The sequence below is a fragment of the Cupressus sempervirens genome, chromosome 5 (assembly GCF_028749045.1).
Source record: "Cupressus sempervirens isolate cs-2001-9-10 chromosome 5, ASM2874904v1, whole genome shotgun sequence".
Taxonomy (NCBI): domain Eukaryota; kingdom Viridiplantae; phylum Streptophyta; class Pinopsida; order Cupressales; family Cupressaceae; genus Cupressus; species Cupressus sempervirens.
In genome coordinates, this window is record NC_143122.1 from 365,883,784 (window position 1) to 366,027,962 (window position 144,179).

At 36.3% G+C, this 144,179-nt stretch overlaps 2 protein-coding genes across 22 annotated transcripts; both read left to right on the forward strand.

Annotated features, from left to right (window-relative positions):
* The first annotated feature begins 8,112 nt into the window (after positions 1 to 8,112).
* Positions 8,113 to 86,367, forward strand: LOC149556257 (uncharacterized). 21 transcript variants are annotated; one of them, XM_089830442.1, is made up of 42 exons: positions 8,113 to 8,516; positions 12,571 to 12,649; positions 12,821 to 12,918; positions 15,058 to 15,168; positions 15,291 to 15,413; positions 15,506 to 15,625; positions 15,727 to 15,843; positions 15,922 to 15,972; positions 76,112 to 76,210; positions 76,291 to 76,422; positions 76,704 to 76,799; positions 76,896 to 77,012; positions 77,117 to 77,245; positions 77,322 to 77,375; positions 77,531 to 77,659; positions 77,750 to 77,863; positions 77,943 to 78,074; positions 78,158 to 78,307; positions 78,392 to 78,535; positions 78,617 to 78,754; positions 78,838 to 78,981; positions 79,065 to 79,208; positions 79,292 to 79,441; positions 79,528 to 79,623; positions 79,702 to 79,851; positions 80,025 to 80,120; positions 80,199 to 80,342; positions 80,431 to 80,526; positions 80,610 to 80,759; positions 80,851 to 80,946; positions 81,031 to 81,180; positions 81,269 to 81,499; positions 81,579 to 81,725; positions 81,804 to 81,899; positions 81,983 to 82,126; positions 82,208 to 82,324; positions 82,413 to 82,520; positions 82,655 to 83,026; positions 83,112 to 83,399; positions 83,559 to 83,954; positions 84,149 to 84,392; positions 84,863 to 86,367. In XM_089830442.1, the coding sequence occupies exons 1-42, from the start codon at positions 8,459 to 8,461 to the stop codon at positions 85,608 to 85,610; spliced, it is 6,498 nt and encodes a 2,165-aa protein (XP_089686568.1). In that variant the 5' UTR covers positions 8,113 to 8,458; the 3' UTR covers positions 85,611 to 86,367. The 21 variants fall into 21 exon arrangements, with proteins under 21 accessions (XP_089686568.1, XP_089686573.1, XP_089686572.1 ...); XM_089830447.1 differs by having other exon boundaries at positions 81,983 to 82,120; XM_089830446.1 differs by having other exon boundaries at positions 81,031 to 81,174.
* A 7,491-nt stretch (positions 86,368 to 93,858) lies between these two features.
* LOC149556258 (Tetratricopeptide repeat (TPR)-like superfamily protein) lies at positions 93,859 to 95,826 on the forward strand. The gene has a single exon (XM_089830465.1). The coding sequence runs from the start codon at positions 93,876 to 93,878 to the stop codon at positions 95,796 to 95,798; it is 1,923 nt and encodes a 640-aa protein (XP_089686591.1). The 5' UTR covers positions 93,859 to 93,875; the 3' UTR covers positions 95,799 to 95,826.
* The last annotated feature ends 48,353 nt before the right edge of the window (positions 95,827 to 144,179 follow it).

The window sequence follows — 144,179 nt, forward strand, 5'->3', positions numbered from 1 at the left end:
TGACGAATTTGAGGAGAAGGCTTTCTTTTTTAGATCTTCCAGTCTCTGAGTGCACTAAAATCTTTGCAAAATTCAGAAGATCCATGAGAAATTGAAACATTGAATTTTTGGAGCCTTTTGATTTCAATTTCTATTTGACTTTGATTTGGGTCATTGTATTTGGACAAAATTCCAGAGTTACTTGGTCTTCTCAGATTTTATTTATTTTATTTCTCTGTAAATGTTGTTAATAAGAATGAGTCTTATTCATTTGAGTGTTGATAGCATCAATCTCTCTATTTTGAAAATATAGTATTTGTAATGTTTTTATAAAAAAAACCTAAATGAATATTAGATTGTTCTGTGAGGTTCCTTGGAGCTAATAAGATGCTCACTTCTAAAAACTCTTGGTAGTATACCTGTGTGTCTTCTTTTAAGTTCTTTACTAATCTTTATCGCCTCCCTGCAATGGATTATTTTTCAGTGTATTTTAGCCAGTGTGATTCATGAGTACGGAATCAGTTTAAACTATTGATGCAAGAATGCAAATCAACTGCAAACCCATTTTGGATTCCGTCATACTCTTCTATCAATGTGAAAAAAAATTATTTCTCACTTACATTAATATTAATTGGTATGGATTTACTTTCATTATATAATGTATGATATGAACAAAATAATTTATATTAGAGAAGATACAAATAGTTGGAAGTCAAGAATAAATTGTTGTTACATAGTTTTAAAATCTGTATTATGTAGAACAACAAATCTTTTACATAGTTTTAAAATCTGCAATATGCAGAACAGATCTATGTTGTGTAGATTTTCTATTTTTAATTTGATCACGTTTGAAACAGAGCAATTACGTTTTACAATGGGGTGGGTAGATTTGGTAATTTAGTAATTCAATATAAAAGTCATCATTTAATCAATGAAATACACTTCAACACAATTTATTTCTGCCTTGCATCCTGAGCATTTGATATTTTAGTCATTCATTTTAATATTTTCAACTTTGATATTTTATATCTTCATATTGCTTACTCATCTTTGGAAGATGCAATGCCAAGATGAGACAAAGTTCGTTCAAAACCATTAGATAAATGAAAAAAATTAATGCATTTAGTGCACAAAATAAAGAATGCATATGCAATCAATTTTTTTATCAATCTTTAAGATAGCTTTTTTTTTAAAATAGAAAATAGAAATTATTCTTTTGTGTATGTAGAAAAAAATTAGAAAGATTTTATGTATGTAAAAAATTATAAGAATTCTATATACATCTAGATTTTTTGAAAAGAATTCTATTTACATCTAGATATTTTGATTGAAATAACCATAATGTAAAAAAAATATATAAAATAGAAATGTTAATATATGTATGTAGAAAAAATTAGAAAGATTGCATGAATCTAAAAAAATTCTATTTACATCTAGATTTTTTTAGAATGGAAAAAAATGGATAGTAGAAATATCAGTTGCACGTTTGTAGAAATAAATTAGAAAAACATGTATCTAGAAATTAAAAAGATTCTATATGTGTCTAATTTTTAGATTTTACTTTATTCTAAACTAATTATTGATGGATATATATTTTTAAAATATGTATGTAGTTTAAAGTTTAGATTTTAATTAATTTGTATGCAAATAGGAAAAAGAATAAATATTTTATATATATGTAGATTAATTTTTATTTTTAAAATTTACAAGTAAATGAGTACTTTATTCATTTAAAGTAAACAAGTTTTTAAGTAATATATTTTTATTTTAGAAATATATTAATCATAATGTTCATTTATTATTACTTATTTAATATACTTACTCTCAAATCTAAGACAATAGAAATGATATTTTATTAACTTTGAAATAGGGAAGTGTTATGCAAGTTCGTTTACAAAAATACCAAAAATATATTTGGTCTTTGATCAAATTGGAGTTAATATTAGAAATATAAATATGATCATTAACAATTAAGCTAAATTCAGTTCAAAACAATAATATTATTTAAATTTAAATAAAATAAGCCATGTTTACTTTGAAATATCAAACAACTAATTAACTAATAGAATAATTAAAGTAAATGAATCTATTGTGACATAGAAAAATATTTTTGAAGTATAATTTCTTTGTTTTTCAAACAATATGAGTTTTTTTTTCTACTTTAAAAGATAAACCATCCTAATTGTCATCCTTAGTTAACCCTAATAACAACCCCTACCTTATCCCTAGCCCCAACAATGATGTACAATCTAACTATAATCCAACATTAAACTATAATTATAACACTAAAACATATCCCTATTGATATTCTAAACTCTAATCATAACGAAAATCTCAGCCCAAACCATAATCCAAACCAAAAGCCTACACACTAATATTGGTTATAGTCCTAACCCTAAAATCTAACCCTTAACCATAATGTAAAAACAAACTCCAAAATATTGATCAAAATCCTAAACCTAACTATAGGGATAACCATGATATTAAACTCTAAATCCAGTCCCAAGGTCCTAACCATGGTGTAAACCTATAACCGAACTCTTAAAAAAATTACTAATCCCTGATCCTAATCACATTCCCAACTTTAAACTTGAACCATAAACCATAGTTGTAACCATAATCATAAACTTAAACAAAACCCTAACCCTAAAGGTACAATCATAAAAATAATCATAGCTTAGACTCTAATCCTAGCACAAACCACAATCATGACCAAATATAAATCTTCACCTTACCCCTAATCATAATTTCAATGTTAACCCTAACATTAGTTTCAATCCTACCATGATATGAACCCTAATATAGACTTCACCTTGATCCTCACCCTAATCTTAAGTCTAATTAAACCCTGACTAAAACCTAATCTAAATGATATATCTAATTATAATCCTAACTATAACTATCATACAACCCAATGCTAACCCTCGTGTATATTTAATCCCTAATCTTAACTCTAAATATTCTATAAACTCTAGAATTGACCTTGATTCTAACCATAACCCTAAAATCTAAATTGTAACCATAGCACGAAAGGTGGGGACCCCCGCTACGTGGCACAATTTTGGGTCTTGGAGCCTCGCGAAAGCACTATAGAGTGAGGAAATGTTAGAAAGGTGACATGTGGTAGCATGATGCAATTCTGGGCTTTAGAGCATTGAAGAAACAATGCAGCGTAAGGAGGCGCTAGAATGGAGACTTGTGGAAAGAAGAGGAAAGACTTTCATGTCATTGGCAGAAAACTGCGAAAAGGGATAACATGATGTGTTAACCTCCCACAAAAAATGCAAGGTTGACCATAGGGGGGAATTTGGTTTCCCCAAAAATGAATGATGGTCATCGATGAAGGTCTTCCTCTCGAAATAGACGGCATAGATGCATTGTGAATCCTCACCAATGAAGGATTAAGTCGCAACTGTCGATGTAGATTCTCCCCTCAAAAAGGATGACTGAGATGCAACGAGGAAACTCCTCCCAATGAAGGATTAAGTCACATTCGTCGATCAAGATTGGCTTTATTTCCAATGGATGACTAAGATGTAGTGAAGAGATTCCTCCCAACGAACGAAGCAGATAGCACAAAAGGTGTGAACCCCCTCCATGTGGCACAATTTTGGGTCTTAGAGACTCATGAAAGCATTGTGGAGTGAGGAAATGTTGGAAAGGCAATGCATGGTAGCATGATGCAATTCTAGGCTTCACAGAATTGAAGAAACAATGTAGCATGACGATGCATTAGAATGGAGAATCATGGCAACATCTTGTGCAATTCTAAGCTTTAGAGTGTTTCGAAGACACTAGCGTATAAGGAAACGTTAGAATGGGAACACATGGCAACATCTTGTACTTTTGGGAAGATGGGAAGATAGCTCGCGAAGAAACAAGAGTTGTTGAATCTCGCAGCATGAATCAACTTGACCAAGAAAAAATGATCCAGCTTGGTCAATGAAGAAACCGAGCCAACACAAAATGTTAGCCACCAACTTTAGCGATGTTAACCCTCTGCAAAGAACTTATCCCATTTAAGGTCTCTCAAATCAGACATTAGTGATGGGTTGAATAGGGGGAAAAAATAGCCAACAATGCCCTCCTAAATGAAATTCTAAATGTAACACTAATAACCATGATCCTACTTCTTTCCCTAACCTTATCCATGAGCGTGAGAACATACATATTATTATATAGGGCATCTTATATAATAATAAATATAATCTAAAATCCCAACCCTTACTCCCCTCCTAACTATAACTGTGACCATAAGAAAACTCCTAAATATAACCCTTCCTCTTACTCTAACCCTAACCCTAACCCTAACTATAACTGTAACCCTATCCCTGCCACTAACTGTAACCCTGAATCTAACTCTACCATAATTGGACTTTAACCCTAACTATAACTGTAACCCTAAACCTAACTCTAACCTTAACCATAACCATAATCGTAACTCGAAACCTAACCCTAATCCTAGCTAGAATTCTAATACTCTGTCTACCCCTAACTCAAGCTATAGCCCTAACTATAACTCAAACTCTAACCCTAACTCATATTCTAACCCTAAACCTAACCCTAACCTTGACCCTAACCCTAAGCCTAACCCTTTGTCTACCCCTATCTCTAACCCTAACCCTAACCCTAACCCTACCCCTAACTCTAACCCTAAATCTAACTCTTGCTGTAAATCTAACTCTACCATAATTAAACTCTAACCCTAACCCTAACTTTAATCCTGACTGAAACCCTAACCCTAACCCTAACTCTAACCTTAACCCTGAATCAATCCCCTTACCTTAACCTTAACATTGATATAACTCTCTCTGTATATAACCCTAACTCTAAATATAAACCTAACCCTAATCCTAACCCTAACCCTAAATCTAACTCTAACCCTAACTGTAAGCGCAACCCTACCCCTACCCATAACTCTAACTGTAAATCTAACTCTACCATAATTGGATTTTAATTTTAACCCTAATCCTAATTCTAACCTTAACCTTGACTCAAAACTCTAACCCTAACCCTAACTCTAACATTAACTCAACTGTAAAATTAACTCTATTGGTAACTCAAACCCTAAACCTAACCCTAATTCTAATCCTAACTCTAACTCTAGCTCTAGCTCTAACCCTAACTCTAACCATAACTCAAACTCAAACCCTAAACCTAACCCTAATCCTAACCCAAATTATAATGCTCTATCTACCCCTAACTCAAACTATAACCCTGACCCTAACTCAAACTCTAACCCTAACTCATACTCTAACCCTAAACCAGACCCTAGCCCTAACCCTAACCCAAAACCTTACCCTAACCCTAACCCTAACCCTAACCCTAACCCTAACCCTAACTCTAATCCTAATCTTAACCCTAATTCTAATCCTAATACTAACCTTAACCCTACCCCTAACTCTAACCATAAATCTAACTCTACCATAATTAGAATCTAACCCTAACCCTAACCTTAACCCTAGCTCAAACCCTTACCCTAACTTTGTCCCTAACCATATATCTACGTATGACTATAACATTTTACATTACAATATCCCAAAAATAAAATATATGTTTTTATCTAAATTAAACTCCTTATATTAAATTTAAAATAATATTTGACTCAAACCTTAACCCTAACCCTAACCTTATCCCCACTATAACCCTAATTATAACCATAATGATAACTCAAACCCTAACCTTAACCATGAGCATTACTCTAACCCTAACCTTAACCATAAACATAACTCTACGCCTAACTCTAACCGTAATTCTAACTCTACCATAATTGGACTCTAATCCTATCCCTAACCCTAACTATAAGCATAACTCTAACCCTAGCCTTAACCATGAGCATAACTCTAACTCTAGATCTGACTCTACCATAATTGGACACTAACCCTAACCCTAACCTTAATTTTGATCCTAACTCAAACCCTAACCCTAACTCTAACCTTAACCTTGATTCAAACCTTAACCCTAACCCTAACCCTAGCCTTACTATAGCCCTAATCCTAATCATAACCATAACCATAACCATAACTCTAACCCTAACCTTAACCATGACCATAACTCTAATCCTAACCTTAACCATAAACATAACTCTAATCTGAACCTTAACCATAACTCTAACGATAACCATAACCATAATTCTATCCTTGACCTTAACCATAGCTCAAACCCTAACCCTAACTCCAACCCTAACCCTAATGCTAACCCTAACCCTAACCCTAACCCTAACTCTAACCCTAACCCTAATTCTATCCCTAAGGTTAACATTAACTATAATGGTAACTTTGTCCCTAACCATATATCTATGTATGACTATAACATTTTACATTACAATATCCCAAAAATAAATTTTTTTTTTTTTAATCTATATTAAACTCCTTATGTTAAATTTTAAAAAATATTTTGAAGCATAATTTTATAGTAACTTCATACAACTCTAATTAAAAATTAATTAACAATTTTATAGTAACCTTATCAAAGTAAAAAATAAAAAGTAAATATTTTTCCTATTGCGCCGCGACTGCCACTAGCTTATATATAGCTCTATATATATTACGTCGAGAGTAATCGTTCTCGAGGTGCCTATTTTTATTTTCATAAATCACAACTTTGATTAAAAAAACTTTGGGATTAAATAAAAATAGGCACCTCGAGAACAATTACTCTCGGCGTAATATATATAGAGGTATATATAAGCTAGTTATATACAAGTCAACTTTAAAGTATACTTTTACTTAAAGAAACTTAAGAATGACATATTTAAGTTTTTTTCTAACAAATATATGACATGGTTGAATTATAGTCTTGATATAAAAATTATTATCATTACTTAATATATAACTCTCTACTATTAATATTTTGTAAGCTATGAACACAATAATAAAGTTGAATTGAAGAGTATATAAATAAATGTTCTTGCTCTACCAAAAAAGTTCAAAAGACATTTGAATGAATCTATGATAGACCAAGCTTTATGAGTGTAAGATCTACTAATACCCACAAACATGAAGCATAGATTATGTCCAAAATAAATTTGTGAAGGAAAAGAAGATTATTCATATATTTTTAAATCAAACTCCTAATACAAATGAATAACTAAAATTATTCAAAATATTTATTGTTTAAAACATTTTTTTATAGAAAAAACCAATCTTTATGATCTAATTTGATAGTCCAACCCATTTCTTACTTTTAAATCAATATTTTGCAATATTCACTCATTCAAAAATATATTGCAATCTTTCCATTTTTAATTAAGATTTAGATTACAAGTTTGGTGGCCTAGTAGGGGCACATACCCCACAAGTGCACTAGTTCAACGAGAGCCTTTACAAAGTAAATTTAACTACCCAATACAAGAGCACGAGTGTGGTCCTAAATGAAACCCACAAGCATAGTCGCTGAATAGCCAACTACAATGTAAGATATATAAAGGTGGTTGAAAAAAAACATGAAGTGTCCACCTTGGTAAGATTCAGGGTTTAGCTTGATGTTTAGACATTGCCCAAGCATACTAGTTCAATAAGGACCTTCACGAAGAGATTTTAGCTCCCTAATACGAGAACACAAGTTTATAGACTAAAACCTCTTTGACTACAAGCCAACGAGTATATCTATTATGTTCAAACCACAATCCCAACCTCATCCCTTACGATATTAGGATCTTGTACTCAACCCAATTTAATCTTCAATAAACTTATTTAGAACCATTAACTTTACGAACACTAAAAACCATTGTCTATTATTTTAATTATATTTTATAACACAAATCATTAAAGCTAACCATAAATCCTACCAAATTCCAATGAATACCCTACTAATACCAAACTAAGTGCTTGATACGGTACTTTAAATTTTAAATTCCCCATGAGCTCAGCTTACTATAATGAGAATCCGAAGCCCTACCAAAATGAAACAATATATAAGAAGCCCCTATTCCCAACCTATTTAAATGAAAATATAAAAATAGCCATAAGTACTCGACACCTATTTAAATATATAAATAAAAATAAAAATAGCCACGCACCCCACAATCCCAACTATCTAATTTTATTCTTTAAAAATTCCTTCAAACTCCATTGCCCACTTTATCAGAGTTTTTTTGTTGTTTTTCTTCACGGGATGATATATATTTTCACTAAACAAGAACTGACCGCTTAACCGCTACTTTCACACTTTTGTTGTAAGGGCTCTGTAGCAAGCATTTATTCAGTTTTCTTTAATTGAGTTTTTTTACAGGAGCTATTAGAGCTAGTTGTCAGCAGCGTTGGCTGTAATTATGCTGACACCGTTTCAGCATAAATAGATCTCAGACGAACTAATTACTACAGATGCTAACCCTTGTGCGAAACAGTGGTGAAACTGAAGCCTCCTCAGGGGTGACTTGAAGAGTGGTGTTGTTTTTTTCCTGGTTGTGTACATGTGTTGAAGTTTAGTTTGCATTGATGCAATCTGATCCGGGTTTGAAAGGGGAGTGTAAAGTATAATGTGGCGCAGTGTTGGGTTCCTGCTTTTCCTCTTGTTTATCTCCAGCCCTGCCCACGGTACGCTTTTTTCCCTGGCTTCATTTATGTCATGAGTATGTTTCCTGGTATCTGGTTTGGAACTTAAGCTCTCTTATGTGATTTGTGAGTTTCATGATATTTTTTGGTATTTTGTGTAGAGAATAGTTTCTATAGCTGGTAGTTGGTAATTAATTACTTAAAAACATATTTTTTATTTGGAGAAAAGTGAAATATGCAAATTCAAAATCATGGTGGATTTTCAGATCAGAAGTTTGCAGACAAGCTTGAAATTGGAAAACATAGCTCCTCATCTGTAAGAATGATGATTTTATGAACAAATCGCACGCACCCAAATCATTGGCATTCTGTAAAACGGTCTGGCTGGTCTTGAGAAGGAAATAAAGGGAGTAAAATTTACCTTAGCCCTTGTACACAAATCACAAGCATTTTGAAAAATGTTACAGGGTAGGAGGTTGAGGTTCGAAAATACAAAACCGGCGAGAGTTAAAAGTTTAAAGCGGGAAATATGAAATGTGAAACGAGGAAAAAGTTGCCTACGAGCCAGATTGAAGATTAAATGTTCGAATCCCAGACGCCCAAATCACTAGAATTCTGTGACCTCACCGAAAATTAACGTTACACCTATAACTGACCTAATCCAAGACACCTGAAAGAATAAGCAATTTGGAAACGTAATCGATGATAAAGTAATAAGAAAAAAACTGGTGCCCGAATTCTAGTGTGCGGGCTTTATGTACAGTCCCCCACACCCAAATGATCAGCATTGTGTAAAATGATTCATATTTGCCTTGAGAAGCAATGTTTGCGCATAACCAAATCATAACCATTAACTAAATGCTTATAATCATCTGGACAACTGAGTTAAATATCAAATTCTGAAAATGTAAAGCCTGTAAGAATTTTCAGTTTAATACTTAGACAGGAAGCTTGAAGTGAAAAAAATGATTTCCCATGAGCAAAATGAGGATTAAATGTTAAAATTTTATACACTCAAGTCATTAACTTTCCATAGATTGCTCCAACTTGGTCTTCAAAATCAGTGATTTGGGTACTCTTGATCTACTCTTAAATGCCCAAATCATATGCCTTTTGAAAAAGGCTCTATATTTGTATTGAAATTGAATGCTAAATAGAATATGAAAGTGTGTAAATGCAAAACCAGTTAGGATATTTAGCTCAAAACCTTGGATAGGAAGCTTGATATAGGGAAAAACATGGACTCCCATTTGCATGGATGAGGACTTTATTTTCAAATTTCAGACACCAAATCCATAAAACAAACGTTGTCTTTGTCTTGAAAGTCATAGTTGAGAATAATTGACCAGAGTTCAGATACCTAAGCCATCAGGCTTTTGGGAAAACAGTCTTTCCTTGCATTGAAGAACGAGGTTGAGTAAAATTATCAAACATGCAAATGCAATACCTGTGAGGATTTTCAGTTCAGAACCTTGGATAGAAAGCTTGAAATAAGAAAATATGGCTTCTTAGCTGGAATAAAGGGAATTTTATGTCAGCTATCATTTTATAAATGCTCTAACTTGATCTTCAAAATCAATGATTTGAGTTTGATGGATGAAATATCAGATAATCAAATCATAAGCCTTATAAAAAATGGTCCATTTTTGTATTTGGGTTCCTGGTTGAGTGGAATAATGTGTTTTAAAAAGTGCAAAACCAATGAGTATTTTCAGCACAAAGCCTAAAGAAGGAAGTGTTAAATGAGGAAATACTGTCCCATGTGCAAGAATGGGGATTTTTTTTTATAAAATCCTTCCTATGCAAAATTATTGCATTATGCAAAATGATCCAATAGAATCTTAAATATTTCACAATTGAACTGCATTCAGATGCCACATAATATTTGGAAGATAAGATTTAAGTTCCAGTAATCATTGACATTCTGGTAAATGCTCTAACTTTGTCTTGTAAATAAACAATTTGAGTATAACTAATCTAGTCACAGATTCTCAAGAATTAATCTGAAGTTTTCAGCACAAAAGGTTACCGTTTTCAAAGTCTCAAATCATAGTCTTCATCAAAATCCTCCAATGTGATCTTGAAAATTGACGGTTAAAGCATAATTGACACAATTACTTACGTGAATCAAAAGCATTTCAGTAAAGGATCCAACATGCCTTTGAAATTGGAGTTAGACTGGAATTGATCTGAAGTACGTAAGTGAGGCTAACCTTTGTCAAAATTGTATGCTGCTTTAAGTCTGAGATAAGAAATTGAAGCAAGAAAAAAAATGCGTATATGCAGAGTGAGAATATTGTTTTCCAAATAATGACACTCAGTCATTAGCATTTTGGAAAATTCACAAACTTTATTTTGAAGGTCACTTATTTGAGTGGCATTGACCTAATCTCAGATATCTATGTCATAAGTATACAATCCGGTGCTCCGTCTTTGTCCTTAAAGGAAATTAAGGGTGTGTAGTTGACACATACGTGTGAGGTTTGAATCTTTGCCAAATGGATTGCATCTCAATGTTGAATTACCCAGAATTGGAAATTAAGGGTGTGTAGTTGACACATACATGTGAGGTTTGAATCTTTGCCAAATGGATTGTATCTCAATGTTGAATTACCCAGCATTAGTTGTGGAGCAAACCTTGCGAGCTTTATTTAGCTTATTATGACTTTCTGCTGTTTGGACTTGGCATTGATTACATTTGCTGCCAGGAATGAATTTTTCTGACTCACTTCAACCAGCCACGGTTTTGCTTCCAGTGCAGAAATTTATATTACATTACCATCAGTTAAATAAAATGTAATATTGTGACAGTTTTAACTGTTGCGAGCTGCATTATTACTTCAAATCAGGTGGAGTTAATAGCAGTTGGCAACATACACAGTTGAGAGTCTTGGAATTTTAGTTTTACAAAGAACTTGTATATGCGGCGTTCATTGCCTTTGTATTGAATCTTTAGTTTAAGTAGAAAAATATCTGTAAATCGCTTTTAACCCTTCCCATACTTTTGTGCACATAAGGAGATATGTTGTGAATGTTGTTGCTATCTGTGAGGATAAGATGCTTTTGAATTAAATTTAAAGAGCTTTTTTATAACTACAGTATACACAATACATATTCTCTTCAGCTGTCTTCCTCCAATGTCTAGAATCCATATTTTGACTTAATGTTTGAAAGGTCTCCATACATCTTGAGATTAATTTAAATATTTATGTCTGCCTATTATAAAACAAATTTGTAACTAAACTATGGATTGGAGTAACTATACACTGATCAAATGCATGAGTGTGTCAAACTGATCAAAGTTCCACCATATAAAATATGCATTTCAGGTCATAATTCGTGGGCTGTGTGGTGAGGTTGTTCTGGTATGTAAAACAAAAAGTCATTTTGTTGGCTAAAGCAACATTAGACATACATAATGTGCATGCACATTTTATTATTAGAAAATATCTGCTGACAAGCAGTTTATTTTGTTTTGCAATGCCCTTAGAAAGAGTTTTTATGGGTTAAAAGATCATACAATAGGTTCAGACACATTCTGGTATAGGGTAAAAGACAACACAATAGGTTTGGACACATTCTTCCACATTTGATCTACAAAGATTAGCTCCATCCCCAAATCTTAATTCCAGAAAATCTGATAATACCTAAAGTTTGCTGTTGAGAAAAGACGACACAATAGGTTTGGACACATTCTTCCATGTTTGATCTACAAAGATTAGCTCAATCCCCAAATCTTAATTCCAGAAAATCTGATAATACCTAAAGTTTGCTGTTGAGAATTGATTTAATTAGACTCTTCATTTTATTGGATGGTTAGAAATCCTGAAATTACGTTAAAAAACAAAGTCCAGGCATAGAGTTGTCCCAAACCTGAGGCAAATGCCATTGAGAATAGTTCTATCTAACATCCACTACATATATCAATGAATAATTGCAAAGATATTAAAATTGTTTTAAACTTGATGTTCTTCTTGTGTTGCTCTTGGTTGCAAATTGAATTTGATGATAAAAGTTCTGGTCTCTTGCATACTTGTGTGTTATCTAACAATACTTGCTCAACCTACATAGCCCTGAAGTTGTTTGTTCGGTACAGATGTGAAGAAGATTCAATTAGAGGATGACCTACATGATATTTCTGCACAATATTATGGTCAAGTACCTTCTTGTCACAGGCAAGTAATTATATGTAACTTCCCATGGGAATATTTGTTTTTTATTGGTTGGACAGTTTTTGTTGCAGGTATTAGTTTCACTTTTCCTTTAATATTGTGTGGTTTAACTTTAAATAATTTACTCAACATCTGGTATTTTGCAATTAACATGCTTTGTGTTTTGTAGAACAGGAAAGGGAATCCAGTTAAATGTAATAGCTTTGCAGTTAGATCTGAGATTCAAAGACTCAGACAGATTCAGTCTATGCATTCAAACAAAGCTGCCTCTGGTGGGTTACTATCCCCTTCTAGTTCATTTTCTGGGAATGGTGTTTTGTCATTAAGTATCAACTTGACTTCAGATCACTTAGTTCCACGTACAAATGCATTGTCTGCAGGATAGGTTCTCCATCCGTTTTCTCTAAGAAATTGTAACTTATAGACAGAATTGGCTCTTTTCTTTACCATCTGTTCACATTCCACATAGGTATATACTTGCAGCACCATCTACACCTGTTGAACCCTGAATGCATCCACATACACCAAATCATTTTTTCCCTAGACCAGCAATGGATAGCATTCCACCTTCATTTTCTGTTCCAACTCATTATGGGCAGCCTCAGTATCTGTCACCTAGTTGTTCTAATGAAAACCAACATTTCATCAGAGTTTCATCATCCCTAAAGCTGTTTACCTTCAATAATATATTCCCCCACCATTTCCAATGGAAAAAGTTTACCAGGCTCATATATGATTAGGATTCAACATCTGAAAGCTACCCCTCCTTTGTTACCATCATTTTAGCCTTCTACACAGCCACCTTTTATCCCCTATCAGAACCACAGGCATCGGTTGCATTAATCCTGTAATGCCAAATCCTGCGAATCCATCTGTAGAATGCCTTTCTCCAAGTTTCTTTTGTGCACCATCAACAGTGAGGCCTCCATTAGCACATTTGTGGATTTAAGCTATTCTATCTGGTGAGATCTTAGATTAGAATCAATTCGTGTACCATCTATTTGCCATAAATCAAAGTAACCAGATACACCCATGCCCCTCGGGCATGCTTACCACCATATCGGATAAGAATACGGCTCAGTTACTGTCTCAACACATGCCCAATAAAAACAATTTTTTGAGTTGTATCAGATACCTCGTGACTTGATTTTTGTAAAAAGTTTGATATGAACCTTCCCAAATTTAAAAAGTTTCATTGGTGCAATTTTTATTTTATTTTTTTGTTTTTTTTGTGAAAATTTATCTTTTTGAGTTTGGATTAGATTTGTTTAACTAGTTCTTTAAATTTAAATTTTAAAGTTTTAATATGTTCAGATATTTTTCTTATTTAATTAATATTTATGTTTGCCTTTATTTTATCTTAATTTAGATTGAATTAACAACATTGTTAATTTAAACCGTAGGTTTTGGTCTGTGTATTGTAAATTGTTAAAACAACTTATAATTATTTATGTAGTAATTTTGTGTCTTTGTTGCTTCTAAAGTAATGGAAATATCCTCCAATAACTTCAAAAACTATATCAGTTATCTGTGTGTGTTTTTTATGAATGTTGTATCCATGTTAGGAGTCTTAAATAATGGTTGTATCCGTATCTGTATCTGGTCTGTGTTCATGCGACTTTGCCACAAACTTTAGAGTTAGTGTAAAGTTTTATGATTTCGGATGCTACTCTCAACAAAAATCACTTTTTTTTATTGCATACCAGAATGTTTAAAATTCTGTATTGAATAATTAAAACTCTTTACCAAAAAAAGTTAAAACCCAAATTCCAATGGCTAATCTTATCTGCGCGTTGTAAATCTAATTAAGTTTCTCATTTGCTAAAAATATGAATAAATTGTTGTAATACATATATCAACTCTCTTCAAAATCTACATATTCCTCCTCATATTTACTAAAAATTACTTTATTTATTAGGATGAAAATTTTAAATTTTTGTGCTTCTTTGACAAATTATGATTCGGTAAATGCAAATTGCTTGATAAAAAAAGAAGAAATTGTTTTTTTCCTTGTGTTTGTTCTTTTTGATGGAGTGAATGAACTTGAATGCATTTCAGTTCTCTAGTAGACAGATAAATAAGATTTGAGCTTAGAAAAGATTTTGCTTGTGTGCCAAATGACACCCATAAGCCATCCGGTCGGATAGGATATCTTTCATGCATATTGCACATCATCTATATTGCCCATTCTTACGGGTACAAGTATTGAGCAAACCTTCGAAGTTAATGTGATGCATCTTGCATGGTAAATGTTGGACACCACTGCCAGACCATTACTTAACTCTGCAAGCAACAAGTTGCCCGTGTGTGCTCCTGCAATCTTGATCCAATGCCTGTAGTATTGGCAAAAATGCGAAACCTTATAGCAGTAAAGTTTATTACTGTGGGCTTATTGTTTTTCTTGTGTACAGGGATTGCTTCTTTTCCTCCAACTACCTCTCTATCTGAACGAACTGTAGGAAACATAAGCATGCTAGTAAAGGCACCATCGATCATATTTCCTCCTAGTTCTCACAACGAAGGTGTGCAGTGTTTATATATATATATATATATATATTGATTTTTGAATTTTCAAGAGTTCATTTTGAAATAATGCAAAAAAATAAAGCATGTTTACTGTTTATGTGGTTGTTAAATCATCTAGGGCCTGTTGTTTCTGTTCCAAGCACTCATGATTTGGCAAGATCTAAGGACCAACCTAGTATGCCTGGCACAGCACTGCCAAGGAACAGAGGAAAGAAACAAGCACCGGTTGCAATGCCTCCTAGTAAATTTTTTGAAAACAAATTTGAACTTGAGTTTCAACAATAAATGCAAGTGTGATTCTATATGTCATTCTTCTAACTCGTTATTTTACAGGGTCTATTTCTTCTCCTCCAAATCTGTTTCCATATGAATCCCCAATGGAGAACCTAAAAGCACCAGAAATGGTACCAATTGCAAAATATTCACCCCTGGGAAATAAGCACGATCTAAAAGGTGGATGTTCTTCTGATGTTCTATCTTGAACCTGAAAGCATTTTTGTGAATGATATTTTAATTTTTAACTATAACTACTAAATGGGTGATTTTGCTACTAGAGCCTTCTGTTTCTCCAATTGCATCCCCTACTGAATCACCATGGAAGAATGCAAGAATACCTGTGACACCACCTGTTTATAGAAGTTCTTCATGGCATACACCAGCCTCAGGTCAAGGTCCGTGAAGTACTTGTAGGGATATGAATCATTTATACTCCTTAAAAAAGTCATAATCATGGGTGGTTCTTTTTGCAGGATCTGTTTCGTCTCCTCAAACTATTCCCACTTTTGTACCGTCATGGAAAGGTATCAATTTCCCCTTATCAACAGCCATATAATTGTAGATACTTATTTTACTCCTTTTAAAACAGTTCCATTTCAAGGTATGATTGATTTTTCATATTTTTCTGATTTAACTTTCGTCCACAGCATCAATCCATGCTTGTTTTCTCTAGCTTCTACAAAGTTCTTAGGTTCTATTGTAGATAGCAATGAGAAATTTGCATGTTCTAAAGCACTTGCTAATCTTCTTCTAGTTTGTATCCCAATATCTTTATTGCCAAGAATTAGATTTTCCAAATGATTCTTCTGGACAAATCTAGATGGTATTGTGTTTCTTCAATGTTGCTTGAGCATTCAAATTTTTCTTTCTTGCAGGTTAGAGTCTTCAAGGTGGTCATTTTCTTGTATTTTCTCTTTTTAATGCCCTGCTTTGTCTACTTTTACGTTGGTACTTTCTACAATCTTTTGCAGTCTTAATGTAACCTCTGTCTGCATTGCTTCATTAACAATAACTAAGAAAAAATTCTTCATCATATTTGGACTCATTTGCTGAAATCTTCACATCTCTTCTTATGTAGTAGTTTCTCCCCAAAACCTCGATTTATTGAACTGTATTGCTGGTCTTTACTTCCATAGTTCATAAGGTGTCTTGCTATTATGAACTCTAATGTTTCCTCTGTTAAGAATACAAACTAGTGCGTTAACCACTTTTCTCCAAAATTTGTCTGGTACCATATATTCATTCAACGTTGTTATAGCAATCTTTTGTAGGGTTCAATTCATTCTTTCTACAACTCTGTTCTTCTGTGAATTCTTTGCTGTTGAAAAATGTTGTTTTATTCCAAATTTGTTTGAGGTAAACCGACCTCCACGATTTGATCTTAAGCGCTTGATTTTCAATCTAGTTTCATTTTGACCAAGGTCTTAAAAGCATTGAGCTTTTTAAAGGCTTCAATTTTTTTTAGGATAGTATCTCATATCATCATAGAATAATTGTCAATGAGTAACATGAAATTCTCCTGGCAAACTTTGTGTTCTTGTAGGCCTACAAAGATATGTGTGGACAAGTCATAAAGGCTTTGTTGTTGATTGTTTCTTTGTCTTGACTCTTGCTGTTGTCTGTTTCCTATGGTAACATTGTTTGCAAAGAGTTTTTTGAAGCTTATCGATCCTTGGCATATCTCTTACGACTTGTTTGGTGCCGATCTTCACTAGAATATCAATATTTATATGGTCCATTCTTCTATGCAGAAAGCACTTTTAATCTATTTGCCCCATATAGCAATTTTATCCAGTGATCTCTGTTATAACTCTTCTTGGTTTAGTCTTGATTTCCCCCGTAAAACAACAATTCCAACTTAACTTGAGGAACGCAATACATTGACAAATATATGTTTATAGTAAAATTACTGATTATAATGTCTTTATAAGGTAATCCTGGTTTAGATCCTACAAAGCAATAATTTCCTATGATCGATCATATTAGGAATTCATTGGAAATGCTTGCAAATTGTAATCTCAGGGATGGTTGTCCTTGTATTGCAAGAGCATGGAAAAATTTCCAGTCCATCCCTTAGTCCACCTTGGAGGCTGGCCATCCTCCTCAATCAAGCATAGTAGCATGGTAAGGATTTATGGTCCTTTCAGCCTCCCAGTCCATGAGCATGGCAAGAGCTCTAGTTCATCCATCCCTGGGTGTAATATGTGATAAAGTGCATGAAGACCATCCTTCTCATCCAAACCCAAGAGTAGAACATGGATTTTTGGTCGTCCACCTTGGAAGTTGGATGTCCTCAATCAAGCCCAAGAGAAAACTAAGGATTTATGCTCCATTCTGCCTACCAGTCCACGAGCATAGCATGACCTTTAATTCACATGAAGAGTGAAAGACTCAAGATGTCCACCCAAATACTGAATCGTGACATACACACAATAAATCCTCCTCTCCTATAAGAGAGAACGAAGATAAGAGTCCCCCAATAAAGAAGTAGCTCTTGTGCCAGTAGTGAATGCCTAAGGATTGAACATAATCCACTGCCTGCAAACAACATTTTGCCCCTTAATAAGAAACAAAAATCTAATGGGGAGGAGAAGCCACTCCCATAAACTAGAAGAAATAGGAATCCAAATCCAAATTGTGTGTGCCTCTAGAAACTGCTCAAATGGCGCTATGTCCATAAAGGATAATGATGCCACATACCAATCAGGTGCATGCCTAATTAATGTAGAAGGTGTCGATGTTGGATTCCACAAAGATTGTTGTAGACTAATCAAATGGGCAATGAATATGGGTTGACAACATTAATGACATTGTCAACAAATTGGAGATAAATTTCCTCTAGATAATCCTCCACACTTGCAGTATGAGACTCAACAAACAAGGATAATATGTTTGCAAGATATGAATCCCAAGTAGTTGTGTCTGGTAGAGAAAAAGCCATGATCAATGCTATGCAACCTTGAGAGAGAATTGATTGAAGGAGGGATTTGATATTGAAAATAACCTATAAATAAATTGGATGATTAAAAATGAACAAACAATTGCTTTTATAGAGAGCAAGAGAGACCTAATCTTTTTCTTTGGATGAAGCTTTAGATTTGTGAGCAGGGCTGCCAGTAGAGACATGATGTGTGCAGGCAACCTAGTCCCAACAAGGGCCGCCATGGAGAATTTTTGCTACCTGATACAGGAGCATGAGCCTATAGGTTGAAACCTCTTTTGCTAAGAGCCAAGGACCGAGGGCCCATTGACTAATCTAAGATTTGGAATAAACTAGCTCAAAAAATTAAAGATTAGTTTTACTAAGTAAAGCTATTATTAGCCTAATATAATGAAAAGAAAAAAAAAACCACTTGAGTTTTAAGTACATGTTGTGACCTTTTCACACATTACCCCATTGCAAATGGGATTCCTTTTTTTGTTGTTGGCCTTGTCTTTTTGGCTTTCATTCTTGGTAGTTTTTGGCTCAGTCCCCTAAGGTTCCCTGTGTTTTGAATGAGAATTGGTTAAATTGGCCAAGTCTAGAAAAGTGTTGTCCATTTGGCTCCTAGAATGGGAATTGTGTGTTTGTTAGTGAATTAGGTCAAGTGTGAATGAGAATTGATCTTTCAAAAAGGAATGCCAGTGAAATTTTAAATGTTTTGACATACTTGCTATTTTTGGAAATAACTATTTTAGTAAATTTCACTGCCTCCTAGATTGGCCTTATTTTAATTTTGGAACAACTTGCTATTTTTAGAAAGTCTTTTTTTGGCAATTCTATTTTGGAAACATGTGAGCTTTGGCTGATAAAGAGACAAAAGGGTATCGTTCTATATCCAGAAGAATGAGCAAGTGAGGCAATTACTAAAAAAAATGGTGAAGTCTTGAACAACCGTGAAATATCCAAAATTGGGGAAAGGCTTGGAGAACTTCAAAAAATGGATGTGTCGGAAAATATCTTCTCCATTGAAGAAAAAAATGGTTGTGTGGAAAATTTCTCCTCCATGGAACAAAAAATAGTTGTGTTGGAAAATTTTCCTCCATGGAACGAAAAATGGCTAAATGTTGGAAAATTTGTCCTCCATGAAACAAAAAATGGCCAAGTGTTGGAAAATTTCTCCTCATGAAACAAAAAATGGTTGAGTGTTGGACCATTTCTCCTCCACGTAACAAGAAATGGCTGAGTGTCGGAAAATTTCTCCTCCATGGAACAAAAAATGGTTGTGTTGGAAATTTTCTCCTCCATGGAACCAAAAATGACCTAGTGTTGGAAAATCTCTCCTCCAGGAAAGAAATTGCAAGGAATAGATAAAAATTGGTAAAGTATGCAAATTTCCTCTTTAGATCTCAAATTTCACCCTCCTCAAGTGTGCACCCATGGGTTGAGAAATGTTGATGAAGATAATGGGTTGAGAAATGTTGATAAAGATAAACACCAAAAAGGGAATTCTTGGAAAATAAAAGAAAAAACATGACAAAGTGGATTTAGAGCATGAGAAGAGGAAGGTGTGGAATTTGAAGAGAGAGTTTTCGAAAGAGAGGGAAGGCATGAAGCTTGAAGAGAGAGTTTTTGGAGAGAGAGGGAAGGTTGGAGCTTTTGAGAAGAAAGAGGGGGAATAATTCTTATTCTAGATGTGCAAGGAAGACATTTAAGTCCCAAAACTCTAGTTCCAGTTTTGAAATGATCCAGTTGAAGGCATTCAAGGTTCAAGACTTCAAAGATCAAAGTTCAAGTTCATCTTAAATTTCCTATGGAAACCCAAGATCAAAAGTCAGAAGGTCTTATCTATCTCAAGAAGATGAATTCCCAAGCAGGTTCATGGAATGAAGGAAACGATCAAAGGGAGATAATTTTAAAAGGAGCAATCAAAGTTGGATCTGGGTTGCAAAATGCTGTAGTTAGGAAAGACCTAAGCCTATATGACACTCAACATGCAAACATGGTGCCTAGTCATCTTCACCAGCTAGTCAATGATCTCTAAGTCAAAGTTTATTTCATTTAAGGAAGGGAATCAAGAGCAATCTATTCAAGGAAGAGAAAACATGTAATGCATAATGGGCATTTGTGTCACCTAACTCTTCTATCGATGAACATGTGTAGTGAGTAGTGAAACCCAGGGACTTGCATCCCCCTCCAAACCTCGAAGTACCCATCCCCGAGATATCCCCACACTGGGTACTTGGAGTGCCTGAGTACCCACCTCTACCATTCCGCAAACATGCCATCATTGGGATGGGTACTTGAGTTTCTATTTGAATTTTGATTTTTGAATATTAGTATTGGGTATGTACTATGTTACGATGTTGAATGTTCAATGGTTACAGTTCGTGTTGCAATTTTGCTATGTTCAAGTATTTCAATTTGATATGTTATACTGTAACATTATTTCATAACTAGCATTTCAACTTCTATATGTGTAGTATACAACACCCCTCCCCTCCACCATTCCCTCACTATCGTCCCTTGCCCCCCTCCGTCCCTCTTCTAAAATTGAGGCCCATTGTCCCTCTGTCTCGTCCCATCGTCCCAAAGTACCCCAACGTTGGTGTTACATTATTAGGGAGCATTTATTACCCCCCAACAAGGAAGTGGCTTCTTTCTGATTGGTCTGTGTGGACTTGTAAATTAATTGTAGATTCTTTCTTCTTGCACTAATCCTAATTAGCATTGAGGTGGCAAAATCTGCAGTTTTTGTTTCAATCCGGGCCACTCGTCGTAATCAGGGACCTATATAAAGGTCTTATTTCTCATTTTTGAGGCAAAATTCTAAGATTGTTGCAATGAGCTATTGAGATAATAGAGTTTACATTTGATGATCACTTGATGTGTCTCAGTGCTTGCTTGTTCTCTTATTCCCTCATTTAGATTAGATTGGTTAGATAAAGTGCTTTGATTTCGATGGAGAGTGTAATGGCATTTGGATGAATTCCATGGTTTATGCTTTAAACAATTTGTTGATTGTAAGCCGTTGTGTAAAGTTAGTTTGAACCCCACTTTTATGAATGCTTAAGTTATATCATTCAACGTGCATTGTTTGTCTTGATGGTGTTCGTCTTGGTATGAAAAACATTTGCATAACCCACTGAAGATTGCACTAGTTCTTGCAGAGTTATAGTTTATCTTGGCAAAGCGAGGCTTGGTTATTTTGGAATTTGTCCATCAAAGTTGTTCTGCTGTTGTCATTACCCTTTGGAGTATAATAGATTCCTAAACCCAAAAGAAGTGCTCTATTGCAATATCTTTTGATAACTCCCACATCCACTATCATCTCAAAATCATCTTGAGCAATGTAGATGTAAGGTCTCTTGTGATAAACAACATATCACATTTACCATTGAGCTTATCCATGGTCAAGAACTAACATGAAATGAACCTTGTAATTTGTTGTGTAATTTTTCGTAATCTTAGCATACAAATGATTTTGTTCAAGAGAGAATAAGATATTTTGATATTTTGTTCTACCATTGGTGAGTCATAAAACACACATCAATAGGACCTAATCAATTAAATAATTAGATAATGTCCTATTTACTCCAACAATTACCACCCTTTGAAAGAGTACAACCTTTTATAATTTTTGCGTTTTGAAATAGTCACTTTTCTTCTTCCCATTCCTTTCTTCCTTCATCCGTTTCACCTTACAAATGAACTTTTATTCCTTTTTATATCTAATGTTTGTGGGAGTCACAAAGCTACATTTCATGCCTTTTGACCATTCATTAAACTAGTAAAAAAAATCACAACCCAACTTGAGAGGCACTAAGAGGACAAAGTTGGGTAGAAGTCCTTTAGTTTTGCCTGTCATTTGAAAGATAGAAAAGAGAGAGACAATATGTAAATCTGAATTTTCTTCCCACATTCTATTGCCTGTTCAAAATCCCTTCATCCAATCCATTCCTGAAATAACACAGGGAAACCATCAAACAACTACTGGTCTACTTTGTTAATCTGTTAGGGCCCGTTTGGTTGCTGGAATATGATTCGAGAATTCGCATTCAAAAATCTTGATTTGGGATTCTGGAACTTGAAATCCAGATTACTATTTTGAGGATTTGATTTGGGACCGTTTGGTTCACCAAGAGTTCATTACGAGAATACACATTTTCACCGTTTGGTTGCACACTTCTAGAATTGGAATACCGACTAGAATAAGCAATATTTTTTTTAATTTTTAAAATGAAATATGTTTGAAATCCATCATTTTAGCGTGATTTAAAATGTGATAAAAATGTATCTTGCACTTGACATGATTTTAGAGTCATTTTATTTATTGTAAAATAATGCTACACATGGAAAATATGTACTCCAAAAACTTCATTAATTTATAAATTGTCTTGACATTTAAACTTGTCAAATGTCTGTATAAAAAATTATGAGATCAAGGAAACTCATAAAACATGTTAAATACATTGTACGCTCGGATTCGACCGTGAGTGACGCCAAACCCTAGTCCCTTGCTACTAAAATGGCCTTGCCCGACTTGAAGCGGCTGTATTCATTGAGCACTGGGTATGTCTAGACTCTGATATTCTTGCTCTCGGATCCCGTGTAAAGAAGCCTGGTTCCGAGAGTTATGGATAAGACATTGCCGCCATCCCTATACATTGAGGAGATACACCTATAGTTAACATGTGCACCATTTGGTTGAGAGTCCATAATTTATTAAACCAGATAAAATGGAGACCAGTTTGCAACGCGAGCAACCAAAGGAGATGGAGAGCAGCTTGCAATAGACAGCAGAGACGTTGGAGCAAAACGTTGCAGCACTAAAATGGAGCGCAAACACAACATCCGGCAGCAAATAAGTTTGAGCGCCCAAAACACAACATTTTAGGGCTGCCGGACTTCAGAAAAATTCATTTTGTATTAATTCGCAATGCTCATTTTATCCAAAATTGGAATTAAAATAGGTATTTGGCCAATACCAACTATTTGAGAGGAAGATTGAATCCTCGAATTGGGGGCTAAATGAGGATTGCAAATTCTAATTTTCTTGTATTCCAATTCTCATTTCGTCGACCCAAACAGTAGATTGCAATTTTTTTAGAATGCACAATTCTAATTCCCGTTCATATCCATGAACCAAACGGACCCTTAGTTCGTAATATAATAAAACCACAAATCTAGAATTTGTTATTTTTAAATCATATAGCTTAAAAGGAGACAATAAAACCAAAAAGAGGTACAAAAAATACAGATGAAAATAAGAAGCATTTGATTATTTAAAAACTAATTTCAAAGTACATAGCCTAGATAAAAAGTCAATTGGTAGGCATAAAAGAAGGCGATTGAGGTTCTTCCTCCTCCTAGATCCCTTCATCCTTTGCTGCAGAGCTATCCAAACATCATTAATTGCCTTTTTAGCAAGATCTCACTTGCATTAATACCATATTTGTCAGCATATTTATCCCTTTAATGATGTCCTATCTTCAATAATATATAAATATTATCTGCTTTAGCCTATTGAAAGATTGATTTCTTGATTAGCTAACTCGTCTGCCCTCTTATTCCCTTCACGATCTATATGGTTGATTAAAAGTTTGTCAAAATAATTACAAAGCACCAAGGCTTTGGATAATTGGGCATCTAATCTCTAGTTAGTGAGGGAGCCCTTCTTGAGGGCAATGATTATGATGGATGAGTCACCTTCTATTTCTAGTTTCTTAAGTCCCAATTCCTTATAAAGATCCAAACGCTCTGCTAAAGCATAAATTTTGCTATAAATGCAATCTCTATCCTTTCATCATTATGAATGTTGCATCCTATACTAGCCTTACCAGGGTTCCCCCTAGAGGCTTAGTCAAAATTGAGCTTATACCATCCTCTCTTAGGAACCTTCCAAACACATTCTTGCTTGCTTATGTTACTTTGAATGTCCCCCTTCCCCATGAAGGGGGGGATTTTCAATCCAATTCACCTATAATGCATCTTATTATCCCAGTGAGACATGTTTGCCCCTCTGGGGATCATAGACTTCAATCGATTGTTTGTTAATTCAATGATTAAGGCTTCAATTTTTTTGAGAAGATGATCAACCTCCATCTTCTTGTTTTGAAATATTCCCCAATTTCTCTCATTCCATAGTTCTTTTCATTTTGAAAGGAGAGGAGATACAAAGGTTCTTGAAAATGCTATTCAGTTTTAGCAAGGGCCAAGCTGAAAGCAAACTTATGATGGAGTTAGGGAAGGCCGAACTCCACCCTAACTTAGAACACAACCACCGCCAACAGTGGTTTGAGAAAGGACAATTAAGAAAAAGGTGATCTGCCGATTCCTCTTTAGATTCACAAAGGGGGCACCTACTAGGACCCTGGTAGCCCATTCTCCTAAACCTATTTGCTGTTAGGGCTCTATTGTGGAGAAAAGTCTAGGTGAACACTCCTGCCTTGGGGAGGCAGAATTTATCCAAGCAGAGATTAGTAGGAAAAGGACTCTTAGAGAGGATTCTATAAGCTTATAACCCATCCTAGAACTATAAATGCCGCTTTTGCATCTATCTCGAATAAGGGAATCTTTACCTCCTCGAAACAAAATTTCCCTAGAGGATAGCATATTTTTTCCTCTCTTAAAGGAATGTCCTCCACATCCAAGCCTTTCCAATGCCATTTAAGACTTCCTTGTTCAAAAACCACATAATCCTTAGCTCTAGAACCCCATTTGGACTCTAAATGACCCGTTGAATGTAGGAGAGAAGGAAAATTGTCTAAGGCTTTGTAACCACCCCAAGAGTCTGTTAGAAAGGCCAGGGTTGCCATTGCACCAAAAGATCCACTTGTTAATGCCCGATACAAGCAATAGTCTTATAGAACCATAGGAGGCAGTTAAGCCATGTCGTGAATCTTGCAAGGGACTGATGCAGGAGCATCTTGCATGAAAAAATTATTGGAGAAAAAAAAAAAGATAAGAAAGAAAAAAAAAAAAAAAAAAAAAAAATTCTGGATGAGAGAGAAAAGTGACGAAAATTAGAGGAGAAATAATAAAAAAATAAAAAAAGGGAAAAAGGAGAAAAGAAAGGAAAAGAGGATTTTTATTTTCGAGGTGCATAGGTGGCATAAATAGAAAAAAAAAAAAAAAATAGTTGTCATTACATTAATCGAGGTGTGTAGGTGGCATCTTAGAAGCTTGTGGAAAGTTTTTTAAATCTTGCATTTAATATTTGTTGTGATCCATAAAGGAAATGTAATTTTCTAATTGGGCCACATGGTGGTGCTTAGTTATAATTCTAGAAGGTTATGGAAGTTTTAGAAGGTTGTGGATATTGTGTAGGAGGAATTCTAGAAGGTTGTGGATAAGTCATGCATAGGGTGGTAAGTGGCTATTTAAGCAAAGCATATGAGCATTTCTAATCAAGCTCAAGGGGGAAGCTTGAGGAGTAGAAGCTCAAGGGGAAGCTTGAGGAGTAGAAGCTCAAGAAGGAACTCAAGAAATAGAAGCTCAAGAAGGAGCTCAAGAAATAGAAGCTCAAAGAGAAGCTCAAGGAGAAGCTTGAGAAATGGAAGCTTAGGAAGGAAAAGCTTGGAAAGGTGAAAGTTGTGGAAGGTGAAGCTTGGGAAGCTTGGAAGGCTTCAAGGTGTGAAAGAGAAGGAGGAAGTGAAGAGTGAGTTTTCCTGAGTCTGTGGACAGAGTGCCGAATGTGAGGCAGTTTACAGCAGGATTGTGATGGACTTGTGAGTGTGTAGACAGAGCGTCGAATGTGAGGCAGTTTACACTTGGATCTTGGATTAGGTTTGTAAGAAGAGCTAGTGACTACGGTTTAGAAACAAGGAGGTTGCTTGGTGGCTTGCGAGCACAAGTTGAGATCTCAGAGGTTTCTACCAGAGTGTGGATCTAGACTAGCTTGGGTTTGGATTGGATCTTGAGAGATCTTGGAAAAATGTTATTGTAATTGCTATTGAATTTTCAGGTATAATAAAATTGTCTTCATATTGTTGCATTATTGGTTGTTAGTTGGTAAGGGTGGTGTGGCCCTTCGTCAGTGGTATCAGAGCGGCCCTCTATCAAGTGGTATCAAAGTTGTATCTACATTAGGGACGCTGGCCCACTGCCAACAATCCCCCTCCGAGCATCACTCGTCGTGGCTTGTGAGATTCGAACTTGTGACCAAGCTCTGATACCAATTGTTAGAAAGCCTAGAGTTGTCGTTGCACCAAAAGATTGACCTGCCAATGCCCAATACAATCAATAGTCTTATAGAACCACAGGGGGCGGTTAAGCCATGTCGCGAATCTTGCAAGGGACGCTGGTCCATTGCCAACAGAGTCATGCCAAAAAAGCGCATCCTCTCCATTCCCTAAATGCCAAGTTAACTTATTTTGAATGACATATCTACATTTAAGCAAGAAATTCCAAATTTTTGAGCCTTTAGGAGGATTGGCTATTCTAAATAGATAAGAGGGAACTAGAGAGGCAAGGTATTTGTGATAGAGGATCCTAACCCATTTTAGGTTTGGGAACTTGAGCATTCTCCATGCTAGCCTGGCTCCCAAAGCCTTCCCTTGTAATCAATATTCTTGATACCAGCCCCACCTTGCTCTTTTGGTTTACAAACTTAATCCCAAGATACAAGGGGGAACTTTTTCTTCTTGTTCGACCCTTGTCAGAAAAAAAGTTCTAAGAAGCTTATTGTTTTCATTTAGTTTACCACCTAGCAGGTCCAGGCAGGAAAGTTGCTAGATATGTAGGCTTGATAAGACTGATTGAACTAAAGTAACTCTTCTTGCAGATGAGAGCCATATCTTGCCACTCTTTTTTGAAGCTTCTCTAAAATAGGATCCCATAATTTGGCTTATTGAGTACCAGATTTTAAAGGTATCCCTAACTATTTATAGGGAAGAGATCCCTTGTTGAAGTCAAAAATATCACAAATTTGATCTTCCACACTTGGCTGGGTGTTAAAGAAAAGGACGTCTAATTTATCTTTGTTGATCTCTTGACCAGAGGCCAAAGAGTATTGCGTTACGATTCCATTTAGAGCAGTAGCCTCCTCAATCGTGCTCTCACCATAAGGCATAGTATCATCCAAAAAATGCTTTTATAGTTGGTTCTAAATTACTAGTAGTAGAAATGCCTCTAATTTGGACTGAAGATCTAGCGTTAGACAAAGATCTGCTAAAAGCATCGGCCATAAGGATAAACAAAAAGGGGGAGATTAGACCCTCCTGCCTTAAACCTCTTGAAATACTAAAGAAGCCCTTTGGAGAGCTATTAATCAAGATACATAATTTCGGTGTTGAGATGCACTCAAAGATTAAGTTTATCCATTGCTTGGAGAAACTAGAAGCTTCCATGCATTTACATATGAATCTCCAATCTACTCTATCATATGCTTTTTTGATGTCCGGTTTGATCAACATACTTAGTTTTTTGTACTTGGATAAAATGTATCGCTTCTTGTGCTATATTAATTCCGTCATAAATCGATCAACTAGGGACAAAACCAGTGTGATCCTCACTAATAAGGTTAGGTAAGAGCAACTAAAGTCAGCTAGACAAAGTCTTGGTAAGCAATTTGTAAAGATTATTTCAAAGTGCTATAGGTCGAATGTCATCAAAAGACTCTGGTTTCTCTTTTCTAGGGATGAGAGCAATAAAGGTATTATTTACTTCTCTCAGAGGTTTACCCAAGTTCCTAACTCCTTCTAGAGCACTTGTTATGTTGTCACCAAAAAAATCCTAGCACTTTTGAAAGAAGATTGCTAAGAAGCCCTCAGGCCTAGGCGATCTATCTGGGTTCATAAGATTTAGAGTTGTTTCAGTTTCTTGCTCAGTGAACTTTTGCATTAGCTTTTTGCTTTGCTCCTCAAAGACAAGTTTGGGAAGAGAGGATAGAATGTCCTCGTGGGCCCTAAGGTTGGAGCTCTCTGTATTGTTATGGATGTGATCAAAATATGAGATGGTTGTCGATCTAATATTTTTTGGAGAATCCTTAATTTGACCTTCAACATCTTTGATGGATGTTATACGGTTAAGCATTCTCCTTTGTTTGGTACTATTCTGAAAGAACTTTGTGTTCTCGTCCCCTACCTCTAACCAAGTTTCCCTAGACTTCTGTCTCTAGAAGAGTTCCTCCTTAGCTAGGATGTCTTCATACTGTTGCATGAGCTTCTCTTCAAGGAACTGGGGTAAACCCATCCCATATTCCAAAACCTCTTTGTTAAGAGATTCCAATTTTTCCTTCAGGGTGAGTTTGTCCTCAAAGATATTGCCAAAGAAATCTAATTTCCATTCTTTCAGTTTTCGTTTAATAATCTTCAACTTACTAACCACTTGAAAAAGTTTGGAGCCAGATACTTTGGTTTCATTCCACCATTGCTTACTTAAATTAAGGCAGTTATCATCCTTTGACCACATTTGTTTGAACTAAAAGGACAGTTACTTGGTCTTTTATCCTCAATAATTTGAAGCTCAACAAGGAAGCGGTCTGGTCCCAAAACTAGTTTAACTTTAGATATGGATGAAATAGAAAAGGTAGATAAATCCCCATGAATGAAGAGCCTATCAAGCTTTTCAACAATATTACTAAAATCCTTCCTCCTATTATTTTAGGTAAATGAGTCCGGAGAGCATTCAATTTCCAACAGACCAACGGACCTAGGCCACAAAATCTTTGGATGTTGAGGAAAGATAGATGCTACCATCTCGCTTCTTTGAAGGTCTAAGGCTAGCATTAAAATCTCCTCCTAAAATAGAAATCTTTGACCCCCCTAGACTAATCCTATCTTCTATTTCCTTCCACACCCTTACTTTATCTTGGTTGCTTGTTGGACCATAAACGTTGAAGAGTCTGAAAGGGACATCAGATCTAATGCCCTTTACTAGCTCACACATCCAATTCTCGTGAAACTCTAAGATATTGCAACATTCCTAGGATCCCACAAAATAGCAAAGCCCTTTGAGGTGCCTTCTGCTGGAGAGTCCTTAATTTCCTTCCAACCTAGGGATCTTCTAAATTTATCCAGCTCTTCCTAAGCTAGTTTGGTTTCTTGGATAGGGATGATATCAACTCTAGTCGACAATATACAACGTTTTAGAACATTGTTTGTTAGGGGCATTAAGGCCCCTAACATTCCAAGATAAGACATTCATGATGTTGTGGGAAGGATCTTCCCCTTCCCAGCATAAAATAAATCCGTTAATTTCAATTGCCCACGGGCTTCTCCATTTTAGGATCTAAGCTCTTGAAGAGATTTACGACTATGTTTCTTTAAGGATTTGGAACAATCCGTGTTGGCTCAACTTGGCTGGTGGAAGGCAAGCCTAGAGAATCTTGCTCCCTATTTGACACTATATCTTGGTCTATGAAAACTATCCCATCACCTGGGCTCAGATGGGGATCCTCCAGATGCTCCTCATCATTTTTAAGAATCAAATTGATAAGAATTGATTTTTGTCTTTTAAGTTCTTCTTCATCATATATTTCATCTAAAAACTGATTCATAAGATCATCAACCACCATAATATTCAGGGCTTCTACTTAAATGTTAACCTCTCTTTTGACTCGGCTTGGGGTCTCCATGGTTTCCTCTCAAGGAGTAATGTTGATGTCATTCTGATCACTTATGTTAATATTGAGTGTACCCTATTCATAGTGAAAACTATGATTGATTTGATCCTTTGTTGAGGAGATTTGTACTAAAGCTATATCAACATTAAAAGGAGAGGATTCTTCCTCCATTAGGTTCTCTGTCCTAACAATTACTAATCGGAGATGAGGGGGATCCCTAATCTCCCCTTCTTCCCATTCTTCAGTCGTGTGAAAAATAGAAACCTCCTCATTCTTCATTAAGAATGACATGAACATTTGAGGCAGGGGTAGCATCTACTGAGTAGTTTGGAGCCGGGGACGGAAGATTGCAAAGAATCGGGTCTTCCCAAAAGGGGCCCTCGACAAATCTAGCTTCGATAGAAATGGTTTTACCATTGATGTTAATATCAAGTGGTTTACATTTTAATATGTTAGCATTCATATTAACAATAATAATTGGACTGGAGCACTTAAGATTGGTTTCTACAAATGTTGAGAAAGATCCTAGAGTGTTACCTATAAGTTTAAGCGTTTCCCTAACAGTTAGCTCTATTGGGAGATTTGGTAAAATTATTTTTCGATCTACTTTAAAATCTCTTGCATTCCTTGGATCTAAAGAGGGTTCCTAGTCCAAAGCTTTAAAGGGATAGCCATTGAAAACTAGGGTTTCCCCTTTAAGAAGACCATTTTAAAAATCTAAACTATCATAAGCAATGCAAAGAAAATCGTTTTTCATAATTGCTAAGTCTATGTGATTTTCTAAGAGCTTTTTAATCCATTTGACTATAGCATTTGTATCCATATCCGGGCTAGTCCATTGAGCAAAAACTCCAAATTTATGGTAGTGGTGCTGGATGTATTACACTGAATGACTGTGAAATTCAAAACAAGGTGATTATCTACCTTGATCCCAGGTTTGTTACTCGAAGACTTTGCCAGATCTTAAGTTGAAGGATGCGTTGTTGTCGACTTCTTGGGGGTCTGGTGTTCACTTCGGAGAATGGAGAAAGAAAATAAAATTGGCGTGATCTTGATCTTAAATAATTGGCAATGGGCTGGGGCAATGTTTGGTGCATGAGTGCTATCCACAACTTCATTTGCACAACACCAAAGATTATAAGATGTTTTGTGATGCCTTTGCCATGAAAACGGTAAGGATATTGTAACGGACACTTGCTAAGAGACTCTCAGTGGAAGCAAAAGCAAAAATCAAGAAGTGTGGGAGTTGGTTCATCCAATTTTCGCAATTGACTTTTATTAGAGTAGTAGGAAGTACAGTTTGTCCTGAGAGACTTCCAAGGTAGCCACCCGACAAGGTAGTTTTGATGGAATTGGCTAGGCAACTGGAGCATTATGACAAAATGATGAAACTTAAAGGTGAGACAGGGATTACCTTCTCATTTGGAATTGGCAATGATAGTTGCCCCAATCCTATTGCCTTTGCAGCCGCAGAGAAAGAATTAGAATGGTATCATTTGGCATGGTATAGAGCAAGGCAAGGATTTGATCCTACTGGTCTTATCAAGGCATCTCATGGGAATACATTCAAACATGTTCCTACTATAGAGGATTTTTGGGCCAATGCACGGGATGACTTTCACGTGAGAAAGCTAGCTTTCTCAAGATTGTCAGTGAACATGATTAGGGCAATCAGATAGAGAGGCCTTGATATTCCCGATCAACTGGAAGATGATGAAAATGTGCTGAGAGAAGATTATGATACAGTGGATAGAACGGAGTTGAATCCAATGGATTGGGATGATCACCCGGATCCTTCCAAGAATAGTTGATTTGCACATCTAGTCGTGGTACAACGTGAAGTTAAGGAAATTACAAAGTCAAGGGTACACCTTACTTATGAGAAGATGAAACCAAAGGAAGGTCCAGCAAAATCAGTCGGATAGAAAGGTGAGGGAAGTAGCCGGCAACAAGGAACAGTTAGAAGCAAGAAGAGAGGTTTGGAGGTTGAAAAGGGTAAAGAACACTAGGAACCCCTAGCAAAGAGACAGAATGCAGTGCCATCAAGAGAGAGCATAATTGAGGCTAGAAGCCAAGAAGATAATACAAGCGGACAAGGGGCTGTGGTAGAGGTGAGCTCTAATTTAGAATCAAGCGATTACAGTGACAGCACCGAGTACCCTGCTCTCTTAGAGAACCAACATGGAGAAGATGTGACAGTCACTAGTGGAGAAGAGGATCGGCCAATTGATATTGAGGAAGTGAGCCAGGTGACCGAGGCTGTTGGTGATGCTTTGCTAGTTGAACCGAATCCAGATTTGGGGAAATGCACTGCACCACTATGGTTAAGGCAAATGCTTATGCCAAGAGGCGAGGTTGTGACTGTTCGAACAGTTGAAGACATCCAAGGATTAGTAGAAAAGGGTGATAGCGAGAACCAAAAACAAATTGCAGAAACAGTGGCAAAGGTAATCGGGAGCGACAATGATGGTCACCGAAAGGTTCAAATTGTTATAACAACAGTTAACAAGGCATTGATTGAAATTGTAGCTGAGAAATATGAGATAGTTGAGCATAACTTGGGAAGAATCACGGATGACATGGAATGTAAGGAGTTCCATGAAGCCATTGTTTCAATCAAAGAAAGGTTGAGGAAGGCAAACGAAAGGATTGTAAAGTTGGAGGCCGAGAACAAGTATTGGAGAGATTGCCAGCCTATCCAACAGTTGCACCAGGTAGCCCTTCCTCAAGACAGCGAAAGCAACACATAAGAGATATCAGCTCAGCTACGTGAAGTCAAGGATTGGATCCATGATACAATCCAAGATGGGCGAAATTTCTTGCCTTCCTTTGTCTCGACATTCAAGTCCTTGGTGGCTGTTAGAGATAAATTCAGAAAAATTGAAGGTGAGTGGAAGGATTTCCTTCCAGTCAAGGACTTAGCCATTCCCAGGCTACATGCATTCATTGAGCTACCGGAGAAATATTTGGAAAGGGCCAAGTTGGTTGATGAAGGAGGATTGAGTACGACGGAGTCTTGGTTTGTTGCCTTGATTATCAGATTGAGAATACTTGAAGAGGTACAGAGCGAGATTGCACAACATAGCCCAGGAGTTGACACTTCCATTTCAACCATGATGAGCGACATTGGGGCTGCGCTTGATTTTGAAGATATCAAAGAGGAGAACGTCAATGAGGCGAAATTTGGATCGAGATTGGATGAGTTGGGGAAGGTCGCCTTCAAGAAGAAAGATTTGGGCATCCTTGCCTCCCTCAATGCCTTTATCGAATACGCGAAAGAATATGAAAAGGATCGTGATAAAACACTGCAAGCAACGAGCAACATGATGAATTTAGCTGAGCTCAAGATGAGACATACAGCTTGCCGTCCTATGAAGGAAGTCAAAGACAAGCTAGCTAAACTCATTACTTTGGCTAAAAGGATGAAAGAAAGGGGTAGAACTATATTAGAAGATCATTTGATGTAAGCCTAAGTGGCAAATTCTCCTTCTTGGGTAGGATAGGTGTTTGATTCTGATTGGCGACCATTTTGGTGCCTTCTCATTGGTTGCCACTTTTCCTTCTTTTTCATTGGTCCATTGATGAGGTGGCGTCTTCTCATTGGCCGATGGGGTGGCAACCCTAATTAGGATTTCTAGGATCCAATCTGGATCGTTGGTTTTGCCTCTTTATCTCTACCGTTGGTTGTAAATTTTGGCCTTTATATAAGGCCATTTGCTCTCATTTGTAAAGGGGTCGGAGAAAATTGTTGCCAAGATAATACCAAAATTGCCTCTCTTTATCATTGTTGTGACTTGTATGGTGATTAAGAACATTTGGTGTTATTGCATGGCTTCTACTTCCAAATAGTTGAAGTTAGATTTCCTTTGAAGTTGTTAAAGTAGATTTCATTTTGAGAAAGTTGCCAAGTAAGAGTAAGAATAGATGGATAGTTGCATGGTGATATTAGTGGATGTTTGATAGGGATTTATAAACTAAGCCACTAGCATCCTAGCACCTAGTTAGGAAGCCTTGCATGGTAATCTAGTCATTTTCCCTTGAATCATTGCATATATGGAGGTAGAGCCACTGGTTAGCTTTCATCAGATTCGATCCCCGTCCATTTGCTAATCTTTCCATTCATAGGAGTAGGAGTAGAATAGCAAGTAGTTTAGTAGTTGGAGTTATGAAGAAGAAAGTTAGGAAGGCATAAGTCATTTAAATACACCCTCCATCATCACCACCATCAACATCATCTAACATTCATACAAAATCATCATCACTATCATCTTAAAACCCAAATTATCCTTGAATGAACAATGTAAGGCTGCCTACGTGACTACCAGCAAATCACATCGATAACTGAGTTAGTATCCATAGGTGTAAGGAACGTTGGAGTTTTTCTCATGTCTTCATGAGTATTAACTTTTCAAGAGAGGAATTGAGTGTTTGATATCCCATATCAAGTGTTCAATTGCTATATGTTATGCAGTGGTACAAAACTGACATCAACAGAACGCTGCTGAATTCACATATTTTTCTTTTAGCGCAGAAGCCATCACATAGTTATTTCCCAAAATGTACTCGCAATTCAAATGCAATGTTATTAAAGTGTATGCACAAGAATATATATTACTTACGAAAAAAATTAAAATTTAAAATAAACAGCATAGACCATTTGTTAAATTACAAGAGAATAAATTTTTAGTGTGATAAAATAGGAGTAAAATGCAATAGGATGGAAGTCTTATGCACACTTTCCTATGATATTTGATGTGTAGAATGTGTAGTGAACGGAAGGGATGTCCAACACGCCACTAAATGTTGAATTTACTCCTTCAGCATCCGCTGCTTTTGATTCGCCTTCAAGGCTTCAATTTCTGATTTTTCCTTAACAAATTCACCTTCTTAATAATGCACCCTTGCCTCGTTAATGATGAAGCTCGCATATGAATTTGACAATACTATTCCTTCAAAATTTGATAAAGGTAATTTGCTGCTTAAGAACCTGTCAGAGTTTGTTGCCAGATTTCGTTGTTTTTAATCTCAAAAAATTATTTGCAGTCACACTATTTACTTAATTCTTTCAGATTTATTTCCAGATGCCAAGGATGTATGGGCAAAACCCTAGCTTGAGGTGAACGAAGATCTCACAACTTTGACTGCTGAAGCTTGAAAGTTGGTATGCAGATACCCGATCTATCTCCAAGATTGTATTCTGTCCAAAAATATTGCTTTTGAAAAGAATTTTCCTGCCTCATTTTGGTCTTGCCACTCCTGCAGGAAGTGAATACAATCTGCTGCCAACCTGAAGAAGGACCGTTTCCCTGTTCAAAGATTAACTTGCTGCCTAAATCACTACTAGTTGATAAATCTGGAAAAATGTTTTGGTGCTGATGTAGCTCGCCTTAATACTGATTTAATTTGCCTCCTCCATATTAATATCGTCTGCTGACTGTAATCATATATGTCTCTCCGTTGGAAGCCTTTTCTGTAATAGCGCTGAATTCTGATGATTTTATCCTTCTTTCCTTGTCTATCTTCCTTCCTTAATGCTGGAGACCCAAGAAAATAAATAGTTTATCAATCGCTTAGTAAGCGCCTGAATTGTTTGTCTCACATGCACCTGTAAGTTTTATTTGTTCACTGGAAATATATTTTCTGTTCGCTTGACTAGTTGTTTCTTTTTGGTGCCTCAAATTGTGGTTTTGCAATATCCCTTTAATCCTGAGCTCTCTATCTCATTGTATATCCACGTGCGATGGAATGATTGGTAGTCTTCTTTGATATCTTTTAATTTTCGATGCCCTTTTCGTTTGATCAAATTTTTATTCACCTGCTCTATCGAGAAAATGTTGTGTAAAACTTAACTAATTAGTATATTGTTTAATAATTTTATTCTTTTATATGTATACATATTTTTTGAGCGGTAAATTATAATTTTATTGATATAAATATAAACTAAGATAATACAAAATATAACATGATTGTGTAGCGGTATCTAGGCTACACCAGCCATGATGACCATCCCAAACTACAATACCCTTACTACCAATTTGTTGGGCGGGAAATAAAAATACAGACATGAACACAATCACCACCCGCCACCTACCCACACAGAAAGGCAAAATTGGACTGACACCTTGAATAATAGTAATTTTACAAACTTTTAATACAAATTACATTACAAGTGAAATGAGCATTCCATCAAAAGCCTAGGGAGGAGTAAACAATGGGGAGGGATGAAAAGAAACACCATGGGAATCCCTTCTAGCACCAACACTATCTGCCTTAGGAGCACCACCCCCAACTAAAGAACCAACCTCATCATTATAACCGCCACTGCAACAAAATTTCATGTAATCTTGCTGAACACAACCCCGAGCACCAGAACCACTCACTGAACCAAGAGCGCCATTACCACAACCCCGCCTCCTTTGACCACTTCCTTTGGCTCGCCTTTGCACATCCATTTCCTTCCACACCTGTCATGTGAAACCTAAAGAGATTGGGGTCCATTTGAGATCTCAAAAACCCTAATGACCAACACAAGCTCCGAATTGTGGACGAATCCACAAGATGCGCCCAAAATTTCCTTGCCTCTGCCTTACTCTTCTGGATATTTCCCAAGGCTCTATGCAACAAGAAGGGGCGTATCAAAGGGGGCACACTAGGGAAACTTAACCAGTCTCCATGAGTAGACACAAATCCATGCCTTGGTACAATACATTGTAGGATTTCATCCAAACCCACTCTCCATTCGGGACACACATCACTTGGTCATTATTTTGAGTTCCTCCTACTCGAAATGGAGATCCTAAACACAAAAAAAGAGTGGCGAAATTTGTATTTTTTTTTGAGCAGAAATCAGACACCAAGTATTCTATGCCAAGCAACGCTTGCACCAAAATGAGAAAGAGAGTGTGGTTGGAGGAGACGTTCTTTAACCGCTCCTCATGCACTTGGCTTTTGAAAGCCATTGGTTTCTTCAAAGCACCAACACAAAAGTTTGCTTTTGTCTTTGTTAAACATCTGAACCTCAAACAATCTCAAAAATTGTCATGACAAAAAGAATCTTGAACGAGGCAATAAATGCTTATTTTTTCTCAAACCACCTCAGCATTAATGCTTGCACAAATAGTTGTGATGTAAATCATTGTTTCCCCAAAAAAGCACCACCCTAAATGCAATAAAAAGGATATCATTCGACTATCAACCACCTGCCTACCAAAAGTGTGCCAAGTTGGACCCCAATTTGTTCGCAAATGTTACCACCAACTTGGAGGGTGAGTCTGCTAGTGTATTCCCCTCTCTATATATGTGGGAGATCTTGAAATTGCGAAAAACATCCAATTTTCTCTGATGATGTTGATAATTTTGTCTAATATCCATATTTGGTCTTTGTCCATTTGCAATCACATTGACAATGACTAGCAAATTGCCCTCAAGATGTAAATGATCCACCTTCAACTTGGTCTCCATTTCCACAGCAAGTAGTGTGGCCTAATCCTTGTTTCCATCAACATCGCGAGCCGCACAACCAACGTGAGAGCCAGGGTTGTCGTTAGAAGCCCCATCAAAATTGGTCTTAATCCACCCACGCATCGGTTTCCAATTTCTGCCTTATCCCACAACCTTGAGCATGAAAGTAAGAGTGTGTCCTTGATCACACATTTGACTAACACAATGAAGATTATGCTTCAAATCTTTAACATTCAAGATATTCTCTGTATATGTCCTCCCATCATCAAGTCTAAGACTACATTTTCTGACAATCCTCTTTGTAGCATTATATCCAATTTTTTAGCATTCCTCTCTTTACTTCTTTCACAGAAAGAAACTTGCTCGTATCCCTTTTCATATGGCTTGGGCATCCATAATTAATATACCATTGAGATGCTTCATTTTGGGCATGAAAGGTTTTTTGCACTTTGCACAAGCATGCATTTTTCTTGCTTTTGCTTCGTTCTCTAAACTTTTGTAGATTCGTCCTTTTGCCTACCAAGGGTGTCCTTGTTTTGACTAGGAGACTCCACAAAACCACTTCTACATAAATGTGATGTACAATCATAGTTGTTGCACGTATAATGCATATTGTTGAAATCCATCAAGGGAGTAGATTTTATTGTTGTTTCTCTTTAAAAACCCAAACTTATTTCTTACACATACGCTTTAATCCATTTCTTTATAGCCAAACTAGTTATAGAAAAATAAGTAGTCAAAGAAAGAGTTTTGGAACATGGATGTGAGACTACCTCGGAGGAAACGATCTTTTGAGTCTCTGTCTTGACCTTTGCTAAAGTGAGTCTCTATCTTGACCTCCGCTAAAGTAAACAGCTGACAGATCTGTTCTCCATTGTCCATATGATGGTTGGTTTGAGTCCGAAGACAGGGAGAACCAACTTTGAAGGACCCCAGAGAGATAGGCAGGGCATGACACCAACGTCGAGATAGGTAGCTAGGACGAACAATAATCCCATTACAGATCTCCAAAAAGTGCTTAGCATAGAAGGCCATCCTCGGGTGTAATCCTTTAAGAGATGTAATCCTTTAAGAGGGTTACTCCAGGTGGTGATAATGCACTATCTGTAGATATCCAGTATGACATGCTCATTTAACTCTTGACGTGCTCATTTAACTCTTGACGTGAGGGGAGGAGATTGTTGATGCGAGTTTTGTACCACTTACATAACATATTAGGATTTGAATATTTGATACGGGATATCAAACATGGAACTCCTCTCTTGAAAAGTTAATGCTCATGAGACATGAGTATAACTCCAATGTTCCTTACACCATTGAATACTCGCTCAGTTTTATCGATGTGATTCGCTGATAATCACGTAGGCAGCCTTACGTAAATTGTTGAGGATGACTTGGACTTTGATGGGATGAAGGTGATGGTGGCTTGGTTTGTGAAATGTGCGGAAGCAGAAAATGGTGATGGTGGCGATGGTGGTGGAAGGTGAGTGGATGCGTTCTGATACTTGATCTACCCTAGCTTTCTCCTTTCTAAACTGCAACTAACCAGCTACTCACTATTCTACTCCTACTCTTATGAATGGAAGGTTAGCAAATGGACCGGGATCGAACCTAATGAGAGCTGACCAGCGGCCTCACTTCCATAGGTGCAATGATTCAAAGGGATAATAAACTAGCTTACCACACAAAGCTTCCCAACCAGCCGCTAGGATGCTTGTGGTCTAGTGTTGATCCCTATCAAACATTTACCAATGCTACCGTACAACTATCCATCTACTTTAACTTCACTTAAACAACTTCAAATGCAACCAACTTTAACAACTTGAAAGGAAATCTAACTAAGTGGAAGTAGAAAACATGCAATAATACCCAATGTTCTTAATCAACATGCAAATCACAACAATGAAAAAGAGAGCAATTTTGGTATTATCTTCGCAACAATTTCTCCAACCCCTTTACAAATGAGAGCAAATGGCCATTTATAGGGGCCAGAAATACAACGGACAGTGGAGATCAAAACAAGATCAACGATCCAGATTGGATCCTCAAAACCCTAATTAGGGTTGCCACTCCATCGGCCAATGAGAAGCTGCCACCTCATCAATGGACCAATGGAAAAAGTGCAAAAAGTGGCAACCAATGAGAAGGTACCAAAATGGTGGCCAATCAGAAATAGACACTTGTCCTATTCTAGAAGAAACGGGAAATTTGCCACTTGGGCTTACATCAAATGATCTTCTAATATAAATCTTCCCTTTTCTTTCATTTTCTTAGCTAAGGCAATGAACCTAGCTAGCCTTTCGTTAACTTCTTCAATAGGAGGACAAGGTGTGTGCTTCGCCTTGAGTTCCGTTGTCTTCGCCGTGCTGTTCGCTGCTTGTAGTATCTTTTCGTGATCCTTCTCATACTCTTTTGCAAATCCAATAAAAGCGCTGAGAGAGGAAAGGGTGCCCAAATGTTTTTTCTTAATAGCAACCTTTCTTAACTCATCCAGTCTTGATCCAAAATCTGTCTCATTGAGATCCTCTTCTCTAATATCTTCAAAATCAAGTGCCACCCCAATGTCGCTCATCATGGTTGAAATAGAAGTGTCGACGTTTGGACTGTGTCATGCAATCTCATTATGTATCTCCTCAAGTGTTCTAAATTTAGTAGTCAATGCGACAATCCAGGATTCAACTATACTCAATCCTCTCTCATCAACCAATCTGGCCCTTTGCAAATATGCCTCTGGTAGCCCAATGAATGCTTGTAGCCTAGGAATAGCCAAATCTCTGATGGGAAGGAAACCTTTCCACTCTTCTTCGAATAATCTAAACTTGTCTCTAACGGCCACTAATGACTGGAATGTCGAGATGAAGGAAGGCAAGAAATTTCGCCCATCTTGGATTGTATCATGGATCCAATCCCTGACTTCGTGTAGCTGAGCTAATATCTCTCCTAAATTGCTCCCGTTGTCTTGAGGAAGGGCTGCCTGATGCAATTGTTAGATGGGCTGGCTATCTCTCCAATATTTGTTCTCAGCCTCCAACCTTACTATCCTTTTGTTTGCCTTCCTTAACCTTTCTCTGATTGAGGCTATACCTTCTTGGACCTTCTCACACTCCATATCATCTGTATTCCTTCCCAAGTTATGTTCTACTATCTCGTATTCTTGAGCCACAATCTCATTTACTGCCTTGTTGATTGTTGGAATAGCAATCTGAACCTTTCAGTGATCATCATTGTCGCTCTTGATTTCCCTTGCCACCGTTCTTGCCATTTGTTTTTGGTTCTCGCTATCACCCTTGTATGTCCTCAGCTGTATGGGCCATTATCACCTCGCCTCTTGGCATAAGCATTTGTCTTAACCATAGTGGTGCAGTGCATCTCCCCAAGTCTGGATTTGGTTCGACTGACAAAGCATCACCAACGGCCTCGGGTTCCTGACTTATTGCCTCGATGTCGATTGGTCCATCTTCTTCTCTACTAGTTTCTTCCATATCATTTCCTTGCTGGTTCTCTGAGAGAGGGGAGTATTCGGTGCTTTCACTATAGCCACTTGATTCCGAATCAGAGCTCACCTCCACTGCGGCCCCTTTATCATTCGAATTGACCTCTTGGTTTCTAGCCTCAATTATACTCTCTCTTGATGGCGCTGCATGCTATCTCTTGGTTGGAGGTTCTAGATGTTCTTTGCCCTTCTCTACCTCCAAAACTTTCTTCTTGCCATTTCTAATCATTTCCTGTTGCCGGCTATTTCCTTCATTCCTTTGCCCGACTGATTCTGCTTTAGATGCGTGTAATAAGCCTCTTGGTTATCTTGAAATGATTTAGTTGCTTGGTCCATCATAACAATTGTCATGCCCTTGTACTAGGGAATGTTGAATGTTTCTTCGATTGCTTGTTCGCCAATGCTGGCCAACACTCTCTTCCCTTCATCAAAAATGATGGAATTACTGTTTAGATCAAATTTGGATGCACATTCCATAATCAATTCTGGATAGGGCAATGTGGGAGGAAAAGCCACTGCGTGTACAATTCCACTCTTGTAAATCCTTTTTGCCAAGGGGGATTGTCCTTCCTTCAGTTGTCACTAATTCGTATCATGTCCACTGTACCGATATTGGTGTCGGTTATTCTCTTCATTTTCGAGAAGAAGGAAGTTTTGGGCGTCTATCCTTTTTGTCTTTCTTAGTGTTCGCCCGCTTGGGATTCTTACTTGTACTACCATCCTCCATGCTCGTCGCCCTATTACGGGATGGTAGAGTGGTGGACCAGAAGGCAAGAAGAACCAAGCGGAGCAATCCTTAGACTAGAACGAAAGATGGATGTCAGCTTAAGCACTCCTTGCAACTCTAGATGATGAAAATTCACCTTAATCAATAATTTTACAGCGACTTTTCGGAACCTAGGATATGACTTTCAAAAAGTTCAAATCCCTTTGCAAATTAGAAATTTACACTTCTAAAACTATCCAACACTTGCCTTCTATGCAAAAATCAAACTTTCATATGTATCTCTTCTCCCAACAAAATTGCCAAAATCTGGTATAAAAATGCAGTCCTAAATAGGAAAAAATCAGAGCTTCACCATGAATTATCCAAAAATCATAATCAGATCTGCCTCAATAAAATGCCAAGAATGGAAAATATTGCCTTTGTCTCAAATTCGCCCAAGCATGAAGTCTGAAATCTGCCCAAAATGCCACCTAGGGCACAAATCGCAGCCCACAAATGGAAGAGAAAACCACCAAAATCTGCAAAAGGTCTGCCCCTTGAGAAATCGCCAAGCATGAAAATGGAGAAATGCAAGCAAAAAATCGCCCAAGCATGCAAAAAATTGCCTTCCACAAAATCGCCTAAGTCTGGAAAAATCTGCCTTCCAAGGAAATTTGCCCATGCATGGAGAGGAAGAAGTGAATTGTGAAGAAGAAACGGGAGTTGGGGTCTCCTTTATACCCAATCTTCTTCTCCTTAAAGCTGGACGACCTGGTCTAGGAGAACAAAAAAAGAAAAACAAAATTAACTCCAAAACATGGCCCATAATTAAGTGCTTTGCTCAACAAAAATTGATTTTGCCAAAAGGAAATTGCACTTTTAAATTTGCCAATTAGCTCCAAATTACAAAACGAAATTAAATGGCATTGAGGGTGTTAAATATTACCATTTAATGAGGGTTTAGTAATTAATATGTCATTAAATTTGGATTTTGGCTAACCAAAAGCCATTTTTTTCAATATTAAATTACCAAATTCATTAAAAACTGAAAGCTTTTAAGGCAAATTAATCCAATTAAAGCCAATTTTTTGCAATTTTCCACCAAATCGATTTTGGCAAGCAAAAAAAAAAAAATTGCGTCTAGAACCAAAAATCGTTTTTTTGCAATTTTCCTCATTTCAACAAAATTAAAATTTTCACCAAAGAAAAATTTGAGATTTTCCAAAAACTCAAGTCTAATTAAAATTTCCCTTTTGAAAATCATCCAAATTTACAAAATTAAAACCAAATTTTCAAAAGAAAACGTCTAAGTACAAAATTCACAATTTTATCCTGCCAAGTTGAAATTAACTTAAAAAATTATTCGGCCTAGGGATAAAATTGATAGCTCTGGAAAATCAAGTTGAAATCGGGTGAAAATAAATCTAACCCTCTCCCCACTATTTGCCCTGAAGGTGCTAAGGCGTGAAATTTTTAAAATTCAAAAATTTTGGGCAATCCAAAATTTTGCCGAGGCGATTAAAAAAGAGGGAGGTCCCCAAGATTTGGGGCGATGTGTGAAAACCTCACAACAGAGATGAGCAGGGGCATTCAACGAGAACTGGTATGGAGGGAGGCAGTCAATATCAATCCCAATCGAGCTCAACAGAGAGGATGTCTGAGCATACCAACAATCAGCTCGAGAGCTAGTATTAGAACTCGCAGTCGCAGCAAAAGAGTATCACGCTTGGTAGGAGTATCTATCTTGCTCTCCAGCTGAATCCACAAAACCACAAAGGCAATGAAGGAACCAAATCAGGTCAAATATGGCTACAAGTTTGAAGGGATGAGCACTGAACTTGGCTAGAATAATATTATGATGAGTGAACTTGTGGCATCTAATGATCCGCCTTAGAAAGCAATGTTTGACCTGCTCGTTTGAGGCCCAATCAAAGACAAGGAGAGAAGGTCCCCAAACCACAAAGCCATAAAGAACAATCGACTGAACACAGGAGTCCAAGAGGGATAGCTTGGATGAGGTATCTTGAAAATGGTGTCTGAAACATTGTCTCTCAAGCATAGCAAGAGATGCCATACCGTTACTAACTTTGGACTAAATCGCTGGTCTCATATTGAAGCGGGGTCCAAAAAACTTCACTCCTAGATACATATAAGAAGTAATGTCAATCTCTTGTCCTTGAAAGAAGAAGTGAAGATGAGAGGTCTTTAAGCAATTAAAGACCATAACCCGAGTCTTACCCAGGTTAACCGCAAGCTGTTGCTGGTCACAAAAGGAAGCCAAACCATCAAGAAGCCTTTGTAAACTCTTTGGAGAAGAAGCTAGAAGAACCACGTCATCCGCAAAAAGAAGAATGGAGATCAATATTTGATGCAAGTAGCATCCATCTCTTGGGAGCAAGGAGTTCAAAAGGAAATCCTCAAGATGACGGCTCGGTTGGAAGCTAGTTTGACCGATCGAGTTAAGGAAGGGATAGTTGAGTTTCGCAGAGATTTTTGGAGTTGGAGTCTACCAATTCGAAAGCGAGTGGTTTGGCTGGTTAAGAAGATTGTGCAGAGGAGAAGACACCTTTCTGTTAAGGAAGAGGTAAAGGGCGACTTCACTAAAGCTGAAGAGGATATTTGTTTTCATGATTAGTTAGATGGATATGACCTGAAAATTGCAGAGCATCTTATTGTGGATGATGAGATTGCTGATTGTGAGAATTCACATATGGATGTTTCTACTAATGTGGAGTTGGATGTTGCTGGTATGGATTCACTAGTTGTCGAGGTGGTTGAGGATCTATATGATACTACGGTTTTGTATGTTCTTGATTTGCCTATGGTTGACATGGCTGAGGATTTACATGTTACTCTTATTGTGGATTTGAGCTTACATGTTGCTGAGTTGGTTTTGGATGTTGCTGACGTGGATTTCATGTTTGACGATATTGTTGTTGGTGGTTGTGATCAGTTGTAGAGATTGTTGGTGAAGTATTATGTGGAGTTTGTTCTTAGGAGTGAGCATGCTGATTGGGTTGCTGAGATTCATTCGATTCTAATGTTTGAGTGGATGAAGCACAGATGGTTGATTTTTTTAGATATGTTCTGTCTGGGATGGATTGGAAGCCTTTGGTGAAGATGAAGATGGGTGCAAATATTTCTTTTGGCATCAAACTATGAGACATACTTTTCTATCTACTTGGGGAGTCTGATGCAATAGCATCTTGCATTATAAAATAACAGGGTGCATGAATAAAATTAAAAATAATTAAAAAAGAAAAAAGAAAAAAGAAAAAACGAGGAGAGAAAGTGACGAAAATTAGAGAAAAATAAAAAATAAAAAATAAATGGAGAAAAATAAAAGTGAAAGAGGCATTTCATTTACCAAGGTGCATAGGTGGCATTTTAGAAGTTAGTAGAAAGTTCCTTATTTTATGTATTTAATGTTTGCTACCAAGCCGACTTATGGCTTGAAGGTGTATTTAATTAATGTAACTTGCTAGGCTGACTTTTGGCTTGGTTTAGTATAAGTGGAGGGTCTTATGGAGTTTAGAGTCATTATTCAATTCAGCACGGAGTAGCTGAGAGGAGTGAAGTTTATGAGCAAAACTAGTAGCCGCGGCTTGGGAAACAAGAAGGTTGCTTGGTGGCTTGCGAGCACAAGTTTAGATTCTTCTTGGGGTTTTCTACTAGATTGTGGATTTGGGCTAGCTAGGGTTTGGATCTTGCGAGATCTTGTAGAGAGGTTGTTGTATTTGCTTATGTATTTTTGGCCGTAACTCGGAAAGCCTTACAGTCGGGCATGTTGAATGAAAATATCATGATTCTATTTTGAGAATGGCATTATTTTGGAGCTAAGTCTCTATGTTATTGTCATTCTTCCGCTGTGTAGTTATTTACTGGGGGCTAGGACATCACCTTCGGGGATTCTCATGCCTTGCACTGCATCATCTATATATACAAAATAATGAAATAATGTTTCCTTAGGAAATGATTGTAAAGAATAGAAACTTTATGTTCTTGCTAAATGAAAATTAACAGTTATTTACAGACTAACTAAATATTTACAATACATTACAAATAGATAACTGGTAACTAATAATGGAAGCTTATCTATTATCGTAATACCCTCCCTTAATGGTTAATCTATCCACAACACAAGTTGTCCTCTAAATTTGACAAACTTATCAGGATCAAGAGGCTTGGTGAGAATGTCTGTAGTCTGATCTGTGGTAGGAACCTACTGCAAGTCTATTGTCTCGTCTTCAACTGTCGTATGTAGTGACAGTGAACATCCACATGCTTGGTTCATTCATGGAAGACTAGATTGCGTGCTAACTTGATAACGCCTTCGTTATCAATAAACAAAGTAGTCGGTCCTGCTGGTGACAACAGCATATCCCCAAGCATCCGACGAAGCCAAACAACTTCTCATCCTACCTTAGCAGTCCCTCTGTATTCAGGCTCTGTGGAGGAGAGAGAAACTGCTTGCTGCTTCTTACTGGTCCATGTGACGACACTGAATCCCAAACCGAACACATCCAAGAGTCGACTTTTTATTGTCAATAGAGCTTGCCCAATTTGAATTTGTGAACCCAGTGAGTCTAGGATTAGAACTTCGAGAGTAAAGAAGTCCATAATCTAAAGTGCCCTTCCCATAACAAAGCACACGCTTTGCTGCCATCCAATGATTAGCCTTGGGAGCTATCATAAAGCATGTGATATAGCGGTCTACGAAGATGATATCAGGCCTAGTAGCAAAGTGGTAGATGAAGCTACCTACTAGTTGCCTGTATGTAGCATCATCAACGGGAGGAGAATCAGACTTGGCTGATAACTTGAGACCTTTCTCCATGGGTGTAGATGTAGACTTGCAATCTTGCATACAAATTTTTTTTAACAGAGCCCTAACATATTTGGACTGAGAGATGAATATATCAGAAGACTGTTGCCAAACCTCAACACCTAGGCAATAATATAGAGCCCAAGGTTAGTCATATCAAAAGATTGGCATAAAGTTTGTATGATTCCCTGAATCAGAGATGCCGAAGTGCTAGTGATTATCAAATCATCCACATAAATAACCATAAGGATGATGTCACTGTCAGTAGTCTTGATGTACAAATTTGGATTTAAAGAACTCTTGAAGCCTTGATTACTAAGGTACTTATCAATATTTATGTACCATGCCCTAGGGGCCTGCTTTAAGCCATAGAGAGCTTTCACCAATCTGAGAACCTGACGGTCTTTACCGACAACCTTGAAACTAGGAGGTTGTGTCATGTAGACCTCTTCGTGGAGATCACCATTCAGGAAAGCACTCTTGACGGCCATCTGATGGACCTTCCAGCCAAACTGTGTTGGCATGGCTAGGACTAATTTGATTGTGCTCATCCTTGTAGTAGGAGGAAAGGTCTCCTCAAAATCAATGCCTTGACGTGGAGAAAAGCCCTTTGTAACTAAACGAGCTTTGTACTTATCCAAAGTACTATTAGATTTGTATTTGATTTTGTAAACCCAGGTGTTTAGATGTCATGGCCTGTTCCCACTCTGGAATTCCATAAGCCTTGGAATATGTTTGAGGTTCAAACACACTGTGAATGTTGGCCACGAGAGCAAAGTTAATAGATTCTTTAGGTATGCTCTTTTTCCAAGTAGTTCTCCCATTAATGAGCTCATCATCACGAAGATTAGCAAGTGCCTTAGCCCACTACTTAGGCCGAAGAGGAGAATGATCAACATCAGTATTAAGAGATGCTTTATGATCAGGTTCCTAATTTGAAGAATCTGGATCAAACTTAGGTGAAGCATCTACAAATCTGGGTGATCTTGTAGGAGAAGCTGGAGGTGTCTGTATAGGGATCACAGGCATAACGAGAGTTGCAAGAGCTACTGGAGCCCTCCCATTAGGTGGACCTAATGGAAGTCTAACTCCCAAATCATGAACCTTCATAGGTTGGTTTGCTGGATTAGGAACAAGAGAAACATGCATGAATGGTCCTCGCTGTTCATCAAAGACTACATCACGACTGTACAGGAGAGAAGATGTCTCATTGTCAATCAAGCAGTAGGCGTTGTGAAGACTACTGCATCCAACAAGCATGAGTTTTTGACTCTTGGCATCCAGCTTGGTGCGTGATGCATCAGGGATCCAAACAAAAGCAAGGAAGCCAAAAACCTTTAGGTGACTGATTTTGGGCTTGCGACTTGACCAGGCCTCTTCCAGAGTCTTACCTTAAACAACCATTGTGGGTGACTAGTTCAAAAGATAAACTGCAGTGTTAATTGCTTCTCCCCAAAACTTCTTCAGAACATGTTTGTGTTTGAGCATGGATCAAGCCATCTCGGTGATTGTTTTGTTCCGACATACAACTACATTGTTCATTGTGGTGTGTGGGGTGTGGTTAATTGGCGTTTGATGCCATGAGTATCCAAGAAGCTAGAGAAATCATTCGAACAAAATTCCCCCCATTTTCTGATCTAAGAGTACTAATAGATTTTCTAGACCCTTTTTCAACTAAAAGTTTAAACTTTTGAAATACAAGAAATGCATCTGATTTCTTTTTAAGAAAATACACCCACAATTTTTTACTGAAATCACCAACAAACAACGGAAAATACCTGGACCCAAGAATAGGAGTGGCCATAGGGCCGCAGATATCGACATGAACAAGCTGAAGTACTTGAGAAGCTCGCCATGAATCGACACTGGTGAAAGATGTGCAATGTGGCTTCCCAGCCTAGCATGCATCACAAACTCCAAGCTACTGAGTTTGAATCTTTGGCAAATCAAGGACAAGCTCTTCCCGGGCAAGCTAAGAGAGATAATGCACATTTAAGTGCCCATACCGTTGATGCCAAAGTGTGCTAATAGAAGACTGCCGAGCAGCCATAGCTAAGTCCCAAGAATCACCAGAATTAGTAAGGCGGAAAAGATCATGATCCTCAAGACCCACTGCAACAATTGACTGAGTTGCCCTATCAGTGATGGTACACTGATGTGAACTGAAGATGACATCCAACTGTGGAGAATGTCGCAGTAACTGACTGATTGAGAGTAGATTTAGTTCCATCCTTGGAACGAAGTACACATTGAGGAAAATGAGATTCCTCCCAACAGACTGAATTTGAATGTTGTCTTAACTGATAACAGTGTATTGTTCTCCGCCACCAAAAATAATAGAATCTGAGTAAAGCCGGTAGTTGGTGAACTAGTCTCTACGGTGGGTGAAATGATGAGAGGCACCTGAATCAATGTACTAGGCAGACGACTTCACATGATTTGCAAGTCTTTTAGCCATGAAGGCGTAAAAGACAAATTCTGTCTACTCAGTGTGCTCTGCGTTGTTCGCTTTGGGTTGCAAACCTGATTGCTTAGATTGGGCAGCTAAGCGTTTCCGACATTCAATCTTCATGTGACCAAACTTGTGGCAATAGTTGCATTGAATGTTTTTTCGAGAGCCTTCTGGAGCTGGAGCAGAGGACTTCTGCTAAGAAGACTACTAAGATTTTCCTTTATCCTTCTGAAAGGATTTAGCAACAAAGGCTTGCTCTGTAGAGGTGGAGTTGGAACTGCTATCGAATTGTTCTTTCCACTGATCTTGCTGAAGTAGAAGTGTGCAGAGATCAATAAACTCTAGATCAACACCAGAAGACGTGATGTCGAAAGTCTCGATAAAATGCTCGTAAGACTTGGGTAAACTTCAGAGAGTGATAACCACAATGTTCTCTTCCTCCATCTTGTGACCAATGACAATCAACTGATCACGAATTTCCTGAATCCTATTCAAGTGAGCATGGAGTGATGTTCGCTCATCCATGATAATAGAAAATAGTGTTCTTCAAGAAGAAAGCTCTGCTTTTGTTAGAAGTCTCATGAATTGAGATGTGCCCAGATCTCGGCAGCTGTCTTGCCGGATGGAATCTGAGAGAGCTAATCATCAACTACAAATAATTTGAGAAGCATCACTGCCTCCTGATTATTTAGATCCCATGTATCTTGATCAGTACCAGGGCAGTCAGACATTGTGTAACACTTGGAACAATCAACAATCTGATTGGTATTCCGATATTCAAAAATTGCTATTATCCATTGCTTCCAAGTGCCATAATTCTGACCATTGAATTTGAATTGCCCTTGAGCAAAATATTTGTCAGAGATGCCATGTCACGTTTTTCAATGAAAGAGCATGAAAATTTGTGAAGGCACATTCTTTGAGGCAAAAAAATGGAAGACCTATAAAATTTGAAGGGTGACCCAGAAGAGAGCTTGAAAATATGAGAAATAATATATTGTAGGTTTCTGGATCTGCTAGCTCGAAAATTGAGGCACCTAGAAATATCGGACGACAACCCAGTTGAGCTCTCGTAAAAGCCCATCAAGAATCTGTAATAATAAAATTTTTCAAGCTCAAAATATAGGGTTTCAAGCAAAATCCTACTCGACAACCATTGAAGGAAGAAGTTGCAAAAAAATGGAGTTTGTAGCACAAAATGACCGATTTTTTCACAAAAACAGAGATTTACAGAGACGTCGTTGTAGGTGAGGGACTTGACACCGAAAATGATGTTTTGTTGCAAATACAAGCATGAAGGAGTTGCAAAAAACGGCTGCAAAAATGGCTCGCGATTTGCAGTAATAAACGAGCTACAAAAAATTACAGACACGAGCCAGCTATATCAGACGTGATAAGAGGTCGTATGAGGTTGCAAAACTACCAAATGTGAGCTAGGAATGAGTCAAGAAATCATGATTTAACGAGTAATTTTCTAGTTGTGATTCGTAGTTTGATGCCACAATTTGTAGATAAACATCCCAAGATTTTCAGTTGCGAGTTGCAAATGCTTTGCATCCAAAAACCCTAGCCTAATTAGGTATAATGAAGCGGATTAATTTAGGGGAAGAATAATTTCGATAATAAGGTTTAGATAATTTCAACAAGAAATTATTATTTTCGAAAAAACCAAACCTTGCTTTGATACCATATTACGAAGAAATTGGTAAATGTTTACTTGTTATTAACAGAGACCGAGAGGTCTATATATGCAAAATTACCAAATGCAAGCTAGGAATGAGTCAGGAAATCACGATTTAATGAGTAATTTTCCAATTGCGATTCGCAGTTTGATGCCACAATTTGTAGATAGACATCGCAAGATTTTCAGTTGCGCGTTTTAGATGCTTTGCATCCAAAAACCCTAGCCTGATTAGGTATAATGAAGCGAATTAATTTAGGGAAAGAATAATTTCGATAATAAGGTTTAGATAATTTCAACAAGAAATTATTATTTTCGAAAAATCTAAACCTTGCTCTGATACCATAGTACGAAGTAATTGGTAAATGTTTACTTGTTATCATAGTTTGCAAACTCTCCGAGTACTCTCAGAGTTGCCGAGTACTCTCAAGTTTTTCTGTTGGGCGAGTACTCTCAAGTTTAACTCTCGCGTATTTATAGATGTTAAAAAACATAGGTAAAAATGTTGATGCAGGGAAAACATTGGATTAGATGCATTTTTCACATCATTATAATGCTATAAAACTATACATGTTCTCTATTCAAATGTCAATTACTAATTTAATACATTTTGTAATTGTATTCTACAAAATAATATATTTTTCTTTAAGAGATTTTAAATTTTCGTACTTTCTGAGTTGTCGAGTTTTCCCTGAGTTTTTGTTGAGTATATGCCGAGTTGAAAATTTTGGGCCTGCCGAGTACGCTCCGAGTTCGAGTCTGCAAACTATGCTTGTTATTAACAGAGACCGAGAGGTCTATATATACAAAAGAATGAAACAATGTTTCCTTAGGAAACAATCGTAAAGAATAAAAACTTTCTATTCTAGCTAAACGAAAACTAACAATTATCTATAGACTAACTAAATATTAGAGACATTCTAATATTTACAATAGATTACAAATAGATAACCATTAACTAATAATAGAAGCTTATCTATTATCGTAATAGGGGCAAGCTGGTTTTAGTTAGGATTATTAGACTATGGATCACATCTTGACTCTCCGGGGAATCATTGAGGAGGCATGCCATCGCTCTCAAAGGTGTATTGTTGTTTTATGGACTTCCACAAAGTCTTTGACTCAGGTCCTAGGTTGACCCTCTTTCAGGATATTGGTATTTCTAAGACTCTTCTAGCAATTATCATGAGACTCTGCAAGATGGTTTTGGGCCGTCTAATAACCCCTTCCGATTTTTTGGACTTATCAGAAGCACTATCAAGGTTAAGTAGGATTGCCTCCTATCGCCTACCCTCTTTGGTATCTACATTGACAAGCTTGAGATGCATCTTTAGGACCACACCCTTCCAGGGATGGTTGCCTTCTTCACCAGGTTAGGATCTCCATTTTTCTCTTTGCGGATAATGTCGTTTGTTTAGCTTCTTCGTTTAAGGGTTTATAGTGACAACTAGACAATCTTGCATCTTTTTGTGAGATGTGACATTTGACAGTTGATTTGGGGAAGACCAAGGTGATGCATTCTTCAATGTTGTTAAGACATCTCACCTTCATTTCTTCTCTAAGGGGTTGGAGGTGGAGATCTCGTCCTCTTAACACATAATTGGGGGTCAAATTTTTCGGACCCTACTTTACCATGAGACCTAGCTTTCAGCCACAGATGGTTCCTTGGCCCTTCTCTAGTGACAATATTTCCAACACAATTTTTAGGACATTCAATCCAAGATAATACTTAATGATACACATATTAGACCTGTTGTTCTCTATGGTTCAATTGTTTGGGGTCGTTTGTTGAACTCTAATTGGGTTTCTGCTGAGTGGGTTCAAATTTTCTTGCTTGGGCGCATTATCTGATACAAGCAATCCATTTGTCACCACATTATTGTTACTGATTTTGGGGCTCGTCCTTTCAGGGTTGAGGCCATCTTCGATTTGGTTTGGTACCTTTGTCGCCTTTGGGGCTTTGTTGATTCGTCAAAGGGTCATTACAGATACTCGTACTTGGTCTATTGTTGTGTAGAGCTTATTGTTGCTTTCGCTCTCCCCTTTGGTCGGTCTCATGGTTTATTTGCTGAGACTTTTGTCCTTCTGGGCTCTAGTGGGATTGAGATGTATCCCATCCTCCCCTCTAGTACTTGTCTGATGCACCCCCATCTTCTTCCTGTTCGCCACGATTTGAATAGGTATATCAAAGATGATATTTACAGAAAGTTCATTCACTCTATTTGGGTTAAGCCCCACAGAGGCCTTTGCCCTAAGATGGATTTCTATGGAGCACTTCTTGGAGTTGAAGGATGGACTTATTGTCTGTCCTTCGTACCTATCCCTCCTCTAGCCTCATTCCCTTAGAACTCCCTTGGCTCCTATAGAATGGGTACTCCATGGTGACCAATCAACTTATGGACATAGAGCATAGAATTTGTCAGCTTTGCAGTATTGGGGAGGTTGAGTCCTAGGAGTACTTCATCTTTCGATGTCCTCTATACTATGAGATCAGAGGGAGGCTCTACTACCTCTTCAGGGAGACATGGTCATTCTCCACATTCTCCAGATATAGGGAGTCTGGACCACAAGTGCCTTACCCTATATTTGCTAGAAGCTTGTAGACTTTGGGACCACACAGTTCATCACCATCGCCCCACGACGCCTTCGCTTTGTTAGCCTACTACTTCCTTCTTCACAAGGATTCATTCAACATGGAGTACCAAGTGGCCACTTGGCACTGTTTCTTCTTCCAGATCTGTGAGGCCCAAAACTGTGTCCTATCTACCACAAACACCCTCTCCTAGGATCACTTTGAGGTGGCCCAGGGCTCTGATTGGCCCTATTGATTACCCTTTGGTTTGACAGTTCTTTTTGATTGTTTGGAACCCTTAGTGGGTTTGGATTTGGGAAGGTTTTCTCTTTCATCCGGGTCTTTCTCTCTAGTTTCGTTTTGTTGTTTCTTCTTGGACACCATTTGGGATCCTTGCTGCAGGCTAGTCCCCTTCTTATTGTACCTGGAAATCCCTTTGATCCTTTGTGGTCTTTTGTTGGACATTAATAAATTTATCTATCTTGTTTATGCTTTTGAGATCTACCTTCTAGAAGTTAGACTATTCTTGAAAGAATTTGCTCTGATAACAATTGATGAGCACACACTCACTTATATGGAGAGAGGGGGGCTTGAATCAGTGTAAGATAATCTGTAACTTATTAAATTCAACCACCATCAAAACAACAATTAAGTAAGATCTATCAACTTAGAGTCACATGATTGACATGGAAACCCTTTCAGAAGAGAGCCATAGAGAAAGACTGTTTTGTCTACTGTGTAAATCTAGTCAACAGTAAAATTTTCTTTACAGAAGTTCATAGGCACCAATCTAGTGGAGACAGGAATCCCCACCACTAAGCACTAAATTAGCAAGAGGCACTAATCTCTTCTAATGAGAGGCACCAATCTCCAAATGAACAATGTTTCATTATCTTGAATCTCGTATCTTCTAGAGATGATAATCACTTGAACTAGCTTCATAACTCACAACTTCATAACATTCTATGAATGATGGTCATTTAAGTTCGCAATCATTCAAATCTTCTCTAAAATCTTCTGCTTAAATATTCTTGTACATATGCTCTAATAAGTCTGCTCTCTTGTAATGAATCATAAAAGATGTTTCTTTTATTGATTACTTTCTTACCTAACTCATGTTCAATTTATAACATATTATGCCTCTTCATGAATCTTACCTTAATTTTTTATTTTTGTTGGGGCCAAGTGAAAGAGAGCCCCAAAAATATTAAATTTAATTTTAAAAATGGGATCACCCATCTTATTTGAATTTGAATTAATTTCCAATGAATTTCAAGAGAGTTGTGTTGATATGAGTTTTATGCCACTTCAACATATAGAATTGAACACTTAATATTACAAATGAAACACCAAATCTCCAACTCTCTCTTGAATAAGGAAGATCAGATGCTAAACAATGTATATAGTATGTGTGATCAAGTGAGACAAGCTCAAGGTTCCTTCTCATTATGGACTTCCACTCAGTTGTAATGATGTGATATGCTGGTTATCACAAAGGAACTTATACTGTTTTATTCAATGGACATCAACTACTTCAACTCTTTCCAACCAAACAAATTGCAAAGAGAAAGGGTTTAGAAAGCTATTCTACTTCTAGAAAGTAAGAGACAAATGCCTTTGTGACTCTACAAGACTTAGTGTAGCCATCGACATCAAGGTTCCTTCTCATTATGGACTTCCACTCGGTTGTAATGATGTGATATGCTGGTTATCACAAAGGAACTTATACTGTTTTATTCAATGGACATCAACTACTTCAAGTATTTCCAACCAAACAAATTGCAAAGAGAAAGGGTTTAGAAAGCCATTCTACTTCTAGAAAGTAAGAGACAATGGCCTTTGTGACTCTACTAGACTTTGTATAGCCATCGACATCAACCATGCTAGTGCAATCTCTTAAGGTGAATCTAAGATGTTTAAACTATTACCATTCCATTATCACCATTGATCGATGCATATCAATGTGCAAACACTAATTAAAGTAAAGCTCATAAATATGTTAGTTGACCATGCTATGCAAATTCACAAACAGTAAGCATCTAGCGGTTTGGTCTAAGCGAGTTCAACAAATATGCATCCAAAATATCTTCCATTCATCTAACAATACTTCTAATTAATGTGAAATAAAATCTACTCTTAAGTGAGGAAATGTAGAAAATACTCAAGTGATACAAATAATCCACCATGAAGACCAACAATGAATCAATAATAATTTTGGCATTGTAGCAACAATTTCAACAAATCTCTCCCATTCTAATCTAAAACTAATCTCATAGAGTTACAAATGAGAAGGCCTTTTATGGTAGTTCCCAATACAATGAGTGCCTCTAATCGATTCAAGATCAAGGGCCCAAATAATGCCAACAAAGCTCTATTCCAACAAACAACTACAAGCGTTAAATGCTTGACCAATTACATGAAGGCACCACCTTGTGGGCCAATAAGAAAATTACAATGTCTTAATTGACCAATCAGAAAATTGGTTAGATAGAAGCATGATGTGGACTCCACATGTACAGTAGGCATGATATTATTGAATGTGCTTGAACACAGGCAACTAGAGCCTTCTGATTGGTTGAAGACAAATGGGTGTCACCTTAGCATGCTTATCTTATATATTTGATCCATATTTCTTAATGATGATAAAATATCTCTTGGTACTCAACATTATCAAGCCTTCAATTGTGATGACATATTTCCAAATTGCTTCATCTTAGTAACAACCAAACCCTTCTAGCATAATTAAAAGTAAAATAAAATAATTAACAAATAGGGAAATTAAAAACAACTAACTTTCATTTTCCTAGGAGCATGAAAAGAACTACAGTTAAGATTTCATTATAGTTACTAACTGATTTTCACATGAAGCTGAATATCAAGTAACTTTCTTAATTACTTTCTGGGAAACAATCATTTAAGAAAACAAATATTTCTTTAACAAAATCAGCACCTGTACATGCTTTTCTCAGTTATTCCTTTCTGAAAATTCATCCATCATGGGTGAAAGACTATCTCCAAGGTTTTTTTACCAACCAACCATGGTTCTTTTGATTGTGGCCAATAGTCGCTCGCACAACTTCTAGTGGAAGTAGCCCAGCCCTTCCCAGAAGTACACGAGCATGGTTTCCATTTTCTTACTATGTGAGAATTGGTATACAACCTGCAACTATCATAGCTAGTCATCCTAAAGACATCCTTTCCTACTATGTGTGACCTTCCTAGCAAGGCGTTGCATTACTGGTTCTAGTGACTGATGTATGCTTCCCGTAGCATATTACCACCTTTGCCCAAAGTCTTGAAAGTGCAAGCATATACTTTGTGTAGTCAATGCCACCACCAAACTTGCCCCATGAACCTCTTGCTCCAATAAAATAGACATCCCTATCCCAATAGCATTAACTTTCTTTGGCATCACAAGGTATAGGTCTAGGTTCTACCCATCCCGGGTTACATTGTGACTTCTTTATTTCCCATAATAGGTCCAAATATGCATGAAAAAGGTTCTATCATTATGCCCCAAAGACTCTGGTCCTTACTCAAGAAACTGAATTGCAATCCTTAGAGTAATTATGCAGTTCAAGGATCTCAATGCGGGCAGATCATAAATCAAATTCAGATTAAGAAGACTCTGACCCACTGGTTCATTCATAAGAGAGACATGCATACACCTCAACATATGCTCCAATTCATTAAAGTTCTCACATACTTTGCTTTAAGAAAATGATTACTATTCCTTCGATATGTAGGTGTTACATGAGTTGACACAAACATGACTTGCATGAAGAAAACTATAAAAATTCTTCTAGATTAATCTATTAGCATGCACACAAAGTCTACTTGAAGAATGAGTTCCAATTCCCATGCAGATAAAACCAATGCTGTGGTACAGATGAGCTTCGCTCTTACAAATATCAAACATAATGACGAAACAAAATTATATGATTATAATAACATATACAAGCAAAGTTGACATTCTTTCCAGGTCTATGAATGCAACCTACATATTACTCTTGAATTGCTCAATGCACAAACGTTCTCTTTTCACAGAGTATAAAAAACGATTATTACAAAATTTCCTATGTTCGCCCGAGTTTTCGGTACGGGGATGGTGGGGGGGATGGCGGGACGGGTTTTTAGGATGGCAATTTTTTTTGGTGATTTTGGGGACGGGGGGGGAGGGGGGGGGGGACGGCAAACGGGGACGGCTATATATATAGGGAAATTTTAAAATATACATTGAAATTTGCAAATATACATGTCATTCATATGAGCATGTCACTTCATGATCATCTGTAAATGCAATACCATATATGCTTTAAGATTCTTTGCTACCATGGATGAATTTGATCATTCTAAACATATAATAACAAGGAGAGACCACATGCTTGGCTAAATTGGCACAACAAAGAGAATGACTCAAGTTACAGAGAAAAGAACTAACATTGAGCTGTTTTCACAAGCATACAAGAATTCCCAAGTTAAAGACAAAACAAAAATTAAAGCTCAGAGCCTGAATAAATTTCTCCCGACTCCGCTCCTCACTACAATGGACAATCATAAATGAGTTATTCCCTTCTTGACTCCAAGCTTCTTAGTTTGGAGAGCAGTAAGAGTAACTCCTTGCCGAGGTGATAAGAGGGAGTTACACTTGCTACCCTCGTCAAGAGTATGCCCAACACAATAAAATAATATGAAAATACCATGAATTGGGTCACAACATTATTGGGATTAATTTCTCGTATGAATGCAATAAGTGGACATATACATATACATATACTGAAGGAATAATCATATCAATATGAAATACTTTAGATGAGAACAAGATGCAACACATACAAGGATAAATTAAATAATGACTAGCAAAGTAGTTTATTAAAATCAAAGAAGGACCTCTTTGCCTAGAGCACTAGCTAGATCCACTAGGCATCAAATTACTGCATCCCCAACCTAAGATAAAATAATTTTTTTAATGTCCAACAAGAGACCAAAAGGGTCTAAGGGACTAGAAGTACAATAGGACAACAACTAGCTGTGGGAGTGTAACATACCGATTTTCCTAATCAAGTTTCAATCTAGAAATAAACTGATTTCCTATTTCATTTCTTATGACTATGAATTCCATCAATGGTATAAACTGAAATTTGTAACTCCTTTCAATATACATAACATACTCTACGAGTTTACAAAATGTAATATTAATATTTAATTTCATAATCAGCTGAAAGTAAATATCAGATGTTCTTGAAATGAAATATCAAATTAAGATATTATTCAATGAAAACAATTATCTACTTCTAATTATTCAACTGAAATTAAGTAACAGATATGTAATTAAAGTAAAACTATTTGCAAATAAAGAGCTTTCATCTTGAAATGAAATAACTAACATTTAGAGGTTAAAAGAAAATATAGTATAATTTGTGAAACTTCTTTTACTTGTTGTCCAAGCCCTGGCATTGGTGAGAGGAGAAGCATAGACATAGGCTTAACCTCCCAACCACGGACCAGTACTTATCCCCACTTATTCTAATTTAATAGAACGGCCCTCCCTACCTCGAGGTCGGGCTTGGGATGTTCATTAATCCAGCCATTAGAGTATTCAGGTGGGTTGAAGTCCCAACAGTTATTCGACAAAATGACTGAAGCGTCTGGACAATCAACAAAGATCACTTGTTCGACAAATCAGCCTAATTCCACCTTGGCCAAGGATTTCAAAATGTGGGTCGACAAACCCGATCTCCACCACTCGGCTTGACAACTTACTTCATGAGTGGAACACGCATGAGCTAATGCATATTTATTGTATTATTTATTTACTTTTGATGTCATTCTTGTTTTGTAGATATCTCTACACCTCATCACCTTTCTCAGGCCATCAAACCGGTGATTCCTTGGTGCTTCCAGATTAAAAATCACAAGGATGCTTTACACCTTCTTCACCACATACTAGCATCTTAGCCTGGTGAAATCCTTGGTGTTTTGATTTTAATATCTCACTCTCAATATATAAATGTATTAGGATTGATTCCATTTCGAAAGATATCTTTTATGCAAATGAATTCAGAGAATTTCTATTGAATCATCTCACATATTTGATTATAAATGGATAAGAAAATCGGCAGGCTTTTATGCATAAAACAATATCATTTTATTGCAAGAAATATGGCAGACCGTATAAGCAATATCATATTATCTCAAGGAAAACTTCAGATTTGAAAAAGGGAAAACGACATCTATATGCTTTAAACAATGTCTTATTACTGACGGCTTTAAGGAACAAAATCTAAAATAATCAAGTGTAAAGAAGGTTATGGGTTGCATCAGATATCTTACGTGACCAAAAATTTGAGTCTAGACTTGCATTGGAATAAATCCGCCAATCCTGCTTCCTGACTTGCGGTTAATGGAAACGATTTGAATTGGAAAAGAATGAATCGTAACAGAGGTAACTAGATAAAGTTATCAGAGTAGAGCTCAGTCTCAATAGTGATATTTAGTAATGAGCTCGATTGCCAAGGAAGGAAGGATGCTGAAAGAGTTGAATGCCAAAAGATGATTAAGGGATTCATAATATAGATCGAGCCTGCCTCTACAGCTTGCTGCAGTTACAAGACTCAATTCGAAAGCCATTCAAAACGACTTAAAAGAAAAGAAAGAAAGGAGGGAAAAGTGAGAAAGAAAGAAGATAAAAGGTTTTAAAAATTAATATTGTTTTATTATTGTTTTATTTTCTCAACTATGCTTATGTGTACGTAATGACAAAGTGACATCATTGGATTATTATTATTAATGTAGTGGTGTCATTTTATTATTATTTGCCTATGATCATATTTGAGAATGTGAAATAATAATTAAATAAAATTAATATTTGATAATACTTTAAAGGTAAGAATTTATGTTTATTTTACATTGTTTTATTATAATGTTCCACTTTATAGCTCATGTGGTTCCACCATGAAATATGTTGCCAAGTCCTAGTAACCTTGCCAAGATAGTTTTAGGTCAAACCTGTCGATTCTGATGACTGAACTATTCGACCATCCCCTTCCAATGACCCTGTTTCGCAATGCTTCCCCTCTCTGTTCAGTCTTCATCCTGTAATCATTCAAAACAACATTCTCGCCAAGACATCAATTCAAGATTTATAAATTGCTAATTCAAAATCATCAAGTGACTGTTAGGGATTTTATCAATATCAGAATAACTAACTTTACATGCTCATCATATATGTACAACGGGTATAATTAACTAACTCAATTTCACATGATCATGAATAGATTGATACGACGGCTATAATTAACTAACTCACTTTCATATGATAATTACAACGACTATAATTAACTAACTCAATTTCACATGATCATGAAGGAATGAACAACGACTATAATTAACTAACTTATTTCCACATATTATAACAACGGCTATAATTAACTAACTCAATTTCACACAATCATGAAAAAAAAATAATTTGATTCAACGGCTATCATTAGTTTTAAAATTAAGGGCAAAATTTGGGATGTAACAGGGAACGCCAAATAGTGTCTACAAAAAGAACAAGCAAGAAAGCAAAAACAGACAATGAAATGCTAGGGACTCATCACAGACTAGAAGTACTCTAGAATCGAAGGATATGGTCTTGGGCGAGGGCTTGCCCCAGTTCATCTCAGAGAGCCACTAGAGACAGAGTGATGCTATTGAGTGTGTCCTCTGCGAGGTCTTACAAATTTGGTGTGCTCTGAATGAGAGTTGAACAACCACTTTGTCTCCCGAATGGGTGTCATAGGAATGAGGTAGGAGGTGATGAGCTGATCTGAGGTTTGGCTCGCAGGGAACTGAAGCTGTAGAATGTGGTCCCATAGCTGCATGGCCTCCTGGAGATAAAGTGCAAGGGGTTTATGGTCAATGTGTCGCCTTTGTTGATTTGGTGGTCAGTTTGAATACGTAGCCGGTGATATCCCACCCTAAACGACCTCAAGGAAATATGAAGGGCATGAGTCCAACAGCGAGTGAGGTACCAAGGGCGCACAATGACCCCATCTTGGATATCCATGTAGCGCTCGGAGTAGAGAGCCAACCTCAAATAGAGCCCCCCTCCCCCCCCCAAGGTTTACTACATGTTGTGATAATGTATTGTCTATAGATGTCCAGCTTGACGTGCTCGTTCAACTCTTGTGAGGAGGGAAGGAGGTGAGTGGGGGCTTCCAGGAAAAATTGCAAGGGGGGAAGGCAATCCATCGCACTCCCAGATGAACCTAGAAGAGTAGAGGCTTGAGCTAGCCAACAACGAGCTTTGCTAGCAGGATTAGAGCCCACAACCACCTCAAAAGAGTAATAGGCCAGGTAGGAAATACCCTTAGTAGACCATCGAACCCAATGGAGAAACCAGATCAAATAAAAAATGGTCCAAAGTCTGAAAGGTTCAGCCCTAAACTCAGCCAAAATGATACTGTGGGGGATGGATTGGTGACATTTGATAATGCACCAAAGGAGGGTTTGGACTCTCTCGATTGAAGCCTAGTCGGAATCCAGGAGAGAGGGCCCCCTCACAATAGATTCGTAGAGGACGGTCAACCTAACCAAAGAGTCCATGAGGGACATCTTGGTCGTAGTATCCGAAAAGTGACGTCTGAAACGTTGTCTCTCAAGCATAGCTAGGGAGCTGAGCCCCTTATTGACCCGACGCTGCATGGCTAGTTTCGTATTGAATTGGGGGCCGGAGAACTTAACTTCTAGGTAGGTGTAAAATGGTGTGATCTCAACTTTTGTTTCCGAAAGTAGAAATGAAGTTTGGAGGTCTTCAAGTAATTGAAGACCATCACCCAGGTCTTGCCCAGGTTCATTGCTAATTGTCGCGAGTCACAATAGGAGGCCAACCCATAAAGAAGTTATTGGAGTCCCTCTAAAAAAGAAGCCAAGAGAACATCATCATCTCCAAATAATGAAATGGAGATCAAAACTTGATGTAAGTAGCAGCTGTCACCAAGGAGCAAAATGTCTTGGAGAAAAGCCTCGACCTTGTGGGGGGAGAGAGGGCAGCCTTGCTTCACCTTGATGTTACTATGGATAGGGTCGGAAAATCCCTGAGGAATCCTAAATCTGCCAACAACACTCTTGTAAAGTCTTATAATAGCTACCGCAAGAGTCTCAAATATCCCAATGTCCCCGAGTTTTCGGGAGAGGGACGCTCGAGAGATAGAGTCAAAAGCTTTGTGAAAATCTACAAAATAGAAATAAAATTTCACTGAGCGATGATGAACCTCCTCAATTATAGTTTGCAAAGTTAGAGTATGGTCGAAGAATGATAATCGGTGTGAAAACTAACTTTCCCTCGAGCTCAATAGTATCGTCAATCAAGCTCCTCAGATAAGATAGTGTTCAACATAATGGCATAGAGTTTGACAAACGTATGCCCCACCATGTTGGTCTTGTAGTTGTTGGGATCCGACACCGGTCTAGACTTATGAATCAAATAGATAATGTGTTGCAACCAAGAGTAGGAAAAATCAGTGCAAACCACTATGTTAAAGAGCACTGTGACAAAAGTGCCAACAACAACAATACCGAGCTTGAAGAGCTCCGTTGGAACCCTTCCTCATTTGTAGTCTTGCTACTACTCATACATTTGACAACATCACTAATGTTAGAGAACGTGAAGAGGTGGCAATGGGTGGTGGGTTTAGCTGAGGAAGTCATAGAGAGTGGAGGTCTGGGAAATGAGGGAGCTATGATCAAAGGTGGCGGGGGGAGGGGGAACAAGGAAACATGGTGTGCCAACTTCGGGGACTGCAGGAGAGAGGCACAAAGGGATCCGTACTGCATCAAGATGAACATCCGCGGCTTATGGCAAAGAAAGCAGTTGTAGCAAGTCTCAATTGGATGAACGAGGGCGAAAGGGTGGAAAAAGCCAATCAAATCGGAAGATGGAAGGACTTGCAGTTCTTGTTGAACCACTGATTCGTAGGGCAAGTAGTTCTTTGCTTGGGGCTATGAGAAAAGGGAATGGTGCAGTGGGGAATGGAGAGGAGAGCAAGCTCCCACAATGCGACTGCAAGCAAATCAAACATGGGGGGGGGGGGGGGGTATCTCTAGAATTAGTGAAGGAATCTTGGCGGAGGAGTTGATGAAGGTGGTGAACGAAGAGGTCATGGTCATTCTTAATGAAGCAAAAGGAGGTGCAGGTGGGGGGGCTTTGAATGAGGAGGGAGGCAGGGAGAGGGGAGCGGGGTGGGTGGGAGGGAACCATGAGATTAAGGCTAAGGAGGGCGTGATCGAGAGGAAGGCGAGAGATGGTTAAGTGGCTAATGGAGGGCATTATAGAAGAGCAAGAGATATCATATCAACAACACTAGCATTGTTGTACTGAGTCTAGCAATTGAAAAGGCCTAAAGCATGAAAGCAAGAAAGCCCATTCAGGATCACCAAGTTCGAGGACTTCCACAATTATAAAAGATGACGACCGTATCTAGTAAGGGGTCCTTGATTGTCCTTGGAGAAACATTGTAAACCAATGATGTCAGGGTCTGACTCAATTGTGCAAACTGAATCCAACTCGTGGTCATGGACGGGAGTTTGAAAGTTTTTGATCCGTGCATTGAAGTCTCCAAGAAAGATGATGTCACCCATGGTCGAAAATCTAGTAATGAGTTCATAAGGATCCTCAAAAGGCTCACTGTTCTTCATATTGTGGACTACATAGTACGAGGTTGGTGGAAAATAACACACTGCAGTGAAGCTATCTCTAAGGCATGGTGTTGTTTAGCTAAAACTAATTGACATGAATTTGGCAGAGTTGTCGAAATGAATCACGAAAGTTACATCGATGAGGCGGTCTCTGACCAAACAGGCAACCCTCGTGGAACCCTTGACCCCACCATAACACTTGACTTCATCCCTAAAAGCAAACATCCACTAGTAATAAAAAATATCAGGAAGAGGATGAATGTGGCTCTCATGAGTCTCTGTAAGAGGGAGAATGTCTGCAGTACCAAGACAATCCTGAAAAAGACCGGGCAAAGACCAAAGGGGCCTATTGCTATTCCAACAGTTGACATGCATGGAACCACTGTAAGGTTCCGCTATGCTCAACTGCTATCAAGACTATTATTTGGCCTTGGTGGCCACCCTCGATTCCCATTCAACTGGAGGAGAATCTTGAATAACAACCTTGAGGTTCCCGATAACTGTCCACTTCCCACTGCATCTAGCCTTTGCGATAAGTCCCTGAGAGTGTTTCAACTTTGCTACCTGTGATTTAATGGGACCCTCATACAGATAAATCTTAATGGGAAGAGGAAAAATCTTTCTCCTTGTCCTAAGAACCTACAAGCGGTCAATAAGTATGAGAAATGTAAGGAAGAGGGTGTTATTGTGCCCGATCCATAGAGGCCCAAATGATCACTGAGAAAGGAGTAACCCGCAAGAAGAGGTTAAGGGGGGGGGGGTGGAAGAAGGCTCCAAGCTCACAGATTGAGTTCATGAGCCCACCTAACTGACTCGTTAGCCAACTTGGCCTAGACAAGCTCCTTGACACCTGCTGCCAGAAAAGGGGTTCCGTTGGTGTTGTTGTTGTTATTGTTGCACATTGAGGCCCATGACTGCAATTTTTCATCAGTTTCAGCAAGGAGGTTATCATGAGAAGATAAGACCTCCTATTGTTTTGCTTTGAGCTCTGAGATGACTGAGGTAGGGGTCCTATGGGAGGGGCTTGGGCTCTATTTTGTGAAGCAAGTGGCTCCATGATAATTTTTTTGGGGGGGTCTAGAGGTGTAATTGGAATCATTTCCTATAAATAGGAGCCCCAAATTTTTAGCCTCCTCAATTTGAGTGGGTGAAAATGGGGTGGGGCTGGATTTAGCCCCACCAGCTTAGGGAAGAATTTTGCCATTTGTCAACTACCTACTCTTTATTTTCCCACCAAAATGAAATAATCCCACCAAACAAATTTATGAATAAATGTAATTTTTATTTTTAAAATTCACAAGACAACGAGCTTCGTTGAATTTAGGAGCTAATTTTTTTTACAACGGATTCACATATAAATCCATAGGACCACTTCCCATTTTAAATATTCCTAAAAAATCTCAGCTGCATCCGCATTATTTTTAATGAAGCGGGTGCCCATGGGGCCCCCGTTTGAGCCATTGGAGGTGTTAAGCAATAAATTGTTGTTGAGAAATGATTGAGGTTGTAGCTCGGATGACATTCTTCACCTTCATCGTTTGCTCATGTTCTCCTATGTTGATGATACTCTTTCCCCACTCATGGGATGGTTTCTCCTCCTACATCGACTAACATGGAAGGATTAGATATCCAAATCATTGTAATAACCTCATGTTAATCCATATAAATATGCATTAATATTCTAAAGAGTTGCTATTGTGATTCTTTTTCATTTTTTCTACATAAGAAATATATAATTCCTCCTTTTAGTATTATTTCAATTAACATAACGAGATATACATATCTATTCTCATTAGCCAATCTACTTAACCAAATGTAATTTCAAAACCAATAAACCGTCTTTTTCACATTTTCTAGGAAATAGTTATTACAGCTGTAACATAAAATGGTCACGATGAATGGATGCAACAATCTTCAAGAATTTCCTTTGCTTCTTGGACATCTCATTTCGCTTGTTTGAAGTTTGAACTCGCACTTGTACTTGAAATCTTGACATTTGCATAATATCTAGACCTTGGTCTTGCTCTTGTATAGGTGATGTAAAAGTTTCATGTATTTGGACCATCCAATTGAACTTGGTTTTTTGAAGGAACTTCAAGTTTGCAATAATTTCTTCGCTTGGCTTGTAGATTTTGTACTTCAATTTCCACTTTAACTAGATTTTGAATTTGTATCATGTTGACTTGACCTTCAACTTGTAGCTTGCTAGTGCATGAAGTCCTCATGTTGTACTTTACATGAAATCTTGCACGTACTTGAACCAGCCAGCTTGCTTCCACCTTCACTTGTTAATCATTTGAATTCCACATTTTGATATGAAATGAAGAGAGTTAGTGCTTACACCATTAAAGCTTTAAATGACAATATTTTAGTGAACATATCATGTAATATAAAATTCACGATGAAACTTCCTACCCTTAAGACTTACTATATTTAAATGAATTGAAGAATTCAGATTCAAGCAATTCAAACACCTATTTAATCTCATTTGAATGCCTTATCTATGATATAACGATGTACCTTCAACTTTCATAATTGATGTTTCATTGTTTGAAGCTGATCTTTTAGAATTATGCCCATGTTTCTCATTCTGATTTTCATCCTCAACTGATTGAAACACACCACAATCTGATTTTGTTCTGCATTTTGTTTCAAAATCAGATCACTTTTCTCCAAACTTTGATTGATCTTCATATTTTATCCTCAAATTCCACCATTTTCATCAATTGGAAAATGAAAACTTGGCCTTGAAATGCCCCTAAACTTGAGTGGAATTTGAATATTTGTACATATTTTTGCATAAAGGAGGGGCAAAATTTTGGGGTCCCTTGGGACTAAAGTCCAGGGAGGTGGTTGGAATCCGACTTCCTCTTGGGACTACTTTCACTTTGGCAAATTAACTCCCAAGATCATCAATCTTTTGCCTCCTTATCCTGGACTTCATTTCTCATGACTTCCATTTCATACTTGATCTGATTCTAGTGGATTTTGCTAAGGATCTGCATCTTTCAATCTTAGTGCATTCCCTAAAACTTCACTTGATTCATTTCTTCTTCCACTCCTCTTCATTTCTTTCACAAATGCAAACCTAAATTTCATCTTATGCTCGATTGGAGACCATCCTGTCTTGGGCAGATTTTTTGAGTGTCTCGGGAATGATCAAGGAGGAGAGGGCAGAATTTCGGTATCTGTTAGGACCGGAGTCCTGAGATCAGATTGGATTCCGATCTTCTCTTAGGACTATTCTAAAGGGTGAAAAAAATTTCTCGAGTGTGTTCTCTAACTCATTGAGAGCGTGTTGGAATTGAGATTGTCAAGTGGCATGGTGGAACATAAAATATTACATTTAAGTTTCCTTATACTTTAAGCTATATTTTATGTATAATTTTAGGATGTTTGAGAGTGGTTTCAGATCTTTACGAGTTATAATGGAGATTATGGATTTTGGGAGATCCAATTTGTTTTAGACTGAACCAAATTTTAGTAATCAGCACACTTTCATCAACGTTCTTTTCAGTAATTTTCTGACTTGCTAAGATAAATTTTATACTGGAACACATATTTTCCAAGAATTTTCTTGACTGCATTTCTCTGTCCTTGACTAGCTTGGTCGAGTTGTCACTCATACCCTTGTTTTACTTGACTCCCTAGTGAGCCAAAGTTGCTCAAACTTATCTCATAGACTTGGAGACTTGAAAATTTATACCAAGGCTAACTAAGAGGATCCCCATTTGCAATGGGGTGATGGCGTGAAAACCTCAGAAAAGGTCAGCCATCTTTTAATCAACTCCAGTGCTGCCTTAAACAATGTGAAGTTTTCCTCTTCAAGAAAAAGATGTCTGGACTCTCAATATAGTGATGTGATCTATCTTGAATAAAGGAGATTGATATGTACATTTGAACCAGGTTTTGACCACAACTTTCATTTTTAACAAGAAGTTCTACTCTCCTTTGACATCAATGATAACAATATTTCCAACAAGATCTTGTTGATAAGCTCATTAAAATAATTAATAATGTTGTTTTTTCTTAATTTGAATGCTTTTTATATATTGCAATTTGTTGCATGGTCATACGTTTAAGTGATTTTCTTAGTATATGATTTTGTGTGTTTGTGACATGGCATGAGGGTCCTTGTCCTCTCCCACTTTTCAACAGATTGGACTAAAAATACAACTATAATGATTGCATGTGGGAGACAAAAAGAACTACAATCTAATACCAAAGGAGCTCATTAAAACAATTAATAATGTTGTTTTCTCTTAATTTGAATGCTTTGTATGTACTACAATTTGTTGCACAGTCATACGTCCAAGTCATTTTCTAAGTAGTATATTCTTTTGCATGTTTTTGACCTGGCATGAGGGTCCTTGTTCCCTTCCACTTTTCAACAAATTATACTAAAAATACAACTATAATGATTGCACGTGGGAGCCAAAAAGAACTACAATCTAATACTAAAATATATGTTCAAATTGATAGGACCCAAAATAGATAAACACGAAAAATGTCAATGAAATAATTACATGGAAATCAAGACTTATTACTAGAGAAGGATACGTTGTTACTGAAGACTTGGACAAGGGACAATGGTGGGTTCTTTTGTGTTTTCGATTCTTTGTACATAGATGGCGTTCTTTAACACTTTTTGCATTTGAGACAAATTAGGATATGTTTTTGCATAGCTCAAAAACTTGCAACTTGACAAAACTTAGTAGAACTGATTTTCAATTGGAATAAGTGACTCAATAACATATGACAAATTAAAAATACTTAAATTCTTTGAAAACACAATTTTTTATATCAAAATACAATTGCAAGGCAAATAAAATGAGTGAAACCACTGAGGGAAGGACTAGGAGTCCTTCCTCGGCAGAAGGAAGTCTCGAACAATAGGGTACAATCCAAGACAAACAAGAACTCTAGTTCACTTCAGAGAACTGCTAGAGGGGTGCCGTTGTCTAGTGGTACTGGTGCAGGGTCTCACGGGTGTGAAGTGGTAGGTGATAAGAATGTTGGACTAATGCTTCACACCCCGAGCAAGAGGTTGGGGTGAGAAGAGGGCGGTGATAAGCTTATCCAAGGCTTGACTCTAAGGGAAAAGGAGTTGTAAAGTGTGTTCGTGGAGCTGCGTAGCCTCTTGAAGGTAGAGTGCAGTACACCTTTGATCTCTATATCTAATGAAAGCAAAGAGGTACTGACACTTCCTAAACAAACAGGAGTATCTCCTAATCTCATAGTAGATGGGGCATTGAAAAATAAAGTGGGTCTATGTTTCTGCCTCTACCAAGGTACATAGCTGACAAATCCGGTCCACCCTATCAATGTGGTGATTAGTTTGAATCTGAAGCCTGTGGGAACCAACTCAAAAGGAGTCCAGAGAGATGCGCAAGTGTGGCTCCAACATTGAAGCAAGTAACTAGGTTGTGTAATAATCTCTTCCTGGGTCTCTAAAAAGTGCTTAGCATAGAATGACATTCGTGGACGTAACCTCCCTGGGGGATTAATTTAGGTCTTGATAATGTACTGTCTATAAATATCAAGTCTAACATGCTTGTTCAACTGTTGCCGTGAGGGAAGGAGGTGAGAGGGAGCATCTAGTGGAAATTGGAGGGAGGGGAAGTTGTCGATCTCGATCTTGATTAATCTCAAAAGAGTGGTGTCCTGAGTGTACCAACAACGGCCTTGGTGTCGGTGTTTGAGTTAGCGACGACAATCGAAGAACAATAGGTTAGGTAGGAGTAGTGGTGGCGACCATCAATAGAGTCCGCAAAACCATAGAGATGGTGAAGAAACCAGATCAAATCAAAGATGACTCCCACTCTGAAAGGATGAGCCCCAAACTCAGCTAGAATAATACTGTGCGGGGTGGACCAATGACATTTGATGACATGTCGGAGGAAAAGTGTCTGAACTCGCTCAATCAAGGTACAGTCCAAGTCCAGAAGAGAGGGTCCCCACACCACAACACCATAAAGCATAGTTGGTCTAAGGAATTTAGGAGGGACAACTCAGACGTAGTGTCTTGAAAGTGATGTGTGAAGCACTATGCTCTCGCATGGCAAGGGAGCCCAGCCCTTTGCTAACCTTGGGTTGAATGACAAATCTCTAGCTAAAGCGGGGTCTAGAGAACTTGACCTCGAGATAAGTATAAGAGGAAGCAATCTCAACCTCTTGGCCCTAGAAATAGAAGTGGAGAAATAACCAGAGTCTTACCCAGGTTCACGACAAGCTGGCGTAAGTCACAAAAAGATTGTAACCCATCGAGAAGCCTTTGAAGGCATTCTAGAGAGGAGGCCATAAGAACTACATCATTTGTGAAGAAAAGGATGGAGATCATAACTTGATGTAAGTACCAACCATCACCTGGGATCGTAGAGTCTCTGAGGAAGACCTCAAGCTCATCAATGTAGATGCCAAACAAGGTTGGCGAGAGAGGGAAGCCTTGCTTGACACCTATGGTGCTTTAAATAGGATCGGAGAAACCCTTCGTTCCTGAATCTGCCAACCATAATCTTATAGAGCATCATCATAGCTATCAATAAAAGTCTCAGAAATGCCAGTGTCTCCAAGCCTTTGGAAAAGGGCCACCCATGGGATAGGCCTTGATGACATTTGAAAATCATGCTGAGTATCTTAGTTCCATAGAGCCATATTGAGTATGATATATTATATCAATATGGATAGATATATGATGTCATCAACTTAATGATTGAGAAGATGAAAGTTGTAAAAATGCAAAACAACATGATCCTCAAGAAAATTTCCTCAAACAACTTGAACACAATTATTAAAAAAGATGGAGCAAAATGACCACTTTGCTACATCTTGCCTTTGCAATGACTCAAATATTATAGTGTTGAGCTCCTTTTGTGACAAGAGTTGCCCCATATAGAGATGTTGAAGCCACTCAAGGGTACAAGGTAACACTTACAAAAAATTTAGTGGTCATGACATGTTGGATGTAGTGAGGGATGAGCTCATGGATTTTGCATGCTTTGACAATCTTTGTCTTGATGCTTTATGAGACAAGTACAAAGTTGATGCTTATGGTTGGTGGTACTTCCATGGCCAATCATTTGCACATTTACAACCTCTTATGATAAACAATTTATTGCAAGTTTTATAAATAAAAATCTTTGAAGAAATATTTACATATTTAATTCTACAATTTGATTTCTATATTTTGTAACTTTTAACTCTCTAATATTGTCTTAATAGGTTGCTGGTTCATCTGCATCTGAGAGGAAATGGAGCACATACTCCATTCCCTCAGTAAAATGCAATTGAACACACTCAAAAAAGGTAGAGGACTCAGTGTATATGCATTCTAACTTGTGGCTCCTTGCAACACAAACAAAGTGGCTACAAGGAAGTGGGATATCGAGCCAGAGCATATTGACTTGGATGCTTCTACTTCCCACTTTGCTGCACTTGATGGTGAGCCAACTAATGAACATGGGAGTACTAGTGCCAATGCTAGTGCTAGTGCTTGTGGCACTATTTGTGGTTCTTCTAACTTACTAGTTCGTACACCATCTAATGTGAATGTTGATGATGATATGTGAATCAATGATGGCTGATTGTTGACAATTGACGTTAATTTTTAAAATATATAAAAACATTCAAATCTGACTATTTTTTACTATTAATATGGTCTTTATTTTTAAAGATGCTGTGGTGTATTTTGAACTTAATTGCTACTGCAAATATGTATATATTTCTGGTATTTATGCTTTTTATGGACAAAGTCAAAATGAACCAACACCAATTGTTTTTGACAAAACCAACAAATGGAATCCTCGAACCGAAACCTTGAATCAAACCCCCAAACCCAAACCTAAACTAGTGCCAAGACTGGTAACTCAACAATAAGTCAATAACAATTATAGTCTGAATCACAGGTTTTTATCCACTAATCTAGTGATGGAAATGAGGATGTTTTTGTCTTCTAATTGTAGACTTGGGGGGTGGGGTTTGTCCTCAGGTGAATCAAACTGGAGTTCCATGTTCCACAAGGTTTAAAAATCAGATAATATAACTATTCATGTGTATATCTCTTCTCCTTGCTTGGCCTCCTTTAAATAGATATTTCCTCCAAAAGATGTTCTCTTTGAATTTCCATCATGAGTTATTTTGAGAGAATTTATTATTGAAATTAAAATTTCATATTTTACATTTGATTTGTATTACACATTTAGTGGGGGTCCTCCTTTATATGATTATGTTTTATAATAATTTATCATGGGTGCTTGGGTTGATCTTGGTTTTAATTCAAGGAGGGGTTACAAAATACATATGAAAGATAACATTCCTAAATATTTGGGAAAATTTAGATATGTAAAACAGATTTGGCAAAACTTGAAAAAATATCAAGGAAAAAACATGTATATCGAACATATTTTAAAATCTCTGAGATTTTGCTTCTTCCAATTGTCTAAAATCGTTAGAAGAAGAGCTCAAAGGCAAATGCTTGCAATGTGATTGAGAAGTGAGGGCATGAAAGGCTCTAAAAGAGAAGATTTGAGTTAAAGATATAATGCAGGCCGTATGTAGTCCACATGCAGGTTGCAATGCAGATGTAGGGCCAAGTTGCAGAGCCAAACTTGCAAGTACTTATAGTGAGTTGCAACCTGCAACTTTTTGAGACTCTTGCATAAGTGGGTAGGTCACTTTTACTTTGCAATTCACGAGTACTTTTGGCTTATGCGAGTTTTGGTGATCTTTGGACCAAGTTTGATTGGGTGTGCTTAGAGTATGTCAAAGGTGCATTGGGTATGCTGTGGGCATGTGCCCAAATGCCCACAATGCACTTGGGGTGCTTGAGGTGTATTGTAAGTGCACTTGGGCATACTAGGGGCGAACCCATAGGGTACTTACGACTTGTGACTTAGAAAAGCGCCTAACAACTTTAGAAAACACTTTTGAACCTTTTTAAATTAAAAAAACCCTAAAACAACCCATTTACTATCATTTCAGCCTAAAACAAAACATTTGCACTCCTTTTTTTGGTCTCTACTCTCTCGTCTCATTTTGGCATTTTGAAGGGCATCTTGTTTTTTTCAAAGGGGATCAATTGACAAGTGCTAGATATCATTTCGCCCTAAAAAGAAAACACTTCCACTCCTTTTCTTTGTTTTCTACTCTCTCGTCTTGTTTTGGCATTTTGGAAGGTAGATGGTTTTTAACAAAGGGGATTGGTTGAGGAGCCCTAGATAGATTGCACAAAGGATATTTAAGCATCTAGGGTAAGCATTCAACTCTATTCTTTGGTCTTTTAACAAATTTTTGCAAGATTTTGATAATTTTTTTAGAGTTTTATTTTAAATTTAAAATGAAAACAGGAATAAAGTTTCATTATTTGTTATAATATTTTTTGATCTTTGTTTTTAACTTGTATGCTTCCATTTTCTTTCTAATTTAAGATTGTGTACTTTATTATAATAGCAAAATCAGATTGCAACAATGGTGACTAGTTCAAGTTCAGTGGGTGTGGGTGCAAATCAAAAATATGAAATTGATAAAGGAACTCCTTTATGAAGACATACTACATGCTTGGACAACTTCTAGGAGTTGGAGGATATCTTTGGAACTATAAAAAGTGTAAAGACAATTTTAGGAGCTCCTATTATTGAGTGAAACTTTCCTGTTTTGGCCGAATAAGAAGTGGTTGTTTGCTGAAAACATAACAGGATTCCTTAGAGACCAAGAAGAAGCTGATAGCATGGTTAAAAGAGCAAGACTAAGAGCTCATGCTTCCACAAAGAAGAAATATAACTTTACATATAGATTGTCAACAAGCAATGGCCTCTTATCATCCTTTCTTGGAAAATACCTCTATGCAAGATGTAATAGAAAATACCAATCTTTCTACCAAAAGAGATCCATTGGACATGACATTTAGAATGGAAGCAAGAGATATTGTAGAAAAAAAATATTGCATATTGCATCCAATGGCATTCCTTTCAACAAGGTGTGTTCACCATATTGGCATGAAATGGTGGTGGCAATCAATAGTACACCTTCTATTTTCATGATTTTTGGGTATGAAAAGATGTGCACCACCTTATTTGGAAGAGAAGAATTTTGTAGAGACATCACTCAAACCAATTAGAAATTCTTGTGTTGAATCGAGAGTTTCTATTGTTTTTGATGGATCAAAAGATTGTTAACATTGTTCATTAATAGATGTTATTGCAATGTCCCCTAAAGGAGCAATTGTTTGGAGGGCAGTTGATGGTGAGGGGCAAATCAAAGATGCAAAGTTCGGTTCCAAAATCCTCATTGAATCTATAGAGATGGTGGGTCTTAAAAATGTTGTTGAAATCATTATGAGCAATACAAAAACTCGTAGGGTTACAAGTGCTTTGATAAAATCCTCATTGAATCTATAGAGATGGTGGGTCACAAAAATGTTGTTGAAATAATTATGAGCAATACAAAAAATCGTAGGGTTACAAGTGCTTTGATAAAATCCTCATTGAATCTATGGAGATGGTGGGTCATAAAAATGTTGTTGAAATCATTTTGAGCAATACGAAAAATTGTAGGGCTGCAAGTGCTTTGATTGAGCAAAGATATCAACATGTTATTTGGACAGCATGCATTGTGTACTCCCTTAACTTGGTGATGCAAGCAATTGACACTCAAATAAAGTGGGTGAAAGAAATATACCAAGAGGGTGAGGAGACCTAGATGTATGTCACAAGTCATTTTTAAAACTTTCTTGATGATGGAATTGGTGAAGGTGTTTTTTTTGATGCCATGTTTAATATGATATTTATATATAATACATTTTTAAAAATGTATTATGAGCATATCTTTAATGTGCTATTAACATGATCCTAGGTTGGTGAGACCTAATTTACATCATTTACAATCATTTTGAGACAACTTTTGAAGGTGCAAGAGCCATTGGGTGCAATGGTTACTAGTAGAGAATGGGGTATTTGGAAGCAATCGAATTCTAAGAGGGCCTAGAAGGTCAAGTCATTGATCTTCGATGATGATTCGTGGATTTGCGTGGAATATGTTTTGAATTTCATTGTACCTATCATGAGTATGATTGGGTTTTCTGGTATAGATGCACTATGTTTGAAGGAAGTTTGTGATGGCATGGACATGATAATAGTAAAAATAGATTTGTAATAGCACAAAAGAGAATGTCCCCGATGAAACAATTTTCAAAAGGGTAAAACTGCTCATTCTTCGTTGTTGGAATAATATGACCACACAATTCCAGCTCCTTGCAAATGTATGCATGTACAAACACACCCAAGCCATTTACCCAAGGGCAAAAAAATTGCTCATACCCTCGCACCGGTTCTTGTACCCCCACCCACAATTTAGAATTTTTGTATCAGTTGGATATACTTGGAAAGCTTGTAAAAGTTAGCACAATACCTAGGTTTTCTACATGATCCAAAATTTATAGGGATCAGATTAATACACTAATATTACCTTATGTGTCTAGTTGGGAATTCAATGGGTTCAAATTATGGAACCCTAAATAAATTTGTAAAATGCTTTAATGAAGTTCTTATTTGGCTAGAATGCTGTAAGGATCCTCAACTGCCATTGGAAGTAGACAAGGCTTTAAATGTGCTATATTTGTTCTAAACGTATTGAGTACCTTCATGTATTTATACTCATTTTATGGCTTGGAAACTTTAACATTTGTATATATTGTAATAGAACAATTTTATTCAGTATGGCTAATTGTCATACCATTTCTGCAATTTCATTTAATTTGACTTGTATAGAAGACAACAAATTCTGTAAGGATTGACTAACTCTAAAGTTAGCTGGATGGAGTTTCTCTGGAAAAATATAGTTTTGATACAGTACGCTTTTTCTTATTTTTCATTTAAATGATGACACCTCTTGATTAAAGAATTAATTTATTCTATAAATAAGATCATAAAGCTTTCTGGCTAGTTGATTATAGGTTTGTTTTCTGTGCTGCACTTTTTGCATGTGGCTCGACAGAATAGCATTCATGTTAGCTTCCCTATCTTTTGGATGGTGTAAGAATATAAATCAATAATTGATGTCTTATGAACATACAAATTGCTGGCATTAGTGTTATTTTGACACTCGTCTTTTCATCATTTTCCATTTCCCCAACACAGTGCAAATTGATAGTATCAATGTAGCTGCATGAACTGTATTTAAAGTGAAACGTGTTTGTCTCAAAGGATATTGATGATTGAATGGAAATTTTGTCATTGTAGTCTGTATTCAAGGGTCCTACCTGATTCACTAACATTTACGCTTTAAGGTATTTGAATTTCTTTTTCTCTTGCAGGCATTGGATATCCATCTCCCATCAACCTTCCATCTGAACCAGAAGCAGCGCCACCTCCAAGCGTATCTCCATCCCGTGGACATTATCAAAATATGCAAGGTAAATATTTCTGAATAGAATTTTAAGTTTTGTTTGAGTGAATGTAACTAATAGCTAGCCCGGTTGCTACACTTTTATAGGCCCCGCTACTTCATATCCAAACATTTACCCTGTTAAACCACCTATTGAGAAATCAACTTTACCTCATCTAGAGCTACCAAGGAACAGGTCAAAGAGACAAGCACAAGCTATGCTGGCACCGAAGAATCAAGGTCTCTAAATTATTTTGGATTATAGTTAGAATGCAGAGTAGTCTTTTTCACAGACATGTAAATTTTGTGTTCTCTATTGTTAATTGTATAGGCATTTGGCTGCTTCTTCTAGTATATTGTATGAACCGCACACAAAGTACCAACCCTCACTTAAGTTGGCACCATCCATAACACTTCATTCTCCATATTATCAAAATCTTCAAGATAGATATTCTTCCTATCTTGGAAAAATATATTCAGAAACAGTAATTTCATTATGATTTGGTAATGGTGGGCTACAGGTCCTAGTGTTTCCCCATCTGAACCATCCCAGATGAAACCAAGCTTGCCTGTGGCCAACCAACCCTGGAAAAGTTCGAGACACTCTGTGACTCAAGGTCGGTTAATGGTTTCTCCCAAATATGTGTAAGCTAGAAATTGTTTTCACATAAGTTATACATCTTTATGAATAGCAAATTGGTTGCCTCTTGCAGGGCCCATGTCTTTTCCTCCGGTTGCTCCGTCACCTGAACAATCAGTAGGGAACTCTAGAAATACATTTGCACCATCAGTAATAATTTCTTCCTCATCACCTTATTCAGGAGTAAAAGGTAGATATGCTTTCTTTCTACAGTCCTGAACTTTTTCCTTTGGAGAATGCTACTATTAGTTTTGAACTTTTTCCTTTATATGGCACTGCTCACTGTATCTTTAGGGCATGTAACTTCTCCAAGCAATGAACCTTACAGACCACCCTTGACAAAGGCAGGAATATTTTTAGCCCCATCACCAATGATAAGGTCACATTGGCATGCACCAACAGTAACTCCACCTATAGATCAAGGTATCCATTGCAAACATTCTTGATGTGGATAGTCACGCATTTGATGCTTGTTTTGAAATAGGTGATTTTTTTACAGGGCATTTTTACACCCATCCTGCCCGTCCACCTGAAGAACACAAAGGAAATGATGGTATCCTTTAATTTCTTCATGAAAAATATTAACTCCCTTCACATTATTAAAGAGATTAATGTAGCTATTATACTTCCTGCACTTAGTGAAGGGCTCCCATCAAGTTTTGCAGTGTCATTAATTCTAGCTATTGTTGAATGATTTCTTATATTTAGGACCAACAGCTTCTCCTCTAATCATTGCTTCCCACCCACCCCAGAAGCTGCAAAGTATAACTCGAGCACTGCCATCAGATAAAAGACCATGGAGGCATGCATCACTCGCAATTCCATCTGTTCATGAAGGTCTCTTAAGAAGATTAATTTTTGGTTTCAACAGGTATATGCAACCTATGTTTCCATGGATTTAATTAAACTTTTGGTGCCCTTTTCCAGGGTCTATTCCTAGTCAATTTACTGTCCCACTTGGACCCCCCAAAGTAATCTCAAGAGCTCCTGCGTCTCCACCACAGATAATAGTTTCTTCGCCTCATAATCGGGTTGCGGAAGGTGTTCTTTCTATTCCCTCTGTTTTGATGCCAGCATTGAGAATTTTGGCAATTATAAATTGTGTACTATTTTCTTGTAGGGCCTGTTAGTTCTTCACTGAGTATTATTCCATCTCGAGCAGCCCAAAGGAAACCAAGCATCCCTGTAGCAGCACCACCAAGCATAAGATTGTGGAATAATGCTCCAATTACAAGTCTTCCTAGATTTCAAGGTCTATTTATGGTTCCATTGTTTCTACAATAAACTCTCTTAGTGTTTTACTATAACTTATTGGATCATGGTTTGCTCTTGCAGGGCCTGTTTCTTCACCAGTTAAATCTCTGCATCCCTCATCCTCTGCAAACTTGAGAACCCCAACAATCTCACCATCAATTATATCTCCTTTCTCTTCACATCATCGATCACGGAAGCATGCACATGTTGGAAGCCCACTTGTGATTCAAGGTCTCTTCTTGATTCCATTGTCTGTTTCTGAAATTATGCTCACCTAACTCTAAAAGTCACTGGGTTATTGGTTCGTTTTTGCAGGGCCAATTCAATCTCCAGTTAGATCTCCAGATCCGCCATCTCCTGGAAACTTGAGAACTCCAACAGTATCACCATCACTCATATTTCCTGTCCATAATCAATCACAGAAGCACACACAAGTTGCAACCCCACCTATGATTCAAGGTCTCTTGTTGGTTTAATTTTCTGTTTCTGAAATTTTACTTATTACTTCAGAATTAACCAGATTGTGAGTTGCTTTTGCAGGGTCTGTTTATTCTCCAGTTGAATCTCCACATCCTTCATTCTCTGGAAAAACTCCAACTGTTTCACCATCAATTATATTTCCTTTGCATAATCAATCATGGAAGCATGCACCAGTTGCAACGCCACCTATAATTCAAGGTCTTTTCCTGGTTTCGTGTTCTGTTTCTAAAAGTTTACTCATATTACTTCACAATTCACCAGATAACAAGCTGCTTTTGCAGGGTCTGTTTATTCTCCAGTTAAATCTCCACATCCTTCATCCTCTGGAAACTTTAGAATTCCAACAGTTTCACCATCAACTATATTTACTTCGCATAATCGATCACGGAAGCATGCACCAATTGCAATTCCACCTATGATTCAAGGTCTCTTCTTGGTTTCATTTTCCATTTCTAAATTTTTTCTCACATTACTTCACAATTCACCAGATTTTGAATTGCTTTTGCAGGGTCTTTTAATTCTCCAATTAAATCTCCACAGCCTTCATCCTCTGGAAACCTTAGAACTCCAACAATCTCGCCATCAATTATATTCCCTTCGCATAATCAATCAAGGAAGCATGCACCAGTTGCAACCTCACCAATAATTCAAGGTCTCTTGTTGGTTTCATTTTCTGTTTCTGAAATATTACTTGTATTGCTTTACAATTGACCAGATTGTGAGTTGCTTTTGCAGGGTCTGTTAGTTCTCCAGTTAAACCTCCGCAGCCTTCATCCTCTGGAAACTTTAAAACTCCAACAGTCTCACCATCAAATATATTTTCGTCTCCTCCACATAATCAATCATGGAAGCATGCAACAGTTGCAAGCCCACATATAATTCAAGGTCTCTTCTTGGTTTCTTTTTCTGTTTTCCTAAGCTATCCTCTTATTACTTCATGTATCAATGGATTGTTAGTTGCTTTTTGGCAGGGCCTGCTTATTCTCCAGTTAAATCTCAACAGTTTTCTCCTCCGCATCATCTATCACAAAATCATACAATAGGTGGAAGTCCACCTGTGATTCAAGGTGTCCTCTTTATTCCATTTTCTGTTTCTCACATTAAACTCACTTTACGAGTGACTTGATTGTTAGATACTTTTGCAGGGACTGTGTATCCACCAGAAATATCTCCATACCCACCGTCCTCCGGAAACTTAGGAACTCCAGCTGCCTTGCCACCAATTTTTATTCCTAATGCTCCACATCATCGATCAGGGAAGCATGCAACAGTCACAAGACCGCCTATAAGTACAGGTCCCTTCATGATTCCATCTTTTATTGCTAGAATATACTCATCTTACTTTAGCAGTCACTCAATTGTTAGTTGCATATAATTCAAGGTCTCTTCTTGGTTTCTTTTTCTGTTTTCCTAAAGTTATCCTTATATTATTTCATGCATCGATGGATTGTTAGTTTCTTTTTTGCAGGGCCTGCTTATTCTCCAGTTAAATCTCAACATCTTTCTCCTTCACATCATCTATCACAAAATCATGCAACAGTTGGAAGCCCACCTCTGATTCAAGGTCTCCTCTTTGTTCCATTTTCTGTTTCACACATGAAACTCACTTTACGAGTGACTTGATTGTTGGATACTATTGCAGGGACTGTGTATCCTCCAGAAATATCTCCATATCCGCCGTCCTCGGGGTACTTAAGAACTCCAGCTGCCTTGCCACCAATTGTTATTCCTAATGCTCCACATCATCGATCAGGGAAGCATGCAACAGTTGCAAGAACGCCTATAAGTACAGATCCCTTCATGATTCTATCTTTTATTGCTGGAATATACTTATTTTATTTTAGCAGTCACTCAATTGTTAGTTGCTTTTGCAGGAGATATCAATCCTCCAGCCAAATCTCCACATCCTTCCACTCCAAATAAGCAATCACAAAATTATACACCTGTTGGAAGCCTACCCTTCATTCAAGGTCATTTCTTTGTTCCATGTTTGGTTTCTTAAATTATACTTTCTTTGCTTCACAAGTGACTGGATATTTTGTTGCTTTTGCAGGGCCTGTGTATTCTCCAGAAAATCCTCCAAATCGGCCATCTTCTGGAAAAATAAGAACTCCAACTGCCTCGCCATCAATTATAATTCCTTTCCCTCCACATCATCGACCATGGAAGCAAGCCCCATTCACAAGCTCACCTCCAAGTAAAGGTCTAATCGCAGTTCTGTCTTTTATTTCTTGAATTATAGCTATGATGTTATCTTATTTTAGTAGTCACTCAATTGTTGGTTGCTTTTACAGAGGTTATCAATTCTCCAGCTAAATCTCCACATCCTTCCACTCCAAATCAGAAATCACAAAATCATACACCAATTGGAAGCCTACCCTTCGTTCAAGGTCATTTCTGTGTTCTATGTTTGGTTTCTCAAAATGTACTTTTCTTTACCTCACAAGTGACTGGATCATTAGTTGCTTTTGCAGGACCTGTGTATTCACCGGAACATCCTCCAGATCAGCCGTCTTCAGGAAACCTAAGAACTCCAGCAGCTTCACCATCAATTGTAATTTCTTCACCTACACATCATCGACCATGGAAGCAAGCACCATTGGCAAGCCCTCCTAGGAGTAAAGGTCTATTCATGGTTCTGTTTTGTTGCTTGAATGATATTATAATAATCATCTTATTTAGGAGTCACTCAATTGTTTATTTCTTTTGCAGGGCTTGTCGATTCTCCCGATAAATCTCCATTTCCTTCCTCTGCACATCATCGATTGGAAAACCATACTCCAGTTGGAAGCCCACTCACGACTCATCAATCACAAAAGCATACACCAGTTGGGAGCCCACTCGTGATGCATCGATCACAAAATCATACATCAGTTGGGAGCCCACTTGCGATTCATCGACCACAAAAGCATACACCAGTTGGAAGCCCACCCGTGATACAAGGTTCCATATTAAATCAATTTCTGGTTTCTGTGACTTGTACTGACTTCACAATTGACTGGATTGTTAGTTGCTTTTGCAGGGCCTGTGAATTCCCCAGAAAAATCTCCATATCCGTCATCCTCGGGAAACTTAAGAACTCCAACAGGCTCACCGACAATTGTAATTCCTTCTCCACATCATCGATCATGGAAGCATGCACCAGTTGCAAGCCCGCCTACTAGTAAAGGTCTATTCACACTTCCGTCTTTTGTTGCTATAATAATACTCATTTATATTGGGAGTCACTAAAGTTTTGCTTCTGCAGGACTTATCCATTCTCCAGCAAAATCTCCACATCCTTCACCTCGACATCATCAATCACAAAAACATACACCATTTGGAAGCCCATCCATGATTCAAGGTCTCTTCCTTACTCCATTTTCTGTTTCTCAAAGTTGAGTTACTTTACTTCACAAATGACTGGATTTTTAGTTGCTTTTACAGGGCCTGTGCATTCTCCAGAAAAATCTCAATATCCGCCATCCTCTGGAAACTTAAGAACACCAACAGCCTCACCGTCAATTGCAAACCCTCCATATCATCAATCACGGAAGCATGCACCAGTTTCAAGCCCATCTACTAGTAAAGGTCTATTCATGGTTCCATCTTTTGTTGCTAGAATAACAAATTTTATTTTAGGAGTCACTCAATTCTTAGTTTCTCTTGCAGGGCTTATCGATTCTCCAGCTAAGTCTCCACATTCATCACCATCAGAAAATTTAAGAATTCCAGCGGCCTCACCACCAAATAATCTCCCATTGTCTCCCCACAAAGGACATGCAAAAGGTACATATGCTCCATTCCTTCAGGTTTCCGAGGTCTATTATTAAACTGTATTCTATTAAATTTATACTGATGATTTCCTATACATTAGGGTCCCTTGCTTCTCCAAACATTTCTCCTTCTGAACCATCAAAGAAAACATCACCGCCACCGGTGGCACCACCGCGAATGATATTTCCTCCCCCTCCTCCTGGTCTAGGTGTGTGAAGAGGATATTACTTCTTTCTTTAAAGATGGGTTTAGTTTCTCTTGAATTGTTTGAATTAAGAAAATTGCAACAACTAAAATTTTATGTTCTTTTTTGTCTTTAGTAATGATGTATTCTGTGTATAGACTGTAGTTCAGTAATCTGTACTGTGCCATACACTTCTACTCCTCCTGGTTCTCCATGCGGCTGTGTGTATCCTATGCAAATTGAGCTTGGGCTTGGTGTGGCACTGTATGCTTTTTTTCCACTAGTCCCAGAGCTGGCTTCACAGATAGCTGCAGGAACTTTCCTGAAACAAAGCCAAGTTAGGATTATGGGAGCAAATGCATACAGTCAAGATCAGGAAAAGACAATTGTGGATATTGATCTGGTGCCGCTTGGAGAAAATTTTGATAATACAACTGCTTTCCTTATTTTTGATAGATTTTGGCAAAAGAAAGTTGTGATTAATGAGACCCTTTTTGGTGATTATTGGGTAATCTATATCAACTACCCTGGTATGTACCTTTTCTTATGTAACATTTAACAGTTTGGATGTCTTTCAAACAAATGGTTTTCATGATGAGAATATATCTTTCTCAGGGCTCCCTCAATCACCACCTTCTGCATATCCAAATACAAATTATAATGGTGTGCCTAATTCAGATAGTGATGGCTCAAGCAAAAGAGATCCTCTTGGAGTTGATGTAAATAAACAGAGTGATAAAATGGGAGCTGGGACCATCGCTGTTGTTGCCTTGTCTTCTGCGATTGCCATGATCATATGTCTTGGAACAATTTGGATCATTATGTTGAAATGTAGAAACCAGAACAGGCAAACTTCGGCTGTTGTTGAGCCCACCCATGTACCATCCAGCACAAAAAGATCAGGTATCTATCCAATCACACTACATTTTTTAATACTCTTGTGCTGGAATAGGGAATGTTTTTGGTCAAGTTCAAGCATGGAGAGGCATTGCTTTCATGTTTGGTCAACCAACATCTGAATTTGTTGTTCTGATTTCTTTCTTCCCCCTTGCTCTTGAGAAGCAATGGGTGGTGGTTCCATCCTGTCAGGAAGCATGGCAAGCTCCACATCAATGTCATTTGCTTCAAGCATGGCTACCTATACAGGATCTGCTAAAACATTCACTTCAGCTGAGCTTGAAAAGGCCACAGATAGATTCAATTCTGAAAACATTCTTGGAGAAGGAGGGTTTGGACGTGTATATCGAGGATTATTGGAAAATGGGACAAAAGTGGCTGTGAAGGTTCTTACTAGAGATGATCAGCAAGGAGGCCGTGAATTCATAGCAGAAGTTGAAATGCTAAGTCGTTTGCATCACCGAAATCTGGTCAAGCTGATTGGTATCTGTACTGAAGAGCATAATCGTTGTTTGGTCTATGAGCTTATCCCCAATGGCAGTGTGGAATCTCATCTTCATGGTATAGTATTTCCTCTATAATAAACTGTTTCTTTATGGTAGTATCTTCAATATTTTGCATTTAGAAGTGAAGCATTGGTGTTGGTTGAATCTCATTTGCATATTGTAGCCATTTTAATGGATTCGTAGGCTGGATATTTGACTGCTAACATGCCACAGTATCATTCTCTAGCTTACCCAAGTTCAATGTTTCAGGTCCGGACAAAGAAACTGCTCCGCTTGACTGGGATGCTCGCATAAAGATAGCACTTGGCGCGGCTAGAGGGCTTGCATATCTTCATGAAGATTCAAGTCCTCGTGTTATACATCGTGATTTTAAGGCTAGCAACATTTTACTCGAGGATGATTTTACCCCTAAAGTATCAGATTTTGGGCTGGCAAAATCAGCCTCTGAAGAAGTTAGTGGACACATCTCAACAAGAGTCATGGGGACGTTTGGGTATGTAATACAGATGCTTGATCCTGCAAACTAGATGTTTGCTATTTCTTGAGTTCACATACCTTTGGTGAAAGATATTTCAATTCATTTGTTTATCTGCCATAAGTGGAGAAATGTACTTTTCTTTTTCTTGGTATGCAGTTGAATTGTATAAGAGTTCCAAGTCGTCTCTTGAAGCCTGAAGGGAAACGTTTCTCTTTTTGCATCATTTTGCTTTTGATATTATACATATTGTTTTTAAAATTTTCCTGAAACTATTACAACCTTGTTAGTTTTGTTGTTTTTCCTATTGTGTCACTTATTCCTCTATATTCTAAATAATGGAACATCTATTTTCTTCATTTCTCAGTTGTTTTACCAATTCATCTTTTATGTGTTTAGAGGATGAGAAATCTCAATATCTTTTATAAATATGTTTCTTCAAGATTCATGCAAAGGTAGATTTAATTCTTGATATATTATTTCTGCAGGTATGTTGCTCCCGAATATGCAATGACTGGGCATTTGCTTGTGAAGAGTGATGTGTACAGCTATGGTGTAGTGTTACTGGAATTACTTTCTGGAAGGAAACCAGTTGACATGTCTCAACCACCTGGGCAGGAAAATCTTGTTACATGGGCTCGACCCCTTCTTACAAGCAAAGAAGGGTTAGAAACTTTGGTGGACCCAGCTTTGGGGAGCAATCTTCCTTTTGACAACATTGCAAGAGTTGCAGCCATTGCATCTATGTGTGTTCAGCCCGACCATTCTCATCGGCCTTTCATGGGTGAAGTTGTCCAAGCATTAAAGCTTGTTTATAATGATTCTGATGCAAGCAATGCAGGGGGCTCAGGCAGTTTTAGTCGAGGGGAGTCTTCTGCTCATGATACAGAGGTTAAAGATAGCTTTAGTCAACCATGGCATCATAGCATGCAGTATGTACCTGATAGCACATCTTTTGTAACCATTGATTATGATTCAGGTCCTCTTGAAACACAGGGACTAGAGGTTGAAAGACCACTTTCAGCATCTGCTTTGATGTCCAATTCCGGACAGCTTATCAGGCAGTTATCAGGGTCATTTAGGAGGCACAGCAGCTCTGGTCCCTTGAGAACAAATAAAAGTAAAGAAACTTGGTACGGAATTAGGGGTCTAGAAAGAGGTAGCATAAGTGAGCATGGGGTCAAGAGACACTTTGACAGAAGTTCAGGTGGAGATGTGCATGATCTTTGGCCATGATTATTATTTACTTTTCTCCGGGCTGGCTAGAATCAAACGGTATACTGATTAGGAATAAAGGCAACATAGAAGGAGTTCTAGCATGATCAAGCAGTTTTTCCAAAGCCATCAAATTAAAATTTCAGAATAAGCACTTTCCCTGTTCACTTTGTCTGCTTGATCTATCAAAATACATTCATTTGTGGACAAGTTTTTTTGTCATTCGCGAGTTCTTGGAATGGATGGTTGCTGGTTGGAGTAGGATTATCATGGAATACATTAGACACTATTGACTGAAACACTTCAGCAACCGAATGCCTTGAGGAAAACACATTCAACAGTGAGAATTGAAATTACTTCAACATTTTAGCAGAAGGAAATTCGGCATGCAGAGATATTTGATATTGCATCCAAGTTTCCTACATTAGGATGATTGATATCTCATTCCCAAATCAATAATCACAGATAAATACAGTGTAATTATCTGGGGAGCTTACAAGAAGCTACAGAATGTGCATTGGTTCAGATGGTTTGAGCCATTTGTTCTATATGCATTGGATGCTGTTCCTTCTTGGGGGTCTGCACTGACCATTCTATCCTAAGTGTATTTTTTATTGTATTATTGTGGGGTCACTCCCCCAAGTGGAGTACATTCCCATATGTCCTTTTCTTGTGTACTCACCTTGAATGCACCAAAATGATTGAGAGGTACTAAAGTTGTAAAGAGCATTGCCAAATATGAATATTAAGTTAAAATTTCATCATTTTTCAGTTAAAATTTTTTCTAGATTACCTATCAGTTGGTAAGTAGTCTTAGCTTTTTTGATCATGTATTCTTTTTTTGAATAAATGAGGCCAGAAAACTCTAGGATGTTCTTTAGAGAAATGAGTAGTGTTATTCTGCCAAGCAAAGAAAAGCAAATGAACATGGTTTTGCCATGCCTATGATCTAAATTGTAAACACGTCAAATTGCTATAAGTAATCTGCCAGGGCATGGTTGAGTGGTAAAATTTGGGCCTTTATTAGACCAAGCTTCAAACGTTGACTGGATTGAGATATTTGATCAAATGAGGGAAACCAAATGTGGACTCAACTTTTAAATAGTAATTACGTGCTTGTCATTGTGGGCCCAATCAGTTTGCCTGCTTTGGTATGCAGAAGAAATAAAAATGTCTAAAACAAACTGCAATCTAAATACTTCCCCAAGAGAATGGAATTGAGACATTGCATTGCATGAACAGGTCTATGACTTGAAACGGCTATGGACCTATCTCCTCCAAGAGCTAACCACTCAAAAACTGGTTTGAAAAGAGCAGATCAAATAAGTGGCTGAAATAATTGTTGCAGTCGAAACCTTCATGCAGTACCACATGGGATAGTAGTTTTGGAATCATCTCCAAAGCTAGCATTAACTTTCCGGAGTAACATGAAACGGTAGCTTTCACTATTTATAAAGTCTGTTTCTCTTTAGCTGTTGCCATAAGCTTTGGGCAGAAATTTTATGATAGCAAAGACATAAACACGGAGAGGTTATACCAAATAAATATATACACTAGCAATGCACAATGAGATGATGATTCATCAGCATCTGGATCATTGAGTGCATTGATCATAAATTAACCAACTGATTTCTACAGAGAGCTTTACAATGGTTACCATAATTTTGTCCATGAATAACAGTATCACTCAGGCCTGGAATTTGATGGCTGCAATGGCCATTTTTGTGCTTTCCACTGTATATGACAGTTTTTATTATAAATTTACACACTATTTTAAAATATTATGATAGATATTTAAATTTGTTTAGATAATTTAAAATTAAATATATAATGTTTTTAAATTTTTAAATATTTATATGAATTTAGAAACCTGCTAATTGTATTTATTATATATTTATATTAATTTAGAATCTTTTAAAAATAGAATATATAAATAAAAACCAATAATTAGATGTCCTTTTAAAAATAAAATATATAAATTTAAAACATATGAATCTAGTAAGGTTTTAGTGAATTCGAGATTTTTGTATATATTATTATTTTATAGCTATTTTTTGGTTAGAAATATAAATTTTCTATATAATTTAAAATCTTTAAAATTTAGAAAAATTTAAGATAAATTATATTCAAGTTTCAGACCTGATTTTATCACACATTTTTGATATAACAGGTAGGAGTGGCCACCAAATTCTAGGTTTGATTTCACTATACACAGGGTCCTTTTGGTGGTTGGAATTTGCAAATGTAGCATTGGTCTCAAATCCAGATTTTGTTGGATTTGGGTCTTCCGAATATGTTTGGACCTGTTTAGTTCGCTCGGACTTTGAATAAATTCGGAATTTGATTATGTTTTTCCTGAGTTTGGTGGTACAAAACTAGAATATTAAGAAGGCAGAATTTTTTGTTTCTTAGACGTCTCCACCGATGAAAATTTCAAGAATTACTAGCATATTCAAAGACATGATCCCTAGGAAAATGAGAACAAAATGGGAACAACTGGTTCAACAGTGGCATGAGCGATATGGACATCATGTAAGTTAAAAGTTTCAACTTTTCACAGCCCCACGAAAACGAATCCATGGAATGTTCAATCTATACAAAACTTTTCATCTCACATGTCTTCTCTAATTACACCGTGACTCCGAGCTTGTGCAAAGTTATCCGTATTTTAAGTATTCATATACAAAAGCCCAAAACTCATTTGTGCACCAAAATAACAACCGCAAGTATTTCTTCATTGTATGGTATTGTAAGACAGCTTCAGGATGTCATGATATCTCTACAGATCATGATGCAGATGTTTTGGGTCTGTTTCATTTTTGGAAGAGCAGAGGAAATACAAGAGAGAAGGTGGGAACTGCTGCTTGAAAATGCAAGATTTGTTGCGATGCATATGAAGCAGCATAAAGCTCAGTCAAACCAGAAATCCAATCCATATCATTGCCAGATTGGGTTCTGCGATCCATCTCCAAACACGCGGGAGGCCCATATCACTCAACCCCAACTAAAATGATTGGATCTCAATGCACAATTTGACATCCAAGCCAAATCAACATCCACGAAGACATCCACAGAACACCCCAGATGGGCATTCCATCGATCCACATTTGCCCCTCGCGTAAAGATCATAGCGATCAATCAGCCGAGTAGCCTTCCATAACACATATCTGCTTTGTAATGCGGCTTTGAGTCTTCTCCGTCTACGAGGGAAAAACTACATCGGACCTGAAATATGGTTCAAGGGAAATGGGAATTGGAATTGTCGATTCTGATTCTACTTCTTGCGGTGGAATATCAAATTTTCACTTGGGATCCAAAATGGGAATACAAATTCTAATTTCCAATTTTTATTTGGTGCACTCAAACTGAGAATTATAAATTTTAAGAATTATTAAATTCCAATTCTAGTTCAATTCGTGCAAACAAACAGGCGCTTAGGAATAAATTGAATGTCACGTTCAAAAAGAAGCCGCTTGAATTGGTATTCTTGAATCACAAATCTAAATATTGTAGGGAATAGTATAATAATGCATGTTTCAGGGAACGAGAACTGCCTATTTAGCTTCATGAATAAAATATTGGGCACCCCCTTTTATACAACCGAAACCCAGGTTACTTTATGTTGTGGAGAGTCCTTTTATACAATTGATAATCAAATTATTTTAAGTTGTGGGCACGTTTTCCACTGTAACTTAGGTGACTTAGTGTAAAGACTTAATGTTTTCCTCTTTTGAGTTTAATGATTTAAGATACATGTATTTAACATGATTTTAATTTTGACATGTGCCAAAAGGTCCATAGGCATTAGAGTTTAGAAAGACTATTGGTTCATTTTTAGAGTTTTACTTGGAGCATTAAATTGAGCTTGAAGTTGACGGCAGTGGCTACATAACAAATTAAAACATCAAAGATATAAAGGGGATTGAAAAAATAATCTTCTCCTTTTGACATGAGTCCTGTTTTAATTTGCTATTTAGACATTGTGACAATGGATTGATGACTTGTCAAACTATTTTTTTGGAGTCACATAAGAGTTGTTTCAAAGTTCATTATGTAATTAGTTTTTCCTTTATTGTTAATGCAATAATTGGTTTGAGGCTTAATCTTGTGGTTTATAGTGTTGGATATATCTTGTTCATATTACTTTGCATTGCTATATCTTTCATTAATGATTTGGTTGAGGTCTTTAAATTTCATGAATAGTGCACACAACTGATACCCCAACCCGCCACCCTCTCATTTGTGTTGTGAGGAGTGTTACTTCTAACAATTAGTATTAGCTTGTAGTCCTCTTTAAGAAGAGAGCTTAATAACTTGAGAATATCTAGTATGGGGAGTTAGAAGGATAATCCTAAATTTTATGGTGTGAACTATAACAATTGGAAGAATGCGATGAGAAATTATTTTATCTGTTTGAGGATTGAATACTATTGATTATGAAGAATCAAGAAGACATCAAGACTGGAGATGAGTTGGGATTCAATATTGAGGAAGAAAGGAAGAACTTTACTTGTAATATGGTGGCTACAAAGGTCTTAATCAATGCTTTATCAGGGGAAAAGTTTATAGAAGACAAGGAAATTGATTCTGCACATGCGATCTAGAAAAATTGGAAGCTCTTTATGAAGGAGAAAATATACTAGGCAAGTTAGGTTGCAAACTTGGAAAGCATAGTTGGAGAGCATGAAGATTTAAGAGGATGAGACAATCATACCATATGTTTAGAGGATAACAAAGGTTGTTACTAGAATTAGGAATTTAGGAGGAGTTATCCTAGAAGATGAGATCAATGCAAAAAATTTAAGTTCCTTGACACCATCTTATGACAACAAAGTCTTGGTGATTGAAGAGATTCTACCTCTCACACATAATTTTACAAGAGAAACTTTAATTGGTAAGTTAATTGTTTTTGAAACTTTTAGTTACAAGATTCTTTATTTAAAGTTGATTATGCATTTTAGTGTTCATAAGGATAAAAGAGTACTAACAAAAAGTGCAAGCACCAATACAAGTAGTCATAGACAATTTGGGGATTATGTTGACTACTTGACGATTGTGCAAAGATAGAGGAGGAAGAAAGAAAATTAGATGAACTTGAAGCTTTTGTTGCTAAGAGAGAACACATAGGTAAGGGAAAGTATGAAGGAACGTTATCATTGATATGTTTTTCATGTAACAAGATAAGTTGCTTCTATATGTCTCGCAAGAGTGCCTAAGTATAAGGCTAAACCATACCAGTCAAAATATCCCAAGGAATGCTATTATGCCAGTAAGGATGGATTTGATATGAAATCGAAAAAAGTGAAGATGATTTTTTTTTTGTTGCTATGAAAGATGGAAATCTTGTGAATGAAGAGAGAGCTTTGGCTTTACACGTAGAAAAAAATTCTCAATGGATCATAAATAATGGATGTTCTCATCATATGACAAGTGGCAAAGATAAGTTTGTTCAGTGTAATAAGTATGGTGGTGCTGTTGTTAGGTTTGAAGATAATACATCTTGTTGGATCAAAGGAAGAGGGCCAACAACCCTTGATGGTAAGACTAATTTTGATGATGTTAAATTGTTTGTTGATGGACTAAAACATACATTTTTGAGTGTTGGGTAGCTTATTGATAAGGGATATCATCTACAATTTAGAGATGGAAAATGCAGAATCAAATATCAATCAAGAAACCTGATCGCATCACGTACAAAGACAAGAGGTAATGTATTTTAGTTGAATCGTTCACAAGTAAGTCATTTTTTGGCGAAAATAGATGACAAATTCAGAGATGGAAAATGCACAATCAAATATCAATCAAGAAACTTGATTGCATCACGTATAAAGACAAGAGGTAATGTATTTTAGTTGAATCCTTTACAAGTAAGTTATTTTTTGGCAAAGATAGATGACAATTGACTATGGAATAAGCTGTTTTGTCACGTGAACTTTGATAACATAGTTAAGATCAACACTGCTAATGCAGTTAGAGATTTAGGCAAGATAATAAATCCTACTAACGTGATGTGCAAATAATGTTTTATGGGAAAGTAGATAAGGAATAATTTTCAATGAAAGACTTACACTTCTAAAGGAAGATTGGATCTAGTACATACAAATCTTTGTGGTCTAACAAAGACAAGGTCATACTATGGTGAGTAGTACTTTACACTTTTGGTTGATGATTAATCTAGGATGACGTGTGTTACATTTCTTAAGAAGTCTGAGGTATTTGATAAGTTCAAGATTTACAAAGAAAAGTTTGAGATTAAATTACGTTTGGAGATAAAATATTGGAGATCAGATAAAGGTGGTGAATTTATATCAGATAAGTTTAATGTATTATGTGAGGTGCATATAATTGACAAGCATACTTCTACACCTAGAACTCCACAACAGAATGGAGTGGCAAAGATAAGGAACATATCTATTCTTGACATTGCAAGGACAATGATGCTAGAGAGAAATGTTGCACAAGTACATTGGAGAGAAGAAGTTACTACTTTAGTCTATACTTTGAATAGAGTTCATATTACGCATGGTACTAGCAAGACTTCATATGAATTATATTTCAATCATGTAGTAAATACTATATTAGGAGAGATGATGAGCTATGGAAATTTGATCTTAGAAGTGATGGAGGGATATTTCTTGGTTACTCTACTAAGAGCAAGACATATAGATGTTATAATCTCAAAAAGATGATTGACAACACTAATGCGAAGATTAATGAGAGATTTTAGATATAGGAAGAAGTATATAATTATGATTCAGATAATAAAGGTAATTAGGCATATGCATATTAGGCATCTACAAGTCAAAATCAAAATCCAAACCAGGAACAATAACTAGAGTAGTTCTTTGAGATTGATAATGGGATTCAAGTATGTGTTGAAGAGCCAAAGGAAACACTTAGAACTCCAAGGTATGTAACATTAAATCATTCAAAAGATTATATAATTGGCGATGCTAACAAAGGTGTTATGACAAGAGCTAAAATGAGAAATATAATTGTGTTTGATTTCACAAGTAGAACCTAAGACTACTAATGAAGCTTGCAAAGATGAGTCTTTCTTCCTTGGATTAAACAAATGCAGGAAGAATTGGATCAAATTAAGAAGAACACCCGGGAATTGGTTCTAAGGCCTAGGAACAAGAATGTTATAGAAACTAAATGAGTATTCAGGAATAAAATGAACAAGCAAGGTGAAGTTGTAAGAAATAAAGCCAGAGTGGTTTGTAAAGGCTATTCACAACATGAAGGTTTTGATTTTGATGAAATATTTACTCCTGTGGCTAGACGTGAAGCAGTTAGATCTTTTTTTAATCTTATGCAACACATAAAGACTTTAAGGTTTATCAGATGGATGCCAAATATGCATTCTTAAGTGACGAGCTTGAAGAGGAAGACTACATAGAACAACTAGATGGTTTTCCATTCACTGATTAAGAAGACATGATATGCAAATTGAAGAAAACACTACATGGATTAAAGCAAACACCAAGGACATGGTATGCTAGAGTGGAAAAGTATATTTTACATCTTGGATTCAAGAAGGTAGTGTGAACAATAATATGCACATAAGGACTAATTCTAATGGTATCTTGATGATTGAAGTTTTTCTTGATGATATCATATTTGGTGGTAATGATGAAATGAGTAACAAATTTGATGATGAGATGAAAGGTGAATTTGAAATGCCAATGATAGAGGAAATTAATATTTCCTAGGCTTGCAAATGGCTCAGACTAAGGATGAATTTGTTAAATCTCAAACTAAGTACCTTAAGGATATGTGGAAAAAGTTTGGTATGGAGAATTGTAAACTAGTAGAAACATTTATGATTATAAGTTGCAAATTGTATTCTACATGTGACTCACTAGATGTACTTTAGATCAGATATAATAAATCAATGATTGGAAGATTGCCATATCTAACTCGCACATACCAAATATAATATAGTCGGAATTGTTGTGAGGTATTAGGAAGAACCTAAAGAAACACGTGAAAGTTGTAAAAGAGTGTCAATATGGAATGGTACTGAAAGGAGATGGGATGGGGTGAGGTGTGGCAAAGTGGCGAGGGGAGAGAGGGGCAAATCAATACAATAGGTTATTTACTAATTTAAACCACCAATTAAACTATTCTAACAAAAAAAAACTAAATAACTATTGTAATGAAATAAACGTAATTCACCAATCATTCACAATACATTACACTAGTATTAGAGTTAGAGGAAATCTCCTATTAAAAAATAAAAACTGATGTGGAAATGTTAATCCACAAGCCTTCACTGCAATTATGACCATTAAAAAATTATTGAGTTATAAGAAAATACCATTAATTTTCAGAAAGAAGGCAGAGCAAAGCGTGATGACTGGGATTTGGACAACAATAAACGGCTTTCTTTACATTCAGCAAATCGTCGAAGGAGGACCAGTAACCCTCTTTCCTTGGAGGACGTGGACAATTTTCTTCGTGGAAAATACAGACCAGAAAACCTATTTGATAAAAGCTCTCAAAGAAGATTTCCTTATGGAGAGCAGCAAGGTAATGGATCCACTCCTCAACGCGCCAAGCTATTCATCTCTGAACGATTTCTGTTACGACATTTCATCTCTCAAAGAGCTTGCTCGCCAGGGCACATGGCGGGCAATTCTGGAGAAGGTTACACAGGCGCGCAAGCTGTGTCTCCTGCAGAAGCCCCACGAGCATCTGACATTCATGGCCTACAATGTACTTGCTCTCGCCAAGCTCAGAAGGTATGGAGAAGCTGCCGAAGAATTGGACACTCTGGGAAATTTTGAGGATCCTAAGTACAGGTATGAATCCCATGGCTCTTTTTATCAGGGTATGTTTGGCTCCATGATTCCTTTTTCGTTGAGGTGGCTGCACGCTGAGATGCCCCACAGGCTCGCTCGCAGGCAGGACACAATAGATCGTTTATATGGGTTGCTTGAATTTGTTGAAAATAAGATCGCTGTGATAAAATCTAAGATAGAAATGGATAACCATACGGTCGGATTGTCAAACGAAGTTTCACTTGGGCCAGGCTCGGAAACCGTAAAAGAAGTCACTGAAGAACTAGAAAAGGGCGATGAAACCCTAGAAACCCTAGGAAGAGGAACGGAAACCATAGAAAAGGGATCTGAAATTTTGGAAGCTGAGCAGAGAAGCAATTCATCTTCCGTGCCTTTCCCCTTCACATCATCGTCTGCAGAGAATCAGGGGGCTGTGGTTGTGAATCCAGTGGGGATAAATGAGAGTGGGTCTTCAGGGGGCTTGGATTTTGTTCCCGGTTCTCCAATTAAGCAGATGGGTGTGGCTTCGGGTGGTTTGGATTTTATTGGTGCTTCACCAATCCAGCAGCAACTGACTGGCAGCCAAGTTGTTTCTGATTTTGAGTCGCTCAAATTGGACGAGCCCAGCCATGTGGGTACTGGTGCTAGGAATCTGATAGATGGAATGCCTGTGAGACATGGTAGCGGTCGAAGTTTTCGTGAACATCATTCGAATAGTTTTGATGATGATTTTGGTGAGTTTGTGTCAGGCAACGCATCCACAGGGTCCAGGACTCAAGTTAAGTTAAATATTTGCGCTCTGGGAACAAGTCTTAGACGGTGGCAGCGGAGAGAAGAACTTGTTATAAACTCAATTCTGAGGCATCACCTGAGTCAGAAAGATTACGTGACAAGCATGAAGTGGTTTGAGAGACTGCTCAAGATAAAACCGTTGGATCCCTTCTTGCTCTCAAGGGTTGGCTATCTCCAGCTGCAGATGGGTGATTTGAATGGTGCCAAAACTACGTTTTCTAGAATTGAGGCTATTGTGGACAAAGGTCAGGTGCCGTTTTCATCAAGCTCCGAAGTGCTATTAAGTATGATACGTCGTAATAAAGCTCTTCAGTATTTGGTTGAAAAGGATTATACAGCAGCGGTGAGAGAGTATGAAGAAGTGTTGGATCGAGATCCAGGTGATGTTGTAGCAACTAATAACAAGGCTCTCTGTCTGATGTATTCTAGAGATTTGCTTGGATCCATTAAAGTGCTAGAGAATGCACTTGAGAGGGTGCCTGTTCTTACATTGAATGAGAATGTTGTTTTAAATATTTGTAGTATGTATGAATTGGCATTTGTGAACAATGTTGAGACCAAGAGAACTCTCAGTTCTTGGATTGTGCAAATTGCTCCAGAGGATTTTGATTTGTCTTGTACACGACTCTAGGGGATTAATTCGATTTTTTTTTAATCAAGTACGACTCTAGGGGATTAGTTCAATTTTTTTTATCAAGTGGGTTTATTTCTATCATGTATTTTAAATTTTTTGTTAATTAAATTAATCCCGCAGTAAAGCACATGAATTGTAATTTGTTTGTCAAGGTTGATTTATTCTCTGATGAATACTAAAAGGATTTATAGTTTTGAACACTAGATTTGCAATTTATTGAACAATTCTTTCTTGTATCACCATTTTTGGGCTGATGAGGCATGCTGACATCACGTGGGAACTTTGTACTCACAGTGATTTAATTTGTGAAGGACTATTTCAGATTTCTACACTCAAAATTATGAACTGGATCTTGTAAGAATAGGAGCAGTAACCATGCCTTTTTTTATCAAGTTTGGTGTGAGTTCTGTCTTCAATTCTGATGTTCTATGTTTGTCTTCTAGGTTAACAGTGGTTCAACTTAAATAGGGACCTATTATGATGAAATATTCCCAAATGACACACATAAGATGCTGGATTTAATATTATTGGCTGTCCAGGAACCTTGGTATCATAGTTGTATTATTACAAATGCACTTTACTTTTCTTGCTCTTATTTGCATCAGTAGTGAATTGTCAATTTATAGCCTGTTGTAGTGGAGGACACGTTAGCGTTCCATATGTGAACCATTTACTACTGTAAATAGAAGGGGTAGGGTTGTCAACAACTAAAATATCTTCTTGTTTTTGTTCTGCAGCCCTGTAATCTATAAAATATCTTCCCTATTAAATCAGCTCTAGCCTAAGTCATGTTTTTTCTATCATATAGTGTAACCAGGATTATTATTGGTTAATTCTGACCGTCTGTTGCTCGTTTAGATTCTTTCTCTTGGTAATGCTGCCATAATAATTTAATATATGTTGATCTTATGTGTTTTTATCTGTACACTTTTATAGTGCCTAAGTGAAATATGCGCTGTTAAGAGTTACCATTGATCACTGCAACTCCAGGTTTGAGTTTCAAGCTTTCACTGGTTTATTGCTTAGAAGTTATTATTCATCATTAGAGGTCACCAAAATGCTTACGGGGATTGTATCCATTTTCTTAGTGTATAGACCTGTTTTGCCAGTCTTTCACAATGTTTCAAATGCAACTCTTGATAATGTAAGTCATTTAAAATTGGGTCTCTAGGGTTTCCACTTAGGCTACACCCGCTTCTTTATCTGATATTATGTTGCATAGAATTTTTGTAGGTTATGCTTCACATGGAGCCAAGCGTCAAGGGTGACAACTGTAGGTGAAATTGGTTGTTTCTTTGTGGAATCAGACATCTGCCTGAACCACTTGGAGGGTTAAATTCATATATAGGCTGCAAACCATCCTAAACTTTTTTGGAAGCAAAGAGGAATGTAAAAGCAGCTTGGCATAGAGGGGAAGAGAATTGGAAATTCATATCTGTTGTGACTGATGTTGCTACACCATATTGGGATGAATTGGTTAATTTGACAAGCTTTGTCAAGTTTTTCCCTGAGTTTAGATCATGCACATTGCATATACACATTTATGCTTATTGCTTTAAAGGTATTATTAGAACTAGGAAACTTAGTACTGAGAAACATTTTCTTGGTGATTTCATAAAAAGAATGGGAAACGGAGTAAGGATGAGCTTGAGGTGGTTTCTAGCCAAATTTGTGGGAGTTTAATTTTAAGGTTGCAGAAACAGACTTTGTGCTGATACTGCACAAATAGATAATTACCATAGGCATGTTTCAGCCTAGCCTATTTGCTTTTGACCTGCCAAAGCAGCATGTTGGAGAATGGGCAGGATTAAATTGAGGAGTCACAAAATTTTGAGTACCTCGTCTTTGAAATCAACTTGATAGGAAAGTTATTGGGATACCTCTACTTTTTTGCTTTAGATAACTATGTTGATAGATGTAAGTATAATGGCAGCAAGGAGGAGTTATACTTAAATGTAACAGTCATTTACATGTTAGCATTTACTACACCCTTTTGTGTTTACATCTGTACAGAAACTCGGTAATTTAGCTTATGAGATACTTAAATATCTCTATCTAACAGGTGTCGAGAGACGTCAAACACAAATTGCCTATTGAAATTGATATTGCAGATGAAATATAAGTTCCTTACATTTTAGATGAATGTATTTAAGATATCCATCCTAGTGTGTAACAGACCCAGAACAAGGTCTGCCACACGAGTTGGGGCTGAGTGAGGAATAAAGGAAAGGAAAGGGGCTTTTATAGTTCATGACACCAGCCATAGTTTTTGGGTTGACATATGGTGACAGTGATATGGGACTTCCTTGTACTCCTTTTCGGGAGGTACCTAACTGCATTACAAACGAGGTGTACATACCCTACCCCCCCAGTTGGATTTGAACTTGTGACCTCTCTTTCAAGAGTACGAGTTCTCCACCACTAGGCTAACCACAATGATTATAATATTCTTTCCCGGCATTAGAGAAGGCTGGATGACCATTGAGGGCTGGCTGGCTGGCTGGCCATTGGATTTCTTGACTGTTTTTCAACTTAGTTGAAGCCACCAGGTAAAGTCACCCCTGTAATATGAAGCCAGTAGATAAATAGTCTCCCCACAGGCTAATACAAATATTACCGTCATTGACTGTGCTTTTCACAGAATGGATTTGGTTAATGGCAGGTCGGTGGAATTCATATCAATAGTGTCAACCCAGGATAGTCCCTCCATCTCTCGCAAAGCACATTGAGTAATTATAGCTTGCTCCCTCCAAACCACTAATTTGATATGCAATGATTATGAGTTGCCACTGACTCAGCTTGTTTCTTCACCCACTTAAAAAATTCTCTGTATTTTCGCTGACCCTCTTTTCAGTCCAAATCAATGTACTGTGTGGTAATGACGCTATCAACACTGATACCCTAAAACTGATAGAGAAATGAAGAGCACTGGAGTGCCAAAACTGCAAAGGCTCCACCTTATAATAGCCATTATTGAGCAACAAGCCCCCACAACACAACTTCACCAAGCACACAGAGAAATTTGAATAAAGAAACTTGAAAGGGAAACATGTTATCAACATGAACTCACATCATTTACAATTAAGGCACCATCTGTTAATTTTTGAACCAGAATTGCATGAAAACAAATAACAGATAAATCAAAACCACAAGAACACCAGAGATACCTTGGGACAACCCTCCTACTTGAAGCCAGCCACACAGAAATCTCCTTGGAATGAAATCAAATAATAGCTTTCACAGCTACACACTGAATGAATATTACATCCAGAAACAATAGTGTTTCCACTATCTCCCTATCTCCATCAACTGTAATAATCATATACTCTGCAAAAGAACAGTGATCTTCCATACGAAATGCTACAGCCTTTAACAGTTAATGGTACACACAAGAACACCCTTCAGGAATAAGCATCGCAGAGAACAAGACAATGCCGCAGAATAATCATTCCTAGTCAAAGTCACCAACACACTATCAGACATCCTGCCCACAGCAACTTTCAGTGCCCAATCAATGACCACACACTAATATGAGCCGTTCCATTTTCTGAGCTCTACATTGCCGACTTAATACCTGACACAAAGGATCGGATGTTTCCACAGATAAAACTGTTCAGAAGAACACTTCGACAGCCACATAAGTCTACAGCTACCATAATGAGACATAGCATAGACGAGGCTGATTCAGCAGCCACAACACATTAAATCTTCAACAATCAACTGAATGAACCAATATACTTGCCTGAATAACTGATGGTGCCCAGAAGTAAGATGCTTGATAACACAAGGTCTTCATAAATAATGGGACTGAGATAATGAAGACTTTTTGTGAATTGACGGCAGTTTCTTACACATGAATCGATGGCAGCCATGAAGGAAATATGTCGTTCCATTAACAAAAAACGCTGTAGCACATTAAATTATGGCAGTTACTGAAAGAGCCGAGAGCTGGGGATTAACACTCTACAGTGCCTTAAAGGAACAATACAGAAGATGGGATAAAGAGTATGAAACAACCCTCCAGTGTAGAAAACTTCTGCAGTCACAGACTAATGAGCAAATACAGCATCAACACTGAGAGAGAACAATTTCTGATAGACAAAAAAAGGAGGTAAGAATGATAGCTCCTACAGCTACCAAAACTCACACCAAACACAAAGCCAATTGACATATAGGAAAAGCAAGCGAATGTCACTTAGTAATATTTTCATGCCCCAACAAGCCTACCATGGGGCAAAATATTACGCCAATCAGCTCTTGGGGTCAAAAGTCAGAAAGATATTTATCCAAACCATTCAAGCTCCAACCAATCACTTTAGAGTGTCAAAAAAGGCTCCTGATCAACTTCCAAGTTGGTTAAGAAATCAGCAATGTGTTCAACTTACAATATCATTGAGTAAATAAGCCATCAAATGTTTTTCTCAAAGCCACAACCCCCTCGATGGTGGGATGGGATTTTCATCCAAGAAATGCAGATTTTCCCAAATGTTCACAACTCATGATGAAGCCAAAACTATTCTATTGATGGTGGGATGGGATTTTCATCCAAGAAATGCAGATTTTCCAAAATGTTCGCAACTCATGATGAAGCCAAAACTATTCCATCAACCGCTGCTTCCTGTTTTGCCACAGTATTAGATGGAAAAGGGAGGGCCACTTTGACAAAACAGCTATATTCATCCCTAGTGACAATGCCTGCCATATCTGGATTTCCTCGCAAAACACCATGGAAATTAAGCTTGAGGAATCCAATATGAGAATGCCCACATGACCAGAATCTTGAAATTGTGCTTCTGATTTAATGGAAGTGTTAAAAGTACAGTTAAATGTAAGGTTAAAAGAGGTGCTCACCACGTTTCTGATGAAACTATGCAAGAAATAAATAAAAGTTCCTTGACCACAGATAATCTGTCACAACATGGACAAACAGCTACCTAAAAATTCAATAAATAATTCTTCACTCACCGGTAGAATCCGCAGCAGCGTCTCCACCACCAATTTGAAAAATGTCCCCAAGATATCTTATTAGAAGATTGGTTGGGGCGAAGAGGAGCCAGTGATATTATCTTTGATGGCCCCTTTCTGAAATGGGGTTTGATATGAGATATTATTTAAGAATTTTTTATATTATATAATATATATAAAGATATATATCTTATTGAAATGAAATAATATAATTATTTTAGAATATTAAATGTAATTTAGTGATGTAGTTGTTTTAGAAAATTCTATATTTAGTCAATTGATTTTTAATAAAATTATAAACTTATCAGACCATAAGCATGAGACTGAGAATGTGCCCACTGAAATAATAGTTATTCCGAGGCTTCTCTCCATCACAGAATATTTACATTATAATAAGTAAATACATGTATAATAAGATATTTCTTGATAACTTTAGGTCAATAAAATGGATATTTCATCACATTCTGGACCTGAAGGGCAAGGTGACGAGTGTTGAGGAGCGGGCTGGTGAGAACAAGAACCAGGATGCTGCTAAGTTGGATAACACTCCCACTGGCTCCTTGATTAATTTGGCCATCTTCTATAGACTGGAAGCCCAGGGGATGAAGCTGGAAAACAAAGTCAATGGTATTGAATGTATCCTCAGGAGTATAGCTGAACAGAGCTATAAAATCCTCAAAGCCTCCAATGGACATATAAGGCTTCTGATCACTAAGATGGAGGGCAGTCCGCCAGAGAAAACCATTGCCACAGTCGCTGATGACTTTGGACCTGCAGTTGAGAAGAAATAAGGTATGGGAAGGACCAGGGCCACTACAAAGAAAATGTTTGTCGGGGCCTCTTCTGAAATTAAACAGATCAAAGATGCTGCTGAGAAGATGGACGAGCTGGAGGAACAAGCAGCTGAGATGATAAAGAGAATGGGTTAATGCCCGACTGTTCCTCCCCCTCCCCCTAGGTCTTTTTTGTGTCTTTTTGGTTTTCTGGTTGTTTTGTTGTGTCTTTAATGCTTAATCTCTAGATTTTTTGTACAAGGTTTCAAGGCCACTTCAAAACCTGTTTTCTTAATAAGAAACATTTGGGATCACACTATGTGATCCATCATTAGATACAAGAAGAAGAAATATATTAATTATAAATATACTTTTACAATAGATAGTGAGATTGTCCTCTGCATTTAACTTTACATTAATAAACTGAAAATAATACAACATAAACAAAAAAATTTGATAAAAAGACACAAGTCCAATCAAATAAAATAAGAGTTGGACTTAAATTTGAATTATAATATATAGGCATACAACATAGCAATGTAGTTTTTCTTTCAATTTTATTTAGGCACACACTATAGCAATGCTAGTCTATTCTTTCAATTTTATTTTATCAAAATGATCAAATATTTAATGTAACTTATATTTTGTGTTTAAAAAATAAAATAATGTAGTAATTATATTTAAAGTTAATTATGATAGCGTTAATAAAAAAAATAATCTTAATTGGTGCAATTTATTATTATTATATCATCTTATTATAATATTATGTTAAATAATATAAATTACTAACTATATCTTTTAAGCAATATCATAATTATGTATTTAACAAGGGTTATGGAAAGGTATATATGCAATACTAGTTTTTAATCCTCTTGTAAGTAATTCTCACTATTTTTCTATGTACGAAGTTCACTTCATTTACACATTAACCACAAACAACCAAGTCAAATCAAAGTGTGTGCGAGAGAGAGAGAGAGAGAGAGAGAGAGAGAGAGAGAGAGAGGAAAGTTTGCTACACAAACAAAATTGATGTTCTATTTAATTGCCTACCACTTGAACTCATAGAGAAAAATTGCCCTTAATTGATTCACACCTCTTTGGAGTACCCATTGCACACATAAGCATGATTGATCACAACACACTAATAGTAAAGGTGTTGGCAAAATTGAAACTGTACTCTAGCACATAACCTAGTAGCCCTCCTTAGGAATGGGAGGGCAACTCACTCACCTTATGTATAGAAGAATGTGAGTTTGATGAAGTAATTTTTTGCCATTGTAATCGACAACTTGACTCTATGGCCTATCCCCTAACATAAGAACCACATCACCATAGAGAGGTGAGAAGATATCAGTATTTTCCAAAAAATATATAAAGGTTGAAATACCCATAACAATTGTAGTCTCATCCGTCTTTATGAAATAACCAATAGAATTGGTAATAACCTCAAAATAAGAGCTCTCCCAAAAGTGAAGGGGAAGATTGGGGAGTCAAACTCATAATGCATGTACAAAGGAAATTGCCCAGGGTTTGGCTGAGAGAGGTTTCCCCAAACCCATAGATTTCTTAGCACCAAATTCCAACAACAATAAAAACCCCTTTACACAAGGGAAATGCTCACTTTTACTAGGGACTAAGAGTCTTCATGAATCCATTATCCAACAATGGAGATCTATAAGAGAGGTGCATAACCTAACGAATCTATAAATCAACCTGCAACATTTGTAGAAATTCATATTTTGCACAACATCCAAACTACACACAATAGGGGATGTCTTGGCACAAGGAACAGGTCGAGCTCTCTCCTTTGAAGGCACAATTTTTCAATACAAGAAAACTCCTTCCACAAACAACAATAATTCCAATCGCATCTCTAAGAAGGGTTCCTAGTAGACATTGTTCTACCAGAAGCCCTACCCCCAATATTGTCAAGAATACCTCCCCATTAAAAGTGTAGTAACCATAGAACCTAACTGAAGAAGCCTCAAGACGAGGTAAACTTGGTTGTAAGCACTACATCCAAGAACCCCCACCATTCGACCAAAATAGTAGCAGAAAAAATTGATTCAAACACATGTAGCAATTTGTTTGAGAGATGAACTTGTTATGAGAATTATCGAAGTAACATCTCAAGTAAAAGACATAAAAAGTGGAAGAAACATTCCAGTATTGTAGAACTTGTGCAACATATTTGGCCATTCTGAAACTTGTCATAATGGGATCTAATTGAAGTTGGTAGTTTTGATAAAAAATAAGTTATTCCCATAGAAAACAAAATAACACTATTTAAGACTTGTGGGGTTAAATTTGTTACCTCTTGGTCAACTTATGTAACTACCCTTAGCATAAGTATATTCATTGGAGTATGTGGGTGAGTGCAAATCACGATGAGCTACACAATATTCTTAAGCGGTAATGAAAATATTAAATAATATATCATGATGGGCCAAAGAATACTTCTAAGTGAATGAAAATGTTAAAAGAATAAACTCAAGCAATTTTAAGTGAAAAATTTAATTTGTTAGTTGTCCACACAATATGAAATAAAATAAGTGTAAGGAAAGTAACAAATTCAAAAGTGGTTTATAAGTTATATCAAATTAATTTGTTGCGAATATGGGCCGAAGCCTAGATTCGTTATTATTATTATTTTTATGTGTTAAGCTTGATTAGTTTCAAACCCAAGACTCCCACATGAGAGGCTCACAAGTTACCGTTGTGTTGTAGGCTCTTGCCATATTTCAACAAGGCATTATTTTAACTTCTTTTAAGGAAAATAAAATTCTCATGTCTCATTGAAAAATATTTCTAACTTTCAAACCAATTATTCTTTTGATATCTAATTTTCCCAGGTTTAAGCTTTGAAAAAAAAGGTTTATTTTATTTTAAAAGATTGGCAAAGATTTATTTTCTAGTATACATATAATAAGGTGTTAGTAAATATGATGCACATTTTTACTATTTAAAAAAAAGTAAATAATTACTTATGGATTTTTCCCCACAGTTACTAAAAAATTATTATAATTATTTTTTAGCTAATATAATTTTGTAAAGAAATAGTTTTTTAAAGTCTCCAGTCATTGAAGTTTAGGGTGTAATGCATCTAAGATAATTGGTTTAATAGATGTGGATTTATTTAATAATTATGTCAAGAATTAAAACCTAATATTGCAAAAAAAGTAATGATAATTACATATTAAAATTATATTCAAACATATATAAATCCCTTTAAAATATTAAGAGTTTCTTAAATATCCATTTTTTAAAATATTGTGGTTGCTAGAAATTATAAAAAATCAATTTGAATATTCATTTTGAAAGTGGATATACATTTATTTCCAATGTAATCTAAAATAATTTGGAGATAATTTTTGTTAAAAAAAGATGTTATTTTTTAAAAATTAACATTTTTTTAAAATTAACATTTTTTTAAAATTAAAATTGGCCTAATAAGGGTTTTGAAAATTACCCAATCACAACTCAAACATTTCTAAGAGAACAACAAAACCTTAGTAGGGGTGGTGGAAATTTCAAGTTGAGTATATCAATGAGCCGGTGACAATGTATTAAAAGTAAAGGTGTTGGCAAATACAAAATAAGAAATATATACATGATGCAATAAAAGATAATAGTCCTCAACAATGGGAGGATAACCCACTCACCACTTGAGGAGAAGAATGCAATTTTAATGAGCTATTTTTTTGTACATTTAGACAATTGTCCAGGCGATATCCCTAGAATCCCCACCACAAGGGGAAGTAGATAATGAAACTATTTGGATAATTGTCAACACAGTTGTCAATGTGTTGAGAAAGCTGTATATTGTTAGCTAGAGATTAGGGTAGAGAGAAAGTAACAAGTGAAGAAGGATCATCACAACTAGAGGGGGTTATGCCAGTAGGAGAAAAATTGTGTATTCTCATGGACAACCCAACCTACAAAAGGAGCATCACCTAGATTTGCAATAGGAGCTTCATCCACATCATCACCTTACAATTGTTCATCAAAGGAAGAATCAAAATTTGGGACAACCAAATTTCTTTTGCAAGTGTCTTTTCCACCAAGCAATAGTGCCTTTATGTCACAAATGATTGCAATGTGTTACCAAGTGACTAGCAAAGAAACACAAGAGACAAGAAAAAGGGATGTCATAATCCACCACTTGAGCCCATGGCCTATCCCTCACTATAAGAACCACATCTCTAAGGAGAGGTGTGTGGATATCAATGTTCAAAAAAAATCATGCAAAGATAGAGAGATTTATAGTTATCATAGTCTCATCCACCTTATGACATGGCCAATATAATTGACAATAGCCTCAAAACAATAGTTCTCCCAAAAGTGAAGAGGAATATAAGGAAGTTGAACCCACACTAGATGCATACTAAGTGGTTTAGTAAGAGGATTATAAGGAAGTTTTCTAGGATTTTTTATAGAGAGAGAGAGAGAGAGAGAGAGAGAGAGAGAGAGAGAGAGAGAGAGAGAGAGAGAGAGAGAGGTTCCCCAAATTGATGACTTTACTAATTAACACTAAATCCTATTCTCTAGAAGAAGTAAAAAGAGTATTAACTACTTTGCACAAGGCAGAAACTTGATATACCAAGGATCAAGAGTCTTTATGAATTTGTATTTTAGCAACATAGGTCCAGAAGAGAAGGCCATATACCAACAAACCTACAAATTGACCCTCAATGTTTGTAGAAATTTACATTTTCTACCACATCTGGACCACACACCACCATGAGGGATGTCTTGACATAGGCAAGGGGTCAAGATTTCTCCTCCAAGGGACAAAGAAGAGTAGAAATTACAATTGTTTTTCCTACATGAGAAACAATTCTTCTATCAATAGAGGGGGGATTTAGGTGACACTCATTCATGTTTTTAGTAGACCTAGTACAAGTCTCTAAGAAGAATGCCTAGTGAGTATCACTCTAACAATAAACCCTTCCACCGATGATGTTGAGAAAAAAACCACCTCTAAATCACCTAGAGGTGGAGTAGCACCCAACACACCCACTTAAATCCAAAAATTTCCCATCAGGACATGGAGGTTTGAGAAACAACTAGATATAGTAGTAGGTGTAACTGGAGCATCCTATTGCAAACTAGACAAGTCCTCCAAAAAGAACTGTGTTGCTAGAGCCTACCTCATCTTGGTAGATGTTGGAGAGAATGCAACATGAGGAGTTTGCATTTTGAAAATTTTCACTATCACTATTAAAAGGGAGAAATAAATCAAATTTTCTTTCAAAATAATGTTAATTTTCATAAATTAGGTCTCCATGCCATTTTGACTTATTAGTCCAAAAAAGTTGAAAACTAGAACCTAAATATGGTTGTAATTTTGACTCAAATTTCACTTTTTTTTCCCTACATTTACATTATTTAGCATGTCACAATTTGCACCCATTCTTTTATTTATCCTTTATGGTGAAATCTCTTACTATTGAAAAAGACAAGGATTGAGAAGAGAGAATTGCATTCTAATCATGCCAAGTCCTAAGGTTATTGACAACTAAGTATTAGGGGTATTGACAATTGAGATAGAGGTTAACAACCTAAGTTGGCCTACTAAATGATAACTTGTAGTTTTGAAAGAGAGGTCACTGGTTCAAATCTCATAGGGACTAATATATTAATGCCTTGATTGTAGCACAACTAGGTACATGCAAGGAGAACATTATAGTCCTATATTACAACAAAGCATATATATGTAGTTTCTTTTGTAGCGTAGTCTATAAAAGCTTATTTCCTAGCATTTAATTTTAGTTTTTTCAACAATGTATAATTGTGATTCATGAAATATGATATTGGATATCATTGAAGACATCATATGTTTTGGTCTTTCTACAAGAAGCCTTAGAACACCCTTATTGATAATCTTAGCAATTGAGGTCTTACCAAGTGTCATAGATCCTCTACCAATTTTTTAAGTTCGTAAATTTTCTCATCTCTATTCATGTGATTTGAACATCTTCTATCAATGATCTATAGATAGTGCAACCATACTTTAAAAAATAAATAAAATCTTTGTCCTAGCTTCTTTTTATGAAACTCGTCTTCTTCACTCTTCTAATTTAATGTGTGGTTTCCATTTTTTTTGTACAAATAGGGAGGACTCACAAAATTAATTTAATAATTTCTCACAATATGCTCAAAGTTATTATACTTACGATGTATTATATTAAAATTGGAAAAAAGTACAAAAAAATTCTACGAATAGAGTTAGTCCTTCTTGCAAGAACTCTTTGATAATTCATTTCCTTATGATTAAATTTATTGCAATAGAATAAAAACAAAAAAAATGAATAATTGAATGTGGTATCGTGTACTTGTCCTCTTGAATTCTTTTTTGGATCTCCTACTCCATTTGTGCACTTGAGAAGAAATGACATCTTCCTTCTATCTCTAGTTGCCTAATATATATTCTACTCTTGAATTTATAAAGCCATTTTCTTTTGAATTATTAGTTATTGATTTAAATGAACTAATTTGTCACATTTTTATAGTATCTCATTAAATCCAATACTAATTTTGAAATGTTGAAATATTTCACTACTTGTAATTGCATCTAAGATTTCAATTCCTAAACTTCAAATTTAGCTAATTATTTTCTTTCTTGAGATATTTTCTCAGTGCCATAATTTATGCCTTGTATTTTTCACAATCCTTATCTATTTTGACGCAGGCAAAGGGTGAATAACTAGGGTCAAAGGCTCACCCAACTATCCAAACCACCCTGCAAGATTTAACACAATGGAAGCAAACACAAGGAACAACAACCAAATGAGGAAGAAGAGTGAAATAATTTTATTGATTCTTCAAATATTCAACCTACATGCCCAGTTGTAAGGCCTTCTAAGTTATGGCCAATTACAAATACATTCACATTCAAAGATCCAACTGTAAATGCACACTTTCAGTTCTGCTCTACAATCTCTCTCCAAAAACTTCTTCTCCCTTAAAACTTTTCTAACTCTAAGCCTAAGCATTTTATATATATACTTGCCAAAAGGGCTTACAAAACATTCTAGAACATAGAGAAGCCACAAGTCGGCCCATAATAGATATTAACTACTATGGTAAAATTAAATGCCAACAAAGTTGGCCCAAAATGGAACCAAACACAGATAACTCGACAAATGAAGACTTCACAGAAATTGGCACTCGACACCTACACAAGCTCGAAACCCAAAGGATCACTTAACACCAACAGGAACTCGACACCCAAAGGATCACTTGACATCAATAGGAACTCAACATCCAAAGGATCACTCGGCACCAATAGGAACTCGACACCCAAAGGCAGAAATAATAGAAGTGCAAGATTACAAGGAAACCTAGGATGCTCTTGCACTAGACAACTAGGGTTGGAGAAATGATTCTCCTGAATCATGCTAGTGTCACAACCCGAGTTGAATCCAACTCAGATTGAGAAATCCATGTAGCATCTTCAATTGTTCTATTCTTCCATTTCACCAAATACTCATAATTAATCTTTTCCTCTTGTACTCTTGCCAACTCTTTGATCCAAAATCTGTTCAACTTCTTCAATCTGCTTCTTAAGATAATCATTAGGTACATCCATTTCATCATTTGACTCATGATACTTGTACAAATCAACAATATTTAATATACGAGATATATTCATGTCATCAAGTAACTCAACTTCATAAGCATTACTGCCAAACTTCTTCAAGATCTTACAAGGTCCAACTTTCTTCATCTTCAGCTTACTATGTGTTCCAACTGGGAATCTTCCTTTCATCAGATGAACCATCACCTCATCACCAACTTGAAAATCATGATGTCTTCTAGATTGATCAACATTCTCCTTATACTTTTGATTACTTTGTTCCAACCTCAACTTCACTTCCTTATGCAAAGACTCCATAAAATCAAAAAATTCTTCTCCTACAACACTTCTCTTTTCTTCACTAGCAACATCTCTCAAATCTGATATACCTCTAGGATGCATTCCAGTAACAATCTTAAAAGGTGTCTTCCCTGTACTCCTATTCATAGAATTGTTATATGCAAATTCAGCTTGTGCCAATATCATCTCCCAATTACTTGGCTTATTACCAACTAAACATCTCAGTAAATTACCCAAGCTTCTATTCACAACCTCTGTCTGTGGATGGAATGTAAAACTAAACTTTAGCTCAGCACCCATCTTCTTTCACAAAGTCTTCCAAAAATAACCAACAAACTTACTATCTCTATCATAAATAATACTTCTTGGTAATCCATGCAATCTCACAATCTCTTTAAAGAAAAGTTCAACAACATGCTCAGCTTCTGATGTCTTCTTACATGGTATGAAATGAGCCATCTTAGAAAATTTGTCCACTACAAAAAATATGGAATCATACTCTTTCACTATCTTACGAAATCCAAGAGCAAAATCCATACTAATGTCAGTCCAAGGTTTCTTAGGAACAGTAATAGTTGTATACAAACTAGTATTTTGACTCACCCCTTTTGCCACTTGAAAAACTCCACAAATCTTTACAAATTTCTGAACATCCTTATACATTTGTGGCCAATAATACTTCTCTTTTAGCAAAATCATTGTCTTATCAATTCCAAAATGTCCAACTAATCCACCACTATGCTTTTCCTTAATCAGATTCAACCTCATAGAACTTCTAGGAATACACAACTGAATACCTTTGAACAACATACCTTCTTGAATGAAATATTTATCATACTTATGTGATTTGTCAGATTTGGTGCTTTACACTCTCTCCATGCCTCAGAAAAATTAGGATCAACATCATCCAACTCTTTCATTTCATCAAAACCAAGAACTTCAACCTTCATTTTAGTCAGCAAGGAACATCTTCTACTCAATGCATCAACAAGTCTGTTAGTAACTCCACTCTTATGCTTAATAACAAATGTGAAACTTTGCAAGTACTCAATCCACTTCATATGTCTTTGATTCAATTTATGTTGACTTCCCAAGTATTGTAAAGCTTTATCATTAGTATACAGTACAAACTCTTTAGGAATCAAATAATGTTTCCACTTCTTCAATGCTTGGACAATAGCATAAAATTCTTGATCATACACAAAATACTTCCTTTTAACATTATTCAACTTTTCACTAAAGAAAGCAACAGGTTTACCTTCTTGACTTAATACAACTCCTATTGCATTACCACTTGCATCACATTTAACTTGAAATATTTTGTTGAAATCAGGTAAAGCCAATATAGGTAATTCAACAACCTTTTGTTTCAAAGTCTCAAAACTCTTATCAACTCCATGTGTCCACTTGAATTCTTTTTTACCTTCCCTCATTGTTTCAGTGATAACATTACAAACAACACTGAAATTCTTTATAAACTTTCTGTAAAAACTAGCCAAACCATGAAATGATCTTACCTCACCCACATTCTTAGGTGTGGGCCATTCCATCATTGCTTTAACCTTCTCAAGATCCATCTTCAAACCATCAGCTGAAATTACAAATCCCAAATACACAATCTCCTCTTGCATAAAAGAACACTTTTTTAGATTAATCATCAACTTTTCTTTTTTTAACCTCTGCAATACTTGTCTAATATGCTCAAGATGTTCTTCCTTAGTCTTACTGAATATCAAAATATCATCCAAATAAAAAATCACAATTTTACCCAAGAATCTTTTCAGAACTTCATTCATCAACTTCATGAAAGTACTAGGTGCATTAGTCAAACCAAAAGGCATAACCAACCATTCATACAAACCATCTTTTGCTTTGAAAGTAGTCTTCCATTCATCACCTTCTCTAATTCTGATATGATGATGGCCACTCTTCAAATCAATCTTGGTAAAATACTTTGCTCCACTCAAACAATCCATTATGTCATCCATCCTCGGCATAGGAAATCTATATTTCACTGTGATATTGTTAATAGCTTTGGAATCAATACACATTCTCCATTCTCCATTCTTTTTAGGTGCTAATATAGTAGGCACAACACATGGACTCAAGCTTTTTTTGATCAAACCTTTCTACAACAACTCATGCACTTGTCTGTTAAGTTCTTCATTCTCTGTAGGTGTCAATCTATATGGTGCTTTGTTTGACAAACTACTTCCAGGAATTAGCTCCATACAATGACTTATACTTCTTATTGGAGGTAAACCATTAGGAATATCATCAGCAATACTGTCCTTATACTCATTCAACAATTCTGTAATTTCTACTGGTACTCAGCTATCACTATCGATTGTCACTTGGTCATTACTAGCTTCTGCTGCTTTGTCATTACTACCAACACTCGATCATCTAGGAACTATGGCAAAACAGACTTGATTCCTTTTCATTTCCTTTTTAAATTGTTTCCCATGAACCATGCAAATTTTTACAGTAGTACAATTAACCTCATCTAAATTTTCAATTAAAGGCAACAATATTTGTTTCTTCCCATTTAGGTAAAGAGTATATTGATTCAATCTTCCATCATGTATAGCATATCTATCATATTGCCAAGGTCTACCCAATAAAATATGACAACAATCCATGGGCATAATATAACACAAAACTTCATCAAAGTAATGCCCAATTGTGAACTTCAGAAGGCATTGCTCACTTACCAATATCTTACGCTCATCTTTGATCCATGAAATATGATAAGGTTTGGGATGTTTCAACCTCTACAACTGCAACTTGGTAACCAGCTCTTCTGATGCCAGATTTGTAGAACTTCCACTGTCAATGATTACTTTGCAACATTTTCTAGCCATCTTACATCTTGTTTTGAAAAGACCTCCTTAAAATAGGTTCTTCTCACCATTAGGTTTTCTCCAGCCTTAGGTTCACTTGGTGAACCCTCATCATCTCCTTGAATCACAACATTTCTGTTACCTTGCCCACTTTTAGAGGTTCTACATTCAAAAGATCTATGTCCCTCTTTACCACATCTGAAAGAATTACCATGAAATCCACCTCTAGAATAGGAAGTACCTCTTCCTTGGTAAGAATTAGTGCCTCCTCGATTAGAATTACCACTTTTCCATTCAGTCTTTCTTTTGTCATCATTCTTCCATTCAGATTTGCCTTTATCCTGCACATAACTGTTAGATCTGCCACTTTCTCCATAAGATCTACCTCTAACTCTTTGGAATCTACCACCTCTACCTCTTTGTCTTTGTTCATGCTTCTTTGTCAAGATCTCCTCAACTTTCAAGGCATATTGATATGCTTCTTCTACATTTTCCAACTTCACAAAACTTACACATCTTGAATTCCAGATCTCAATCCATTAATGTACCTTGCAATTTTCTCAACATCATCATCCACATGTCTAGATCTGATGTCCAATCTATAGAATTCCTTAGTATATTCTTTCACAGTCATATGATTTTGTTTCAATTTTTGCATCTTTCTCAATAGGCTAACTTGGTAATCAGTAGGGAGGAATTTTTTCTTTACCTTGTTCGCCATCTTTGGTCAAGTTTCGATCTTCTCCTTTCCTCTCCTTTGTCTATCAATTTGCAAGTGCTCCCACCATAGTGATGCATGACCTTTCAACCTAGTGATTGCAAGCTTCACCTTTCTATTATCAAGAGTTTTTCATACTCAAAGAACTTCTCCATATCAGAAGTCCAATCCAACACATCATTGGTATCTAATTTTCCATCATAAGGAACAACTTCTATAGAAGGCTTTGAATTTTCCCTAGACAACACTCGCAACAATCTTTCCTCATCTTGATCTTCTTCAAGTTTTGGATTATGGTTTGGTGCTGCTACTTAATCATCACTTACATCATCAAGATGTGCTCCTCTCCTCTGGACTATCTCCACAACATCTAATCTAGCTGCAATTTGTGTCAGTTGATCCAATATAGCATCATCGACATTTTTTCTACCACAAACCATCTTTACAAATCAGGTTCCTGCAAGATTGTAACCCTCTGCAAGTTATAGGTCAAATCCATAGATCTTCCACCCTACAACCAAATCTAAATTAGGGTTCTACATGATCCAATCTCCACAAGGATGAACCTCAAGCTCTGATACCAACTGACGCGGGCAAAGGGTGAATAACTAGGGTAAAAGGCTCAACCAGCTATCCAAACCACCCTGCAAGAGTTAACACAATGAAAGCAAACACAAGGAACAACAACCAAATGATGAAGAAGAGTGAAATACTTTTATTGATTCTTCAAACATTCAACATACATGCCCAACTGTAAGGCCTTCTATGTTATGACCAATTACAAATAGATTCACATTCAAAGATCCAACTATAAATGCACACTTTCAATTCAGCTCTACAATCTCTCTCCAAAAACTTCTTCTTCTCCCTTAACACTTTTCTAACTGTAAGCCTAAGAATTCTATATATATCCTTGCCAAAATGGCTTACAGAACATTTTAGAACATAAAGAAGCCACAGGTCAACCTATAATAGATATTAACTACCTATGCCAAAATTAATGCAAACAAAGTCAGCCCAAACTGGAACCAGACATAGATAACTCGACAAGTGAAGACTTCACAGAAACTGGCACTCAACACCTACACAAACTCGGCACCCAAAGGATCACTTGACACGAATAGGAACTCGACACCCAAAGGATCACTCGACACGAATAGGAACTCGACACCCAAAGGATCACTCGACATCAATAGGAACTCCACACCCAAAGGATCACTCGATACCAACAAGAACTCGACACTCAAAGGATCACTCGACCCCAATAGGAACTCGACACCCAAAGGATCACTCAGCATCAACAAGAACTCGACACCGAAAGGATCACTCGGTACCAACAGGAACTCGACACCCAAAGGATCACTTGACACCAACAGGAACTCGACACCCAAAGGATCACTCGACACCAATAGGAACTCGACACCCAAAGGCAAAAAGAACAAAAGTGCAAATTTACAAGGAAACCCATGATGCTCCTGCATCACATTTTTATTAGCCTTTCTTTCATAAATTCTTCTATCCTATTTTCTTCTTCCACCCATATATTCAGATCAATGACTAATTTCATTGCTTTCCCAAGACTCTAGGATACCTTTTCTTTAACTTTTATTTATCCCATAATTCTTTTCTCATGTCCTTTGATTTCTTTTCTAACACAATATAGATCTTCCACAACAACTACCTCATTATCTTAATTTTGGTATTTCACACCCCTTGCATCAATGTTTGTTTTTGTAGTCATGAATAGAGCCTTTTCACATTCCTTACCAAAAGTGTATTGACCATCTTTATTGATTAAATAAGTATCTTCATTACTAAAGAAAATTTCTATTATTTAAATGTTGTGCCCACCCATAGTTTACTTTTTTATTTTATTTCCATACTCTTTAAGATCCATTTCATAAATTTGTTATTTTAAAGATATTCAATTTTCAATTATATGACACTATTTTATGACTTGATTAGATATTCAGATTGATTAATAATTGATTCATTTCATGGGTTATTTGATGATGCTTTAGATATAGTTGATTTCATGATGATATCTTATGATGTATTAAATGATGATTATTATATATTTGGGATTATAAGTTATTTGTATTGGGATCTAAGGTGATTTGTACTTGTGATTAATTATGACACTTACCCCATCCTTGCACGTGTATGGCATGTGTGTATATGTTCCTTTCTATTTGACGTGCCTGATGTGGATAAGGGAGGAAGTCATAGTCACCTGCTAGTCAGGATCTACATGATGTACCACTACCTGCCATTTCCTATCTAGTTTATATATATAAACACACACACACACACACACACACACACACACACACACACACACACACACACACACACACACACACACACACACACACACAAATATGCGCATGCACACGCACACGCACACGCACACGCACACGCACACGCACGCACACACACACACACACACACACACACACACACACACACACACACACACACACACATCTTTTATGTAGGTTTCAAGTACCGAAACCAACTTCCTTGAATTTCCAAGATGAGTGTGCCCTATTGCATGAACTTAGTGGTAAGAATGAGGAGATAATGATCAATTCCAAATTCAACAATAGTATCATGCTTGTTTTGAGAATTAAGATTCATATATGGCTATCTACCCTTTGGAAACCCATGAGTTGTCTTTGTGTGTGTAGTCTGATGTTGATTTCTAGTTATTTTTTCTCATGTTGGTTCTATGTGATTTTTTCTTGTGATTTACTTGGTAAATGGTTTAAATTATGATTCTAAGATTAATCTTTTGATGTCCAGTTTATTAAAAATTATTTTATTCTAAAAGAAAAATATTAAAATATGAGTTATTTAGTTAATTGGAAATTAATTAAATATTCTCTTCAATTTAAAGAGATCTAATAAAACATCTAATTTTAGAATTAGTTGAAGAGATTAAAATATTAAAGATTTAATATTGGGCTATTATTATTTAATTAGTAACGCTTAAATTAGAGTTGTATCAAAATATGAGTTTTACTTAATATTACTAATTAAAATAATAAGTTTGTTAGAATCTAAAGTCCACCAAGATAACTGAGAGGGGGGGTGAATCAGTTATACAATTGAGACAATTGTCAATATCATTATTATTTCCAAAATATGTAAACAATAGATGTGACAACCATAGAAAGATTTGTTAAAAAGTAGAGTCCACCAAGATAACTAGGGTGGGGGGTGAATCAATTATTGGATTAAAACAACTCTTATTAACCTTATTAAATTTGAAACATGTAATCAACAAGTGCAACAATGATGAGAAGATAACCATACACAATAAAATCAAATTTTGTTAACTAGGGAAACCCTTAACCAAAGGGAAACTCCTAGTGGGGCTGGTACCCACAAAATGATGTACTAATATATAAGTTCCTTGTAAGAGGAAAAACCCTATTAGGATTCAATGAATTACATTAAGTACATATCAGTCCCTGTTAGGAGATTCCAACCCTGTTAGGAGTTGTGCCAATCTTGTTAGGAGTTGTGGAAGGTAGAAGGACCCACTGTCCCAACAACTTTAGGGGAAAGATCACCAAACTTACTATCCAACTAGCCTTAGTACTATGCTTCTTAGAATAATACCAATAGACAACTTTTCCACATCAACCTTTTTTCCAAATATAGTCTCTTTGTCAGCTCACCATGCCTTAACCACACCAAATACTTCTCTCATTAAAATATATTCAATATTAGGTTCATTGGATCTCACATACAAGTTCACATACTTGCATTAAAATATTTGCACTAGATCTCACATACAAGTTCACGTACTCACATTATAAATATTTGCATGATCTAAATTAGAAATTTAGATTACAATATCTAGTGTAGAACTTGTAGTATTGTGACCAAATTGAAAGCAATTAAAATGTAACAGTAGATGTTTTTGCAAGCCAAAAAGTGATCCGTTCATTTTGAAAAAGGAGTTTATACAAGTTTGATGGATTCCAAGGGTCACCATTATCCCTTGGAAATGAAAACAAAAAGTCCACAAGCTAATTAATTACCAAATAAACTCTAACAACTATAAAAACTACAAAAATCTATAGTCAAAATTATGTCTACTTGTAGAAGTCATAACTTTATACTCATAGCTCGAAATCATGAACCATCAAGATTTCTAGAAAGATCATCTAAAGTTCTGCATTCAATGTCCCTGTTGAAGCCCAAAAATGCCCCAAAGGCCTCTGAAAATGGAAAATACTAGAACATAGAAAATACCAAAAAAATAAATTTCAGATTTTTCCCATTTTTTCTTATGAAATCATCCTCAACATCTTCTTGGACTATGTTTTGATCACTACACTAGATCTAACATATTCCACACTCTACCTCAAAGAAACCATCTTTCCTTCATACCAAGTCCTAAAACTAATTATTGAGTTGGCCTTTGGGGATTTCTCAATTTACAATTAAAATATAGGATCATCTTAAGATATTACAATACACATTACATTAAAATATTACAAATTTTCATAATTACAACCAAACTGTCGGATCATAATCTTCATAACTCTTCACTCGATCCTTGTAAGGATATGTATGCTTGACCACTACATCTTCAACATGTCTTCTACCTCTGTATGACCCTAATTAACCAGATTCTATCTCTATTAGGAGATATAAAAAAAAAATTATCAACTCCTTCTTAGGAACTCTGCTTGAATGTTGTCTTCACTAAATCTTGAATAACTGTCAACTTTCTTCATATTTCCACATGCACACTTGAACACATCACCAAGAATCTCTATTAAACATGTACTCAACTATGCATAGCCTCATCTTCAATCCTTTAACTGTGCAACCCCAATCTTTGTCTGCTTCTCTGTCAATCTCACATAATAACATGTATGTTGACATCAATGACAAGCATGATAATGAATGCAACATATGATCATTGTACAAAATCTCTAGCAAACATAGGATACTCCCCAATAGGAATACCATTAACATTCATGCTAATAATCTCCCCCTTTGGCATTGATGGCAAGATAAATAAAAAACATCTAAGTTCCATAAAACCAACTACTATGTTGCAACTTTTCCCCCATTCATGATGCCCATGGATGTCCACTATACTGTAATCAAAATTTCAAATCCTCTTCATCAATCAAATCTCTTCATGAGGAACACCTCTCCTTTATTGATATTCTTCCCCATTGACATCAATATTCTTTCCCATAAGATATCTTCTACTCTCCCTCAAATATACACATGCAAAGGATGTTTTTCACATGCTACTCTCCTCCATGGACATCAATGATAAAGGCATCATTATGTCAATTCTACTACATAAGATCTTCAATAGGATAGTGTCCAAAGACACTGTTAAATACCAATTACCAAGAGTCCTTCATGACTCATCTCAAACATAGATACTCCCCCATAGAGGAAGCATCAAACATCTAGTCCAAACAATGAAAATAGTGCTCTACTACCACTAGACTGAAGCAATCTCTGCATCAATTACTCAAAAGTAGGAAGAGCATAATCCCAAGAATACCTCTCAAGTACTCAAATGTAACCTTCGACAAAAACTTTGTAAACATGTCTGCTATCTTCTCCATTGTGCTAATATATTCCAATCTCATCTCATTTTCTGCAACTTTCTCTCTCAAAAAATGATACTTAATAGATATGTGCTTTGTCTTTGAATGTAAAACAAGATTCTTCAACATACTCAGTGTACTTGTGTTATCACAGTGTATGCTAACATGCTTTGTAAACTCAATTCCAATATTATTCAATATTTGTTTCATCCAAATCATTTGATGACAATTATTTGTTATTGCTACATACTCTTCTTCTGGTATGCTTTGTAAAATACACTAATGTTTCTTGCCTAGCCAAGAAACCAATCTTCCTCTTAAGAAAAATGCTCCACCACTTGCACTCTTTTTATCATCCACACTGCCGTCCCAATCCACATTAGTGTATGCACATACGGTAAAATCATTTGATCTGTCATTCCATAATCCAAAACCAATTGTACCCTTCAAATATCTAAAAATTGTATTTACTGCTACATAGTGTGATTCTTTAGGATGAACTTGAAATCTTGCAACAATGCTAATAATGCATTAGCTATATTAGTTCTTGTGTGCGATAAATATTACAAACCTCCAATCATAGACCTATACTTCTTTTGCTCAATATTAGGTGTCTCATATTAGCTACATAACTTGTGACCAATTACCATAGGTGTATTAATAGGTTACAAATTTTATAAACCAAATGTTTTCAACAAATATTTCAAGCAATTAGTTCATGATAAGAAAATACTATTGTTATTCTGCACAATCTACAATCCCAATATATACTTCATCTCACCAATCATGCTCATCTCAAATTCCTTCTTCATCTCACCAAAAAATGTTTCACTTGCTTCATCATCACCTCCAAAGATTATATCATCCACAAACACTTCAACAATTAGTAAACCATTTTCAATATCCTTCAAATACAAATTATCATCTGCAAAACCTTTAGAAAATCCCAAATTTTCTAAATACTTATCCAATCATACCATTCTCTAGGTGCTTGTTTTAATCCATACAATTATTTCTTCAACTTACAAACCATATCTCCTTCTTATGTCAAAGGAAACCCTTCAAGATGCTCAATGTAGACTTCTTCTTCAAGTTCCCCACTTATAAATGTTGATTTTACATCCATTTGATACACTTTGAGTTTCTTGTTAGTCGCATATGCCAAAAATATCCAAATTGCCTGTAATCTAGTAACATGTGCAAATGTTTCCTCACAATCTATGCCTTCTTACTATGAATAACCATTACATACCAAAACTAATTTGTTTCTCAAAAAATCTACTTGTTCATTCATCTTATTTTTGAAAACCCACTTAGTTCCAATAACATTTTTGTCCTTAGGTATAGGAACCAATTCCCATGTATCATTTTTTTCAGTATGATCTAATTCTTCTTTCATAACTTTAATTAAAAAATCATATTTACTAACTTCATCAGACATTTTGGGTTCTATTTGTGAAATCAAACATAACTATTCTCTTTGTACATTATTTCTTGTCATCACTACTTTGCCCTTGCTTCCAATAATCTTGTTAGCAAATAATTCCCCCTCCCTCCCTTGTTAGTTAGTATTTTTAATAATAGGAAAAACTAATTTACCAAAAATGTGTCTTACAATCTTCTTTTTAAAAGACTCTCTGTGCTCAAAGGCACAACTCCTTTCTTAAAAGATTAATCATTATAACCCTTATTACAAAAGAATTGAATCATTTGCTATTTTAACCTAAAAGAATGTAAGGTAATTAAAACATTCTCCCATAAACATAAAAGAATGTTGTGGATTTAAAAGATAATATCCTCATAACCTATGCCACATGACATACATTAATGTGCTTCTTCGATTTCTAATCAAACTTACTGAATAATCAAGATGAACATACACATTATTTCAAAAAATCAATGAAGAATATATCATCATGGTAAGCCTGAATTCTACATGAAATTCAATCTAACCAAATAACCATACAATCATATGAGAGATGACAAGAAAGTAACCACACAATTAATCACTATTCATCATTAATTCACTGCCATAAATTACCAAAAAGATGCTTATCAACTGTATCAAAATAACTATATATGTTCTAGGTTAAGAAAGTTGATCCTTCAAAGATCTAACTAAACAAAATAAATAGCCACACAGGGCTTCCAAATCAATTTTAAAAACTAAATCCATAAGAAGTTGCTAAGTGTCAAGAAAACAAAGTTTTTTCAAAAAATACTAGCCAAAGAAAATAAAACAACTATGGCTCGTGGCCCCTAGATCAGTATCTAATTTCCACTATGTTGCTGACATCAACATTCAGTTCCTAGGGCATAGAGAAACCACCACCAACTTCTTTCCAAGCTTTGTGAACTGCTAGAAATTTGATCAGTTCATTTTGTTGAGGGACTCCAAGTTGTTCCAGGCATAACCTCGAGATCATCATAATCCAAGTGACATATTCTAACTTCTTATCTTGTGCTTTCATAAGGCTAGTGCAAAAGATCATCATCAAATTGCCCCTAGAAAGTATGGTTAGGTTTTAAACAATGACCTCCTTTGCCTGATTCAATGCCTCTATTTTTGAAAGGAATGTCAATTCCACTTCTTCTGAGGTTTTCCCTCTTGGTCCACGTTGTCCATAATATTGACAATAATGCACTTGATGTTAGCAGTTAGGATTTCCTTCAACAATTCATCTCCTTTTATAATTCAACACATTATTCTAGGCATTGTTTGATTACGATGTTTCTCCATTCGAGATTAGCTTGAGCTATGAACATGAAATTTGCATTAACATTTACTCCAGGCTTTTCAGCTAGGAACTTATCCATGCCATATTAATGGACTTTAGAAATAATGATGATATATTCATCCCATTTTATCTTCTCACACTCTCAGATGTTCATCTCTAACTCTTGAGAAATCATCAAATTTTTTGCCCTTGCATTGGTGTTGGTGAAGTGAGAGAAACAACTAGCTGCTTGAGCATCCACTGCATTCAACCATTCATTGTAAGCATGGGCTATTGACCTATTCAATGAAGCCTTTTCTAATGGGGGAAGTAACATCTATTATAGATATTGCACTTGGAAAGGCTTCTCTATCTAGATTTTGAAGTTCATGTATATATTCTGCCATTCTACTCAAAGATTGCTTAAGCTCTTGCTTATCCCTTTGATATTTCCAAATACACTGAGAAATTATGCAATAACCAGCTATCCATATCTTCATGTTCACAACTCTAGAGGTAGGGTTGGGATGGTCTTCTCCACTATATAGTCTTGTCATAACACATCATCTAAGCTTTTTTCAGTTGTTGGCCTTAGAATGTCAATTACCCAGTGCCCTATTTTCTCATCCATATCTAACATAGTTTCAATTTTTGGCTTCTTAGCCATTGGAGTTTTTCCAAGGCATTTACTCACCATATATTCAACTAGGAGGGTTGCAGGAACTAGATTTCTTTTCTTACTTACAGACATGTCAAACCAATTAGGAACAAAAGAACTATCCTTGTGAGGAGGAGTTTGAAAAGTAGGGGATGCACTGACCACCATTGAACTCAAGGTATTTTCTCCTTCTACAACCTACTTACTTCCCTAATCCATTTCACCACTTGAGCTTCCAGCCATAGATCCTTCTCTTAGGTCTATCTCAATTGGCTTTGTACGAGTTTCATTAGCAGAGCTTTCTTGACTCATCTGGCTTTGTACGAGTTTCGTTAGCAGAGCTTTCTTGACTCATCTTTTTCCTACTACACAAGTGAGTCCACTTGATCAAGGTAGGGAATTGAACTAAAATTTGAACATTAAGTTTAGGTTTATTTCTCTTCTTGAGAATACCTCCAGTGGGAGAGGGGACAACTTCATTAGTATCACAAATAAGATGAGGTGAACTTGGGCTCGAAGAGGCTTTCTAAACACTAGAGACACTTGGCACTAGCTATCCTTTTCGTGTCAGCCATTGTTCAATTTTGGTTATAATAGGAAAGGTTTTGGTTTGTAAATCTTCTTCTTCTGGTATTGACCAATCAATGAAAGGAAAAGGATAGGCTTCAATCTACTTAACATACACTGGATCAACCACTTCCTCATTTATCTCTTCAACAATTCCTAAGATGTCGAATTGAAGATTAAAATCTTTGACTTGCTTCAAATTAAACCTTGACCACCATCTTTTCCTAATGTCATAGCTATCTTGGAAATCTACTCAATAATCTTCTATTTAAGGAATGTGAGAGAAAGACAAACACATCTCAAAAGATTTCAATGTAACATCCTAGCTATCAAAATTGGAGCATGCAGAATAGGATGAGAGGTTCATAGTTTTAATCTCAACCTTTAGACTTAGGGAATCTTGAAGAGATTCACACCTGTAATAGCCAACTTCCACGGTTAAAGTGTAGCGAAAGCCTTTCTAGGCTTCACAAATTTTCTTCACTTTCACCAACTATCTACATACTTTAATCAATAAGTAGTGGTCTAGATGGTGCCTAGGTAGCCTCAAAGGTTTTCCTTCATATCTCACTATCCTGAAATATGTAAAATTTGGAAACTGGGTGAAGAAATTGCCAAAGATGTTGACTAGTTGATATGCCTCCTCTGATAACATCATGTTCTCCTTCCCATGAAGCTCAAACACTAGTTTGACAAGAAAAGTATCTTGAACCCTCTTGAAACTTTCTAGGTTTTTATCCTTCTGCAATAGGGGGTAGTATTCATAAATGGGCATGTTTTGGTTCCACACTTGATGAGGAAGGCCCTTCCATTCTCTTCCACAAGCCAGGATATAAAATAGATATGATGACATATAGAAGCCAAAGGTTGTGGACACTTGGGAAAGATCCTCTTGTGATCTCATTGCTATAATATCAATCCAATAAATAAATTTATCTTTCCCTAAAATAATTTGGATGAAAAAGGAGATCCAATTCCCCCAATGGAACACATGTGAGTTTCCTTTTACTCTGTTCAACAGGGTTATAATATCCTTAATCTCTGGAATCGTGTTCTCTAGTTAAAGGGTGAGGGAGATGAGAACCACCCCTTTCTAGTTTGAGTAGGAAACCCTTAGAAATTTCATTATCGTACTCATTAGTATTGGTGGTGAATTGGGCATAGGATGAATTGATAGTCTAGTCCTCATAGACTTCGTGCAGAGGGATTCTCAATGCACCGATCACAACAAATTTGTTCACATATACCAAGACTTCTCCACTATAGGTATAGATACAATTTTTAGTAGCATCATGCCTATCTCGGCATGCTAGGACAAGTTCTTGTCAAGGGATGGCATTAGGAAAACTAGAGGCTTGCAATAACACACTCTCAGAGACCTTTTCAAATATTGACCCAAGTTTTGAATTGGAGAATCTAGCTACTAACTTGTCAATATCCTCATTAGTGAGGAATGTATCCTAAATCTCATATTGGAAGCTACTTATGAATAAATTCTTCTCTTTTTCGAGAAATTTGGGGTGAATTGTAACCATGAACAATTGGGATTGACTATCCACAAGAAGAGAAAAGACAAAAAATCAAATATACAAACAATAATTTAATCTACAAGAGAAGAAACACCAACCAACAAAAAAGAAATAGAGGACTCATTGTGTTAACCACATAAAAAAATTGTTGGTAATGAGGCCTACTGATGTCTTCTTGTGTCTCTAGATAAAACATAATTCTTACCATAAACATCAATGGAAAAAGGAATGAAAAGAAAACAACCTTTTTAATGCATGCAACGTGAAGAAATATTTGTGCAGAAGGATGAGAGTATAATTGAAAAGACAGGGTACTTTCCATCATTAAATGTTTCCTTCAATTTTGGACATACCAAAGCATGTATTTCCATCATTACCATTAATCACCAATTAATATGTGTCTTTTCCATAAGTTCAAGAAAGAAAAAACATTTTTTCTATGGCCTCTTTCTTAGACACGTGTTCTTGTTGAGGAGAGCTTTTAGGCCCATGAATTATGAACCTTTGAATGACTAATAATAGTTCACAAGTTCATTGGTCATAATATATTGGAACTGATGTTCACAAGATGAAAAGACTTGAAATCTACTGATTGAACTGATGAACTTGAACACAAAGTGTTCAATGTTCAACTTCACTTGAGAAACAAGGTCTGTCAGGTTGACAAATATTCTAAGCTTAGACTGACTTGACACTATGAACTCGTGAAATTGTGAACCTTGAACATTGAACAATTATTTTCAGAGTTCAAGTTTGACCTTAGGATCAAGAAGGAAGGTAATGCTTAAAAAGAATGGGTCTTAGATGCTTTGAACTAGTGAACTCCCAAAATTTTTGGTTTGTGCTCAATACTTATGCCTAGAATGGAGGTTTTTCTTTGACATGTGACAATTGGATATGATGTGGATCATACATGCATAATATATGACTATGACTGGGAATTCAAATTGTAAAGGAATTCAGACATCTCTAAGTTTATAATTACAACCAACAGGCTAGACTAAAACTAAGCTAAGACAAAACAAGAGAGAGAAGACTACACTAAGACACAAAACAATTATTATATAGAGACTACAAAAGACTAAATTTGATAAAACTTGAAATCCTACTCATTGTAGGATAGGGGCATTTTAGTTCCATCCAAATACCTTAGCTTGAAATAATTATCTCCAAGCACCTTGTTGATCTCAAAAGGACCCCTTCAGAGTGATTCGAACTTCCTGTGTGATCCTTTAGGTTCTCTCCTTTTTTCCCATAACAACACCTTGTCATCTTCCATGAATTTTTGAGGCCTCACCTTATGATAAAAAATATTTTTGACTCATGTTGGGTGAGTGGTTATGTGATCTATTGCCTTTTCTCTTTCCTCCTTTATCTTCGCAAGGTAACAAATCCACTTTTCTAAAGCATCTTGGAATACTTCATCCTTAATGACTTTTTGAAGTTTGATAGCCACCATTTCAAGAGGTAGGATAATCGAGTCTTGATGCCATACACCATTTCAAAAGGAGTCATACCAATCACTCTTTTAGGAGTTGGTTGATCTGGCCACAATGCTTCATAGAGATTTTATGCCAATATTTAGCATTTTTACTCACCAACTTTTTCATAATAGAGACCAAATTCTTATTTGAAGACTCGGTTTGACCATTTCCTTATGGAAAATAATTAGATGAATGAGAGAGATATATACCATTATCATAATAGAAAAGTTGCAATTCTCTTGAAGAAAAACTCTAAGCATTATTTGTTAGTAACTTCTCTGGGACCCCAAACCTAACTAAGATATTTTCCATCAAAAACTTCCTCACCACCTCATAAGTAGTTTTCTTTATTAGTTTTGCTTCAACCCTTTAAGTAAAATAGTCAGTGGTAGTTAGGATGTGAGTATGACTTGCACTAGAGCTTAGGTTGAGTGGGCCTATGAAGTCCAAGCTCCATTGTTTGAAAGGCTCTTCTATAATCACAAGCCTTAACAAGAGAGCTACTAACTTAGGCTTACTAGAAAATAACTTGCACTTTTCACACTTGCCCACCAACTTATAAGCATCTGTAAACATGTTAGGTCGATAATCCCCATTTTTCAGTATCTTAAAAGCTATGATGGTTGTATGCACCCTAAAATGGTTGTATAGATTATGGGCCCCAATTCTTCAATTTATCAATTTCTAGAATTAATGCATCACAATATTTTATTGAATCAATTCAAATCATTTTCCTTGATCAAATTGCAAGTAATTTAATTATTTCAATATTTCCTAAGGTTTGATCATTTCATCAATATTCTTAATTAATTAAAAGAAAACATCCCTTTAAAAAAAAAAAAAATCTTAGTTAATTAAAAGAAAATATCTCTTTTAATTAAATTATTTTATCTTATTTAATTAAAATTTATCTTTTAATTAAATAATATTATCTTATTTAATTAAAAGAAAATATCCCTTTTAAATAAATAAAATAATCTTATTTAATTAAAAGAAAATCTTTCTTTGCCAATAGTGGCATGTTGTGATGGCTAAGTTGTTGAGTTGTTATCCTTGCCATCAAGGTTCAAATCTAATGGGGATGAGGTCCCTCGTTTGTGGCCTCATTGGTTCATAGCTCCAGGTCAAAAGAAAATCTCTCTTTTAATTAAATAATTTTATCTTATTTAATTAAAGTCTCTCTTTTAATTAAATAATCTTATCTTATTTAATTAAAAGAAAACATCATTTTTTAGTAAATAAAATTATCTTATTTAATTAAAAGAAAATCCCATTTTTAATTAACTAATTTTATCTTATTTAATTAAAATCTGTCTTTTAATTAAATAATCTTATCTTATTTAATTAAAAGAAAATCTTTCTTTTAATTAATTAAATAAATCCCCACTTAAAGCTATCTTTTTGATGAAAAAAGGAAATAAATCAAATAAAGTCTTATAAAGAATCCCCTTTTTTTGCACGTATCTCTAAGTGGTGGGCATTTTCCTCTTGCCTTTTTAGGGATTTATCCCACATTGCTCTTGTGAGAAGTCTCCCACCTCCACACTTTCCTTTATAAGGAGTCCTCTCCTTCTCATTGGGATATATGTTAGTTGCTAGAGTATTGTTATGCTATAGGTTTGGAGAGCGATTTTGGAGGAGTTTGAGCATTAGGATTTGGACATTGGAGCTTCATTGCAACTTCTCTCTTCTTATCTTCTTCTCTCACGCATCCATGCCTTCCATCATCATGCTTAATCCTTGCATTTTCATATTAGTTTAGAGTCATATTTGCTTCATAGATTAATCTTGCATAGATTAGATTTCCTTTCTTGCATTACTTTGCATTGTTATCATTTAGATTAGCTTGCATCTTTATTTTCATGCATATTTTGATATTTGAATCTCTCATTTTATGGTGTACTTGCATGGTCACAAATTAGGTCAAACTGAGGGCCTCCATTATAAACCCTTGTAGTCCATGAATAGAGAGTTATGAGTCACCATTTGAGATCTCATTCTTGAGAAATCTTGGATATAATGACTCATAGAAGTGTGTCAACATTTTAGCACACATTTTTGGCACCCACCATGGGGAAACCCACATTTACATGTTGGTTTCGACTATTCTTGGAGCTAACCCCCTTGTGCAGATTTGTTTCAAGATGAAAAACCTTACATCCTAAAGATATGATCATATCTCCAAAAAAACTTGGTGTTTTGGTTTGAAACTTTTTTTGTAGGTTGGAGAAATATCAAAGAAGCTTTGGTTAAAAATTCAAATTTTTCTGAGGCAATTTATATATTTTTATAAGTTTTTCTTTATTTTTCATGAAAAATTATTTTTGGGCCCAAATTAGAAATTTTTTCAGAAAAGTCTACATTTTTGGAAAGGTATTAGAAATCTAAATAGGTCTATTTCTTTTTTCTTTGAGTTTAGAGTTTATATGAGGACTCAAACATTCGATTTACAAAAATTGGTATGTTTTAACAAAATGGGTCCCTAGGACACAAATGAAAACATTTTTCTAAAATTCTAACATTTTTGGAAATATTTTCATTTTTTAATAGGGGTCTCTTTTTTGTATTTAGGGTTTTGGGTCCGAATTCATGGCATATGTGTCCAATCTTGTTGACTAGGTTAAAAATCAAAATTAAAAAAAAGGGCATGTAATGATTAACTTAAATTTAATTTTCACATGATTCAATAAATGATGTGAGTTTTTATTTGGGTTATTATTACTCCTAAAAATTAGATTTTGAGATCTAACCCTATGGTTTGCATAAGACATTTCTATCTTGTATTAGTTTGCTTATTGTTTGCTTGGAGCGCTTGCTTGGTTCGTTAGATCAGTGGAGTTATAGGTGTGCATTGCTTTGGATCTAAGGTATTCTTATATATCTCTATAATATTTGGAGTTTGGAATTAAAAGTGAACCTCTCATGTGTTTGGCTTGAGTATTTTACATGCTTCCATAATTCACATTTCGATTGGTGATCTAAAATTGGACCTAGATTTTCTTTCTTGCATATACGCTTCACATAGTAATTAGGCCCTATGAACACTATTTATGGTGATCTTGAGAGAGTGGGCTTAATTCACTTTCCTTACATGCAAAGATCTTCTTGATGATAGATCCTGTTGTAGGTAGGGAAGGATTTGATATTATTTCATTGTCTCGCTTGGTTTGTCTTCGACATTTGCTAGTACTTTCTCTCTTGAGATTAGTAGTGATTGTTGCTAGCTTTCCAAACCTTAGCGAAGTGATTCCAAATTTGCATATCAATGAATCTGTTTGCTATGTTTGGGTGAGGTGAAGAGACTATAGGAGTATGTTTTGTTCCCTTTTGGGCACATCAGAAACTTGGAACCCTTAAATCTGAACTAAGTCCCCATGTGGTCCAATTTTGCGAGTCTTCTTTGATTAGAGAGGGTTAATTGTAGTGGACACTCCCTTTATTGGGTAAACCACATGGATGGAACCTCAAGTGGTAGTAGCCACTTTCATCATGGTAGCAACACCTACTATATAAATATCCTTGTGGAAGAAATCTCCACAGGTGTAGTCTTTTGTTGGGCTGTCAAATTCCCTTAGCATCTCTAATTGTTCAAATTCTCAAAATGTGTCAAAACACTTGTGCACCAGGATTGGATTTCACCCACTTGAGATTGCAAGAGTTACAGAGTTGACCATTACTAAGAACCATAGTGCAACCCATTTTTCTTTTATAGGACTATGTGCATGATTGGAAAACATTTTGAGAACATACACAATAATGGTTCTAGGGATTATATTCACACTAAGACACTATTCTTGTTTATGTGCAAGGTTGCTTTATCCCTTACCCATTGCTTCTAGATGTTTGCTTGAACTCCTTGATTTTTTTATTGCATGCCTAATTTATGATAAAAATCTATTGATGCATCTAGTTGGTCAATTAAAATGAACAAGAAAACTAAGTTCTTGAGTTGAAACCTTGGATTGTTTTGTTTTGGCCTCTTGAATTAGTAATCTTTGATTTTATGAGTGACCTTTCTTGGAGTTGGTGAGATGGAAACCGTCCTTGTTGAGAAGATAAACGTTTAGATTCTTTGATAACACACTTGGAGAGTCTTAGTAATCTCTTTTCCATTCACTTCCATTCAAATTCAATTTCAATTAATTATAAATTGGGTGAATCATCCTCCTGATCCATATGTGCTGGGGTATTCACCCAAAGTAGTGGGTACCTCTGTGGTAGTGTTGGTTTATGGCTATTGCAAAAAAAATCTATCTTATCATCTCTCTTTTGGATAAGTGAGTGCTTTTAGTATCCTAGTTTGGTACTAACATTTCTTAGGGTTGTCCTATCACCTAGTGCTTTTTCTTTCATGCTAGTTACAACAAGATATCAAGTAGATCAAGGAAAGAGACCTCAAGTAGTATTTAACCAATTAATCTTAGTTAAAACTTGCCAAATATGTAAGGGAAAATAACTCATATTTGATCAATCATCCAGGAACAACTCAAAAGTTCAGTTTGATCCCAAGAGTAACTTTAGTGAGTTGAGTAAACCCTTAGCACCTTCTCGCTCAGATATGGATATGAGCTACATAATGACTCAACAAGAGAGGGAATAAATGGATGAACACTCTGATGACATATTTGAAAAACATTGAGATACTATTTTTTTTGGTAGTTCCTCTCATGAAAATCAACTAATCTCACCCCTTATCTCAACTAGATATTTGGATGTACACCAAAGGGATGAAAGAGATAAGAGAAAAGCCTATCAAGAAGAACAATCACAACATAAAAAACAAGATGATGAAATTCATGGCACTCATGTGAATGCAACATATAACAATAACTTATTTAGACATTCAAGACCAAGTTCACCACTAAGACACCTTCAAGATACATGAGTGAAAAACTTAAGAGAATTGGATGCAAAAAGAAAGCCTTCTTAGATGAGCAAGCTATAAAGGAAGAGAAATTTAGACTCCTAGAGTTGGAGAGACAAACCTTGTTGGAGATAGAAAGGAAAACCTTCTAGGAAGAGCACAATAGACTCTTGGCTCAACAACTTAACGATAAATTTAACAACATGCGTGTTGGTGGTGGAAACAACTCTCTTCCATCCACCCTTCATAAGATTCCATGAAGTGGAAGATGTTCAAGAACACCTTCACAATCTCCTAGCCCTAGAGGAAGAGGGGCTTCAAGACATGACCATTATAGAGACCAACACCTCCTAGGATTTCAAGACAACCTTTACAACATGTTCACTATGGTTCACAGTATGGAGGAGGTGGTTCAAACTTTGACCATTACTCTCAAGATTTCATGAGAATGCAACAAAATTCTTCTTTCCAAGAGTGTGTGGAGAAGTGTATATATCAGAACAAAGATGTATTCCTAAATAATTTAATTGATAAGGGTGCTAAAGTTCCCTACAACTATGATGTAGAAAAAAAGATTACGAGGCAAGATGCATCTTTGGAAGAATAGTTTAATCAAGTGAAGAGTATGGTGGACAAGTTCATGGCACCTAAGAGTTATTTCTCACTTGATTTGATTTGTCCTAACCCTTTTGATAAGAGTGTTGATATGAAACACTTTCCTAGAAAGGCTAAGATCCCCCAATATGACAAGTATGATGGGAATGGGGATCCAAGTGATCATGTGCATCAATTCTATACCATGAGCTTTTAATTTCATCACAAAAACTTGTACCTTATGAAATTGTTTCCAAGGAGTCTTAAAGGTCAAGCAATGGATCAGTTCACCAACATAACTCCTCCTGTTAAGACTTTCAAAGAGCTTGTTTAGAGATTTTTTTATCACTTTGCATACAATCTTTCAAGATATGTCACCTTATTGGACTTGTGTAACACGAAGCAAAATCAAGGAAAATCCTTTGTCACTTTCTTGCAAAGATGGAGATGACAATGCTCTCACTACTCTAGGACTATCCTTGAAAAAGAGAAGATTGAAATCATTATTAGCAACATGATTCTTGAAATATGGTATGAAGTTAAGAAGATGGTTTTTGAATCTTTTGACATGATGGTTAAAACCCCATTTAGAATTGAGGATGTCTTGGAAGAACAAAGAATTTAGGCCAAACATGGAAACAATAACAACAATAGCCAAAGTAACAATAATAAAGAAAAAGGAAAGAATTCATATTGAAATAAAAATAAAAAGTGGTCAATGATGGAGTTGTGGACTCCTCCAAATCTAATAATCAAGGTTTCCTTCATTTGGTTAGTGCTAATCAACAAGGAAATAAACCAACATACCAAGATAGGCCAAAGGGAGAAAGGAAAGATTTTGCAACATTTGGTGAATCATATGACAAGATATTGACAAAGCATATTTCTCACAACTTGGTGCACCCTTTTTATCTTGCAAATTTTTGTATACCTAAGGTTAAGCCATGGTGGTGGGATGAGAAAGCCTATTGCAAGTTTCACAATGACATTGGACATAATGTTGAAAACTATGGGAAACTCAAGCATATCATTTAGGATCTTATTGAGAATGGTAACTTCAAGTAGATGGATTGAACACTAATGCTGATCACATGGCCTTCAAAGAACCTTTTCCCAAGTATGCTAAGGGGGAAACCTCTAAACCTAAGAATGGTAAAGCTGAGATCAATTACACCTATGTGAATGTAGAGAATGTTGTCAATATGCTTGAAGTAGTCGAAGAGAATTTCAACATGATGAGAAATAAAGATCCTTATGGTTATAACCTAGACATGGACTCTCCTCCTATCTTTGATGAAAAACCTATCTTGGTGCTAAGGGGTCCTCACTCTAGAGTGTCATCTCAAAGTCTCAATGCTATTGCACGAGTCAAGGTCCCCTTGTCATTAGAGGACCCAATTCAAGTCAACCAAGTAAGCCAAAGCAAGTGACGTCTAAGAATGTTACCTCAAAATCAACATTCAATCCTAAGTCAAACTATAGTCTTGTTGATCAGTTGCAAAGAACTCCAAATCAAATTTTGATCTTTGAGCTCTTAGAGTTGTCTCCGAGACATAAGCAAGTCCTTGAGGATGCTTTGTGCACAACAAGTGTTCTCAAAAATTTGGATGTTGATCAATTCCATAACATGGTTAATCATATTGCTAGCCCTCATTACCTCACCTTTCCAAAGGATGATGATAAATCTTTGAGCCACCCAAATAATCTTGCTCTCCATATTGAATTCATGATTCAAAAAAATCATGTTCGGTATATGTTGATAGATGGGGAAGCTGGACTTAATATTTGTTCTTTGAGTCTTTTAAAGATGTTGGGTTATTCTGAACAAGTCATAGATACTAGAAGAAAGATCACTATCAAAGCCTATGATGAGGTGGAAAGAAGTTCAAAGGGGTTGGTTCTCCTTCCTATTAGGATTGACCCTGTTGAGAAATATATTTTATTTCAAATAGTTGACACTGGTCCCCTTGTGTATAATATATTACTCGATAGACCATGGATTCATGATATGCAAGTAGTGCCATCTACCTATCATCAGTGTGTTAAGTTACCTTACAATGGAACAAAGATTTTTATACTTGGGGATAATATTTTATCTATTAACTCAATTTCAGCAAGTATTCATGTTCCCTTTAATAGATAAGCAGATGATTTTGATGAAACTTTAGTTGAATGTAGAGACAAGTTCAAATCAATAGACCTTGGCATGGGAGGGTATCAAATCAACTTCCTTACAACATTACCAATTTTGCCTACATCTTATGGAAAACCTTCACAAGAAATGAGACCTTCCTCTTCAGCTATGACATTATTTGACACATTTGTATAGTCATCAGTTCCTATTCAAGATGAGAAAGAGGACATAGCTGTTAGAGATAGGATTTATAGAGAAGATAAATATATGTGCAATGGGAGCTTCTCTCCCTATCCTAAGGCCTATGGAAGAGGGTATAATTTTTTCAAACAGATGAGCTATCTGAGACATGGCACTCTAAGTCATAGATTGGATGCTAAAGCCGATCCCCTTGATCCTATTCTTTTTGGATGCAAGTCTAAGGAGACAGTTGGCCTAGGATTTGAAAATCATAATAAGAACACTACTCCTATTCTTGAGAAGTCAAATAGTGAAAATGAACTAGAATATGTACCTAATTTGGAAAATCAACAAGATATGCATGAAGGTTGGGTTCCATCCACAAGTCTCCTTTGGAAAAATTCAAATAGTGTAGTCACTCATGAGACAGTTGCAATTATGGAACAAAATGAATCAAGTTCAGATAGTTTAATGGAAAGAGAAGGTGTTACCCTCAATGATATTCAAGCTTCCACAAGTTCAGAAACTAGTTCACATAGTATGAAGGGGATTCCTTCATAGAGCCTTCCATAGTTGATATGGATGTTGATGTCATCCACTCTTATAGTTCCCAACCTGAGGTAGCTAATGAGTCACATGTACGATTAGAAGATTTGAACTCACATGTTGCCTTAGTGGACAATTCTTTTCTTGTTAGGACTAATTTTGTTTCGGATAGCTAAGGAAGTTACTTGATGAACTCCAACTTTTTAGTCACCAAAGATGAAACCATTCATATTCACAACCTTGAACTAGTCATTGACTTACTCCTTATTCATCCCAACCTTATTGATTGGTCCCAATGCTATCAAGAACTTGAGCTCTTAACATTTAAAAATGAATATGAGATAACCTATTACTTGAATGCCATTGATCCTATAGTCTCTTCTACTAGTGAAATGGCTACCAACATGTTAGAACCAAAAATCAAGTACATTATTCACAAAATAAAAATAAAAGAAAAGAAAAAGAATAAGAGTTCTGATGGTGAAAACCATTGTGTGGCAGTTTCATAACCAAAAAAAGTAAAAAGAAAGAATGTATTCAAGGGTGAAGACCTTTGTGAGGCATCTAAGGATAAGGTACTTGATTGTCTCCCTAGCTATTTTCAAGATAGATCTTTAGTACTTATTGAACCAACACAAGCAGTCAATTTGGGTACAAATGAGACTCCATAGATGGTACACTTGGCTCAATCCTTGTCACCACAAGAAAAAGAAGCTTACAGTGAGTTCTTACCAAAAAAACGATAATTTTTTCCTAGACTTATTCAGATATGCAAGGGTTGGACACTAATCTTATCATGAATCACTTATCCATAGCTTCGGGTGTCAAACTAGTTAAGCAAAAATTGAGAAAGATGCATCCTCACATAGTCCTCCTAGTGAAAGCAGAATTAGAGAAACTACTTGGTGCAAAATGCATAAGGGCTATTGAATATGTTGAATGGATATCAAACATTGCACTAGTTTCCAAGCATGACAAATCCATTCAAGTTTGCATAGATTTTAGAGATGTCAATAGAGCATGCCCAAAGGATGACTTTCCACTTCCCAATAGACATGATAGTGGATATGACCATGGGTTATGAGATTTATTCCTTAATGGATGGCTTTTGTGAATATAATTAGATTAAGATAGCTCTTGAAGATCAAGAAAAGACTGCATTCACTTTTGCATGGGGTACCTATTGTTGGAATGTTATGCCTTTTGGATTAAATATCATAGGAGCCACCTACCAATGAGCTATGACCACTATTTTTCATGATATAATGCATACAAATATGGAAGATTATGTGGATTACACCTTGTCCAAGTCTAAGAAAAGAAACACATACTTAGATGACTTAGAAGTCATTCTAGATTGCATGAAACAATTTCAACTAAGGTTAATTCCTAAGAAGTGTGCATTTGAAGTTACCTCTAGAAAACTACTAGGATTCATTATTTCAGCAAAAGGACTAGAGGTAGACCCTAAAAAAGTCCAGGCAATTATGGATATGCCACCTCCTAGAAATATTAGTCAAATGAGGAGTCTTCAGGGACTTCTTCAATCCATAAGGAGATTTATTTCATAGTTGTCAGATAGAGCTCAAATTTTTAACAAGAGCTTACATAAAGGAGTCAAATGTGTATGGAATGAGGATTGTCAAAAGAGCATAGAAAAAATCAAGAAGTACATGTCAAATCCTCTAATTTTAATGCCTCCTATCCTAGGGAAACCACTTATTCTATACATTTCAGTGACAAAATATTCCTTAGGGGCATTACTAGCTTAATGTATTGAACATGGGAAAGAAAGAGCAATATACAACATTAGTCATACTCTTGTTTCATATGATGTTAACTACACCATTATTGAGAAAGCTTGCCTGGCAGTTGTGTTTGCTTCCCAAACGTTGTGACATTACATGCTTGCACACACTATACACCTCATAGAAAAAATAGATCCACTCAAGTATTTACTTGGTAAGGCTGCCCTCAGAGGTAGAGTTGCTAAATGGATGATGATCCTTTCAAAGTATGATGTAGAGTATGTTGAGCATAAAGCGATCAAAGGACAAGCCATAGCAGATCAATTGGCTAATTTCCTAATACGGGATAATGCACCTATTTAACTTGATTTCCCAAGTGAGCACCTCATGTATATGACTGAAAGAACATGGAATTTTTTCTTTGATGGGCCCTTTATTCAACAATGGCCCTTAAAATAATAGGGGTAGGGGCCTAAAAATTATAGGGCCCTGCTGGTCTGGCCCCCACTTATTTGAGCAGAGATGCGAGCATAGGATGGGGATGATTGCTAAAATCCAAGTTGTGGTTTGTCTATGGTTTAGGAGCTAGTGTGTTGTTTATTTCTCCTCATGGGTACATGATTCCTAAATCTTACAAGTTATTATTCCCATGTAAAAACAACATTATTGAGTATGAAGCTTTAACAAATAGACTTAAGATGGCCATAGAAGGGAGAATAAAAAAGTTACACATTTATGGGGATTCACAGCTGATAATCAACCAAGTCAATGATGAATATTTAACAAAAAATGAGAAACTAGTACCTTACAAGAAAATAGTTGAATCCTTGAGATGATATTTCACATTTGTTAGATTTCGACAAATCCCTCAAGTAGAAAACAAAGTAGTTGATGCCATGGCTACACTTGCTTCACTTCTTCAGCTAGAGAAACATGAATCTAGATATGAATTCCTGGTGGAAGAGCTCCTTCACCCTATCTATGACTCCTAAGAAAGTCATGTTATTTTCACCCTTGTTGGTTGTGAGTCATCCCATTATGGTGCCATTTATTCATACCTTCATGATGGTATTATACCCAAAACCTTTAACTGATCTGAACACAAAAACCTTATCTAAAATGCCTCTCACCATTCTCTTATCTCTCATGATTTGTATAGGAGGGGTCTAGATGGAACACTTCTTAGATGCTTAGAAAAGGAAGAATCTAATCAAGCATTAGTTGACATCCATGAGGGCATCTGTGGGGGACATTTCAATGGTCTTTCTATGGCTTGAAGGTTGCTTAGGGCAGGATACTATTGGCCCACGATGCATATTGATGCAATAGGTTTTGCAAAGTCATGTGAAAAGTGTCAAAAATATGGTAACTTGGTACATGCTCTAGGTAGGGAGCTCATTCCTTCTATTTCTCATTGGTCATTTTAGTGATGGGCCCTTGATCTTGTTGGGAAAATTCATCCCAACTCATTAGGTGGACACAATTTTATTATCACTACTACCAATTACTTTACTAAATGGGTAGAAGCTCTGCCACTTTTTGTTGCCTTAGGAAAAATAGTTTCTCTATTCATTCTGAATCATATCATCTGTCAATATGGAGTGCCTTCCAAGATTATTACTGACAATGGAGGCTAGTTCAAAAATAAGGACCTTGAACAACTCTACAAGAGATTCAAGATTAAACAACATTGGTCCTCCATTTACCTTTTGCAAGGAAATGGTCAAGAAGAAGCATCAAATAAGGCCATCCTAAAGATCCTATATAAGATAGTTCATATGAGTGATAGAGATTGGCATTTACAGATAAATCTGACTTTGTGGGCCTATAGAGCAAGTATTTATACTCCTACTGGGGCTACTCCTTTTTCCCTCATGTATGGTGTTGAAGTAGTGTTACCTTTAGAGGTTGAGATTCGCTCACTAAGAGTTTCTCTCAAAGGTTTAAAGTTACAAATGAAGACTACCATTCCATGCAAATTCAAGAGTTAAAACTTCTAGATGAGAAATGTAAAGCATCATTTGACCATATGAGGGTTTATCAAAAGTGCATGTCCAAAGCCTTCAACAAAAAGGTTTGCCCTAGAGAATTCCAGGTGAGAGATCTTGTGACTTGTCCTATGTGAAAATCGTAAGAATCAACAACAAAGAGATCAAAAGGGGAAATTCAAACCTAATTGGCTTGGACCTTACATCATTACAATAGCTTTGGGTCTGGTGCTTATTTACTATCTATAGAAAAGGGAGAGCATCTCTTGATCCTATCAATGCCTTACACCTAAAGAAGTTCTATCCATGATTCCTAGGGGCATCCTTTGTATATATTTATTGATCCTAAAAAAATCCTATAATGATATATTTCAAAAATCCAAAAAAATGATATATTTCAAAAATCCAAAAGAAATGATATATTTCAAAAATCCAAAAAAATGATATATTGTCAAAAATTCAAAAAATTGGAAAATTTCCTAAAAAATGATAATCTTAGTGAAAACCTAGTAATAGGTGCTTTGATGTATCTCCAAAAAAATTATATATTCCAAAAATACAAAAAAAAAAAAAAATTTCAATAAAATCCAAGTGGTGAAAACTTGGAAACGAGCATTACTTGAGACCTTTGCATCCCTATTTCTTAGCGCATGTCCTCGCCACTTAGACTTTCTCCATCATTCTTTCTCCTTGTTTCCTTGGTTTGGAATTGGTCTTTGTCTATGTCTAGGCGGCATAACTGTGTTAGATTTGGCCTCTTGGATGCATTAGTCTTTAGGACACCTCATAAATGATGTTTTTCAACACCACCCCAATTGTATTTTTTAATACAACCCCTGACATCAAGTGTTTTTTTAACACTTATTGGTTTGCTCTTACCCAATTTTTTCATGTGATCTTACCTACTTGCAAGCATTCAATCCTCATGCTTGAAACTCAGTATCAGTTTACACAATTAAATTTTTAAAACAAAAATACTTTATGCTTGAGCTTTGTCATGATCTTTTCTTTGTGTGTTGACTACTATTAATTTTTGTTGAGTGTCTTTGTCTAACAAGTCTCTCTAGTATGCATAGCTAGAGGACTTGGGGCATGGGGCATATTTTTCTTTACTTTCTATTTGTGGGTGTGGTCTTAAAACTCTAGAGTGTCTCTTGTTGTCTCCTTGAAACACTTAAGATATTTGAGGCATCATCCTTGACTATTTTTGGACAACCATTCTTATGGTCCTCCCAACATCTATGCCTTGATGTGAGCGTGGTTTTGCTACATTAAATTGGGTAAGCTAACATCAAAATCATCTTGAACTTTATGTTTTTGATGCTTATGTTAGAATCTTTCCACATTCCAATCTGATATAAATCACATTCATATCTTCATAGTTGTGCTTGTGACTAGTGATGATTGTGTTATTTTTTGATGTTCATTAATAATGTCCCAATGATGAAAACAAGTTCCTTCCATTCTTTCATGAATGATGAACACAAATCCTATGTTATAGTTGCTCTACTGCAAGTACATGTTTGCATTTTTATGTAGCTTGCATTGTTAGACTTCTTGTCGCTTTGCATTTTTAGGTTGCATTATGAGTTTGAGAGGGTTTTTCTTCATCTTTATTATGGACTTTTAATCAACTGTGGTTATGTCTTGATCTTCATTTCCTTCTCTTCTTTTGGGATCTCAATCAAAATTTTATATCTTAAACAGTTGATTGATTTTGAGGCATTCTCTTTCTTGAGGAAAATTCTCTTTCTTCTTTCTATTTCTTTCCACCTCTTCCAAACTTCTATCTTCCATTTTCTTTCACCCTACTTCTTTTCTTCTAATTCAACTTTGGGGGCATAATCTTTCATGCTTGATTATCTACCTTGGTTCTATGATCCTTATATTTTTCATTTTACATCAAGAACCTTATCTTTAGTTCGATTTGATAAAATTTATCAATTTTTTGTTTCTCCTCTATTTCATTTCAACTTCGATCATGAGGGGGCAATACCTATCAAACTTTAATCCTTGATTCAGCTTTATCAATCTTTGTTCCACCTAGGACAGCCTTGTCTTTGTCAAGACAAAATTGTTATAAAAATTTTTATCCTTTGTCCTGATGTGTTCCTTAGTTGACCACACATTTGTGTTGTTTTGTGATCCCAAATTGACCTCACACTGCAATTGCATTCTTTGACTACATGTGTTCCTAAAACGATCACACATTAGTTAAAGAGGGGTAAATGTATGCACCCTAAAATGGTTGCCTAGACTATGGGCCTCAAATCTTCAATTTATCAATTTCCTGAATCAATGCATCACAATATTTTATTGAATCAATTCAAATCATTTTCCTTGATCAAATTGCAATTAATTTAATTATTTCAATATATCCTAAGCTTTGATCATTTCATCAATAATCTTATTTAATTAAATGAAAACATCTCTTTTAAATAAAAATAATAATCTTAGTTAATTAAAAGAAAATATCTCTTTTAATTAAATAATTTTATCTTATTTAATTAAAATCTCTCTTTTAATTAAATTATCTTATCTTATTTAATTAAAATAAAATATCCCTTTAGGGCGGGGGCCCTAGCTCGGTTGGCTAAATCTTCCCTGTTGCAGGGGGTTGGTCACGGGTTCTAGTCTCCCCCGTCCCCGTGGTACCGGTGGGTGTGTCGCACCAACGCTACCGGTCACGTTAAAAAGTTTACCAGGCGCATTTAAAGAAAAGAAAAAAGAAAAAAGAATATCCCTTTTAAATAAATAAAATAATCTTATTTAATTAAAAGAAAATCTCTCTTTTAATTAAATAATTTTATCTTATTTAATTAAAATCTCCCTTTGAATTAAATAATCTTATTTTATTTAGTTAAAAGAAAAAATTCCTTTTTTATAAATAAAATAATCTTATTTAATTAAAAGAAAATCTCTCTTTTAATTAAATAATTTTATCTTATTTAATTTAAATCTTTCTTTTAATTACATAATCTTATCTTATTTAATTAAAAGAAAATCCGTCTTTTAATTAAATAAAAAAATTCCTACTTAAAGCTTTCTTTTTGATGAAAAAAGGAAACAAATCAAAAAAATCAAATAAAATCTTATAAAGAATCCTTTTTTTTGCACATATCTCTAAGTGATGGGGTTTTTTCTCTTATTTGCCTTTTTAGGGATTTATCCCACATTTCTCTTGTTGGAAGCCTCCCACCTTCACACTTTCCTTTATAAGGAGCCCTCTCCTTCTTATTGGGATATAATATTGTTATGTTGTAGGTTTGGAGAGAGATTTTGGAAGAGTTTGAGCATTAGGGTTTGGACATTAGAGCTTCAGTGCAACTTCTCTCTTCTTGTCTTCTTCTCTCATGCATCCATGGCTTCCATCATCATGCTTCATCATTGCATTTTCATATTAGCTAGAGTCATATTTACTTCATAGATTAATCTTGCATTGTTATTTCCTTACATAAATTAGATTTCCTTTCTCGCATTGCTTTGCATTGTTATCATTTAGATTAGCTTGCATCTTTATTTGCATGCATATTTTGATATTTGAATCTCTTATTTTATGGTGTATTTGCATAGGCACAAACTAGGTAAAATTGAGGGCCTCCATTATAAACCCTTGCACTCCATGAATAGAGAGCTATGAGTCACCATTTGAGATCTCATTCTTGAGCAATCTTGGATATAATGACTCATAGAAGTGTGTCAACATTTTAGCACACAATGGTAGAGGAAAAATGTCTGCCACAAGCCTTATCATGGAAATAATGAAGGAGTTTCTCTTGTGGATCCTTATCTACACATCTTAAAAATATGCCATCTAGACCTCTCTTATAGAGAACATCATCAAAAATCACATACTTAGTGGATTTTAACTTCAAATTTATTATTTCCTTGCCTAGGAGATGTTTAAGACATTCCCCATAAGTTAGATAACAGGTGATATCAAAAAACTAGTTGTCCTTCAAATCTACTAGTAGTGCTAATGATTCTATTTCAACAACTTCTTTGTTTTCTACCATTAATCTACGCAAGCCTTTCCCTCTTACCAATTTTATTGGCTTAATTTTCCAAATCAAATTCTTGAACCTTTGAAATCCAAGCTGCTATGTTGTTCACAACTACCTCATGTTGTGCAAGAATACTTTTTATAGCCATACTCGGAACAAAGACTGTGGAGTGAGAATGCAAAATGTAATATTAGAAGTGTTTCACTTCCTTTAATACTAAAAAGGCTTGTTTCTCTATGAGTGAATATCTTAACTCATGATTTTCCAATGGCATGCTCATAAAACATATTGGAACTTTAGAACCTTCTGTGTCATTTTGTAATAGAATGACATACATGGTATGCTCACTAGCATGATAACACATAATGAAATATTTCTAGTAATTAGGGTGAGCAAGACCTAAGGCATTTGCAATGGTGACCTTCACCTTATCAAAATCCTTCCTAGCTTCGTCACTCCATTTAGAAGTTAGCTTCTCACTAAGAAAATGTGCAATAGGCCTAGTGATTTTAGTAAATTTGGGTACAAACCACCTTAAGAAGTAGATCTAGATGAAGAAGGACTGGATGCCACTACTGTTAGAAGGGATACATAATTTTTGGATTTCTTGAACTCATTTGGGGTCTATTCTAATTCTATCTTTTCACACAAGGTTTTCTAAATTTTTTCCCTCAATGACACAAAATATAAATTTCTTGGGATTGAGAGACACCATGTTCTCTGCATCTTTGAAGAACTAGCTTCAAGTCACGTAGATGCTTTTTCCTCCTCCTTGAGAAGAATATCATATCATCCAAATATATGACTATTATCTTGTTCAAAAAATGCCAAAAAGATGAGTTCATTGACCTCTAGAATGTGACACTCACATTAATAAATCTAAATGACATTATGCTATAATAAAAGGTTCCCTAAGGAGTAGTGAAGGTAGTCTTGTGCTAATCTTCTGGAGCCACACTAATTTGATTATATCCTAAGAACCCATCAAGAATGGACATCATCTCTATTCCAACTACCATTTGCAAGATATGGTCCATATGGGTAAAGCAAAATTATCTTTCAAGCTAGCTTAGTTTAGGTTCTTGAAATCTACACAAATTCTAATTTCTCCACTTTTCTTTAGCACCAGGACTATATTGGATTCCATGTAGAATGATGGATTGGGTATATTATACATCCATTCAACATTTTGTCCACTTCTTTGAAAATTTCACTGGCTACCCTAAGGTTATAGTTCCTTAATTTCTAACAGAAGGGAGTCATGCCTGCTATTAAAGGGATTTGATGTTTGAACTTCCCTTAGCAAAATTCATTCAAGTCTTCATAGGACCATGCAAACACATATCCAAACTCCTTTAGCAATTTTAAGATTTTTCTTCTTTTGGATTCATTGCAACACTTGCCTAAGTTAACTAGCTTTGGATTGTCTTCAGTACCAATATTAATATTCTTGCATTCCCCTAAAAGTTCTTCCTTTACAATGGAAGTCTTACTGAAATAATAATCCTTCCTATCAAATAATGATTCTAAGGTTACAAAACCTCACAAAATATAATTCCCTTTCAATTGAATAACATAATCATCACAATTCTCTCTTTCACCTAAAGGAGATTCATGGCATTCTAGGCTTGAACCTTTGGGGTGAAGAGATTGAAATTGCTCAGTCCCTTAGAGAAATGCATTGATATGTGATTCATTATCACAAAATTATCAAGAGGTTACATTATCTATTATGCTAGGGTGATGGACCAACTGAGTGGCATATACATCATCAAAAAAATTAGGTTGTGGGATCATGAGGGAGTTGAACTAGCTAATGCATATGCTTTAGCATTATATTCCTTGGGCATGGATTCTATAGAAAAGGCTTCAAAACCTTCAAGCTCATCCCACATTCTATTTCTATAATATTTTTTCTTTGGATTCTTTACGGTAAAGATGCCTTGAACCTTCTTGACAACTAGTTCAATATCTCCTTTGACTCTCAATATTTTAACTCCTCTTCTCTTAGCCTCCTCAATACCAAAAAGAAAAGGCTCATATTTGATAGTATTATTTGTGTTCTCAAAATTGAGCTTAAAGGCCTTTGGAATAACATTTCTTAAAGGTGTGATGAGAATTAATCTTGCTCTAGAACCAACTGAGGCACAACTTGCATCAAATTCTAATGTCCATAGTTCTTTGTCTACCAGTTCTTCTATTCTTGCAATTTCATCTTCAAGCAATAAAAAATAATTAAAACAAGATAACTTTTTTTTATCTTTAATGGGTATAGTCGTTTGAGACCAATCTAATTTTATCTCCCCACCCAAATATTTACAAAAGGTTCTTCTCAAGAGCATCCTATAGCTGGCTGGGATGTCGACAACTAAGACAGTCAATTTGAATCTCTTATCAAGGAATTCGACCAAGGAAACCTAAGCATATTTGATCTAACCCACTAGGGGACTTGTTTAGAATCTATGGCATAGAATTTATTGAATGTTTTGGTCAAGGAAAAATTCATGGCTTTGGCTACTGTTGCTAGCATGATGTTATCTAATGCTGTAGAGTTAGTAATGCAATTACTCAACCTATGACCATGGATACATAA

Bases quoted from the DNA above. Each gene is read 5' to 3' on its own strand.
- LOC149556257 (XM_089830442.1), top strand. From the start codon at position 8,459: ATGTGGCGCAGTGTTGGGTTCCTGCTTTTCCTCTTGTTTATCTCCAGC. The intron at 77,660-77,749 runs GTCTCTTAAGAA...GCCCTTTTCCAG, and splicing joins AATTCCATCTGTTCATGAAG to GGTCTATTCCTAGTCAATTT. The intron at 82,127-82,207 runs GTCTATTCATGG...TTTCTCTTGCAG, and splicing joins AAGCCCATCTACTAGTAAAG to GGCTTATCGATTCTCCAGCT.
- LOC149556258 (XM_089830465.1), top strand. From the start codon at position 93,876: ATGACCATTAAAAAATTATTGAGTTATAAGAAAATACCATTAATTTTC.